The 128,178-nt window shown below is 42.5% G+C and overlaps 1 protein-coding gene and 1 non-coding gene across 2 annotated transcripts; both read right to left on the bottom strand.

The window, feature by feature from the left end:
- Nucleotides 1-9,129: 9,129 nt before the first annotated feature.
- Nucleotides 9,130-110,790, bottom strand: DCX (doublecortin). The gene is made up of 7 exons (XM_021685616.1): nt 110,605-110,790; nt 109,884-110,269; nt 101,485-101,825; nt 36,302-36,404; nt 34,159-34,296; nt 19,681-19,775; nt 9,130-9,186 (listed from the first exon to the last, which is right to left on the bottom strand). The coding sequence occupies exons 1-7, from the start codon at nt 110,673-110,675 to the stop codon at nt 9,130-9,132; spliced, it is 1,191 nt and encodes a 396-aa protein (XP_021541291.1). The 5' UTR covers nt 110,676-110,790.
- Nucleotides 57,410-57,554, bottom strand: LOC123323435. Its single transcript, XR_006539382.1, has one exon. It is a non-coding gene; the product is annotated as a U4 spliceosomal RNA (small nuclear RNA).
- Nucleotides 110,791-128,178: the final 17,388 nt, after the last annotated feature.

Genomic DNA, 128,178 nt, shown 5'->3' with positions numbered 1-128,178 from the left:
AAATTAATCATTATCCCTAATAACAGTAAACAATGAATACATGCTGAAAAAAAAAAAAAAAAAAAAACCACACGGACGAGTTGGACTTGATCTGATGGACAGTAGACAACTGTCATAAATTCCTGGTCAGAGAAATGACAACGTCAAAACGATCTTTTAGAAAGAATCTACTTGCAGTGGAGACCAGGATAGACCAGGCTGGGAGAAAGCGACATCCTGAAAGATCAGCGAGAAGGGGGGTCTGGCGATAGTGGGCAGGAAGGTTAACCTGGCCGGTCTGATTGTTGTATTTGGATTAGGAACACTAAGAATTCCCATCCCCATTTACATTTTTTTTTTTTTTTTTGTCTCAACCAGAGTAATGGCATGGGGCTAGTTGATAAAATGCTGTACGGAGGAAAGGAAAATTCCTAGCCATCTCAGTCCTTGGGAATACCCAGGATACTGGGTTTTTCAAGGTTGGCCCTCACTGTGAGACTGCTCACACTGTTTTCCAAGAACTCAGCCTCCTCTTTCTGTAACCTTTCCTTCCTCCCTTTCAATCAACCTCTTTGCAAGCCCAGCGCCTTATGTTCTCCCTGTTAATAAAGTCTTATCTGAGAACATTATTTAATTAGTCATTTATGCTTGAGGGTGAGTAAGATATTTAGGTGTCCCCTCTCCCCGAGAGTAGCTGCACCATCAACGGATTGGGAATTTGCAGGTAGGGACTAGAGGTAGAGGTATTTGCAAGGAACCCACGTGGAGTCTTTCTTGGGCCTCTGCAAACACAGGACTGGAAGTGACCTATTCTGATGACCAAGGCTGACCTTAGTCAAAGCATCTTATACATAAAAAGAGGCCATTTGATTCCTGCTCCATTCTGGAAGGGAGATTGGGATCTTATATGGTATAAATGTGCTGTGCTGTTAATTATGGCGTTTCCATTATATATCGATCATCAGCTTCCTCATCTATGAAATTAAGGGGTTGGACCAATGAACGTCTAGGTTTTCTTCCAGCTCGGACATTTTGTGGTTATATGATCATTGGTTCAATGCTTAAAAAAAAAAAAGGACACTGTCAGCCAGAAATATTGAAACCGAATTTTATTTTTGGAAAATGGCATTACACACATCTTGCAAATGTACACAGAAATGAGAATGAGATGAAGAACAGAGCTTGAGAGCCAAAATGATTGCAAGAGCAGCTCTTCGGCTGCCTGGTATTGAATGCCGTGAATCTGCAGCACTCACAGTTCACAACACGTTACACGCATGGGGAACTTCTCTAGACTTTGAAGTCCTCTAACCAAAGAAAGCCCTCATGAAATCGTGGAGGGAGGGAGAGGGATATTAACAGGCACAGGAGATGAAAAGGGTCTGCTCCAGCTGGTTTTACATGAGCCTCATCAAACCTACCAGTCCAAGTGGGAACAGCAAACCAAAAAGGAGAGAGTGCCTTTCTTGGAACATTACTTGAGAATCACAGTCTGGGCATTGCCTGGGAAACCTGGGGGTGGGCAATGCATATATATGAGCATGTCCTTGTCTTTTACAGCTAGAACTCTTCTAAGGGGGCAGCTAAAAAGTCCCTAAGTTATCTGTTGTCTTTCTCCGTTTCACTCTTTCCTTCTTAACAAGTATTGCTTGTTGGTCAAGCAGAACCTTGTGAGGTCTCCAAATACCTCAAAACTGCTGCAGGGATAAAGGAACATCATTGTCCACTGTCTTTCAATTACACGCGATTCTGAGAACTATTCAACTCCACAATGTAATAAGCAAATGGTCAAACACATTCTCGAGCTGCCACCGATTATTTTTAATGCAAAGGGAAGTTGAGTCTTTGATCATAACGTCATTCCTTGAGAAATTGTCACTAGCTGCCGAAGAGACTGTTGAGAAATGCCTTTCCCCCCCCCTTTTTGGCCAGTTTGTTCTTTGCTGACTTGACTTGGCAAAAGGCATCGGACCCCAAATCAGTTATTTACAACTGTGAGACACCTGGGAGCAGGGGGAGGGAGCGGGCAAGGCAGGGAAGAGGGACCACAGGGAAGAATATATTCTTTTCAGAGGTTAAAATGAGTTATTTAAGAAATGTGATGTACAATACCATGCATTTACTCTCCAAAGCTAGTCACTAGCAAGCTAAATGCCTCTAATACTACAACCACCAATTACAGCTGCTTTTGCTACACTTACTGAGTTCTAACTACAGCTATAGGGCAGAAAGGGTGGGCTGTTTCCATTTTAAACTTTCTCCCTTTGAAAATGGCCATAAAAGCGTTTTCTGTACAAGTTTAATGGCACAAAAAGGTGACCCGAAACTTTTTTTTTAAAGAACTTACCACACATGAGAAATGCAAACTTCAATCAAAACATGCATTAGTTGTATACAAGTCATAAGGGATCATTGGCTTCAAGCTGCAATATATTGCAGGACCATACATGGGAGACGTTTTGGTATAACTTCCTACTTGCTCAAATCCCTTTAAGAGAACTTATAAAGAAAAGCCATCGGAAAGGGCATTCCATATGGCATTGCCAAGCGGTGACATCCCCAAGGGCTGCTCACCCTGTTGAATAAATTAGCACCTACAAGCTGACTTCTTGAGGCCCACTAATTACTCTTATATGGACTGCCTGCACAGGGATAGGAACAGTTGGGAGTCAAGAGTAAATGTTTAGGTGAATTTAGTAACAAAAAGACAAATACATTTTAATTAAGTGAATGTTTCTTTCTATAGTAGGGGTTTGTTAATTACCCTTTCCATTGAAATCAATCCCAATTGCCTATCAGTTTAGCTAAAACAGTTCAACAGTTGGCAAGCCCCGAACATAAGGTTGTTACTGACAGCTTAACGTGTCATGGGGTAAAATTGAACCGAGTTGCTCCCCCCTCCCTAAGCCCCCACCCGGCCAAACCAAATGACAGCAGAAATGACCTGTGGTCTCTCATTATACTATATTGCAGCTTTTTAAACTATGAGCAAATCAAACAAAATCAGTTAATAGTATTTAGCTGATAAGAATCCATGGGTGGATTTTTCTGTTCAGCTGATTATTTCTCTGAGCACACTTCATTGTTCCACAAAATGGCAGACTAAAAAAGAACCACAGAGTGCTCTGTCCAGTGCTTGGAAGGCAAAGACCCAAAGATACATGAGCTGTAAGGAAACTGCTTGTGAAGATCTTTGGGGAATCACAACTGAAAATGGAGAAGAAAGAGCCAGGATCAGATTGATTTCAACCACCATACTTCTGACTGGACTGGGGTGGGATCAGCGCTGGTCGAGTCCAGAAATAACTTCGCATCCCCAAGGCAGAATCCCAGGGCTAAGAAGAGGCATGTGCCCAATACCTAGACATGGAAGAAGGAAGGAATAAAACGGGAGACAACAAACAAGAGAGAGAATTGCAGAGGACAAGGGATGGGCGTTTGTACTCTGGAAGGAGAGAATGATAACAGAGCAATTCTAGTGAACTAGAGAGAGAGAGAGAAGACAAAGAGATACACAGGGGAGGTAGAGAGTGGAGAAAAGACACTGATTCCTCTCAGGTTATTAACCCAGAAATGAGAAGTTTCCACGCCCCCACGTTTGTGCCTTAGTTCACAGGTTGTTTGCTGTGACTTCCGTTGTGTTATCTGACCTCTCCCCACTAGCCTGTCCTAATCAGGAGCAGGAAGATGCCTTAATTCCCAAAGGGAATTCTATACTCCCCATCCCCCAGCCCCAGGCATCTAAGGTAAGACAAGATTCCATCTGATTCCAGAAAATGTCAAAGCCTATAAATTCACGGATACAAAGGTAGGCAGTTTGAAGCAGGTTCCAGAGTCTTGTCATGTGATAGCCAGTGTCACATCACACCACCTGGGCCAAAGTGGGAGGTCTGCATGGATCCTTCATGAAAAACAAGCAGGAAGCCACAGCAACACCAAGAGGTTGACTGTCAAGGCCACACCACATCTTTGGGGATGGGGATAAGCTCTAGAGACCAGGGTGGGGGAGACAGAGGAGAAAGTCTCCTTTTCCTGAAGAGACAGAAGAATAAAATTGGGACTCACTTTTAAGAAATGGCCAGTGTTGTCTTGGTCCATAATCACAGCCTTTAGGGCAATCCACTGAATATTAACAGCACTAGACTGGGGCTGGGCCACCAAGAGCCAGAGAGCCTGCTGGAGATGCCTCTCCCGCCAAAAGGTAGGCACGAGGAATCAGTGCAGTATCCTTGCTCCAGGGGGTCACACCAATAAGGAAGAGGAAACCCCATATGGAATCACAGAATGTCCCGTTGGCCAACGCTACTTAAGAGGTCCCCCTCCTAGGGCAGTGGCAGAAGTGTGACGGTTCCATTGCTACACAGGAGGTCTCAGATCACCTCTGGCAGATCAATGTCTGGGACTTCATTCTCCCTGGATCCTAGGTCCCAAAACAGAGGACCCTTAATGCCCCTGCATCTCAGATGAGCTTCAAAATACTGACGGTTTACTGATGAAAACAGCCTGGGCCTAAGAGCCAAATCCCTGAATGCAATGAGGGCAATGCACGACTGAGGCCTGGCCTTGGAGATTCAAGTGGCCCTTTGTGGCCAAGGACAGGTTCCAATGGCCTTCTTCAAAAAATAAATCTCCCAATGCCTTTTAGTCCCCAGAGTGACTTGGGTAGCAAAGGAGGTCATTCAAACCCCACTGTCCTGGGGCATCTATCCAGAGATGTCTCTGGGCATAGATGTTTCGGAGGTAGGCTGATCTTTGAAAACATTCTCATCAGTGTGCTGGAGCTCATCTGGGGCACATAGGCATGCTTTTTCCCTTGTCCCAGGGAGATGTGTTTTTAAAGAAGAAAAGCTATTTAGAAGCAAATCTGAGGGGGATTGCTCAGATTTGCTGAGCATGTCCTGCCAGAGTATTGAAAGGACTAGAGAAGTAGACACAATTTTGTCCAAGCCAAGCACCGGATTGCTGATCTAAGACTTGGGCTGGGTAATCCAAAGAAGGATCTAGGGGGCTCAGACCCCTTCTATTTTCCTGCTTCTTAGAACTCTACATCCACTTTGTTTCCTTGGTTCCTTCCAATTGGGGAAGAGAAGCAGGAGGAAGAGAGAATTTCCTGAGAAGTGGGGTAAGCCCAGAAGGAGGTCTCTTGGACCTGAACTAATGAATACCCCTTAGTTCCCAGGAGGAACCTTGCTGTGAGGCAAACCACGTGTTCAGACCTAGTTGCCCTGGTTTCTGCCACGGAGGCCACAGGAACAAGCAATGTACACAAGAAGAGGAGTATGGTGGGTAGAGCACATAGCTTGCTATTTTAGTGCAAACGCAAGGAGCCAATGTTTACCATCAGCCAGGCTGCATTTTAGTTACAAAGCCCCTTGCTTATACCTGGAAATTGTCCCCATTGGGGCAGGATGGCTATGGGAACATTGTGGATGAGAACCACCACAGCGAGACCAGGTTCTTTTCTCTAGCTAGCCTCTCTCCCCTATTTTAAAAGAAATCATTACCAGTGAATGGCAGCCACAGTCATTTAAAACATACTGAAAAGCCGTCTCGGAATGTCAGGATGAACAAAGCTATGGTTCTGTTCTTCCTTCCTTTCCCTGCTCTAGGAACAAGAAACATTTCCCTCAGCCTACGAAGACCCAACCAGTAGGAGATGAGATGACGTGAGCTGACAGGGAAAAATCAGTCTTCCCCCATTTCAGTTGGGCAGGGCAGGAGCTCAGAGGGCTGAGGGCTCCTCGAGGTGGGGCAGTGATCCTCTTTGTTGGGTGGACAAGGTCAGGGACCTCATTGTTCCTGTGGGTCCTCAGTACCTCCTTCTCTTTGGGGACATCTGCAGTCCATGTGGATGGGAACCATGTGAACACAGGGAGAAAGAGCCGTATTAGGTTGCTGGGTGGATTTCCCACTGAGCTCAGGGCAGCAGCATATGGCTCCAAGATGCAACATGACCCTGGGAAAGAATTCTCAGGAGCCTAATGGAAGGCAATACAGTTCAGTGGGAAAAGGCCCTGGAATAAGAGCCAAGAGATGTGAGTTCTAATCCCAGCCCTAGCCAGCTGTGTGACCTTGGGGAAATTACTTTACCTCTGCATCTCCGTTCCTGGCCTGAAAATGTGGAATTTGGAGTAGATGATGTGATCCTAAGGTTCCTTCCAGCTAGAAATCTCTATGATTCAATCTAGGCTAATACTAAAGTCCTTAAGGACACAAAGCAGTCATGCTAATGGCTATCCTTTCCAAAACAGTGAAGAGAAAAAGAAATTTTCTCTCAATTTACCTCTAGTTAACACTACTTATGAAGTTGTTCAGCCCAGCCCCCATATATACATTTTCCCCTTCTTTGTCCCTATTTCTATTTCTGTAAGGGAGAAAAATCAGGAGGTAGGAACAAGCAACAGATGGACTCTGTGTGTGTGTGTGTGCGTGTGTGTGTGTGCACGTGCGTGTGTGTGTGTGAGTACTCGTGCACGTGTGGGCACGCACGTGCGTAAAACAGGGAGGGAGGATGAGGAGAGTGGTGGCAGATGCTTGCCGAATGACTTGATATTTGCTGAGTGTGCAGAAGGTAACACAATGGGACTTTAGTGGTAAAACTGGATTGGGCAAACTCCGGCATGAATGACAGGGGTGAAGGCGCGCAGTTACAATTTTGTCTTCTGCCTTGAAAATGGTCTAATTTAAAATGCAATCATTAAAGCCTTGCATTTTGGAACAAGACCAAGCCCCCTGAAGTGGCAGTACAGAAACGTTCTCTTATAATTGATTCAAAGAAAGATGGAAAATCTACTTTTATGACTGAAGACTGTTGGATCAAAGAAAATGTGTCCATTTGGTACACCTGCCACCAGTGAGGAAATGCTCAGGGAGGTAGCACAGGGCCTAGACAGGAGAAAATCTGAGCTCCTCCTCTGGTCTTGCTCCTCACCAGCATGTTAGTTAGCTGCCTCAGCCTCCGTCTCATCTTAAATGGAAGGAACTGGGTTAAATGAGATCTGGAGAGAGTGGAATCTTTGGGGGTCTGGCCTGAAGATTAAAAATAGACGTTCTACCACTCTCTCTACACTGCTTCTGCCCCCCACCCCTACGATCCCAAGTACCAGTTTTCCCCAATTAACTACAAATTGTTCTGGGAGGCACTAAGGAAAACCTTGAGCTTCCAGAAGGAAGTAGGGGGTAAGAAAAATGGGCTTCATCATGGTTTCCAACAGGCCTACACGTAAAGGAGAGGGGCAAAGAGAGATTCTCATGATTTGGGGTTCTTCGGGGACCAATTTAACCAGGAATCAGTACTACCATCATCAGGACTTTCCTTGAACCAAACATATTTCCTGTAGCTAAGGTCATCTGAAGCTTGTCTAGGGGCATCTGAGCTACCCCTTCCACCACCGAGTTCCCTTCCACATCAGCAACGCCACCAAGTTGCCACGGATCCACGTGGGGGTATCGTGTAGTATCTCCTAATTCTGAAGCAACTGCGGGAGCACACACACATACGCACACACACCCCACGCTCATTCCAGTTCAAGCGGAGGAACAATTGCAAGTCACTCAGGAGCCAAACAGCAGCCTGGCTTTGAATGCTGCACCTCACAAACTATCCGAACAATTACAAAGAAATAAGGAAAAAATCTTCATATCTGCTAAAAGCAAACACAGAATTGGCATGCATGGCTTTCTCTTCAATTTAGTCGTCTTTGCCGTAATGGGCTATGGTTACAGACAAAAAGCAGTGTTATGAACCGGTACCTCAAAGACTGAGAACTATTGCGAATGATTGGTCCTTAGCAAAGAGAAATCCTCTCGAGCATTAAAGACAAGCGAAAGGTTTCTATGTCTTCAGTATGAAATATCAGGATCATAGGTAAAAAAGAGTTGCTTAAAATATGCCGTAACATTTCCTTTAAAATATAATTAGAATGTCTGGTCCACGTTGAAATTATTAATGTAAGCATAACTGTTAAAAAGTTATCAAAAGACTGATTCTATTGAATTGGCCTCTGCTATTCATTTTGTGTCCTCCTGGAGGTTTCTGTTTGGCAGTGACAGCATGATTTCTAAACTACGTTATTCTTCTGCATTTTTTTTTTTTTGGTAAATTTTCTGCATGTGTTTTTTAGACAAAAGAAAAATCACCAGTTTATAAAAAAGGAGCCTGAAGAGTTTGCTCCTGCAGTACAGACATGAAGTTTTATAAAAAGGATATTGGTTTTCTTGCTATAAAAAGCGACCGAAAGGTGTCAGACCTGAAAACAAATTCTCACAGTGTTTTCAGTGTTGGCTGTTTACAAGGCATTCAATAGACCAGAGACAGATGGATACCATACCGTTTGTGTAATAACTTGCTATGTTAGACAGTCTCCTAGAGGAATCAGGCATATGAAGTCCCTCACCGCCAACTCTTAATTGCTTATTGACTCCAAATTGCCCCACTGGAGAGATCGACAAGAAATTTGCTGTGCTTTAGAAACTCTGCCGAAACGCCTACAGTATTTTTCAGTTCTGCCTGGTTTCTCTCTTGCTAGCCCTGCACCAGGGTCCTAAGCATCTGGTGTCAGAATTACAAGTTGCTGGTGTTTCTCCCCCTTGACAGCCAGAATTGGTGCTAGACGACAAACTGAAGGCTCAGTTGGGAGTAAAGAGCGAGGCTGGGGAGCTGCCTTGCTGCCCTCCCAGGATCCTCCAGCATTCTTGAGATCGGGAGACAAGGGGCACTTGTGTTTGTCACTCTTGGATTTGCCAATGAGTTTCTTTCCCACATACGCACTTTAAGTGCTATGTATGTAAACAACCCTCTACAGAAGGAAGACTGTCGTGTATGAGCAAAGTGAGACGGGAGAGAAATAACGCAGGCGCCTAAGTTTTCAATAGAAAGGTCATGGACTAGGACATTTTGCATCCCCGGAAAGTTACCCCGAAGGATGGTTATCAATCTATCTCTTATTATTGGTAACTGTGGATCAGTGGCCCAGAGGAGAAATCACAGGAACATAAACCCAACATATTACAGTGTGTTTTTAAAAATAACAACAACAACAAATAAAAACTTGAAAGCACCAATAGCCCTGTTGGACACTTGAGCAGAAGTACCCTATTGTAACGGTAAGCTTGGATTTGTACTCTGGACTCTGAACATTCTCTGCTCCTTCACATGGAATCACCAAGTGAGTCTGAGTCATCCAAGGACAGAGGCAGGTACAGATCCTGTAAGAAGATAAGAGATAAAGTTAACTCCTTTTCTTGCCATCTTGGGCTCTGAAATGGGCAACATCAGATGACTGGGTTTTTTTAATTAGTATTTTCTCTAATTTTTATTTTGAACTAATTACAGATTCAGAGGAAGCTGAAGTATCGGGAAGAATACTTGTGCTGATGTACCCTTCACTCAATTTCCCCCAATGGTAACATCTTGCCATTTTCCATGCACTCGTGTTGTGTGTGCGTGCACGTAGTCCTATGCAATTTCACCACTTGGGTATATTTGTGTGCCCATCACCACAGCTGAGATACAGACCTGTACCCCCATCAAAGGGCTCCCTCGTGCTACCCCATTTAGAGCTACAGCCCCTCGTTTCCCACCTCTAAACCCCCCATAGCAACCAATGATCTGTTTCCCATCTCTACAATTTCATCATTCGAAGACTGTTATATAAATGGAATCGTACGGTATGTAACCTTTTGGGACTGGCCTTTCCCATTTAGCGTAATTCCCTGGGGATTCGTACAAGTTGTCGCACCCATCAGCAGGTTCACCCCTTTATATTGCTGAGCCACATTCCATAGTGCGGTTATGCCACAGTTTGGTTAACTATTCACCTATCGAAGGGCATTGCGGGCTATTACAAATTAAGCTTGCTATAAACATTCCTATACAGGTTTTCGCGTGAACAGAAGTTTACATTTCTCTGGGATAAATGCTCAGGAGTACCACTGCTGAGTTGTACAGCAATTGCACGTTTAGTCTGTAATGACAGCAGTACTGTTTTCCTGAGTGGGGCTACTCTTTACATTCTTGCTAGAAAAGTATTAGTGATCCAGTTTATCTATGTCCTCATCAGTATTTGGTGTTTTCACTACTTTCTATTTTAGCTATTCTTGGGGGTTTGTAGTGGTATCTCATTATGGTTTTAATTTGCTTTTTCCCGATGGCTACTGGTGTTAAACTTCTTTTCGTATACATAATTGACATCTGTAATTCCTCCTCAGTGAAACGTTTCTTCGGGTCTTTTTTTTTTTTTTTTTTTTTTTTAGAGACAGAGCGTGAGCAGGGGGAGGGGCAGGGAGAAGGAGAGAATCTCAAGCAGACTCCACGCTGAGCATGGAGCCCAACACGGGGCTCGATCTCACCACCCTGAGATCATGACCTGAGCCGAAATCAAGAGTTGGATGCTTAACGAACTGAGTCACCCAGGTGCTCCTCTTCGGGTCTTTTGTTCATATTCTACTTGGGTTTTTTTTTCTTTCTTACTGTTGAGTTTTAACAGCTGTTTTTATCTTCTATATATGTCTTTGGTTAGATATGTGGCTTGCAAATATTTTCTCCCACTCTGTAGCTTGTCTTTCCATATCTTTTGCATGGTCTTTAACAAAGCAAAAGTTTCTCATTTTGGTGAAGTCCAGTTTATTATTCTTTTTATTTTATGGATGGTACTTTTGTTGTCAAACCTAAGAACTCCTTGCCTAGCCAAAGATCACAAGATCTTCTCCTATGTTTCCTTTTACACCTCTTTTACACTTACATCTATTGTCCATTTTTTGAGTTAATTTCTGCATAAGATGTGAGGTTTAGGTTAGGGGTCATTTTTTGGCCTATAGATATTCAGTTGCTCCAGCACCACTTATTGAAAAGGCGATCTTTCCTCCTTTGATTGAATTTGCGCCTTTGTCAAAAATCAGTTGTGAATATATGTGTCAGTTCATTTCAGGCTCCCAGAGAACTGCCAGGTCCTGAACAAATGCCTAACCCAGAAAATGTAACCCATCTGCCTACTTGCAACTTATTTCCTGATGCTCTTCCATTTTGCACCAGGAATTAGGATCTATGGCTCCAATTCTGCCCAAGGCTTGTCTACGTCTTGAGGAGATGGGAAGAGGACATGATACTGGTTTTTCCCACTGTCCCCAGAGCTGTATTTGGAGGTACTTGTGATTCTTCTTGGACTTACTTCACTCAGAATCTAAATCAGCGATTTTCAAATCTCTCTCTCTCTTAATCTCTCTCTCTCTTCTCCTTCTAAATCCTCTATTCAAACGAAATTTTGTTTGGAAGCCCAATACATAAAATAAATGAAAGTGTAGCTGTTGTGGTTGAATCGGACATGGGGGAGGCAGAATCTCACCCATCTCCAAATGAAGCAGTTTGAAAACCACTGTTACCATTCACATTATCAACAAGATACTAAAGGGAACCAAAAAATTTAGGGTCAACTCTGTGGATATTTAAGAGACCTTCCTTGGTATAATACAAAGAAAAAGCTTAGGTAGAGAACTGTCCAAAAAATTGGAGCACACAGCTTCTCTGTGAGTCAAAGGAAAAAACGAAGATGAGGAAGGAGGAGAGGGACTTATTTATCTAACATTAAGAATGCTTTTTGCTATGGGGCACCTGGCTGGCTCAGTCGGTAGAGCATGCGACTCTTGATCTTGGGGTTGTAAGTTCAAGCCCCATGTTGGGTGTAGAGATTACTTGAAAATAAAATCTTTTTTAAAAAAGACTGTTTGTTGCTGAGAAGGAAGGGGTAAGAAAATTTTTAGGCAGCTTCAATGGAAAGAGGAGCAAAGTATATCAGAAACCTGAACTTTTAGTCCCGGATAATTAGTACTGTGATATTGAACAAGTCTTGGAATCTTGGTGTCTTCATCAAGAAAATTCAGTATTGGAAAGGACAGTATGTAATGTCTCTTCCACCTCTCAGACTGTTATTTTGGACCCTCAAGGGACTATTTGATCATTAAAAAACACAAGAAAGGAAACTATAGCAAATAGACTCATTTCTCACCAACCCGCCATCCCTTCATGGTAAATCAGGGGCTGACAAACTTTTTTGTAAAAGGCTAGATAGTAAATATTTTGTGCTTTCTTTGCTGGCCACATATGGTCTCTGTCATGCAGTCTTGTTTGTTTGGGTTTTGCTTGTTTTACAACTCTTTAAAGATATAAGAAACATTTCTTTTTTTTTTACATCGGGGGGCTATCCCCAAACAACCAGGCCATAAGCAGTATTTGGCACCCTTGTTCTAAACTACCAAACACAATCTCTTATAAAACTGATAAACAGGAAGTGCAAGGCTGAGGAAAAAATAGGGAGCTCAATAAAAACTTGTAAAATTGAACTCAGGCAAAGTGGTACACAATCGGGTCACATCTCTGAAGGGATTTTACTTCTCTTGTACTTGAGTAAAGTGAAAATTGAACATAGTAAAAAGTATCTTTGAGCTCTAAACTTCCAGAATGGCAAAGAAAGACTCTTTGAAAATCTGCTCCGACAGTGACACTGGAAAAATTGTCAATACCAACTTTTTCAGAACCCTGGAAATTAACCAAAAGCTTTCAGCAATCCAAAAAGTGTTTGTTCAAGAAAAATGGCTGAATCTCAGTAAGAATACCAAAACTTGTAGTGCTTTAGCTTATTCTATTTCCCTTCTCTCTCTCCCCAGCTCCAGGGTACCTTTGAAAACCAACAGCCTCCCAGTTCCAGTATCTGAACAACAGCAACTTAGTGGTGACCAGACGGTGCAGAATGAGTTGGGAGCTCCCCAAAATGCCCCATACCCAGAGAATTGTCACTATTTGACCTGTTTGGTAGTTCCTTGGAAACTCCCACTTGTAGGGCTCTTTATTTGACCTGATGCAGAGCACACTCACTGTGAACCGCCTTTTCAAGGAGCATTAATCAGCTGCAATTTTTTGAAATCACAGCTGCCTAAAGTAGAGGAAACTGTTGGGGCAAATGAAGCTGCTCAAAATCTTAAAAGGAAAAGCTAGAGAATTAGTGTCCTTAGGAGACTCTGAAAAGCTATAACATATTCACATATTCCCAGGAATCTCAATGACATGGCATATGTTCAGGACTGGGTGTATTCTGAGAAAAGACCTAAGAAGGTCCTAGACTCTCACCTCTGGTTGGCCTTGAGGCCCTGCACAAGCAGCAAATGAAGGCTAAGGAAATTTATAAACTGCCTGACAGAGCATTGAAATCATGCCCCAACACACACACACACACACACACACACACACACACACACACACAGCGTCTCAGCCAAGGCAGGGAGCCTTATTGGATCAAGGCATTTAAGAAAATCTAGCAAAATTATCCTTCAAGAATGCAGGAGAAAACAAGACATTCTCAGATAAACAAAGAGCATTCATTGCTAGCAGACATATCCTCCAAGAAATACTAAAGAGAAGCTTTCAGGGGGGAAATGAAAGGACAATAGACAGTAATTCAAATCCACATAAGAAAGAAAGAACACTTGGTAAAAGTAAATACATAGGTAAATACAAAAGACAGTACAAATTTATTTTTGTAACTCTTTTCTTCTATTATCCAGTTCAAAAGACAACTGCGTGGAATAGTAATTATATAAGTGTGCTGATGGACTTATTATGCATAAAGAGGTAATTTGTATGTCAATAGGAGCCCAAAAGGGCGGGGGGGGGGAGGGACAAAGCCATACTATAGTAAATTTTTTTATATCCAATTGAAATTAAGTTGATATTATTCCAAAGTAGATTGCACTAAGATGTTAATTGTACTCTCCAGGGCAGCCACTAAGAAAATAACTCAAAATAAAATTAGTAAAAATACAACAAGGAGATTAAAATGGTACATTAGAAAAAACACTTAACACAAAAAAGAGCAGAAATTGAGGAATAAGGGAACAAAAAAGACATAAGACATATAGAAAATAACAAAATGGCAAATGTAATTTCTACCTTACCAGAAATTACATTAAACATAAGTAGATTAAGCACTCAAATGAAAAGGCAGAGATTGGCAAAATGGATTTTACAAAAAAACAACATGATCCACCTCTCTGCTGCCTGAAAGAGTCACAATTTAAAGACACATGTAGGTTGAAAGCAAAAGGATGGAAAAAGACTTACCATGCAGTTAGTAATCAAAAGAGAGCTGGAGAGGCTATACTAATAACAGAAAAAAATAGACTTTAAGACAAAAATTGTTACTAGAGAAAAATCAAGACATTTCCTAATCACAAAAGGGGTCAATACATCTGAAAACATAAACATACATGTGCCTTAACAACAGAGCACCGAACTACATAAAGCAAAAAATTACTTAATTGAAGGAAGGGATAAACAACTCATCTAGAATAGCTGAAGACTTCAATACTCCACCTTCAGTAATGTACAGAATAACTAAGCAGAAGACCAACAAGGAAAGAGAAGACTTGAACAGCACTACAAACAATTGCACATCTATAGACTAGTCCATGCAACGACAGCAGAACACACATTCTTCTCAAGGGCGCATGGAACATTGTGCAGAACAGATCATATGCTAGGTCACAAAACAAGTCTACACCTGGGTGAAATCATACAAAGTATGTTCTTTGACTGCAGTGGAATTAAATTAGAAAGCAAAGACAGAAAGATATTTGGGGAATTTACAAATATGTGGAAATTAAACAACATACTGCTAAATAGCCAATGGGTCAAAGGGGGAATCACAAGGGAAATTAGAAAGGACTTTTGAAATAACGGAAAATGAAATAACAATACACCAAAAGTTATGAGATGTAGCTAAAGCAGTGCTCAGAGGGAAATTTATAGGAAATGTTCAGAATGTGCCAACTCATAGAAACTGAGTGTAGATCAGTGGTTGCCAGGGGTTGGGTAGAGGGGCAAGGGGCTGTGACTACTTTTAAGGGTGATGAATATATTCTTGTACGACTTTGTAATTATACTAAAGACTACTAAAGTGTACACTTTGCAGAGGTGAATTTTACAGTATGTGAATTATATCTCAATAAGCTGTTATTAAAAAAATAGTACCTTTGAAAATCCCTTACGCTGACAACTGAATACTGATTATGTGATTCCTGAGCATGCTACCCTACAGAGCAAAATGCATGCATCGATGTATAATGGACTTAGTACTATCCAGCATGTAATGATGTGTAGAAATGTAAGAGACGGTTTTGTAGTAGTTTTGTTCTATGACTGTACTGTGACTTTTGATGAATTCCATTAGTCAAACTTACACACAATGCATGTCCACTGTAGAGAAAGAGCACAGGATTAAGAGTCAGGAGCCCTAGGTTCTAGCCCTATCCTGGCTATTTAACTTCCCCTTACGGGGCCTTTGCTTCTATATCTGAAAGTTGAGGAAGATGCAGACTAGAAGATCTTTCAGTTTCCTTCTGGTTCTAAAATTCTCTAAGTCAGATCACTGCATTTTGTGTTTTATTAGTTAGACCAAAGCAGGAGAAACGAGACAGACACTGCCAAGTTCATGAACTCCCTGGGCATTTTGGGGGCAATACAGAAGGGCCTTTTCATTATGGAGGCCCCTTTGAGTCCCATCACACTGAACCCTGGGCTTTAGCATTCACCCTTGCTCTTGATCATTCATGTAACAGATCCTTCAGTGTAGTTGGTTGGCTGGTGGAAATAATTATAGGAGGGGATTATTTCAGACTTATATTTCAGAGGAAGGCAGGGGGACAGGCCTAGGGGTAGAATAGGGAGGAGACTGCACTTGGAGTTGCTATGACTTGGGATGGGTAAGGTGAGAGGCAGGCTGTGGAGGGAATCCATAGGACTAGTCTTGGGAATGAACTTCTGTACTTCTGTCCTCCATCCACTTATTTCGTATTCAAAAGGTATTTTCTTGTGTGGGTAGAACAATGTTCAGGAAAAGGAATTATCTCAACTCTGTGTTTTTGTTGATCGATATGTAGAAATACAGAAACACACATATTGCTTAACAATACAAATAATTTGCACCTGAAATTCATTTGCTTAGTCCCTTGGAGCCCTACAGAACAAAATGTTTGTAACAAATACAGCTGTGCTGGCGATACTATTGTCAGAGAAAACAAACTCTTGGTCTCTGGTCCAAGGAGCTTATAGTCCAAAGGAAGTCAGAGAGGAGTTTTGAGAAACCTGGCTTCTAGTTTGGGTGTGCTTTTTCCCAAATGTGCCCTGCACTTTCCTGATGGTGTGGCTTAATGCTGGAGTCCCATTCTCTTCAGCCATCAAAAGCCTACCCAGGCTTCAGGGCCCACTTCAGTGTCACCTAGTCTGCAAAACTTTCCCCACCTCCCACCCTCCCCCAGGCAGAGACCTTTCCCACCCCTCTTTGTGTTCCTATAGTCCTTTTGTCCGCTCTTGATTACACTACCAAAATCCACTTAGAGTGGTGTCTGTGATTTAAGGATCAGGACCCTGCTTTATTCATCAAACTATCGATATCTCCAAGCGCTTATAAGACAACAGAAAAAAGGTCTAGAAACATAGAGGAGAATGTGTATTTAAATAATGTTAGTTATATTTTCAAATAATATGTCAAATATATTCCCTTCTGATCTCTAGACAGCTTTGCAAGCCAAATGCCTTTAAAGGCATGAGTGCAATCACTAATCTGGAAAACATTTTTAAATAAACAAAAGAGTTTCCCTATATTTCTAGGCTTTTGGGACATCTTTAATGTGCTACCTTCTCCACATTGTTGAATCATACTGGGGTTGTCTTGGCCCTTGGCACCCCCCCTTTTACATTTGTAAGATGGAAACGCTACCTGACCTAGCTCTTTCGCAGTGTTATCGCAAGGGTAAATAGGAAAATGACTGTGCAAAAGGATAAAGCAGTATGGAAATGCAAAATGTTGTTCTCATTAACTATCCAAGGACTTACTTTGTGTCCATATTGTAGCACTTGAGTATGCGGACTTTGGCTAACCCCCTCACAGCTGCATTAAAGAGGATTCTCCATGAGCTGCTTAAGAGGGGAAGCCAAGTGGCTGATTACAGCTTAGGGCCTTGCCACAGCCATCAAAAGTTACCAAAGGGATGCTGGGACTTCAAGTTTGTTTCCAGTTGCGCAGGAGGAAAGTCATGGCCTCAGCCACCTGCTTCCTGTCTCCACCATGACTCACACCTTTCAGGTCCACATGGATGGAAGTTCAGATGAGAACTGCTTAGGCCCACTGCCCAAGGACCTTGATGGTGCTAACTAAGGCTCAGGTAGCTGTGTAAAAGGAGGAGCAAGAAGCCGAGTCCTGAGACCCAGGGGGACTGAGCCAAGATCACAGAACTTTTTAGCTTATTCAGAAAAACCAGTTCACCCTGCATCTTTGGTGGTGTGAAGCATGAAGCTGTTGCCTCCTGATTGGATGCACTAAGAGAGACATGACATTACTTCTATGACAATTCTGCCCCAAATGCATAATAGGGACTTAATCACAAGGAAACATCAGACACACCTAAATCAAAGGACATTCTACCAAACAACTGGCCCGTACTCTCCATTTCTACAATACACAGTCAAAAAGAAAGACTTTTAAAAGTCGGCTCTTGAAAATCATATCATGTATTACGTAATGTTTGTTTGCTTCACTGTCATAAAAAAAGAGTCATTTTAAAAATAAAAGGACTCACTGGAAATCCCACAGTGAGGCTCTGACAGTGCCGCCCCCTATAGCTTGTTCTAGTCCTTCAGTGGTTAGTTTGTAGAACTGAGTCAAAACAAAACAAAACACCCACACAAAAAGCCTGCAAACCCAACCAGGAGAAATGATTTAACAATGTCAGCACTCACCTCAACGGGCTTATGGACGATGGGTCCTCAGCCTAAATGAACTGAACATGTCAACTGAAAAGCTGAACGACTCAAGTGAGCAGGCCAAATAAATGCCCAAGCTGCCCCATCCCTTTGGGAAGGTACTGATGGAAGGTGCTGGGGGCAGGTCAATCTTCTCTGAAGGGCGGTAAGGGCAGAAATGCATAAGGCAAAGACACAGCAAGAAGCAATGTAGCGTAGGAGCTTCTGTTGGAGAGTGGAACAACAGAAGGAGGCTACTTTCCATCTTGGAGTGTCCATCTTAACAAGCTTTGCTTAGAAGAATAACTGAAAGCTGACTGCGAGAGTAGTTTTCATCCCTGCTACAACCTCTAGGTAACACTGGCCATACAGACAGTGTGGGAGATCGTCCTTTGGGGAAAACCAAATAGCTGAGCAGGACAATTAGAAGGTTCTGGTCAGGGTCAGTACCAGAAACTTAAAGGGGCCCTTACAGGAATGGAACAGGAAGTAGGAACGATGGAACGGGTAATGGTCAGATTAACCAGGAAATTAAAATCCTAATGCAGAGAAATGAAAATGGATGTTGGGGGCGCCTGGGTGGCTCAGTCGGTTAGGCGACTGCCTTCGGCTCAGGTCATGATCCCGGAGTCCCGGGATCGAGTCCCGCGTCGGGCTCCCTGCTCGGCGGGGAGTCTGCTTCTCCCTCTGACCCTCCCCCCTCTCATGCTCTCTCTATCTCATTCTTTCTCAAATGAGTAAAGAAAATCTTAAAAAAAAAAAAAGAAGAAAGAAAATGGATGTTGGGCAGTGGTGTACTGTTGTTACACGTGTAACAACCGACTTTCTGGTGCAAATATTCCCCCCACGGCTGAGTTCTAGGTACCAACATGGCGTCGCTGGCCTATGTCTGCCACGACCTAGCTGTGTCACCCTAGTAACTTAACCTTTCTGGGTCCTAATTTCCTCCCTTGCAAAAGGTCGGCCTCACAAGATGATGGAGAGAATCAAGTGAAAGTAATCTATCTCCATCTAAAATCTCTTCCAGCTCTGAACATCTGTGGTTCCATGATGGAGCTGGCCACGCTAGTGGCCTTTTGCTTTTTTCCATCTCACACCAAGTCTTGTGAGCAGGGAGGAGCTGCTCCTGAGTGTGGCAGATTGTCAGAGCAGAAACCACGTTCACAGCGCCTCGGAGATGAGGTTCAAGGCCATGACCGCTCCCGCTCCAGATGTTCTATCCAGAAGAGATTTCTGGGTGGGAATCTGCTTGGAAAGTGGGGCTAGCAAGTTTACAAACTTCTCTTATTTTAGCGGGGTGTTTGTTTGGAATGACTTGGGAGGGGTAAACGGTGCCCAGGCAGGGCCAATGCGGCACATATGTGTCCTTTTCTCCTACACTGAACCAGAATCTGCCTGGGAATGAAGCATACCTAGCGAAACTAGCGTCTGTATCTTGATGTCCCGCAAATCTAAAGGGAGTCAGTCACTCGGTGCTAACTTTAACTGCTGTCTTTGTCCCTTCCACCGACTGGTGCCTGGGGACATAAGTTGCCCTCAACACCCTCTTTGCTACGACTCTCAGTTGGAGTGAAAAGCACTTAGCTCACCCTCTGAGCCATCATTTGGCGACACCGACACTGTGAACTCAGAATGTGTATTTGGGACCTTTGTTACCTCTTCCTTTTGGGTAAGTGGAACTGGGAGTAGGTAAACGTGAGGGGCGTGGGGGAGGCAGGCGGTGAGAGGAATAAATGAAAGTGACTGGAAGCTTGGTCCCTGCTGGGATTCCCAGGGCTGTGAGCTCAAGGACCAGAGAAGGGAGATTCTGGCCTTGCTGCATTGCTGAAGTAGATGGCAGAGCAGACCCTCACCCAGCCATTCAAAGAAATCGGAGTGCAAAGGGATTTAGTAAGGTATAAGAGACATAATACCTTGTGCTTCCGGAGGCTGCCAGGACTGGTGGGCGTGGAGATGGGTGACTGTTTAGACTTGGGGGTAGAGAGCTGGCTGCTGGAGGTCCCGTTTGCTAGCCCGAGGCAAGAGAAAAGGAAGGGATAAGAATCAACAGCATACAAAGGAACCAGTTATCCTTCCCCTCCGAAGACACTAAGAACATTCAGGCAAGGTACACAGACAACCAAGTGATTTGATGAGCGGAACAAAGGTGAGAAGAAACACATTCCTCAGAAAAGCCGGAACTGCAACCCTGAGTTAATTAGATCCTGGAGCAGTGCAGGGCCATAATCCGCCCACCCTCTCCCCTGAGTGCTTCCAATTACAGGGCTCTGGTTCTTTTCAAACCTTTCTCATATTCATTCCCAAGTTTGACCCTAACACCATCTCCGGGAGGTAGTCTGGGAACATACGATTTTGTTTCAATGTTACAAGGCAGAAAAAAAAAAAAAAAAAAAAGTGAGGCACAAAGAGGTTCTGTGCCTTACCTTAAAGGGGAAGGGAATATGGGTGACTGGGACCAGGGGCACATCCCCTCTGGTGGCAGATGACGTGGCAGGTACAGGACAGTCCCATGGTCAATCCCTCCCCACTCTCTCTTTTCCTGCTCACCTCCCTCTTCCCCCCCACACCCCACTCTCTCTTCCCTGCCTCATCCTGGCTGAAAAGAACAGAAGGAAAGGAACAAGAAAGGGAACCACTCAGGAAGAATAGAAAAGAAAGTGGAGGAGAAACAGTGTGAGACATAAAGGCTTGCAGAGCAAGATGGGCAGAGGAGGGGGTCAAAAACAAGGGAGAGAAAGAGATCAGGAGTGGAGAGGGGAGACAAGGAAGATGGGGTAAGAGATTAGGAGAAGAAAAGAATGAGGAAGTTTGAAACCGGGAGAAAGGCACAGAGACAGAGGAAGGCAGACAGCCATGGCCAGAGTCAGGGTGCACCCCCATTTCTCTCTAGGCCAACAAAATGCTGAAAAGGAGATGGTTTAGTATGTAACATCTTGTTATTCCATTGTGTTGGCAAATTGTTTTATATTTCTTTTGCTAATGAGCTTTTTCAAGATCCAATCATGTGAAAAAAAAATGTGGTGCATGAAATGGAACAATTAAACAGCTTTTGAGTAGATTCGTGTTTAGACATCTCATGCTAAAGTTAGTTTTTTTTTAATCTAAGGACCAACATTGTTAATCAGAGATATTCTGAAATGTGCTTTAAAAATAAAGGGATATTTTAAAAATATCCCAAAGGTATGTGGGGGCAGAGAGGGGGGAGGAAGAGAGAAACAAAAAGGAAGGGAAGGCAAGAGGAAGAGAGAGAGAGAGAGAATAGAAAATTCTGAAAATTAAGCAGGAGAATGACCTGAGTTAGTCCCACACATAAAGCTTCAACTATTGTATCATGAATATTTCCTGAGGATATAGTTCCTCTCCTCCACATAAGATAATGTTTCCCTTAGGTTTTGGAACTTGTGTATCAACTGTAGAGATGGAAGAGACACCAGTGGGGTGTTTGCTGAGTTTATCCAAGTACAAGTAAGCTGAAAACTGGGCACATAGGTATCCACCATCTGGCTTGAGCTGTGTATTAGTGAATGCATCTCTCACCCACTTACTGAGAGGTCCTTCTCCCTGTCAGGGCTTCCTGAAAGTCATTCATTCATTTAACCAGTAGTTACAAGGTGCTTTCTCTAAACCAAGCCAAGTATTGGACATTGGGGTTTCAGAGATGAGTAAGTCACTTCCTGTGGTGAGCCAGGCAAGAATACAGTGGGCTAAGTACTATGGCAGAACCATGCAGGGGTAATTATTACAGCCCAGAGGAGAGGCTTTGAAATCAGGGGACTGGGAGGCACACAGGAGGAGGCAATGCCTGAAAAAAAAAAAAAATCTTGAAAGATGACTCTGGAATAATTGGAGACAAATCTATGGAGACAGAAAGTAGATTGACCAGTGCCAGGGTCTGGCCAGGGTTGAAGTGGGTAGCTGCGGAGAAATGAGAAGTGTCTGCTAATAGGTGCAGAGTTTCTTTTAGAGGGATAAAGATGTTCTGGCAATCGTGGTGACCATTACACGGCTCTATGGCTAAACTAAAATCCATTGAACTGTACATTCTAAAGGAGTCGATTCTTATGTGAATTGTATCTCAATAAAGCCATTACAAAAAGATGAATTGGACCTGCTTAGGCAGAGGGCAGAAAGTGTATTCTAGACTTTAGGATTGTACCAGTAGGAGCAAGGACAAGGGAGTGTAACAGAATACCGTATATTTATAGAGTACAGATAGCCCAAAATGGCTCAAAAACAGGGTGCCAGCAGTGAGTTCCAGGAGATGAGATGGGAGATGACATGGGCCATGGGGGCCTTTTGTGGGGCCTTTTTTTGGGGGGTTTCATTTGTGAAAGAAATCTGAGAGTGATACTCTCAATTTTGCATTTTAAAACTATTACTCCAGTTGCTGTGATAAAGCTGGGGTAGGGTGGGTGGGGTGGGCTGAGGTAAAGGTAGAAACAAAGAGATCAGTTAGAAGACAATGCACCAGTCCGAGGGCGCCTGGGTGGCTCAGTCAGTTAAGCGTCCTCCTCTTGATTTTGGCTCAGGTCAGGATCTCGGTCGTAAGATCGAGCCCTGCATCGGGCTCCGCGCTGGGTGTGGAGCGTGCTTGGGATCCTCTCTGTCTCTCCCCCTGCCCCTTTCCCCATTCTCTTTAAATTCTTATTTAAAATAATTTTTTTAAAAAAAGAAGACAATGCATGAATCCAGGTGAGAGGTGATGATGACTTAAAGCAATGGAGAGGGAGAGAAGAGACAAGGCAGAAGATAGAGACCTAGAGGACAGATAAGCTTAGAGGGTTATATGCATGCACCGGCAAGCCACGCCAAGAAGAACGTGATCTGTGCCAACCAACGTGGAGACTGTGGGTGCTAGGCTTGGCCAGGGCACTAGGCTTTCTGGTAAATGAAGGAGGCACTGTGGAAAAGGCAAGAGTGTGTGGAGCCACAGTGGAGCAAAGTAGTCCATTACAGGAAAAGGAAGGAGTTGCTGGGTCATCTACAGTGCCCGAAGGCCTTCCTAGCAGGACCTGACATGTAGTATTCAAGCTAGAGAACAGTCTTGGAGATCGGTCTGAGCTGACATAATGCAAGTCTTCCCAAAGAACCCTGACCTCAGCCATGAAGTCGAACAGATGTAGGCATCCCCAGGTAAGTTCTGGCATTTTGTTCCACGGGATCAATGCATTCTTTGACAATGGATTGGAGTTCCCCAGCATTTGTCAGCCATACTACACAGCGGTGGTTACTATACTTACTATACTCCCAATGTGAAAAACAATCTTTTTCACCTACACTCTCATCTAGCTGAGGGTGAGCGCACTGGTCTTGCTAAAATGGAGAAAATGTGAACCACAAGCATGTCTGTGGGTGAGGCAGTTTCCACCTATTGATTGGCCATAGACCTGCACAGACAGGTTCTTGGGCAACTTCCAGTAATTTTCTCGATATCCTCGGAAACTCTCTAACTCAAAAACTTTAGGGGTAATACCTAAATCCATATTTTACCTCTCTCTCTAGTCTCTGTGTGTGTCTCTGTTGACTCTCTGCTACTCCCCGGCTAGTCAATCTTAAGCTATCTGTAATAAAAGGCTTTATTTTGTCATCCACATTCACCAAGCATTTTGAAAATCAGTTTTTTAATACCTTAACTGCCACTCATTTCAGTGTTGGAAAATGCAAACACCTGCCCAGACTTCCTGATGGACTAAAACCCAAAGATGGACATGGAGACATGAGAGAATGTAGACATGCACAAGCAGATGTCAAGTCCTCCCAAGCTGAAGGAGCCCCTACGTTTACAGACTAGATAAAAATACATTCACACATGGGAAAACATACCTGGGAGTGTGCCATTTGATATGGATTCTGAAGCCAATTCATATAAATGTCAAGTAAGAGAAGGAGCAGGAAAAAATTGCAAATAGGGTCTGATGAACTATGCATGGTCTCACATTGGTCAATCCACACGGACGGCCATGACAGTTCATCGTGAGAGTGGCTGGAAATAACACTACTGCTTGACATCCGTCATTGTCCTTCATTTTTCTTTACTAAATATCCTCAGCTCCTGTCTTTGAGCTTCTAATTCTCAGCTGCCATTTGGGGATGCACCAAAGGAGACTTTGCCCCCTTTGACTTGTCTTTCTCCTTTCCCTGCTCAGAACCACAGCCCTGTCTCACTGTGGCCACTTTTATTTCCTCAGAGTCCAAATCCTTTCATTCCTTTTTTTCTCGTTGTACGGGCAGTTTTTTCCCTCCACAACAAGGTACATCAAGGACTTCTCAGTCTCCTTGGCCATCTTATCAATCTTATCAATAAAACCCAAGGTAATAATTAGTGCTTCTTCAGTGTCTGATAGATCAGGCACTCATTCTGCATGCACCCCCCCCCCAAAAAAAACAAAAAACAAAACACAGCCTCTTTTAGTTGTATTTTCATTTCCAATGAGGAAAGAGAGGCTGCTCCAGTTGGGGATAGCAAAGTCAGGATTTGAACACACGTCTGATTCCAAAGCCTATGTGTGTTTCATTTAGTTTTCAGTTTTTGCTACAACATTCTTGCTTATATTAATGAATTGCTTCTGGGACTCCTTCCTAGGACAACTTTCTGATGGAGGAAGGAAGGCGGGCAGAAAAGTTGTGGTGGAGAAAAGAGAGAGGAATAGGACAAGGTAGAAGTAGACGTCAGAACTTACACACATCTACTGGACTTGTATTCCACTTACCTAGTTTAGATTAGAAAGTATTTAGCAAGAACCTTCTTTTATTCGCCAAACAACTGGGGATCATAGACAGTGTCATGAAACAGTAGCAGACAGAGCAGCCAGCATGGCATGTAACTTCCATCACACACCACAGAGCTTTCTGGGAAGATGGTATCTGTGCTATGTCCATTACTCCTTTCAGCTATGCAGCACAATGGCCAAGCTTGGCTCGGCACACAGTCTTGGCTCCCTAGCTTCTCTGAATCGTTATGCCTGCCCTTGCCCCAATGCTCATCTTCAAATCCTTGGCTCTGTCAGAATGGAGCAAGACCAACCCAAACAAAAAAATGGCTGGTAAGGTAACTAGGCTGACGTACCTATTCACAGGGATTTACATGCATGGGGGGAAATGGGTTCCCAGGAGTGAGGAATAAGACAGGTTGAGTCAGTTCCCGAAGAACAAGGAGAGAGTCCAATTTCTGGCATGGGCAACCAAGGACAGAGTATGGTCACCAGCCAAACAGAGTTGATGCTGAGCTCCTAGACTATGGATTCCCTTGTCTGGAGGCTGGACTGATCCCTGGAAATTGGGATGCAGCTGCACGTAAGGTGGGTGTAAGTAGTCCCAGGTGTGGAAATCATAGAACTGTCTGGGCAGCAAGTTAGACAAGTCATTATACTTTATGGGTTCAAGTTTGGATGGCCAGAATGGCACAGAAAGGAAAGGGGAGGGTTTGGCATCTCGTTTTTACCCAACCTTTGCCAGGAGACCAAATTGATAATGCTCATTCACTTAGCTCCGGCTTTTCCTCCCATTCTAATCCCAAGCCTATTGGTTTTGGTTGGATGTCTGTTTTGAAATATTGCTCACTAAAAATAACCCCAGTCTAAAAAAAAAAAAAAAAAAAGCCATGGCAATAATTTGAGAGCCGTCTTAATAATTGCAGTTGTATTTCTACAATTGTTTTCAAACCATTTTACCATATATGAGTTCTCCTGATAACCCCAAGAAATGATGGCCAGCAATTAGTGGTCTCCTTTTAATCACAAGAATATAGAGGTTCAGAAAGAGCAGGACTTGCTGAAAGGGTAAAAATTGCTTCTCTTCAATGGATGGTGACCTCTGGGATTTGCACATCACATGCCTCCCACCGTGACCTTACAGTGATTGGTTCTCTGTCTTGTCTTCTCTCATTCCCTAATGTCTTGCAGAGGGAGATCTCGATATATAATTCAGCCACTTCCTCATTTTTCCTCATATTGAGATGCTCTAAATGTTCCTTCATTCCAGTTCAAACACACCCTGTTTTCTCCCTACATATACAGGGAGTTTTTCTGGAAGGCCATCCAAGTAGAACCAAGGTGGTTTCAACTTACTTCAGAACAAGGCCAAGAGACAGAGCCTGTGGTTTTTACACATTCATTCCAAAGACACCCTTGGGATGGGTGTCTGGACTGGTTTGGCTAATTGTTTTTGCTCAGTGGAAAACCTTGTGCCCCTCTCCCCAGAGCCATCCACACCAGAGGGAAGCCCGAACTGAGGGCACAGGAATAGTTCTTCACGGATCCCATCAGAGGGCTGGTTCCCAGGCCAAATTCAATCATAGGTTGTGAGATACCATCACTTCGGGAGTCGGAAGTGGAATTTTAAATCTATTTCCTACAGAGTCTTGGGCAGCATGTAGCTTTGAATCTTCTAAATCAGGAGAGAAGAATTTGCAAAACAAACATGTACACCCATTCTTGCAATATTTTGACACAGATCAATGTCCCGCAAGAAGAGGACATCTGTAAGGAGGCTGCTGGAGTGCCAGGATTGTTTTCTCTGACTTGATAATGCTGACAACATTTGTTTCTTGTTGAAGGTGGTTTTGCCGAGAACATGTTTCTGGCGGAGCGAGCCTGTTGCCTATGCTCACTACTGTTTTCCTGGGGTAGAAGCTAGAAAACACTGCACTGCTCTTAATCTGTAGAAAGAACACATGCTTTGGAACCAGTCAAGGTTCTAAATCCTGGCTCAGCCTGGATGTGTAACCTCGGGTGTCCCCCAACCTCTGTAGGTCTCCGTTGCCCCATCTGTAACATTTGAATGAAAAGACTGTTCAACTCAGTCGTTGTTGTTCTAAGGATTACATGGCAGACTATACATGATATCCTTAGCTAAGTGCCTTAGTGCATAGAAAGGGCTTCATAATGACATCTTCTCTTAATATTGCCACTACTAGAAATGGAAGGACATGAGTAACTACGCAACCTATAGGCACCGAGTTTGGAAACCCCCTTCTACAAGGGATGATTTATCAATCTCTATGGGCTGAGGACTTTCTTTGGCTAGCACGTCAGGCATTAGAGGATTGAAATTTTTCCGAATGAAGCCCATTGCTTTTTGGTTTTTGCATTTTATTGCTGTGCTTCTGAAAACATAGCCCTTGTGCTTGGCCCTCTGCATTTCTCTTTTTACTCTCTCAGCCATTACCATGGAGGTGGTCCACGAATGCAGTGTGGAGCCACTGAAGGTTCTGCAGCAGCAGAGGGGGGTGGTGTCACATGATGGAAATGCGTTTTAGGATGAGAAATATGGTGGCACCACACCAAATGCATAAAGGGACTGAGATTTGAAACAGAGATGCTACTTTGGAGTCTGCGGAGTAACCCCGGCATCAGGTGATGAGGGCAAGGTAAGGATTCCCGTGTGAGTGATGTGGAGATGTTTCAAAGGTTCTTCAACAGCGGCATATGGTGGGCTTGAAGGATTAAAGCACAGGAAGAATCAAAGATGACGCGAAGACACTGGACCCGGGGAACAGAATAGAATTTATTCTATCATCAGACAGGGAGTTGGAGGAGGAAATGTTTTTGGTTTTTAGACACACTGTATTTGGTACATTTAAGTAGGATTGTCTGGTAGGCATTCATGAGATTAACATCCGGAAGGAAGGCTGGGGCTGGAGATGTAGATTTAACAGCCACCTCCCTGTACTCTCATATGCTATATTTATCACCACCCCTGATCTTTTGTTCATGCTTTCCCTCCCTGCCAGAAATAATCCATTTCCTTATCAATTGAAATATAACCCTCCTACAAGCCCCAGTTTTTCCAGGAAGACTTCCTTTAAGCACTTACTGCCCGCATCTCCCATTCACTGGGCACTCAAACACACCATTACTGTTAACTCCTATTTAGCACCACAGTGCAATGGTTAAATTGTGGACTGGGGAGCCAGATAGCCTGGGTTCAAACCCCAGCTCTCCCACCGATTAGCTGTGTGGTCTTGGGCAGGTCACTTAGCTTTCATATGCTCCAGCTTTTTCAGCTGCAAAATGGGGGTAATTGTGCCTACCTCGTAAGGTTGTTGTAAAGATTAAATCGGTTAATATGTATAAGGTGGAGAGAACAGTTGCTTGGCACATAATAAGAACTATATAAGTATTTGTAAATAAATTTTTTTATCATATTTATATGTCTGCTGGTTCCCCAATTCTTAGTGACAGGGAATTCATCTTATTCCTTTTCCCCGTAGCACCTAGCACTACTAGGTGTCCCACCAAAACCCTAGAGATTCAATTACATTTAAACACAAGTCTCAGACTGCAGCAGGTTGACAGGACCCCTATTACAGGGAGATGGGCCTAATTCTTCACAGCTGTACTCACTGCAGCACAAAGAGAATGACTCCGAGGCCACTCCACTCCCCAGCCTCCCCACATCCCTTGCCTGGAGGTGAGGGAAGGTGGAAAGAAGCAGAGAAGCAAAGACCAGCCAACAGAGAACTTTCGATTTACCACTCTGGAGCTTCCACACCTTGCCTTAAGGACAGCACAAGCCTTGCCTGCCTGGAAGTCAAGACAGCTGGGCTCTAGCTCCTGGGTACCAAATAGTTGCACGGCATTGAGAAGACTGCAAGATACTGAACCTCTTTCCCTCTTAGTGGTCCAGTCTAAAAGAACAAAAATTGGATGATTTTCCTTTCCCAGCCTCGTTCATGGTGCTATTATGCGTGTGACAGCTGAGGTGATGGATTTGGAAGTATTTTGCAAAGTGCACAGCATCTCATCTACGTCGAAGATGGTTATCTTGAACCTCTCTTAGACAGAGAGGAAAGTTATTGTGCTGTCTAGAGCACTAGCCACTAGTCACATGTTGCCTTTGAGCATCTGAAGCGGGGCTAGCCAGAACTGAGACGTGCTCTCAGTGAGAGATACAACCCGATTTCAAAGAATGGAAAATACCTCCTTAGAATTTTTTTACTTCGATTGCATGTCAAAATGATAATATTTTGGATATATTGAGTTGAGTAAAACATATTATCAAAACGGATTTCACCTGTTTCTTTGGCCTTTTTTAACTGTGGCTATTAGAAAATTGAAAATGATCTACAAGGCTCACATTATATTTCTACTGGACAGAGCTGGTCCAGACAGCCACGTTCAGGAAGGGCAGAATGGCTAGGTCCCTCCTTAGGCAACTTAAAGCTGCCTGCTGGGTTCAGAAAAGAAATACTCCTGGATACAATTCTCCCCTGGACACCACCCCACACCGCTGTTTTGTGTCCCTTGACCTCCCCTTACAAAAGCTGTATATTTTGGTAGCGAATCCATTCTTCCTCAGGGCTTTGGGAACAGGGAAGATTTGACTTTCAGGACTAGGTATGCATAGGTTGGGGGAAGGAGGGTGGGGAATATTGAGTTGCTACAACAATGACTTACTGCTGAACAACAGCGGACTAATTATCACATTACAATTCTCTCAGCCTACCAGGGTGGGTAATTAGCTTCCTTGGAGGTTCCTTTAGGAAAAAAAAAAGAAAGAAAGAAAGAAAGAAAGAAAGAAAGAAAGAAAGAAAGAAAAAGAAAAGATTCCTTCCCAGCAACTAGCTACTTTGTCCTTTTAATTCAATTCAATTCAATTGGGGGTAGTTGCAGAAAAGGGAAAGTTAACACATTCATGGATGAAATGGAAACAGCAAGAGACAGCGTCAGAAAGGTCTTCCTGCAGCTCTCAGGCCAGGCTTGCCTTTTTGCCCATCAAAATGGCAAGTCCTGGGTTAATCAAAATGGGGGCACTATACAAGCTTTCTTCAAACCCCCCATAGGAGACCTCTGGGCTCAGATTTGATCTACTTAGCACAGTTCCCTGTCCTACTTTAAAGGCAGACATGGCTAATGGGACTTGGATTCTAAGAGTCCATCAGCTCTGCCCAGCGAGAATGAGAACTCCTTCTAGCAATATTATATAGACAACCGAATCCTTCCTTAACTTACGTGTAGGGCTTAGCAACAGACATTCCATTTGGGGCGCCCTCAGTATTGGCAGGAGTGGGGATTGAACTCAAAGGGAATAAAGTATACAGAGTTTGATTTATTCATGGGAAGAACAGAAAAAAAGACACCTTAAGGACCAAGGAATCAAATTATGACGCAAATTACAGACCAGATCGCATCAATTTACTAAACCTCAAGGCAAACTGAACCCAGATATTAACTGAACCATGAATTGGATCAAATGTACACACATATATATGGATGGATGTCTAATTGGCTCATTTCTCTTATTCATTCACTAGTACCCTCCTCTGAAAGATTTGTTTTATTTTATAGCTTTAAATAAATATTTGCTTTTTCCCAACTCCATTGCTCTGTTCTTTTTAAAAAATATTTGAAAATCTAGCAAACCTGTTCAAACCAGAATCAAACTTATATATTTTCTAGTGAACTAGAACATCAAAACATTCCTTTAGCTGAACCTGAACTGAGCCAATGTTTCGTTTGGTTTGAATCCCTGCTGCAGAGGAACATTTTTGGCTGTCGTTTGCCTTCAAAGGAAGGTAGTTAAAATTCCCTGGAAATGGCCTATCTTCCTCAACCTTGAGTTACTCAGGTTGAATGAAAAAAATGTGAATCCATCCCACAAGTCCCAGATCCAAGACAGACTAACCCAGGATGGAAACAGGGCGGCACTGCCATGTTCTAGAAAAGAACAAAGAATTTCAGCCCCACTCCACACCATTATTCTTCGGTTAAATGTGTATTAACCTGCGTCCCTTGCTGAGAGCTCAGAAAAACCTTACACTTGCTGATGCAAAATTATGTATTGTCTATAGCTCATCCTTCTGGCTATCCAATTCTTATTCCGTGGAAGCTATTGTACAACTCTGTAAATTGGAAAAAACTGATAATATTGGAAAACGGTTTTTACCTCGTAGACATGCGAATTCTGTCTTAACCAAAATGGAAACCATGTCTTAGACATGGTAAGAAACTTGTCCCAAGTCAAAAGCTGGGAAATGGTGTTACTGGGCCTTCCCACACAGATGACTCCCTCTCCTTGTCCATATCCTAGCCCCCTCCCCTTCCCAGCTTGGAATGGTCCTGAGTGACATGGAGGTAGGAAGGGGAAAATGGGTATGTCAAATCCAAACCTTACCTAAAGTACTGTTTTGCCTGAGATCAGCTTTGCCCCTGTGAAATGTTCACTAAGTGGATGGCCTAGACATGGTTCTAAACTGCCATGGAATGACAAGGTCATGTCACATAGATCCTTTTACGCTTTGGGGCTGAAATCATGCGGAAGATACAGACACATCATCTGCGATAAGCTCAAACATTCTGGAAATTGCCATTAAGGCTGGCCGGACTAGAGTTTGGCTTCATTTATGTTCATGAACAATCTGAAATAAAGATTTACAATCTCTCTCATGAGAACACCACTTTAGATTTGTTTCTGGTAGGGAGCAAGGGCTGTTTGTGGTTCTGATATCTGCCAAGTCAAGTCCCCTTTCCCCGCCTCAAATTGGTTACTCTTTTTATCTTGTGTGTGTGAATCTATCCTCATTCCTTCTTTTTAGCAAGGGAGTTCTGAAGGAGCAAAAGCAGATCTTGCCTGCCTTTGCCTGGGTTGGGATCTATTATAACTCCTTTTAATCTGACAAGTATTCATCCAGTCCTAATGTATTCCTTCTTTGTCTCTAATATCTTAGAGTTAGTGAGGTGCAGAGTTTCTAGAAGGGAAATTCTGTGGTTAGCATGCTGATCAATAATTTGACATATGTTTAAGCCGTGTTTAATTACAGGTGGTTGTGTTCACATGTGCTGGATAACCCACCTGGATACAGTCCGCAGAGAATCTGTTGACTTCAAGTTGCTGCCACCTCAGCATTTTTAACTAATAGGTTATGTGCTGGTTTAAAAACAGGTCCACAAATTCTTGGCAGTCTAAAAACAGGTCCACCTCCCCTCAAGAGGTGAAGACTGATTCCTCTTTCCTTGAATGTGGACTGGACTTAATGACTGCTTCTGATGAATAGACTAAAACCCAAGTGACAGTATGTGGCTTAGGAAACTAGATCAAAAAACACACTACATCTTCTTCCTTGTTCACTCTCCTGAATCACTCTCTGGGAGAAGATCCTGCTGACAGCCGTCTTGGAAGTGGACCCTACAGTCCCAGCTGAACCTTCAGATGACTGCGGCCCCCACCGACACTTTGACCTCAACTGTATGAGAGATCCTGATCCAGACAGAACCACAGAGCTAAGCAATCCAAAATTCCTAACCCACAGAAATGATAAAATAATAAATATTTGTTGTTGTTTTTTTTTTAAGATTTTATTTATTTATTTGAGAGAGAGAATGAGAGACAGAGAGCATGAGAGGGAGGAGGGTCAGAGGGAGAAGCAGACTCCCTGCCGAGCAGGGAGCCCGATGCGGGACTCGATCCCGGGACTCCAGGATCATGACCTGAGCCGAAGGCAGTCACTTAACCAACTGAGCCACCCAGGCGCCCCAATATTTGTTGTTTTAAGCCACTAAGTTTGGGGGTAATTTGCTTCATAGCAAGAGATAAGTAATGTAGATTAGAAATCCCAGAAATGGTCAGTGATATTTCTGAAAAAAAAAAAAAAAAATGACTGGCTAAGCAGTTATTGCCAGATTTTATGAATCTTGATCAAGTGTTTAAAGTCCATTATTTTTTTTTGCAAGGCCCTGCCTGGAATTTGTACAAATAATTTCGTTTTTAACCCAGGTGTTAAAACCTAGGTCTTTATAGTGTGAGCAATATAAATTTGCTTAGATAGAGGCATGTGCTGTTTTGTACATTTCACCAAAATATCACCAAACACATGCACTTTTGTTCCTTTAGCAAATATTCCCTAAGTGCTAACTAAGTCTCTAGCACCATGCTGGGTGAAATAGGCGCTCTTACGCATCTGTTCACTCACAAACATTATTTGAGCATCGACTAGGACCCAGGCACTGTGCTCAGCACTGAGGATACAAAACGAACATGACGTCTTGCCCTTGAGGGGCCCAGTATTTAGTGGGGGAAGTAGACAGGTAAATACAGACTTTACAACACACTCTGGTGAATATTACCCCAGATACAGGAAGAACATGCTATGATATTGCAGAAAATGGACGTATTTCTATTTGAGGTGTTGAAGGATGAACAGACATTTTCAAGCAGAGAGGAGTGGTAGGTTCAAGGGATGGCATTCCAGGTGCAGGGAAATGGGGTGAGCAAAGACATGGAAGTATGAAAAGCTCGAGCTGCCTCTTCACCATTTTAGTTCCTCCTGCCCGAGAAAAAAAAATATGGCTGGTGATGTGCATGCTCCTGGCAGTGTGAAGCCGGCAGGACAGGCTGTTTTTCTAGGCCACGAGCATTTCAAAGCCAGCAGGCTGCTCGAGCTGCCTCAAACCGAAGAAGAGATAAAGAGCGTTTGTGCTCTCTGCCCCAAAGCTCCCAGACTCCCAGGCTAGAAGAATTCTCAGGGTGAGCCCTGAGCCTCGGGACGACGAATGGGAGTCTCCCGGACCACACAATTTCCTTCCCATGAAGAACTCACACTGTCTGTGCCTGACTCTACTAAGCTTCTAAACTTGAACTTCTGTGGCCTTCTGCCTTTCAGATCAGTGTCACTCAAACTGCGGGTGCAAGCTTTTGCACCAGAACTTAAAAGAACACACTGCTGCCTTTATCAAAAAAATCGTGCTAGGAAAAAAGAGTCAGCTGAAGTAAATGTTTGCTTAGTGGCATAATTTGCATTTGGCATAAGTTTCTAATCTTGTCACAGACTGATAAATAGTTCATGCATTGGCAGGGATCCACAGACCACATTTTTTTTTTTTTTGATCACTCACTATCCACTAATTAAAATCCTGTGTGACAAATCTCTGTGTTTCCTTTCAGAACCTGGCCTATATATATATTTTTCTCGTTGTGGGAATGATGCAAATTATCTCGTTTCTCTTTCTGTTTTGACTTCTAAAAAGTTCAAAGTCAAATTTGAAGCTCAAGCACATCAACTCTGTTGACACTTTGGGGTGGCAGGTTTTTTTTTTACATTTTTGTTTCCGATTTTGATTTCTGTTTCACGTTTATGCTTGACTTGATTATGTCCTTGACTATGCTTTTGCTGGATGACGTGGAAGATGAAGACTATGAGAACAAACATGACAATAAGCATTACGGCAAGCATGGCAAAGAGGCCAGAGTTCTGGTCTGCGTCCGTCTGAGTAGAACCAGGGGTTGCAGCCGTGTCTCCATGACTCCAAACAAGTTTGGCTGTTCAGTCCCTGAACTGAGAGAACTGGTGTCATGGAGACACAGCGGTGGTCACGAGGAACTCATTCCCCTGCATGCAGAGGGTGTGGGCCTCTGTCAGTGAAGTCAGCGTGCACAGTTAGGAGAAGAGCACTCACCATCTTGGTCGTTACCTGAGTCAGCTGGAGACTTGCTCCGGCGCATAGGGCCGGGGCTCTTAGCTGAACTCTTCTGAGGAGTCGGAGATGCCTTTGGGCCAGCTGTGGCCGATGGGTTTCCCTTCATGACTCGGCATTCTGGTAGAAGAGAACAGACAGCTCAGTAAAGCCACGGGAGAAACGAGCCTTTGGCATGTTACCAACTTCTGGAAACTGGAACAACCACCACAGGCCAAAGTACCCAATGGCTCAGGACTACAAGGTGGTCCTCATTGTTTGTAGGAATGACGGCTCTGAAGCGGGGGAGGCATGGGAGAAACTTTCAAAAGTCATCTGGGCCAAGCCAGGTGTTTAAATCCCTGGATTATGGAAACAAGGGAAGGAGTTGAAAAGCAGGTTGGGTGGGTTATTAAATAGTCAACTTGATCATTTGTGGGCGCCCCAGCCACGTCTCAGAATAGCACCTGTTGACATAATTAATTAATTTCCTTGGAGAAGAGATTGACAGCTCAGAGGCTGCAGCCACACAGATGAAACATTCATGAGTAATTTAAAGGAAGAAGAGGGAGTTACCATTTACTGTTCATTACATGCCATGTATTGTAAGTCATGTCACTTTATAAATAGGCACTATCACCACGACCACCGCCGCCGCCGCCGCCATCATGCATTTGTAGAGCTCTTTTTTATTTTCAAAATGCATGATCATAAATCCCAATGCTGGTTTAATGAATAAATGAGCCAGCAGTGACTCTGTCGCTCAGAGCTTATAGAAAGCTCTTGGGTGTGGAGGGGCGTCCGCCAAATGTTTCTGCTACTTGCCTCAACCTCAGTCTGCCACGCTCGGGGCACCTTTCTATGCAGGTCACTCAGCATCCCTACTGTGGTAATTTGGGGGCACTGATTGCGCTAACGCATTAGGAGAATTATCATACTCACTTTGCTGGTGAGGCTACAAAGAGTGTAAGCCTCTTGCTTAGGGCCACAAAGCAAGAAAATAGCAGAACTAGGACTAGCAACCAAGTCTCTGAAGTCCAAATCTAGTGCTCTTTCCACTGTAGGTTTTCCAACCTTGTGCCATGATGCTCAACGTGGAACCACATGGCTAGGTAGAGGGCAGTCTTTTCTTTGGACACTTCCTTGTCACCTCCTACTTAAAGATATATTGAAATATCAATTACCCAGAAAGATTAGGGGATCCTTTCTGGTAAACTGAGTTTTTTGGGGAAACTGAGTTAAGCAGGAAGCTCATTTTTGTTTATTTAACTTCTTGTTTTGATTGATGAACTTCAGTGATCACTGTCCAGAGCTGGAGATGTAGAAGGTATAGGAAATTGGAGATAGCCTGGGATTTGCTTAGCTGTTCTATGGCCATTTGTCTCTTCTCAAAGTGAACACAGCAGAAATGCCACCTCTGTCAGGGTTCTTGTCACTCGAGCGGTTCGTAAAGTCTATATTAATACAACTTGGTTTGTTTTTCTCACACGTTACCCCTCATAATTGGGAAAGATGTTTTGAATGTGTCTTCGCATCAAGATCATATCCTAATCTTGTCACTGTATGAGCTAATTCACCATTAACTTCTACATGGAACTTGGATTCAAGCAAAGGGAAGTGGGCAGATGTTTACCTCCTTCCTGAGATTAACAGCCTCTGGAATCTTGAGTCACAAAGCAGGGGGAATGGGGAAGCAGGCCAGAAAGCGGGAAGAGGGGAAAGATTTGACACTAAGAACACAGTGGAAAATCTTTCTAAAATGGAACCATCAACATGAGCCAAGTCGCTGGAGGATGTTGACTAGAAAAAAAGTATACATATAATATCCAAGTTCTGACTCCAAATGTTCCTTCCTATAGTTTGATTGCACCTGTCAGCCCATGTAACAAAATATGTAGTTCGAGAAATATGGTCACTATTGGGGCAGAGAGTGAGTTTTATTGAGTTTGGAGGCTGGGAATCTGGGACATTCAGTCAACCTTTCACTTCGTGACTCACATATCCAAACATACAGGAGAAAGACTAACAATATTTGCCCTTGAGGATCCATGCATGGATGTTCTCTAGGCCATATGAACCCATGAAAATCCTAAGGGATAGAAGGAGGGTGAACAATGGAGCAATAAAGTCCAGTGGTTGCGCTTACCATTTTCATCCAGAGAAAAGTCATCCTGAGCATAGCGAAATTTTTCAGGACCACAGGCAATAAACACATCATCATCACCAAAGAAATCATGGAGACAGGTTACCTATGGAGAGAGCAGAGACATTGGATTGACATGTGATTATCTTGTGACAATAAACTTAATATCATGTTGGCAGGCGGGAAAAGCTTCACATCTGGGCCATCATCCTTAGCCCCCAGGGATCTCCATTTTTCAAATTACCAGGTTTATGGTCTGCATCACAGCCCCCAGTGAGTAAAGATACAAAGGAATACCACTGTCTTTCCATGTTTCATGTGTGGTAATCTTGTTTCCATTGCATTAAGAATAACTTCAAGACCAGGGCACCTGCGTGGCTCAGTCGGTTAAGCGTCCGATTCTTGGTTTTGGCTCAGGTCATGATCTCAGGGTCATGAGACTGAGCCTTGTGTCGGGCTCTGTGCTGGGCGTGGAGCCTGCTTAAGATTCTCTCTCCCTCTCCCTCTGTCCTTCCCCACTCACGCTCTCTCCATTTAAGAAAAAAAAAAAAAAGAAGAAGAAGAACTTCAAGACCATGTCCAAAGGGAATGTCTCTGCCTTGGAATAAAAGTTCACAAGCAGGGGTGCCTGGGTGGCTCAGTCGGTTAACTGGCTGCCTTCGGCTTGGGTCATGATCCCAGGGTCCTGGGATCGAGCCCCATGTCAGGCTCCCTGCTCAGCGGGGAGCCTGCTTCTCCCTCTCCCTCTGCCTGTCTCTCTGCCTAATTGTGCTATCTCTCTGTCAAAAAAAATAAATAAAATCTTAAAAAAAAAAACAAAAACAAAAAAAGTTCACAAGCAGATGGCCCTGCAAATGTTACCTTTTCTCAGAGCTTTAAAGACATAGTGCTCCTAGCCCAACTCTGGGGCCAAAAGTGCAAGCCAAGACAGATGAGAAAGATCTTCTGCAGCCACAATAGATAGACTCTGTGGCTGACCAAGATGTGGAAGTTCCTCTCTTCATTTTCATGAGTTTTGAAAGAAGGGCACCAGTTCCTTATTGATTTGGACCCAGGAAATTGGACTTTTGCTAAAAATGGACCGAGAACGTGGAAGTAGCCCAGAATACCATTCTTCCCTCAAGAACAAGGGGGGAAACTGTCCTGACCACTTAAAACTTAATCAAGAGCAATGAGTCCCCATAGGCTTGAGGCTCTGCTGGTAAAGCCATGTTCCCAGGATCCTTCCTGCCCTCTAGTGCCCTATGCATTGCTGGTTCTCCACAACAGAGAGATAGTCTCCCTAACCCATTTTCTGCACAAAGAAATGAGGGTCCCTGGGAAAGTATGTTGCTCCCTGCAGTCTCCCCACTTCTCAGCTTCCTAATTACATCTGATAATTAGTCCAGCACACCAGGGAAATCCCAGGAGAAACCATAGAATCAGAACATTCTTATCCCAATCCTTAGCTTGAAAGTGTTCAAAGCTTCTAATTGTTCTAAGCTACCCATTCAAGCTGCCAGCAATGGCTTTCCAAAGGCACACTACTCACAAACTAATAACAGCTTTCTGGGTGCAGAGAGCAATATTTCACATTTGAAAAAATGTTTATATTAATAACATCACCCCCCACCCAGGGTCTATTCAATCCTCGCCCACCCAGCCAAGATGATTACAAGATTAACACAAAGTGAGAGATGCTTAAAGATTATCCCCATTGTCTCGGCCTCCCAATCATCCAGGAGATGCCAAGATAAGGGAGGGGGACTTGGGGGACTGCCAGTGTTGCTCCTATTAAACCTCTTCCCAGCCCTGTGTCCTGACCTCATCAAACAGGCCAACATCTCTCTTCAGCCCACTTGTCCCTCACCCATTCATCCCACGATCACGTCATGGCAATGAGAGCTACACCACTAATTGAATGCTTATTCTATCACAGGCACTCTGCTAAGTACTTCCAAATCTTTCATCTCATTTTACTCTCACCCCAAATTCTAGAGGTTGATATTATTGTCATCACTGTTTCACAGATGAGAAAACTGAGGCCCAGAGACAATACGTGAATGACTCAGGTGGAGAGTAATGAAGCCAAACAAAAGCAGATCAATCTGACTCCAAAGCCTGTGCTTTCGGCCATGCAGTAATACAAAGCACTCATGCATAGTTCAGGCACTGGGAAGACGCAGATGTGTAAGACTCAGTCCATGACTTCAGGGGGCTCACAATCTGATGGTGTGAGATACTCAACAGAGTGTCTTGAATGCTAGGATGTAGCATCTCAGTGTCGTGTCATGAATGCTAGGATAGGAGTATCTGTAGGTGCTGTGGGAACTTCTTAGTACCACATCCAAATCATGCAGTCACTGACTGGCACTGTTAGTTCAACCAGCATCCTCCATATTGTCCTGGTGGCAAATCCAATGACAGAGGCTACATGGCTCTGCACCCTGCTGCAGACTCCCACAGGTATCTTGGACCTTGGCTCAAGAAAATCTGGAGCCCCTAACTCTGATACATTGTGTGTCTCTGAATTGTTTGCCCCCTGGTGCCTCCTTGACCCTGAAGATCCCTGCCAAGTCCCCATGTTCGAGGTTGGCCCTGGCCCTGACTTTCATTTTGGTCATGGGTTTAGGGAAGCCTCATCCTTGGGTGTCCCTCCGGTAGTGGCCTCTAGGATGTAGCACTTTGTCTCAAGCCCTGCCTGTATTCTCATGAGTATTCCCCTCGTCCTTCCCAGGTTTCCTGAATGTAACAACCAAGTTTATCTCTCTCTGTATCTCCCCATGGTTCCTGGTAGAGCACTTATCACATAGTGAGAATTTAGCGAGGGCTGTTTTTGCCTCAACCAAATGTAAAGGAAATAAGAAGGAGGCTTTGTAAGGATATGCAAAGGCAGAAAAGTAGGAACAAAAAAGAAATTAATCTTGGCAGACAACAGAAACTAGCATTGAAAGGTTTTGAAAGGTAACACAAATACACAAATTTAGGAATAAGAAAGGAATAATGATTATGCATTCAGAAGTCCTTCTCTGCATAAATATGCTAATTCGTTCGAAAATTTAGATGAAATGAATGATTTTAAAGGAAAATGTAAATAAGGAGATTGGCTCAAAAAGAACTAGAAAATCTCAACCAACTACTAGCCATGAAAAGAATTGAGCAAACACTTCAAACATCAACCCTGCCCCCAAAAGGCACCAGAACATTCATTTTGGAGGTGCTTGTGGAAATTGCTTCCCAAAAACAAAAACCGAAAGCTCAAAAGCAGTCATTGCAGTGACACGCCATGATATCCTATTGTAGGACAACAAAGCCCTCACAGATTGCTCTGGGGGTTGCTGTTACAATGACCCACCCTCCTCCAACCCCAAGCCTTTTTTTTTTTTTTTTTTTTTTTTTTTTTAAAATTTTTTTTTTTTTTTTTAGACAGAGAGAATGAGAGAGACAGAGAGCACATGAGAGGGGGAAGAGTCAGAGGGAGAAGCAGGCTCCCTGCCGAGCAGGGAGCCCGATGCGGGACTCGATCCCGGGACTCCAGGATCATGACCTGAGCCGAAGGCAGTCGCTTAACCAACTGAGCCACCCAGGCGCCCCACCCCAAGCCTTTTTGCCCCCACCCAGGCTTTGGGAAAAGCCTTTGGATAACCCCTCCTTTGGGGAGCTTCTAAGAAAGGCAAAGCCCTCGACGCTTCTGACAAACTCACAATGGTGTGGCTGGCTTCGAAAACATTCATTTTGCAATCCAGCTGTTCAGCATCAGGTTTCTTGTGTGATCCCTCCCTACATTTTACTGGCTCCCAAATGTAGACAAGTTCACATTGTGCATGTGAATACCCAGCTTTCCCAAAGGCCTTGGATACTGAGACACAACAGCTCTCCCTGCCTTTGTTACAAAGTTGGGGAAATAGAAGGCTCTCCATCTTAAATATGAGGAACCCAAAACACGGGGAGTCAAAGTGGCCCAAGGATACACAGATGGCTCATGGCAGAGTCGAGACTAGTGTTCAGGTTGTCCTGAGTCAGTTCAGGACAAAGCAATTCAATTGTCTGAGAGAACATGCTTTTCCTAAAGTCCTGATTCAAAGGCTTGCATAGAGCCTAAAACAGGAGAGTCCCCCTTTGTCCTAACCAATACTTGATATTCATTAGAACATACTACTAGATTGAAAAAAAGAAAGCATCTTTATGGATCATATTTTGAATCTAGGGACAAGAAGATCCTTTTTTTAAAATTCAATTTATTTATTTGTCAGTGAGAGAGAGAGAGAAGGGCAGGCAGAAGGAGAAGCAGGCCCCCCACTGAGCAAGGAGCCCAATGCGGGACTTGATCCCAGGACCCTGGGATCATGACCTGAGTCAAAGGCAGACACTCAACTGACTGAGCCACCCAGGCATCCCTGAACAAGAAGATTCCTATTCACTACTGTAACTGGCAACTGAGTATGTGGTAGAGAAGGAGGACAAGGAGAAGGAGGGGAGGAGGAAAAAAAGAAGAAAGGAGAAGAGAAGGAGAAGAATGGAGTGTAAGAAATAATTTCCAAATGAAACTCACACTCACACCTGCTTTGTAAAATTCCATGGAGGTAGCACAACAGGAAGTCCACCTTAGCTTACATGGCAAATGCATAATTTTGCAACTGAGTTTTTTGAGATAAAATTTCCCTTCATGAGGTGGCAACAGAAGTGGTAAATCTAATAATCATTATGATATCACTTACAGCATCCTCAGAGATCGAGGGTCTTGCTGACATCAGCTTTTGCATGAGTCACACCTGAGTCTTTAAGTCAGGGACAAGAACACAAAAGCACGATGCCTGTCTTTGTAATTAATTGACTGCCAGGACAAAATCAATAAAATCAACTCATATTAACATTGAACCATTGACTCAGTGTTCTTCCTTAAAAAAAGGGGGGGGGAGCACAGAAGACAAAGAGAACAATTCTAATCATGAGAAGCGGGAGAGAAGGTGACAGAGGAGAAGATGCCAAAGAATCTGAGTCTTGAGGGATGTGTGGGGTACAGTTGATGGAGATGGAGTAAAGGATATTCCAGGTAACTGCATAAAGGCAGGAACGTGTCTTTTCTCGGTAGCCCTAGAGAAAAAGACCTGCATCTCATCAACTATGGTCCCAGAGATTCTAACTCTCCAGAGCACCAGTGCTTGGACCCATCTACCAGCCTTGCAAACAAAACATACAGTTGCCTACTGGTGAGACGCAGGGTGAAGAGAAGGGCAGGGAGCATTTACGGGAAGAGGCGTGGCCCGGGTGGTGAAGAAGAGGGAATCTTGCGGGGAGGAAGACAAACCACACTGATTTCCCAGTCTTGCCAACAGTATGCCCAGTGCATGGAGAGAGTGGCTGGCAACCTTTGCAAGATGAATTAATGAAAGAGTCAATAAACATTACGGATACAGCTTTTTCTAAAAGTTACCGCCATTCTTATTCTGGTTGGGCTCCAGAGGTTGGCACAAGGTTGGCTTGGTGAGCTGAGACAACATTTCTGAGACCACCCTGGCTTTCTTATCAACGTTGTTTTCCTGTAGTTATCTTGAAGTCTTACTTGTGGTTTCTCATGACAACATTTTTGCCTGGGTAAACAGCTCCTTGGTTCTGCAGGACCTCTATGGGCATAGGTATGTTTATTCAATGTTTTGAACTTCCATAAAATCTCTGGTGACAAAATAACAATGCCACTTGCATTTGTAAAATATTTTTACTTTTTTCAAAGTACCTCTACATTTATAGTATTTTATGTACTCTTCCACAATTCCAGTTCTCCCCTCGACCCAATCCAACCAGGCTTCCATCCCCCTCACTCCACAAGGTTGCTCTTGTCAAGGTCAACAATGACTTCCGTGTTGTCAAATCCCATGGTCTCGTCTCTGGATTCATCTTATTCAAACTCCTAGCAACACTGGGCGTAAGTTGAGCAAGTCCTCATCCTTAAATACTTGCCCCTCTTCGATTCTGGGATCCCACAGCCATCTGGGTTCTCTCCCACCTCAACCTCCTTTGCTAGATTCTCTTTTTCTTCCAGAGTGCTCCATTTTTTTTTAAATTTTATTTTATTATGTTATGTTAATCACCATACATTACATCATTAGTTTTTGATGTAGTGTTCCATGATTCATTGTTTGCATATAACACCCAGGGCTCCATTTAATACGTGCCCTCTTTAATACCCATCACCAGGCTAACCCATCCCCCTAATCCCCTCCCCTCTAGAACCCTCAGAGTCCATAGTCTCTCATGGTTTGTCTCCCCCTCTGATTTCCCCCCCTTCATTTTTCCCTTCCTACTATCTTCTTTGTTTTTTAACATACAATGTATTATTTGTTTCAGGTCTGTGATTCATCAGTCTTACACAATTCAGAGCGCTCATCATAGCACATACCCTCTCCAGTGTCTATCACCTAGACTACTCCATTTTTGAAAGCCCCAGTGCTCAGTTCTCAGATCTCGTCTCATCTTTTTTTCCCCCTTTTTCTCCCCTCTCTTCTTCATTTCCATTTATTTACTGGGTGATCATGTCCAGCCCCCAAGGCTTTACATACTATCGATATACCAATGACTCACACATTAATATCTCTAGGCCCTTCTTATCCCTGAACTCAAGATTCATGTTCAGCTGCCTGCTCGATAGCTCCACTTAACCAAGATGGAGGAATGGGCATCCCAAATTTAAATCTGTCCAAGACTAAACTCATTTCTCCCCCTCCTCTAAATGGTACCACAATTCCTCCAGTTGCCCAAACCAAAAACTTAGAAGTCATCTGTTACTAGTGGTTATATTTCCCCCTTCCTGTTGTCACTGGCCTAGTTCAAGATCTAGTACAGTAGCCTCATACCCGGTATCTTGGCAGCACACCCCCACCACCCTCTACACATATACTCATATGGCCCTCCATATTGTGACCACGACAGTACTTCACAATTTTAATCAGACATATCACTCCTCTGTTTAAAATCCTTCAGCCTGCCCATGATAGAGAGAATAAACTCCAACCTTTTGACCTTAGCGCTACTTTTATACTACACACGCTAGCCGGCTCCAGTCTGACTGCCTACTTTCTGCCACTCAAACACATCAAGACCTTTCCTGCCTCTGGGCCTTCACTTTGGAAGCTCCCCCTACCTGGAGGGTCGAGTATCTTCTGGGATGGTCACAGGGCAAGCTGCCTCTTGACAATCAAATCTAAAGAATCACATATTTAAGCCCTTGCGACCCTCAACTTACGTGCTATTGCTGCTTAGACTCTTAGTTCTTTTATTTTACCCCACAAATTAGTCATTACTCTTTTACTTCACAGTTAATATTGTTCAGATTTACCTACATATTTACCAGTTTATTTGCGCACTATTCCTTGTTACACCTTAGATCTTTCTCCAGGGGTCACGTTTGAATGAGGCACGTGTTAGGCCTTCCTACTCTATCTTTCATGCCTCAACCTCACCTTTATGTTTTCCACCTTCTTATTTCTCAGTGCTCCATTCTGGAAAAAAAAGATCTTCAGATCTGCCAGTTCACTCTTTCTCTCTTCAGATGTGTTTAATTTGCTGTTTGGCCCACCCACTGCATTCTATTTCATTTTCCCCCCAAATTTGCCTGGTCATAGCTGATCATCTCTTTTTCTTATCCCATTCTGATTACATGTTTTGTTTCTTGAAACAATCCATCTGGAGTTGTTTTATGTCCTGTATCCGATTAATTCTAGTATCTGAAGTCTTTGGGAATCCAAATCTCTTGTTTGTGCTAACTCTCCCTTGTGGTGGCTTGTTTTCTTGTATGTTTGATAGATACATATTTTTTCATTGTGAGCTCCTATTTGGTTGAACTAGGTCTTGGGGAATCCCGAGGGGTCTAGGTTGGGGATGCTCTCCTCCAAAAAGATGTGAATTTGCTTCTGCCAGGTGCCAAGAGGCACTAACAACATGGGGCCATCTTTTCTCAGCAGTGCTTTGAACTGTGACATGTGAACTTTGAACATGTGACATGAGGACCGTAGATTTGAATTCCAGGCCTGTGTTAGAACAAGCTTTGAGTTGCAAACTCAAGGGAAGGCTCTTCCACTCTGCAGCATTCACACTCAAAGACACAGCCCCTAAATTAGTCACTCTCATAATCAATTTCAATAAAAGCTCCTCAGGAAGTTGATGATACTGATCCACAAAATGAAACAATTCCTTCACACTACACTCCTTGGTTCCAGTAGTTTCTTGGTTTTGCCCTTCCCCCACGTTGACTACCCTCTTGGTGACCAGAGGTCTTTTTTTTTTATGTTATGTTAATCACCATACATGACCTCATTAGTTTTTGATGTAGTGTTCCAGGATTCATTGTTTGCCTATAACACCCAGTGCTCCATTCAATACGTGCCCTCTTTAATACCCATCGCCAGGCTAACCCATCCTCCCACCCCCCTCCCCTCTAGAACCCTCAGTTTGTTTTTCAGAGTCCATAGTCTCTCATGGTTCGGGTGACCAGAGGTCTTAAAAGGGACTTTCTGTCATCCCTTCACAATTTTTACCTTGCACGGGCGGGAGCAGCTTTGAGGCTAGTGGCCCAAGCTCAGACTCACTGAAATCTGCATTTGGCCTAGCATCAAGGTCTGACACACTATTGTCTTTTACTTTTAGTTTATCTATTATAGATAACGATAGCCAAAGGACTGAATATTTTGTCTTTCTCTTATTAGCTTGCACTTCTTTAGAGACGCCTAGGGCAAGGTATGGGTAAAGGACACAGAGCTTCCAAGCCTTTTGAGTGTGCGTCTCTCCCTGCATCTCCATGTGTTCACCAACCGAGAAGCTCTCCCAACACTCTCTTTTTTGTTTTTTTATGGAGGCATCTTTACATAGGCATGATCGATTATATCATTGGCTATTCATGATCCATTCAATATCCAGCCCCTCTCCCCTCTCCAGAGGTCTGGGGGTGGGACTGAAAGTTCCACTACTAATCACCTGGTTGATTCTCTTGGCAACCAGCCCACATCCTTAGGCGGTTTCCAAAGTCTCCTCATTAACATAACAAAGAACACCTTCGTCACTCATCCCTTAGGATATTCCAAGATAAGTTTTAGGAGCTCTTTGACAGAAAAAGGACAAAGACCAAATATATATATTTCTTACAAAAAACATTATCACAACATCAGACCCAGCACTTCCACTTCTAGGTATATACAAAAAAGAAAAGCATTGAAAGCAGTGACTCTAATAGGTCCTTGTATGCCGTGTTCATTAGAGCATTATTTACAATAGCCCAAAGGTAGAAACAATCCAAGTGTCCATCAATGGAAGGATGGGTAAACAAAACACATACAAAGGAATCACACTGTACTCATACAATCCAACCACAAAAGGAATGTGGCTCTGATACATGCAGCCTGGACCTTGCAAACATTATGCCAAATGAAATAAACCAGACACCAAAGGACAAACACTATATGCTTCTACTTATATGAAATAATCTAGAATAGACAAAATCATTGAGATGCAAAGTAGATTAGAGGTTCCCAGAGGCTAGGGGAGAGGGGGATTGAGCAGTTATTGCTTCATACTTACATAATTTCTGTCTAGGGTGATGAAAAAGTTCTTGAACTAGATAGTAGTGATTGTTGAACAACACAGTGAGTGTAATTCATGCCACTGAATTGCACACACGCAATGGTTAAAATGACGAATCTTTATAGTACATATAGTACATATTTTACTACAATTAAACCCCTTAGTAATATACCAAAAAATCATTGAATTATACACTTTAAATGGATGAATTTTGTAGTATGTGAATTATATATCAACAGAGCCGTTTATAACTTTTTTTTTTTAGATTTTATTTATTTATTTGACAGAGAGACACAGCGAGAGAGGGACCACAAGTAGGGGGAGTGGGAGAGGGGAGAAGCAGGCTTCCCGCTGAGCAGGGAGCCCGATGTGGGGCTTGATCCCAGGACCCCAGGATCACGACCCGAGCCGAAGGCCGGCGCTTAACGACGGAGCCACCCAGGCGCCCCAGAGCCGTTTATAGTTACAGTTTGTTATAATTTATCCAGGACTTAGTTGCACTGTAACAGGGAGGCTTTTTAGAATACTTGGTCTGCCATATTGCAGAGGCAGAAGTCAACCTTCATCTATTTGGAGAGGGTGTCCTTATCTCCTGATCTAAACTAGAACCACTGCCACCACAGAAGCTCCAAAACAATAGAGCCCGCTTCTGTCTTGTTCACCACTGCATCTCCACTAAATTCCAGTGTAAAAAGTCAAACATTTAAAAAAATATTATCATCAATAATAGCAAGAGTCTAAGGATCCTAATAATTAAATTTTAGTTTCCTAATTAAGGCTATTCCAGTATGACAAGGTTATTCTAGACCGCTAGTGACCCCTGTCCTCTACACCGCATGTTAGACAAAATCATAAGAGATGAAGATTGACCTCTTTACTAAGTTCTGGATCTATCGGCTTTCTAGTTATTCGTATAAAACAATGCAGTGTCAAGCTGCTCGCCCACTAAAGACCGTTTCTTAAGCACCTTAGTTGCCCTATGGGTTTTGTCCTGTCTCACTTTTGTCCATCAGAGCATCCACTTCTTGAAGGCACTTGACCATGTCTCTGATTCCCTTCGTCTTGCCTCAGGGTGCTTAGCTTTAGTGCGTGACCCATCCTTAGGGCCTTAGGAAACAGTATTGACTGGCTGCTTGCAGTGGGAGAGATGGATATTCTGTTCCCACTATCTTGTGCCACCCTCAGGGAATTCTATGCCCCTCTGCAAGCTGGTCTACCTATTTCTATGGCAAGTCACAGTGAGGCTAACTCCCTCTGATCCTCCAGCACTAGACCTGACTGGGCTTTTATTTTTCCTTGCCTGGTGAAGAGTGACTGGTCCTTAGAAGCTCTTCTCATAGGTCTCTGGGATGTAAAGTAGCACGCGAAACTTCAGGAATAGATCGAGTTTCTGTCAATGGATTTTGCATAGCCAACAGTGACTCTCCTTCCACCTTCATTCTAGAATTTCCCCCCCAAAACTGAAATCTGCATCTCAGCTGGGCTATATCAGCCCTCCAGATTATTCTTTCTGCCTTTAAAACGATTTATCTCTGAATGGCCAAAGGTCATAACGACCTTTCACTGCTTTGCATTTGTCAAGTGATCTCACCTCCATTACCTCATTTGGTTCATTAGCCCTTCTTTTCTTTTTTTTTTTTAGTGAACGAAGAGTGAAAGCCCATCAAAGTTAAGTGACTTGTGCATGCTAGTTAGTTACAGAGCTGATACTAGAACTCAAGACTTCTTCTTTCACTCGGACACACCAGATACCTAAGTTACAGAGCAAAGGCACTTATTTCCTAGGTGGGGAGACCTGGGTAAGGAAATCCAGTAGGGCACTCTGGGTAGTATGAAAATATCTATGCCCTGGGAAAGAAGAGCATAGAAGGGGAGATGGGAAGGAGCAAGGCTTTCTACGCTATTTTACCAGAAGCTGGTTGTGATTTAATAACCTGAGCTAGGCAGTGCCAGCTCCCCTGGAAGCCTGGCAACCCCTCAATGCTCAAGGGTGTTTTTTCCTTAGCTTTTCTTTGCCATTTTCCAAGAGTCTCTGTGTCAGGTCCCACTGGGGGCCTCGCAGGGATGAGAACAGCTGCAGAGGCGCTGGAGTTGGGCTGCTGAGTCCATGCCCAGGACCGACACCTGCCCTTCCACAGGGCCCTGGGGACAAGTTGGCTCAGAGAAACAGGGACGAGACAGAACTCCATTCATCAGCGAGAACTGGGGTGGAAAAACCCTGCTTGATCCCTTGGCACCACTAAGCTCTAAGGTTGGCTCTGAGCCCCACACAACTCCAGATTCTGTTCAGCAGGGTCAATTAAAATAAGAGAGTGTACTTGTAGGGCCCATTGCTGTTATCAGGTGCATTTAACGAGTTATCTGGTGTCTGCTATGCACAAAGTATAGTGGGAATATGGCTTTCGAATTCAGTAGAGGAAGGAAAGGTTTGTTTCAAAAAGGAAGTTAATGTCTTTCTAGATTCTGGGTTAATTCTTGCCTTTGACTCACTGTGGAATCAGATAAGTTGCTTTCTCTCTGGGTCTCAGTTTCCCCTGCTGTAAGGTGAGGGTGCTGGTCTGGAGCCTTTTGAGGTCTGTGACTTTTTTGTGTCACAAGCTCTTTTGAGAATTTGATGAAAGCTATGGAGCTTCTCAGAAAAAAATGCATATGTGTAGATAGATAGCTTATTTTTCGTATCATTTCAGGGCTTAAATATTTCCCTGAAGCCCATCTATAGATCCTAAGTTAAGAACCTCTGGAGTAGTTGATTTCCGAGGTCTCTTCTAGCCCTGACAGTCTCTGAAACATTCCAAGTTGGACACAGTTAATGAGCAGAGACACCAGGGCCAGAATGCTGGCAGCTGTGGTGGAATCCCAGAGGCTTAACTGTACCCCCCTTCCCAGGCTTCCTGAGACTCCAGTCCAAGGGAAGCAAAAGGATGTAAGCTCATTCTCTGCAAACTGAGTCCAAGGGAAGCAAAGGGGTGCAAACTGATTTACAGCAAACCAGAGACTGGAGTGTGCATCTGATGGTTGTCTCCCAGGATGCTGGAATTTAGCAAGGATATGACCTTTGTGGGAGAGAGTAGGCGCAAGAGTCATGGCCTCTAAATGTGCCTCAATGGTTGGTTGGGGAAAGGACAAAGAGCATTGGTGAGGAACATACAGCTCAATTTCAGATGTTCTGAGCTGATGACTTAGGAGGTGATTCTCAAGATGGCTGCACAGAATGCTAACGGCCATAAACCTACTGCATTCCCCCTTTATGAGACTAGATTTTAGTACTAAAAAAAGATCAGGAGAGAAGAAAAGAAAGAGATTTGGTTGGGTGTGCCAGTCGGGGTCCCAGTAAGAAACCCACGACACACTCAGATTGGATAAACTGAGTAGTTTAACAAAGGGGATTGCTTACAAAAGTATGGGCAGGGTACAAAGAAGGCATAGGGGATACTGCAGTGTCCCAGGACTAGTAATAGTGGGGTCCCCTATCACCCTTATTCCTGAAAGAGAGAGGGGAGGGAGCACGAAAATGATATGAAAAGAGCTCCCTGATCGGAGCTGTGACCTTCAGTCAAAAGACGCCCAGCAACTTTCCAGGCAGGGGGCCAGGGAATAAACAGCCAAACCTTACTTTTCTCCTCTCTGCCAGGGTTCGCCATGGGCTAAACACAACCAGAATCCAGAAGACGAGGGAGCCTGTTGACAGGGAGCAGGGCGGCGTAGGGTAGAAAGTAGAGAGTAAATCTGAAGAGGAAGGCCTGGAGAGCAGGTCTGTCATTGCAGGCAAGAGAAAGGAACTGTTACCATGGCCTTGAATGTGACATCCACCCAGCAGGCCCTGTGACATCTGGGCAAGAATAACTGAAAAGGTGTGAACTGCAATTAAGTGATAATGATACCATTTTGCATGTGTAAAAGCCTTTACATGTTTCATGCTGCTTTCACCTTATTGGCTCATCTGAGCCGTGGACTTACCATGTAGGCAAATGGGTAGTTTTAGTCTACACAGGAGGAACCTGAACTTCAGCTAAGGTAAGGGAATTTGCAAGCTCAAATGTCGATAAAGAGGAAGATGGAGACTAGAACATGGGTTTGGACTCCTAGTCTAGGGCCATTTGCACTATACCTTGTGGTCTTTTCTGTGTCATGTTTCAGTCCACAGTGTTGCTCCGACAGGACTTTATAGGAGTCCTACTACTGACAGATGTGAAAATCCACCACAAGGGCAACAATGAGGAACAAAACTGCAGGGACTGCTTCCTCACATTTTGAAGAAAGGGTCAGTATGATGCGGTGGTAAGAAAACAGGCTGAGCTGGAAGATAAATAAGTGGGTACAATATTCTTTGCAACTGTTTTCCAGAGCAGGGACTCCTAGACCCAGTTCTTCCCACATCCTCTCTCCTTCTTCGTTTCTGGCCTCTGGGTATCCTACCTCATCAGCTACAGACTTCCACTGTAGAGGCTGTCATAGCTTGAAAGTAGGAAAGAAATGGAAATGAAGAAGTAAAAGCCCAAGGCAAATAAGAAAACAGAAACTTACCATGTCTTTTCAAACTCCATTGCAAAAAATAAAAACGTGTTTTCAAACTTGTCCCAATTTGCATGTAAACCAAGAAGGAAAACCAGGAGCTGGTCTACCCTTGAGTCTGCAATTAAGTAGGACTAGAGGAAAATTCTGAGGGTTCAGTGTTCTTAGGAACTGTATAGTGCTTAATGGAAGAGATGAGTCAGGCACTAGATGTGAAAGGACATTTGGGAAGGATGGGATTGCAGATGTCTCTGTCTGCAACCTTAAATTCCTTGATCTAAAGATAATTAGAAGCCAGTGAATCCTAGAAGGTTCAAAGCCAATGAGCTTTCACGATCCATAGATTCTAGAGCAGTTCTCAGCCCAGGGTCATTTTGCCTCCATCTAACTCCCCCAAAGACATCGGGCAATATCTGGAGACATTTTGGGTTGTCACAACCTGGGGGTGGGGGTGCTACTGACATCTAGTGGGTAGAGGCCAGAGATGCTGCTAAATGACCTACAATGCACAGAACAGAGCCACACAACAAAGAACTAAAGAACAATCTGGACCCAAAACATCAATAGTGCCAGGCTGGAGAAACCCGACTCTAGGGCATCTCTCAACGGTCAAGATGTTACCCATGCTACGACCACAACCCTCTCCACTCCCCAGCTGTAAAGATGGCCTCCTTGCTTCCGCCTATGGACGGGAGGCTAGCAACTCTCCAGAGCCAGTTCAATGTCAGCAGGCTATTGGGCTAAGGCAGAATTCATCTCATTTCCCAGGGTGGTTTGTTGTTGTTACTATTGTCCATCGCTATTGAGTTTTTGACCCTTGGCTTTACTTTAACCCCGCTAAGAAGCTTATTTCCTAGTTCCTAACTGCTTGTCTGGTTAATGACTCACAGCCTTCCTAGACCTCTGGTTTTTGCAAAGCCCTTGGCTCTTGTAGTCCTGGCATCTTTCCCAGGCTCTGAGGTCCAACTTCATCCATGGTTTCAGTACTCAGTACAACACTGTTTTACTCATTCCATTCTGGGACACCAAATGGGGTTTGGGCTGGTAATTACCCTAGACCTGTTGCCTCTTGAATCTGTGTGAGAAAGTTGCCTGCCCTAGGAAGGAAAAGACTCAATGAAATATCAACTAGTACCAGAGGTACTCCTTGTACTCCTTTGACTCTGTGACTGTCAAAGTTGTAAGAGAAAGACCGAGAAGATGCTTTCTGATGCAGCACATTTCAGAAGACTTCTGTGTCAGCTGGCTTAAGGAGAGACAGAAAGATGTCCTACACAATGTTGTCTTTTTTTTTAAGATTTTATTTATTTATTTCACAGAGGGAGACACAGAGAGAGAGGGAACACAAGCAGGGGCAGAGGGAGAGGGAGAAGCAGACTCCCTGCTGAGCAGGGAACCCGACTCGGGGCTCGATCCCAGGACCCCGGGATCATGACCTGAGCCGAAGACAGACGCTTAATGACTGAGACACCCAGGCGTTCCACAATGTTGTCTTAAATCTCGTCAAGCATGTACTTCATGTTTGAAGAAGGAAAAAAAAAAAAAAAAACTGCTGAGGATAAACTGAGACCCCACGGTTGAAATAATGTCTGATTTGGCCCTTTCTCAAGTGTTAGCCTCATATGTTTAGGAAGGAGTACAAAAAAGGAATTTGAAACGACAACACAAAGTATGAGGATTATAACCATGAAGGCAAGTAGGAGTAACTGCTGTATTCCTAACAAACTTTTTTTTTCTCATTTTTGAGACTCAGGGTGATATTTGTGCAAAGGACTGGCTCCTAGTCCTGGTTCAGTCACATGTTGCTATGTGATCATGGGCAAGTCACTCACACTTTATTCCTCATCTAAAAAAATGGAACTGATGTACTATAACTGTAGTTTTGGGGTTTTTTTTCCAATTTGGAACAAAAAGATAGTGCATATGAAAGTGCCTTGAAAAGCATTAATGTTCTATGAATGCAAGTTATTATAATTATTTTGCAGAAGATGTGTGACCTAAGGGGAAATGAATGTGGATAAGGAGGGACCAAACAAAGCTGGTAGGGGAAATCAGGTTTTGACAAAGGAGAGACAGAGACAAAGAGGTAGAGACACACAGGGGCAGGAGAGAGACAGACAGAAGCAGAGAGAGAGATAAAGAGAGAGAGACAGAGAATCTTCTGTGAACTATCTTCGTCCTGTTTTACAGCACCCAAGGACTAGAAGGAAAATCCACTTTCTCTGCCCCTACAGAGCACTTTATTTCCACATTCTGGGCATAGCTGTACCTATCTCCTTTTATAAAATCTTTGCAACAAAGGACTCCCTAACATGATTTAGTAATGCATTCCGGAATTGATCTTTTAGGCCAAAAAGTTCTTCTGAATTCAATCGCTTGTTGAATAGCAGTCACTGAGTGCTTATGAGAATTTAGCCACCATGGTAACCGTTTAGGTAACAAAGAATACGACACAGCTCTTGTCCTCGAGGAGCTGTCAGTCTGGTGGAAATTCCTTGGTTGAGTTCCTTCTGTCACAATTTAAATCTCTTCTTGCCTCTGACCTACATGTAATGGTCTGAAACGTTGACTTTGGGACCTTGTTTATACAATCATCTCAACTGCCTCACGGTTCCAAGTTTTGACTCATAGCAATTGTGTTTTGAGCCTGTTAAGACTGAAAACTTACACAATTAAATTAGTTTCCCTTAAGAATGGGGGAAATAATCCAAGTCCAATATATTGGCAACCAGTCCAACTGGTTGCTGGGAAAGGATGAGTTGATTGCACATTTCTGAAGACTAATTTCTAGATGCTAGAGTATTCATAGCTTAATCTGCATCCTGCCCAGGGTTGTAGGTAATGCCTAGAGAGGACTATAACTGAACCCTAAGGAATAAAGCTCTAATAGTAGACATCTCTTATCCCTTAACATTTGGTAAAGGATATCTGAGAGCCTTTGATGGCCCCTTCAAATCACTCTCTTCATGCAAACCATCTCTAATGTTCCATTTCCACTTTCTTTTAGTTCACATTCCCATTATGCCCATCACCATGTTTAATGAGCCAAATTCGTTCAAACACAGCTAAAAGTCAAATACACAAAGAAGGTAGGATGATTCCTGTGAGAAAGAGAGCTTCTGTGACAACCCTCAAGGAGGCCGGGAGACAAAATGCTTCTCTGAAGACACCCAGGAGGAACGGCTAGTGAAAGTTCTGTATTCCTCCCCCTCCTCACAAAAAGGCCTTTCTTTTTTCCCCTCTTCAAATCCATTCCGCCTCCCACACAGAGAGGCAGGACTAGTGGCAAGTTTAAGCAGGAATGCAAATTGAGGGATGTGTACAGGAAGACAGAAATAGACTGTATAAAATGGCAGCCAGTGTGATCGCCTGGAAGAAGCTCAACTCAAACCTTTCCACTGAGAGCAAAGCAGCCCCTGTTTACATTCGTCCCTTGCATGGGCTGCTGGGATCAGGAGTCAGGCTTTCAATGGTTTACAGCTACAGGACAACCCCTTGGAGGGCTGAGGGCCCACTCTCACTGTGCCTCTTACCCAAATGAGTGGTAAGATCCACATCGAGGAGACAAGAACCTTCGCTGGACTGAACCTGCATGGTGACATTTCCCAGTCCCAACGAAGACCAGGCTTGTTGCAGCTTCCACAAGCAAGCTCCGCATGGAGTGCGGGAGACAAGCTACGATCACTTGAATCTCATTTTCTCCACATTTACAGTAGATCAAGGGTCATTTAATACATGGTTGAAACAGAGCGTATGGATGAATTTCATTTTCCGGTCACTGAAGGTTAGCCTTTTCAAAAATTCACTTATATTTTGGTTCCAAATTTTGTTCAAGCAAAAGTTTGAAGAAAAAAAAAAAAAAACAACTAAACATCAGACCCTGGCTATTTGTTATTCCCCTATCAAGGTAGAAAAATCGGTTTAATTATTTATTAATCGGTTAAATTAAAAATCAGTTTAATTAATTATTGCAATATCTTTAGGTGTCTTTGCACCCTCCCAGGCTAGCACAGGATTGGGCATCTAGTAGGTTCACAGAACATTTATTTCTTTTAGCATTCCAACGAATCGCCATTTACTGTATTTGTGTGTGTCTCCATAGCTGATCTCCTCTCTTTTTCAGATACATACAGCCTGAAGTACATCTGTTGTTAACCTAATATCTTCAATTTCTTGAAATAGTTTCCTGTTTTGCTTATTATCTCTGTCATTAACAGTTACTGACCTAGGCCCTCATCCGGAACTCAAGGGCAGATGTGCATTCTTCTGGTTATTTTTGTGCTGAGGTTATGCTTTAGCCATCCAAATTCAGCTCAGAGTGGACAAACTACAGCAAGCGGAGAACATGGAGCCAAGAGAAGGGGAAGGGAAGAGAGACAGGGAGAGCCATCTGAAATGCTTGCTGGGCCATGGTTCAGAGAAAACTGCCTCCCTAGACTTGGCTGTCTTTCTAGGCCAGGCCTCTGTCAATAACACATTTATTGGCCATCCTGACTTCAGCCTCTGATTTGCCCAATTCAAATATACTTTTTCCAAGAAACAGCTCTCCTAGTCATGGCCCCTGACCATGACAAACAATGCTGTTGAAAGGTCCGAGTGAATGGGACCATTTTCTCTAAATGAGTCACCACCACCTGGAAAGTTCTTGGAAAATGGAAGAGGCGCCAGAAGGCTAAAGACAAGGAAATGTTGTCCTACTTTTTGAAAAGGGAAAGAAGTATATCTCAGAAAATATAAACCAATAATTAACTTGATGCTGATACCCAGAAAAATACTGCAAAAGGGCTATTAGAATACTGTTTGTGAGCACTCAAGCAAAATTAGGATCACTAGACACAAATAAGGGTCAGCACAAGCCATGCCCAGCTATCTTTTCTTTTGCTAAAACTTCTAGACATCTGTGGGGGATATAAAAATATAGTTTAAAAAACATGTTTTGTGTACTGACTATGCCCTGGGCCAGGGTTGGCAAAATACTTCCTTCTTGAGCCCATGGCAGAAATCATAACCCCTCACAACACGCTAGCGCTGAGTTCCTCCCCAATGTGCACTCCTTCTCAGTAGGCAGTCACCTTAGTCCACCTGCCATCCCAGGCTCACAGTCTGGAGATGCAGAAAATACATAAGACCCTTTTAGGAATTCATAAAATAGTAAAGTATGTTAGTCATTAAAATTCTAGTATATTATAGACATGGGACCCACCAATTCTGCTTCAAGGAGGAAGAATGAGGGCATAGCAACACTTCACAGAGGAGGTGACATTAGAAATGGGTCTCAAGGGGCACCTGGGTGGCTCAGTCATTAAGCTTCTGCCTTCGGCTCAGATCATGATCTCAGGGTCCTGGGACCGAGCCCCACGTCGGGGTCTCTGCTCAGCGGGGAGCCTGCTTCTCCCTCTCCCGCTCCCCCTGCTTGTGTTCCCTCTCTCGCTGTGTCTCTCTCTGTCAAATAAATAAAATCTTAAAAAAAAAAAAAAAGAAATGGGTCTCAAAAAAAAAAAAAAGAAAGAAAGAAATGGGTCTCAATAGGTGAGTAGGAGTTCTCCAGGTAAAGGAACAGAAATGCCATAAAATATCAGTCTGAAGTTTTTGAAGTTAGGTCTTGATTATACATTTGTTGGCAAATTGAAGAACTGGGGGTTTAATGTCAGTGTAATGAATTGTAGCTTTACTTGAATAGCCCTGCCAAAAGAAAGCGATTGATGTTAAATGACAGAATCAAGATTTCAGAAAGTTTTCTGGGGCACCTGGCTGGCTCAGTCAGTGGAGTATGCGACTCTTGATCTGGAGTTGTGAGCTCAAGTGCCATGTTGGGTATAGAGATTACTTGAAAACAAAATCTTAAAAGAAAAAAAAAAGTTTTAAAAAGTTTTTTAAAGGGCAGGACTTATGGGCCAAAAGCAAAGATTTCTAATGTTCCTTTGAGTTCCAGGAGAGATTATATTTAATGCACTTAATAAATGTAAAGTTCCACATTTAGATTTCCAAAAATCAACTGTATATGATGGAGCAAGATGGATATTAACAGCAGCCTTAGGATTTTAGTTGATCCCAAGGCTAATATGAGTCATTAATGTGTGAGAGTTAATAGTGAGGAATAGAATGACACAGTGAAAAGATCTCTGGAATGGGAGTTAAGAGACCCAAGTTTAGTTCTATCTGTCTCGCTAAGTCACCATGTGACCTCAGTAAGTCACTTTGCCTCTTTGGGCCACATTGTTCTCTGAAGAAATTGGACTCAATTCATGGTTTTCAAACTACGCTCTTCAGATCCTTGGGATGCTTCTTGGGCTACCTTGGGGAACAAGAAGGAAGTTGACATGAAGGTTCTGTAACCTCCCACCCTCCTTTCATTTCAACAAGAGAAACTCCATTCTTAAGTGTTTTAAGAATTAGGATTCTGGCTAAGATTTCATTTGCAAAAGAATTCCATTGCAGGGGCGCCTGGGTGGCTCAGTCCGTCAAGCATCTGCCTTTGGCTCAGGTCATAATCCCGGGGACCTGGGATTGAGCCCCATGTTGGGCTCCCTGCTCAGCAGGGAGTCTGCTTTTCCCTCTGCCTCTTCCCCTGCTCGTGCTCTCCCTCAAATAAAAAAAAAAAAAAAAGAATTCCATTGCAAAAAAATAATATGTTAAAGCCATGTAGCTCTGACATTGTAATCTTACAGGACATTGAGGGGAGTTTTGTGTGCAACTTCGTAAAATTAGTTTCTCTATATGTACTGGGCAATGGTCAGACAATATCTGCACTCTCTTCCACTCTGGCCACCATGTTTTGAGAGGGACATCAACAAAACAGAGTGCATTTGGAGAAAGATGACTCAGGATGGGAAAAGCATATATATTGAAGATAATAGAGGCGCTTATCCTGGAAAACAGAAGATGTGGGGGACACAAGAAACAAATTTAAATATCTGAAGGCTTATCCTGCAGAAGAATGATTTGCCTTATTCTGTTTAGCTCTAGAACACCGAGCTGGAACTGCTGGACAAAAAGAATTTCAAAACAGATTTTGACTCACCATAGGATTGAACTTTTAAACACATAGCCTTACAAAGTAATGAGCTTGCAGTAAGAACAAAAAATGAGGTATAAATTTTGCAAAATGGAAGAAAGAATTATCACTATTTTCAATGAGCAATAATTGTGCCTCGGATAAACCTCACTGGCCACAACACTGCCACTGTGCGGAGCTAAATCATTGCTATTCTCATACTGGATGATTATCTACTCAGAAAATTGCAGAAAATGAACAAAAATCCATGTGCTCCAATAAGATAGTTTAGCAAGATGGCCACATACCGGATCAACATACAAAATAATAGTTTTCTTATACTGCAGCAATAGTCAATTATTAAAAAATTTAGAGGAAAAATATTCTATTCACAAGAGCAAGAAAAATTATAAGATATCTAGAAGCAAATCTATTAAAAATGTCTTAGACCTAGTTGGTGAAAACTATACAAGTCTTTATTGAAGAAAATAAAAGATATTTTCATTTTCAAAATATTTTAAAGATGTCATTTCTCCTTAAACTTAGATATACAATTCAAGACAGTCCAAATAAAAATCTCAGTAGCACTTTAATGAAAATTGACAATCTGTTTCTAAAAAGTTCATATGGAAGACAAAATGTATAAAAATAGGGCATGATATCTTGGGGAAAAAAGGGCCCAGTGGAGATTTACAACATCAGACATCAAAATAAACTATAGTGTTTAAAACAGGGTAGTATTATGCCAGGAACAGGCAGAAATAAATCCATGGAACAGAGATCATAGATGAATTGAGAGTCAAAATGACACTTCTAATCAGTGGAGAAAGAATTTAATTATTTTATAAATTGGGATGAGACCTTGCCTATCTCTTTTGAAAAACGGTAGACACTTCCCTGTAGCTCACAAAAAACACAAAAAATAGAGATGAGCATAAAAGGAAAAAACAATAAGAATGTTTGAAGAAATAGAGAAGAATGCTTTGATCATCTTCAGGTAAGGAAGGCCTTCTTCAACAAGATCTAAAACACAGAAGCCACAAAGTAAAAGAGTAATAAATTTGATTATGCCAAAATTAAAGGCTTTTAATTTAACATTTTACAAAAAAAGAAGAGGTAAATAAATCAAATAAATAAATACAAGTTATAAGACAGAGAATACTGGCCACATATTCAACAAAGGATTACCTTCTAAAATATATCATATCAATGTTTTTTATTTTTATTGTTTTATTTTTTAAAAGATTTTATTTATTTATTTGACAGAGAGAGAGAGAGCGAGAGATCACAAGTAGGCAGACAGGCAGGCAAGGGAGAGGGAGAAGCAGGCTCCCTGCTGAGCACGGAGTCCGATGCGGGGTTCGATCCCAGCACCCTGGGATCATGACTTGAGCTGAAGGCAGACGCTTAACCGACTGAGCCACCCAGTCACCCCCATATCAGTGTTTTTTAAAAAGAACAAAGAATCCAATAGGAAAATGGGCAAAGTAAATAAACAGGCAACTAATTAACTAATTAATTTAAAATGGCCAAAATTCTCACTCACTCAATCTCTATAGTCTCAGGGCAATGCAAATTAAAGCAGCAATTATATATTATTTTTATCCAGCAGACTAGTAAAAATCTAAAAGACTGATGAAAGTGTTGCAGAAAATATAAGAAAACTGCACTCCTAAACACTGTGGATGGGAGTAAACATTTATAAAGGCTTTTAGGGACGGAACAATTGGCAGAATGTATCAAAACAGAAAATATATGTAATCAATGACCCAGTAATTATACCCTAGGAATCTGATGATATACGTACAAAGATGCTTATTACAGTATTGTACGTAACTGCAAAAATTGGAGGCAACCTAACTCTCCACCAATAGAGAACTATTTCATAAACTACAATATATCCATACTAGAGAATACCATGCAGCTATTAAAAAGGAATGCAATGGGAACGTATATACCCATACAGAAAGAGCTCCAAATGGTGCAAAAGCAGATTGTGGACAAATGGAGATTATGTGATCTTATTTAAGAATAGATATATTTATCTCTACCTCCATCTCTATGTGTAAATCAAGGTTTCTCAACCTTGGTACTGTTGACATTTGGGGTCAGATGATTGTTCTTTGTGGGTTTTTTAGATTTTATTTATTCATTTTAGAGAGAGAGAGAGCGAGAGCATGTGAGTGCGTGAGTGGGGAGGGGCAAAGGGTGAGAGAGAGAGAATCTGAAGCAAACTCCACACTGAGTGCCAAACCCAGTGTAGGGCTCGATCCCACAACCATGAGATCATGACCTGAGCTGAAACCAAGAGTCTAACGCTCAACGAACTAGCTGCCCAGGGGTCCCAGATGATTGTGGGGTTTTTGTTTTGTTTTGTTCTTCTTGGAGGAGCTGTCCTGTGCACTGTGGGAAGTTTAGCAACATTCCTGGCTTCTATCCACTAGGTGACAGTAACATCCCACCCCCAGCTATGACAACCAAAAATGCTTCCAGACATTGCCAAATGTTCCCCTGAAAGACAAAATTGCTTTGGTTGAGAGCGACTGATATAAATGTATTTAGAAAGGGCTAGAAGGATACACATTGAACACTTAACAGTGGTCACCTCTGGAAGGAGAAAGAGTAACTGGAGAGGAGGAGAAAGGACATTCACATATTCTCTTTATACTTTTGGATTGCTTGACTCACATAAAAATGATGATGGATGAATATGTTATGTGTATGCATTTTCAAAAAACACTGAAAAGCAATGAACTTCATGTCTCTCAGATGTCCAGAGTTGAAAGGATCACTTTCTAAAGGGAAATTGTCAGTATCTTTAAAAGAGCTAGACTTCAAGGGCGCCTGGGTGGCTTAGTCGGTTAAGTGTCTGACTCTTGTCAGACGTTCACGTCATGATCTCAGGGTTGTGAGATGGGGCCCTGCATCAGGCTCCGTGGCTCAGCAGGGAGTCATCTTGAGATTCTCCCCCTTCCTCTGCCCCCCCCCGCTCATGCTATCTCTCTCTCTAATAATAAATAAGTAAATCTTTCAAAAAATAGCTAGACTTCAAACTCTTAACTTTCATTTCAGCATATTTTGAAGTTTGGTTTTATTAATTTCACCTAAGCTCCTAAACTGTTACCATAAATCCAATCCTCAGGCCTATTGGGAACTATCTCCTTAGAAAATGTGAAAAATAAACGAATCCCAAATACCCAACTAAGCAAATAACGAAGTTATTTTCCATCAAAGGCTCATCTGTCCCTTCTTGTTTCTTCTATAACGGGTTGTAAATCATCTGTGCATTTCATTTGCAGTAAAATTTACAGCTATGATACGCAATGCTAATCCACAGTTTACCCTTATCATAGCTGACTTGTTCTTGTCCCTGAATGAATGATGGGAAGCATAAGCATGAAAATGAAATTAGTGATACTCAAGCCAACTGCTCTATCTATGTCTTGAGTTTATGGGATTAGCAATGGTCTCCCTGGAAAACTCTGGGTTTTATGAACAAGAGCTATTCCAGTTAGCAACTGAGGAGCTGATGCACAGAAAGTACTCATAGATCCAGCTTGCCCCTCATTTCTGCATCAAGATCCTGGATCCATAAGGGAGAGGCTAGGGATTCAGTTAATCTCTGATTTTTGCTGTTCAGGAACAGAGGTATTAAGACTGTGCAAGAATTCTGGGCAATAGATAAGAGGTCAAGAGAAGGATGTGGGAAAAGAGCAGCATTTGAAAAGAGGTTAAATGGAATGGTTGAGAAGAGGTGGAGAAAGAATCACTAGTTCTATTCATAAGAATTCTCTTGAATCAAGGCTTGAGTCAAAGTTTGTTCACAACACTATCTTTGCTCCATTTCCAGCATCTTTGCAACACCCTCCATCCTCTCCTCCTTCCATGTCAATTCTCTTTGAGAGGCAAGAGAGTGATATAGTGGCAGATTTCTGCAGCAGTGAGGATTCAAGAAATGCGCCAGTATGTCCTTGTTTCAAATTCAGTGGAAATACAGTCCCTGAGCTCTTCGGTTGCCCACCATCATCCCAGCTCCACAGCTTGCTGGCACAGTTTTACCCTGAGACCCCAAGAAACAAGATGGGCCTGTGCCTGCTAATGAGCATCTGTCAGGGAGAAGACAGTGGCTTTGAGAGCAGAGGAAATAGTTAACTGTCAAAGGCAAGCTTCATCCTCAATCATTCCCAACCTTCCTCGATGAGAGCACTGTTGGCAGATTCAGAGGATGGCTGTGGCTGGGGACAGCCTTTTACAAAGGTCAATTGTGGACTCCCAGGGTGAGAGCAGAGAGATAGCGACATGCCCTACCCCTTACAAATGCTGCTCCCCACCCGCTTGCCAGAACACCTGGCTGTCTTTCATTCTAAGAACATCCAAGCCGCAACTGTTTGTGTTTTTAGTCAACAAATTCTATTTCGCACTTACGTAGCAGACACTGTGTTAGGTGCTGGGGATACAGTGATGAACAAAAATAGACCTGGTTCCTGCTCCCGTGTTACTTACAGACTGGCAGGGGAGACTGATATTGGCAAAATAATCACCCCCAAAAGTGTAAAATTACAACTGTGGTCAGGCTACCAAGGTGAGATACCTGACCCCCCACTCACTTCAAAAAGAAGACCATCACCATGGCAGTTGATGGTCAAGAAGATTTTAACCTACCTAAACTCAGACAAAGGTCCAGAAGTTCCTGCCCTTCCCCTAATACGTCTTCTGGAACTGGTGAGAACAGTCCGCTCCAAGCCAACTGGGAGAGTCATGAAGTAGATGTCCTCCACTTGTGGGGCAGAAGGATGGCAAGCAACATGTTGGTAGCAGGGATTTGAAGTGCTTAATATCAACAGTCCCTCAGCAGAGAGTGGGGCCCCAAGGGGACAGAGTAGGAGGGTATGTGGGATGGGGCAACCAAAATAAAGGGGACCAGAAAGGCCAGATTGGGTAAGGCCCAACTTGACCTTACCTAATCTGGCCAAGGGCCAGTTCTGGTTGGGTCTTTGGGGCCCCTGCTTCTGATCCTGAAATTCATCAGGATGAAATCCATCATGTTCTTTACCACAAAGGGGCATGGCTTCCAGGTACCCCGGTTTCGAATAATGCCCAAGAGTCTTGAAGAAGCCTTCTCTCTAGTTTTATTCCTTAGCTACTACATATCACATGTTATACATTTTCCTTGCCACATCTCTTTCAGTTTATGCCTGCAGGGTGGGAAACCAGTTGATACAACTACTTATTTGGAGTAGTCACAATTACCCAGCCCCATCTTTGGTTTCCTCATGTGGGCTAGACAACAGATGTTCTTAATGAAGATTAACTGAAATTTAATGGTCCTAATTGCCATTTGCATGGACAGCAGATACCATTCAGTTCACACGCTGCCTTTCATGGTCCTTTATGCCTCATCACATATCAGATTTGTATTTGACCAGAGTGAATCTGACTGGCAGTACCTGCTGGCTACTCAGTGTTAAGATGCTGGCATAGCAAAGGCTTACAGTGCAGAGCAATGGGGAGCAGTGGTGAGAATGGGCCCGGGTAATGTGTTTCCTAATAGAGCTGCTTTCTTGGGTTCTCAGGAATGGCAAGAAAGGGTTATTTGGGCCTGGGTGAGATTCAGGCTCTATCTTAGGTAGAAAGGGCAGGCAAGATGCTGGGTAGGCTGACTTCTGTGTTTTTACACAACCAAACCCTGCTCTTTTTTATTCTTAAAAACTATTGGAAAGGTCTTGTAATACAAAAGTCAGCAAGGGATGTGGACACCACTGTTCAGAGAAAAGAATATGCGACAGGCTCGACAAATATACAGAGAGGTGCTCAGCCTCATCCGTAACAAGGGAAATGCAGATTAAAACAAAAGCAGGATACTGTTTTGCAACCATCTGATTGGCAAATGTGAAAAACAACGTAAGTTATCAAGTGTTAGTGAAGGTGTCAGAAAATTAAGTATGTGGGCTCTTTGGAGGGCAATTGATAGTAGGTGATAAAATTTTTTTGAAATTTAAAAAAAATTTTTAAGAAGATTTTATTTATTTACTTGAGAGAGAGAAAGCACACATGCGCAAGAGAGCACAAGCAGGGGGAGCAGCAGAGGGAGAGGGAGAAGCAGACTCCACACTGAGCAGGGAGCCCTACGTGGGGCTCGATCTCAGGACACTGAGATCATGATCTGAACCAAAGGCAGACACTTAACCAACTGAGCCACCCAGGTGCCCCGGTGATAAAATTTTAAATGTGTGTTTTCCATAACCTAGAAATTTTCATTCCTATACCTACTTTTGGCTATAACTCTGGCAAGTATGTTCAAGGAGGCAAGTACAATGCAGCATTTGCCGTGACAGCCCCGGATCAGAAGCAACCTCATGTCCATCGGCAGAGAAACAGATAAACTGCAAAATATTATGAAGCTGTAAATAATGAGATAATATATGTTTTCTTTAGCTGCACATTATCTATGGGTAAATGTGCAGATAGAGCTCTGAAATGTCACATCCACAAACTGGTTACCTCTGGGAAAGGGACTGAGGGAAGGAAAGGGAGAAGCCAGGTGGTCAAAGAGGTCTTTAGTCTGCAGTACTATAATACTTTACCAGCAGAATATGTTCATATATTTAGGTGAAAATTACTTTAAATTGAAGGCAACATGGTTATATTAGAAAATTTGCAAACCAGAGAAAGAGAAAAAAAAGATGCATAATCCTGCCACCCAGACACTCTTCATTATAACTGTGATGTGTATCCTTCCAGTCTTTTTTCATCTGTATATTTTATATAGTTGTGATCTATAATTTGTATCTGTCTTTAATACAAGGTTATTCAACATTGGCGCTACTGACATTTTGAGTTGGATAATTCTTTGTTGGGGGCGGGGGCTGTCCTGTGCCTTGTAGGATGTTTATCAGCATCCCTGGTCACTACCCACTAGATGACAGCAGCATCCCCATAGTTATGACAATTAAAAATATTTGTGGATGTTGTTAAATGTCCTCTTGCACAATTGCTCCTGGTTGAGAACAACTGGTTGAATACATCATTAGCATAATCTCATGATAGGAATCTTCATAACCTATCCCATGCTTCCAAATGTAAGACAGCGTGTTGTCTTTATTTTACTTTCAGATCCTGGCCTGTGGATCTCAACCCCAGACTTGATAACCTGACCTTGCTTTCTCATTGCTCCTTTTCTAGGTTAGTTGGTTTGGAATTCCTCAACCCAGAACTATACTCTGACTTATCACCAGTAAAGCGACTATACAATAAGAGCCAAGCCTCTTGCCCTGACATCTGTAGACTAATGTTCACATCATGGGTCAGGGAAGAGGGATAATAATCAGGAAAGCTAATAAGGCTATAGAAAGTTATCAGTCCAGCTGTGGGTCAAAGCCACAAAGCTAAAGGCCAAGGCCAAGAAGAGGAAGCCAACTAGATCTTACCCTAGATCAGCTTGCAGAAGAATCCAAAGCACGGCTGCTTGGCTAACAATGCTTCCCTCTTCCCTGACTGCTTTATGTAGACATTGTCTAGGCTCCCAGGGCATAGTCAGTCCAGAGGGCAGACGTAGGCCACAGAAGGGATAGCATCTGCCTGATGAGGTCAAGAGACCAGAGATCCTAATGCTCAAATTCCAAAGTGACAAGGACGGGTTAATGCTGGATGTCAGGCTTACTCTTTAAGGAAACATTTACTGAGCACCACCTATGGAACACTATGCTAGGTGCTGAGGATGCCAAGATGATTCTGGAATGACTTCGTCTAAAATCTCTTTACCACAGAATTGCCAGAGAAGAACATTTCTCGGGAATCAAAACGTAAAAGCAATGAGAATGTCCCTCATTTTGAGCACGTAGACCATGTATCATGATCCATGTCTGTGCATTGTGAGCACTTAGACCACCTATCATGAACCAAAAGGGTATTGTGAGCTTCTGTGGCTCAGAGACCCCAGATTCAAGGAGAGGACTGAGTTCATTTCCAGAGCAGGGGAGGGGGTGGTATCAGATTTCATCATGTGAACTTACAACATGGAAATCTGAATTTCCTGCTCCTAATCTCCAAAAATGCTCATCTGGCCCCAGTTTTTGCAGCTCTAAGCTAAGTTGGAGGTACCCTCTTGTGCGTCACTGTCTGGCCCCTCACTCCCCAGTGCCCTGAGGGAATGGAGATAGGTTGAGCACTTTATTTCCCTGGGGGGGCAGAGGGCCGGGTGGGGGGCTGCAGTGAGGGGGCCTGGATCACTTCCCTGCCTGCCCATCTGGCCTTTTCCTGACAAGATGTTCCATGACAATTTGAGATCTGCAGACACAAGGAAAATGGAGCCAAGTGAGACGAACCCTGGTGTGAAATCTGGGGAGATGATGAAATCTCTTCTTAGCAGGAAAGGGAGCATTGCAGGATATCATTATGCCTTATAAATAACCCACTGTTCTCTAAAGAATGAGATGAGTTCAATCAGAGGAGTTTCCACAATGCTTTCCTGAAAATTGGGGGGTTTTTTGCAACCAGGGTCAGTCACTGGCCAAATGCTGGACTAGCTCCAATTGGCATCCGATAGAGATAATTCCTCACTCTGAAATACATATGTATTCGGTACTCTACCGAATACCTATTCTCTTTGTCTTCCTGCAGAATTTCCTTTGTCCTGGGTTTCTCTGGCACTAATAGTGCCCAAGGGAGTGACAAATCACAAATGGTGTGCTGAGCAGTAGGGTAGTCAGTGGCCCTTTGGGGCAGATTCACAATTCTGGGTGCCAGTGACAGCCCCATCTCAATTTATATTTGCAAGCCCGGGACATACTGGTCATAGTTGCAGACAGAAGAAGCCTAGAGCAAAACTGGAAAAAAAAAAAAAAAAAAAAAAGACCAGTTTGGGGCACCTGAGTGGCTCAGTCGGTTAAGCATCTGCCTTCCAGTCAGGTCACGATCCCAGAGTTCTGGGATCAAGTCCTGCATCAGGCTCCTTGCTCAGTGAGGAGCCTGCTTCTCCCTCTCCTCCCCACACCCCTCTGCCACTCGTGCTCTTTCTTTCTCTCTCTCTCAAATAAATAAATAAAATCTTTAAAAAAAAAAAAAAGACCAGTTTGTTTCGTTAGCCCCAACCTCCTAGCTGGCGCCCCCATCCCCCAATGGTGGGCCATTTTTTCCCAAGTTGGCCAAACCATCATGCCCTACTCCTTAGAGCCTTCATTCACAGCAATATATAAACACGGACAATAGCTAAATATGCCATTTTTCCTCCCAAAGGCATTTCAAGCCACAAGTTGGAGGGCGGGCGAAGATGTCTTTACTATGTTTGAAACTGTACCACTTGGATGTTCAGTGAGCATGAGCTCAGCCCTGGGAACAGGGGTTCCAGATCCTAGGCCCTGCCACTTCTGTTTTTTAAACAGATTTATTGAAGTAGCCCTGCCATTTATACTCCAAGTGAGCCATACCAAACTACTGAAATTACAGTGGGTTCATGGAAAGCCACATGTGGAAAGACAAGGGTTCCTCTCTGTGGCTTTCGAGCCTTTGGCCACAAGGCTATATGAGATAATTGTGGTTTTCACATCACCTCTTCCAAAACCAGAGTCTCCATTTCAATGAAAAAGAAAGCCATTTTTCTCAGGCCTCAGGTCTTATAGCTCTTTGTAGGCAGCAACAATGGTCCAGCGGCTTGATCTAATTTAAAGAGCTTCCAGAACCATGGGGATAGTGCCAAACCCTATGTTTTATTAATGATGCCATGGACATTTTATCTTAGGGGACCTGGCTCTCTTTGTTCACAGCATCCAAATATTTCCTGGCTGTTTTTCCAAGCAATGAATCTAATGTTGAACAACTTGATAACATCATTGGCAGTTGGATTCCAAAAGAGCAGAAATGCGTTTATGAAGAATTGAAAAATTAAGGAAAATTCCCAATTCCTGCCCTGTATTTCTTGTTTCAATGTTTCCTTCTCTGCTGGTGGGACCATCTCTTTTCCCCTCCCATGTGGTACTCCCTAGTTAGCTCTTAAATTAACTTGTATCTCCTAATTTAATCCATATACTTATTTTTACCTTTATTTTTATGGTTTTAAAGATTTTATTTATTTATTTTATTTTAGAGAGAGAGAGCATGAGTGGGGGGGAGGGGGCAGAGAGAGAAGGAGAGAATCTCAAGCCGACTCCCACTAAGCAGAGAGCCCAATGTGGGGCTCGATCTCATGACCCTGAGATCATGACCTGAGCTGAAACCAAGAGTTGGACACTTAACCGACTGAGCCACCCAGGTGCCCCTATATATATATATTTTTAAAGATTTTATTCATTTATTTGCCAGAGAGATAGAGAGCACAAGCAGGCAGAGAGGCAGGCAGAGGGAGAGGGAGCCCGACGTGGGACTCAATCCCAGGACCCTGGGATCATGACCTGAGCCGAAGGCAGCCGCCCAACCGACTGAGCCACCCAGGCGCCCCGCCCCTATATATTTTTATAATAGCCCTATGGAAATATAACTCACATGCTCTCTAATTCACTCATTTAAAGTATACAATTCAGGGGTTCCTGGGTGGCTCAGTCGTTAAGCGTCTGCCTTCAGCTCAGGTCATGATCCGTCTCTCATTGTCTCTCTCTGTCAAATAAATAAATAAAATCTTTTAAAAAAATAAAGTATACAATTCAATGGGTTTTAGTATATTCCTGGAGTTGTGCAACCATCACCACAATCCATTTTAGGACACTTTTATCGCTCCAAAAATAAACCTCATACCTATTAGCAGTCACTCCCCATTTCCCTCCAACCTCCCCAGCCCTAGGCAACCAACCAATCTACTCTCTCCATACACAGAAATCCATATATTTTAAAGATTTTATTTATTTATTTGAGAGAGAAAGAGACCAAGCAAGAGTGTGTACAAGAACAGGGAGGGGCTGAGGGGGAGGGAAAGGGAGAGAATCTCAAGCAGACTCCGCACTGAGTGTGGAGCCTGATGCGGGATTCAGTCTCTCAACCCTGAGATCATGATCTGAGGCAGATGCCCAACCGACTGAGCCACCCAGGTGCCCCAATAATCCATATATTTAACAGGAATCTTTAGAAAAGGTGCATTATCCAAGGTGATAGTCCTCAAAGGGGTGCTTTCAGGTTCTGTGGCAGGCCCATGAAAGGGAACATGAGGAGCACTGGCAGGACTGGCAGACCTCAAATCACATAATCTATTAGCACACGTTTCCAAGAGTCAGAGGTAGTGGGAAGAGGTACACTGCCAAGCGTATTCAGCCAGTACTACTGGATGATTCCCCTCTTTGGCCCAGTTCCTTCTCCTAGGGCTGAAGTCTTCAGTCCTGACCACAAAGCTTCCTTTCTGAGAAAGGAACAAGTAAAATGTCACCCCCTGCCCCCAGATGCACCACCCTCACCCTGCTCTGTAGACTTCCTTCTTTTTTAATTTAAATTCAATTAAATAACTTAGAGTGTATTATTACTTTCAGAGGTAGAGTTCAGTGATTTCTCACTTTGAACAAAGAAGAGTGAAAACACACAACTATTCAGTGACCTTGCTGTCACTCCGGGGGTCAGCAGAACATTCTGGGAGGGTGCATTTTAGTGTTACCGTTTCAAATGGGAAGCTGCTGAAGGGCATTTGTTTTTCTAGTCTTGAAGGGGTTGACAACAGTGTTCAGCCCTCAGAGATACCTTGCTTTGCTGCTCTAGCAGTTATCTAAAGAGCTATAGATAACTTCTTTTTTTTTTTTTAAGATTTTATTTATTTAATACAGAGAGAGACAGCAAGAGAGGGAACACAAGCAGGGGCAGTGGGAGAGGGAGAAGCAGGCTTCCTGCTGAGCAGGAGCCTGATGCGGGGCTCGATCCCAGGACCCTGGGATCATGACCTGAGCCGAAGGCAGATGCTTAACAACTGAACCACCCAGGCGCCCCTAGATAACTTCTTTTTTTTACAGATTTTATTTATTTATTTGAGAGAGAGAAAGCATGAGTGGGGTGGAGGGGCAGAGAGAGAAGGGAGAAGCAGGCTCCCTGCTGAGCAAGGAGCCTGATGTGGGACTCGATCCCAGGACCCTGGGATCACGACCTGAGCCGAAGGCAGATGGTCAGCTGACTGAGCCACCCGGGCGCCCATATAGATAACTGCTCTATTGGCTCAACAAACATGTTTTAGGCATCTGCTTTGAGCTAGGCACTGTGCTGGGTACCAGGCATAGGGAAATACGCAAGACGACTTCTTCAAACCCAGCCTAGGTGCACCTGGCTTTTACTGAGAACTTTGCCTATTCCCCAGAAGGAATCCCAGAGCAAAACACGCCTCTCTCTCTGGCTTTGCTCAGCTCCTGAAATTCTCATCCAAGTTAATCTTTGTTTTAAAGCTTCGGTGGCCCTGATAATTGCAAGAAACACATTAATCTCTTTTCAGTCGTTACTGCTTGGTAGTTTCTCAGAATACCCAAACCTTAAGCAAAGCCGCGAGAGGTTGGAACTCTCGATAGGCAGGATCTGGTGGAGGGATAAAGAAGGAAGTTATAGGTCCTTGTTACTCAATGTGTGGTACAAGGACCAGCAGCATGGGCATCACCTAAAGGCTTGTCAGAAATGCAGGATCTCAGACCTCACCTCAGACATCCTGCATCAGAAGCCGTGCTTTCACGAGATACCCACGTGACTCATATGTGCTTCAGAGAAGCACTGGTCTATAGCAGGCTTTCTTGACTTTGGCACTACTGACATTTGGGGATGGAGAATTCTTTCTTCACAGGGGCTGGGGGACCTCTCCTGTGCAACGTAGCACGTTTATTAGTATCCTGGCCTCTACTGGACGCCAGTAGCACCCCTCTCCACAAGTTGTCACAACCAAAATGTCTCCAGACTCTGCCACATGTCCCCTGGCATGGGGGAATCACTCCGGATTGAAAACTACCGGTCTAGACCAGTCTTTACTAATTTTTAGTCATTTGAGTATCGCCTTCGTGATTTTTTGCCATCTCCACATACACTTGTTTAAAAATGACTGTTTTTTTTCTTTTTGCCTACAGAAATTAGCCTCATCCTAGGCAATAATGTTGATGAAATAATAGGACTGATGTGCCAGTTTTTCCTAATACATCAAAGCAAACATAACTATTAGAACTTGAAACACTTGGGGCACCTGAGTGGCACAGTCCGTTAAGTGTCCGACTCCTGGTTTCCACTCAGGTCATGATCTCGGGGTCGTGAGATCGAGCCCCGCGTGAGGTTGCTTGGGATTCTCTCTCCCTCTGTCCCTCTCCCTTGCTCTCTTTCTCACAAAGAAACAAACCTTTAAAACACTTATCTAGGAAGCTCATTTTAAAAATCACGTGCCACAGGTGGAATGTCTACCACATTTTAGAGAACCCTGGTCCAGAGTATAGTTCTGGAGCAGGACAGGCCCAAGCCACAGAGAGAATCTGGGTTGCCAGGAATGTTAACAGAATATGTGATGCTTGGAGATAGAAGAGAGCCATTAAGGGGCACCTGGGTGGCTCAGCTGGTTAAGCATCTGCCTGAGGCTCAGGTCATCCCAGGGATCCAGCCCTGTGTCGCGCTCCCTCCTCAGCAGGAAGTCTGCTTCTCCCTCTTCCTCTGCCCCTCTCCCCACTCATACTCTCTCTTTCTCTCTCAAATAAATAAATAATCTTAAAAAAAAGAATAGAGCCATTAAAAGCAATTTTATTTTTCTACCCAACTTCATTTCTGGCCAGGCCAAGTTAGTAGGTTTGGGTATTGGGACAATGCACCTACCTGCATTTGGGAGACTCCAGGAAGAGCCATTTTAACTTAATCTAGCGTATGGCTCTGATTTCATTCCCCTCAGTCTGAACTACTGGTGACTGCACTGATTCCCGAAATGATTCCACTACAGTCTGACACAAATTTCACATAACCCTTCTTTTGGCCATATGTCAGTCTAATTAAGGAGTCCCTGCTTCTCCTGGCAGAGCTGCCTTCCAAATGCAGGGGAGAAACAATCCTTTGTGTGAGTTACATCAATGATAAAAAGATGATGAATCAGCTGAATCAGTAGCCTGTGACCCCTGGCGCATTGATTGAAGAAGGAACCATTTCTATGTGACTTTAACTTATGGGTCATTTACAGCATGAGTTCCTTCCTGCATGTGAGCCATTATAGATCTATGGCACTCTGGTAGGGATGAGAGAGAGGGAGGGAGGGCAGGAGAGAGAGAGGGAGGGAGGGCAAGAGAGAGAGAGGGAGAGAGAAAGAGAGGAGAGAGAGGGAGAGAAGGAGAGAAATGGAGAGAGAGAGAGAGAGAAAGAGAGAGAGAGAATGAAATCCTAAGTAGGGTTGGCAGAAAACACATGGTAAGTGCCCCTAGGAGATCCCATAAGCTGAAATTCAGATCCTGGGGCTTCTGCTCCCCTTGGAGAAACCTAAATAATGCTTGTTTGATAACACAATCCCAACCCGCTCCCGATAAACGAGGCAACGAGACCGAAACTAAAATCCAGGCAACCTTGAGCTCTCTCTTCCACGATCCCATACCGTGTATGTAGCTCTAGCTGTCTGGTCAACCACTCAGCCAAAAGATGAGTGTGTGCCTCACCAGGAGCTGCAAAGTGGAGGCCCGAGTGGGGCAGAACTGGGGGCAATAAACTGTTGGCTGGGAGTGGGTAGGAGAGGGAAGTGGCTTCCACTTATAATTTAGCTGACATTGTTTATTGCAATTCTTCCCGGTGCTGCTTTCAGCTAGAGGAGATGTTTGAGGCTAGGGGTGGAGTGTAGGAAGTAGAGACGTGTGCTTGAGAAGGAGGGATGGCCTACCATTATCTGACATGTCATCAGGACACTTTCAGTTTGGGACCCAGGCATGCTTATTGTGAACTGGCATTGAGAGCCCAGAATACATTATGTTGTTTTAAAGACCCTTTGGAATCACCTGAAAAGATTTTTTTAAAAACCCATACCTGGACCCTATTCCAGACTAATTTGTTTCTGAAACTCTGAGGGGATGCCAAGCTTCAGTATTTTTAAAAAGCTCCCCAACTGATTCTAATTTCTTTCCCACACATTTTATTCTGAACATTTTCAAACATGCAGTAAAGTCTGTATCACCCAAATTCTACAATTAACATTTGCTATATCGCTTTATGACCTATCTATCCCTCTATCCACCCACGTTCTTTTTTGACATTTCAAAATAGGTTGTAGACATCTGCACATTTCACCTTTAAACACTTCTGCAGGCATATCATTAATTAGAGTTCAATACTTGTTTAAGGTTTCTTTTTTTAGATAACACATATAATGAAATGCATAAATTGTATCATTTGATGAGTTTTGACAAGTGCATACACCTGTATAATACAAACCCTTACCAAGATATTAAAAAATCCCTTCATGCATCTTCCCAGTAAACACCAACCTCCACCCCCTGAGAGGCAATCAGTGTTCTGTTCTGATTTTTTCCAGATGATTCCAATTTGCAGCCAGGGTGAAGAACCCCTTAAAGAGAGATAGACGAATTCCAACTTGCCAGCCCTTTGTAACTGAGACAGTAGAGCTTGTTGGCTAACGGCTCTGGAGTCAGCTACCTTGAGGCCAAGTCCAGCTGAAACAATTGCTATTCAGCAATTTGGGGAAAGTTAAAACGTCTATGAACTCCAGGTCCCTCACCAATAAAAGAGGGATCATAATAGTACCTGTCACACCAGGTTGATTGGGAGACTTAAATGAGAGGACATAAATAACTTAGTCATAAAGTTAACATTTATTAAGGGCTTAACAATTTGCTAGGCACTAAGTTAATCACATGGGTTATCTCATCTAATCTGCCCTACCAAAATGATCCCCATGACAGATAGGGAAAGAGGCTTAAAAAGGGTAAGTACCTTGCCCCAAATCACACAGCTAATAATTGGAAGAACTAGAATATAATCCCAAAGTGGTTTGAGTCTAAGGATCACACTTCCACACTGCTAAATACCACACTTCCTTCTCTATGCCTGACACACATAGTAAGAGCTCAAAAATGTCATATATTGGGGTGCCTGGCTCAGTCGGTTAAGCGTCAGGCTCTTGATTTCAGCTCAAGTCATGATCTCGGGGTTGTATTGAGCCCCACATCGGGCTCACGAGCTGGGCGTGGAGCCTGCTTAAGATTCTCTCTCTCGGGGTGCCTGGGTGCCTCAGATGGTTAAGCGTCTGCCTTCGGCTCAGGTCATGATCCCAGGGTCCTGGGATCGAGTCCCACAACCAGCTCCTGGCTCAGTGGGGAGCCTGCTTCTCCCTCTCCCTCTGCCTCTCCCCCTGCTCATGCTCTCTCTCTCTCTCTCTCTGTATCTCTGTGTCTCAAATGAATAAATAAAATCTTTAAAAAAAAAAAAAGATTCTCTCTCTCCCTCTGCCCCTCCCCTCACCCTCTCTCTTTCTAAAAAATAAAATAAAACTTGCTGTTTCTTTAAAAAATGCCATAAATTAAGCGGGGGAAATCGGAGGGGTAGACGAACCATGAGAGACGATGGACTCTGAAAAACAAACAGGGTTCTAGAGGGGAGGGGGGTGGGAGGATGGGTTAGCCTGGTGGTGGGTATTGAGGAGGGCACATTCTGCATGGAGCACTGGGTGTTATGCACAAACAATGAATCATGGAACACTTCATCTAAAACTAATGATGTAATGTATGGGGATTAACATAAGAATTAAAAATATTAAAAAAAAATTTTTTTAAATGCCATAAATTTATTACATGCATGTTGTATTATATATGTACATATATAGTAATATATATTAGTATACCTATTTTTTTTATAACTTATTCAGTTAAGAAGTCCGAATGAAGGCATGGGACCTCTGACACAAAGCTTTGAGATCACAGCAGTCCAACGTTGCTGGTCTACACCCTGGCATGAGCATATATATCTATTGCGTTCCTAACAATGCCCCTTCCGCCCTGACTTTGAGAAACACCAGAAATAAGACCAGCCACCGTGCTGACCAACACACAAAGCTCCCAGTGACAACATCCCGTTGGAAGAAAGAACTATGGGAAGCGCGTTTTTCCCATTAACACATCCAGCTCCCTGGCGCTCCGTTCTGCGGCTGTGTGGCAGTCACTCAGACAAAGGGCCTGCTGGAAAATCAGTTACATCATCGGCTTCAGCTCTGACAGATTTGCCGGGAGCAGCATGATTAACATCTCCACAGAACCAGAGAATGGGCAGGGCTCACTCAAGCTACATTATGTTACTCTTCCCCCTAACGAAAATCCCATTAAATTGGACAATTATCCCCGCCCCATTTGAGGTGGCTGCTTATGCACATCAGAGTTCATTTTCTTCCTAAGTAAGGCAGAATCACACAGAGCCATCTTACCCTTCAGTCTCCCCTATTGGGCCACTCATTTCGAACAGCCTTCCCTCAAAGGAGAGATGACACTAGTTGGTTGGCAAAGGAAAAAGAGTGGCAAGCTCTAGGCAGGGCAGCAGATGGGTGTCTAGAAGTAAACTCTGTCGCTGAGCCTTAAGAGGAAGTGTTGGTGACAGCTGAAAACAGAACAGTATTTCTTTTATCACCATGAGGAAACCTATGAATGACTGGTAAATCAATTTCAAAGTTTTGGAAGCTCAGTTCAGCAGGCAGGCAGCAAGGAGAGGGGGAACGAATTGGGGAGGGCTGCTGAGCCTTCAAGCTCAGTGACTCCTTTGGAATCTCAGATTGCCAGGCTTTTTAAAAATCCTGTGAAGGCTATTAGGGACCCTTCCGCCAGGGAAGGGAACGAGCTGGCAATTCAGCTAAACAAGGGCCTGGGGTTATGATGGAGTCAGTAATCAAGGGATTCTTTCCAATAGAGGAAAGCTAATAACACAATGCGATGAAATGAGTTTCTCTGTTAGGAAGGTCAATGTTCCATTATCACAACACCCATGGAGTTAATGTCCCCAGAGTAATCACTACTATTATTTGATGCTATCAGCTACTGGACTTGTGGGCAAAACAAAGCAAAGCTGGCCTTTCTATCATTATCCTTCTAGCCCCAGAGGGTCTGAACATCCCATTTGGTATAGAGCTGTAGGAACAGAGGAAACAAGTTCAAGCCACATGAAATCCCTTCCCTGGTTCCTGAGTCCATAGAAGAGACAAGATAATTGTGTGAATATTAACCAGCAATGACCTGCCCAGTCCTTTAGGAGATTTTGCCTGTGTGGATACTTTGACTCTCAACCTAAGGAGTCAAATATCTTAGGGATTGCTCTGGTCCTCATTTAGGGTTATTGGTACACACACACACAAAATGGTGTTTGCTGAGCCAAGAAATGGGAAGAATTGGTTGTATTTATTCCTGTTTCTAGGAATAATTGCAGTTCCTGGGACACATCTGTCAGATATGCTAAGACCTAACATTACATAGCATCAACTCCTGGCCAACAAGAGTCTGATCCACCATGCATGGCCCAAATGAATCCAGGTCCCCTCAGAAGTGGAGTAAAATCTTTTTAAACAATGACTAATAATTTTACTAGATGCCCTTTTTGAGTGCCTACTCTGCACCAGGCACTTTATAACAGCTATATCTAATTATCACAAGAACTTTGTGAAGTAGGGAGTGTCTGGCATATAGTAACTACTCGATAAATAGTGCCTATCACTATATCCCTGTTACAGATGACAAAACTGAGGCTCAAAGACAATGATTAACCTACATGAGTCACAATTTATAATTACATGTGACAGTTTAAAGTGATCTGGAATTGGATATATTCCTCCCTTGTTCTCTTCTAGCAAACCCAGGCTCCTTAGAGCGATAGCTATGGGCTCCCTGCATCTACCCTTTTCCTACTTGGATCCTCTAAGTGATTGTTGAGTCCCTAAAATTACAGACCTTCCTTGACTTACAATGGTGTTATGTATGTCTTGATAAGCCTATTGTAAGTTGAAAATATCTATTGTAAGTAAAAAATGCAGTTAATACATCTAACCTACTGAACATCATAATTTAGCCTAGCCTACCTTAATTGCGCTCAGAACTCTTAAATCAGCCTACAGTTAGGCAAAACCATCTAATACAAGGATTATTTTATAATAAAGTGTTGAATATCTCATGTAATTTATTGAATCTGTACCAAAACTGAAAAACAGAACAGTTGCAAATATATAGGTAGTACCCTCATGCTTCATATGGCTGACTAGGAGCATCACAAGAGAGTATTGTACCACATATTGCTAGCCTGGGAAAAGATCAAAATTTAAAACAAGAAGTACAGTTTCTACTGAACACATATCACTTACAGTTGTAAAGTCAAAAAATCATAAATCAAACCATTGTAATTTGAGGCCATCTGTAACTGAAATTTGAGAGTAGGCACCCATGCAGATGAACACATAAAAGTTTGCTCCAAAAGTTATTAAAGTAGAGCTCATGCCATAATGAGAATCCCAAAGGAGATCAAGAAAACCGAGGCTCAGTATACAAGGCAGGAAGGAGTGTCAGAGTTAAGCTAATCCGTTCTAATTATCTGGGTCCTGCTATCCACCTACTTGAGCATAGCCCAGAGTAGATTTAAAAAGCTTTCTGTGAGTAGCCTAGGCAGCACTCTTGGGTTTTCTTGCCCTTATGGTTGCTTGACACTTAAGATGATTTGTGAGTCCTACTGTAGGCCCTTGACTGACATCCGTCATATCTTAGTATTCTCCCCACTCATTCATAATTACAGGGTTGCATGTGGAGAATGATTCATTGCTTTTAAGTAAACACACACTTTACATACTGCCCTCTGCGTCAGAATAAAATATAATTACCCAAGCTAGGAGCACCTTTCTTTGCTAGTCCACTAGGAAAACACCAGAGGAAAGGCACTAGCCTATAAAACAACATAATCGCCCTGGTCACCTTAACTAAATTGCATAATGTGATTACCATATTCATTAGGTTATCTCCAGTGGGAGATGAAACAGAGGTCAGACTACTACGACAATCCAACTTCCTCTCCTTTTGCGGACATTTCCCACAAAGACTTCCAAGGTTAGGCTCAACAACCACATTCAGCACCATGGACAACACCACAGGATGCCACTTATTGTGAGAAACCGGCTACAGGGCACATTAGCTCCCTGAGTTTCTCCTCTTGATTCTGCTTCCCTCCCTTTGTAATCAGATATTTATGAAGACAGTGGGGTGGGGTTCTATACTGTTCTATAGGAAGAACCAGGAATGGGGCAGGGGAGGGGCTTTGGGAAACAGGGTTTTAAGAAAAAATTCACCTGGAGGGCTTGCTAAAACTGATTGCAAGGCCCTAACCCCAGAGTTTCTGCTTCAGAAGGTGTGTGTGGTGTGTGGGCCTGGTAATCTGCATCTCTAACATAATCTCAGGTGATGCTGATGCTGCTGATGGAGGAGGGGGCACACTTTGAAAATTATGCTCTAATACAACCTGTTGAGGGTATAGAAAAGGCAACTAGGGCCAAAACTAGCAATGACTTGTCCAGTACTCCCTACTCCATACTCCATCCATCCATCTATCCATCCAGTCCTACATCCCAGGCCTCCTGATTTCCAGTCATCTGTTTCTATCCCAGAGCACCACACCCAGGTTTAGCCACTAGACTAGCATCTGATGGATAACTATAAGGAAAGGTGACAACAACAGAAATGGGTTCAGCCTTTTCTTTGTGTGACTCTATACAAAACTGCCTCCAACTTGAGCTTCTAGCATACCAAGCCAGGGCTGAGGTTTAATCCTCCATGACAGTGCCAGAATTGGGTCCATCCCCATCTCTACTACTCTGTTCATATCCATCCCACACAAAATTCACAGCAAATTGATTGTAAACTAAGTAGGGCTGCCAGACTTAGCAAACACAAATTCCAGATGCCCAGTTCCATTTCAATTTCTCATCATTTATCTGCAACTCAGATTTAACTGGATGTCCTTTACTTAATCCGGCGATTCTAATCCTAGGAATTTGCTGGTCAATGTGAAGAAAGGGAGTTAACTTCTTAGCTCATGGTTCAACTATGCCCTCCCCTGCCCAGATGCTAAGAGGCTAACAAACACCTGACCCCTTTACCACCCTCCTCCACCTGCAGCCTGCCAGCCTTGTTGTTGTTGTGGCTCTATTGAGCCAGAGTAGAAAGGCTGTGATTTGAAGAGCAGCAAAAAAGCAGCAGCAGCTGAGCTAGTATCCTCCAGCATTTCTCATTTCTATGAAAAGTTTGATTCTGGTTCCATGCCCTGTGATTAACCAAAACAAGAGGAAGACAAATAGAAATTCTGTACAGCTGTTTCACACTGACAGACCTGACCTACCCAGCTGAGAGTTCTTTGTGCTGGGAAATTGTTACCTAGCAACCAAGCCTTGCAGCTGCCAGACTCCAAACACTGAAAGCATGACTTACAGAAAAGAAGCCAGGAGAAGAAGGGTGGGGTGGGGACTGCATCAATCTGAGCTTTGTCTTGGGGTCTAATACTATATTCCAGTAAGAGACGATAAGCAGGAATTGAAGCCCCCTTCCTGTTTTGATTCAATTGCCAAATCAGGCTGGTTGGGCTCAGCTTCCTGTCACCTCCACCTGCTCTAGCAATCACCCCTGGGTGTGAAAATGGTAGGGTTGAGGGAGGAGTGGGACTGAAGATGCTTCCCAGAGATGTCAAATATTCTGTGCGATGCACATGGCTTTTATTCTTTGATAATGTAGCTCGTCTTTAATCTTCAATACACATCTTCAATAATTGGGTATTTCTTTCCTCCTCCTTCCCTCTCTCTCCTCCCCCTCCTCCTCCACCTCTTCTCCTTCCTCCCTGGTTCTTCTTCTGCTTCTTTTCTCTCTCTCTCTCTCTCTCTAGATATCTATCTCTGTCCCTCTTTCTCTTTCTCTCACTTTTAAAAAGTACAGATGGAGGGTCCTACCATCTGTATTTTTTGATGCCCCAGGTGTTAAGCACTTCCCAATGTTTCAAAAGGTGAAAGATGAGCTCAGTGGATTTCAAACAGTAGCACTTACGTGAATCATCTAAGAGAGTCCTGAGCCCCACCCACTAGCAAATCTGTTTTAGTAAGTTTGGGGTGGGGTCCAGGAAATCTGCATTTCTAACAACCTCCCCATAAGCATGGGGTCTATGTGCAACACTGCAAAATATTGGTTGATAGTATCTTTTGTCATAAAGTGTTCTTAAAATTTTTTATGTAATCAAATAATATTCTTCATACCACACCACCAGTTTCTCCTAACAGATAACTGTCTTCCAACTTCATATGCCCAATTAAGTAGTGGCCCAGTTTCTTCTCTGGGCAGGAAGAGCCTCTTCAGGGGGCATTACTAGCTTGCTCTACTATATCCACAGTTGTCTGTCTAGTAAGCATCCATTTTGTCTCCATCTCCAAGTCCACTGACTTGAAATGAGGTTGGAATTGACTGTACTGCCCATTTAGAGACTTCATGTTGGTTACACTTGGGTTATTCAGCCCACAGCCCTTTAAGCTACAGCAAATGCACAAATTCAGATGCAAAACAAAGAGGTCACCCCCTAACTCCATCTTGGCTGCCCAATCCCATTCTCACAGCAAGTTTGTGTAGTAGTTTTCTATTGTGATATAACCAATTTAGCAGCTTAAAACAACAGCCATCATCATCTCATGGTTTCCAGGGATGTGGAGTCCCTGCAGTTTCCCTGGGTCCTCTGCTCAGAGTTGTGTGTGGCCGCAATCAAGGTATCAGCTATAATGCAGTTCTCACCTGGGCTCCAGGTTCTCTTCCAAGCTCATTCAGGTTGCCATCAGAATTCAGTGCCTTGTAAGACTGAGGTCCTCATTTTCTTGCCGACTGTCAGCCGGGGGCCACTCTCAGCTCCTAGAAGCCACCCGCTAACAGGCACATTCACATGGCACTCTACACCCAACCTCACAAACAGGAGAAAACTTTCCGATTTTTCCTATCTCTGATCTCCAGTCCTTATGTAATAGTTTTACTTCAATTCTGTTATTCTATATTTAGAGATTTTGTGTTTAAAATTTAAAACAAGGAAGCATCGCAAGCTGTGATACACAATTTTTTGGTTGATAGGTGTACATTGTAATTTATACATGAACTATATTGCTGAATTTGAATATCTTTAAAATAGAAACGTTAGGGGCGCCTGGGTGGTTCAGTCAGTTAAGCATCTGACTCTTGATCTCGGCTCAGGTCATGATTTTGGGGTCGGGAGATCAAGCCCCATGTCGGGCTCCATGCTGGGCTTGGAGCCTGCTTGGGATTCTTTCGCTTCCTCTCCCTCTGCCCCCCCACCCTCTCTCTCCCTCTAAAAAACATTTTAAAAAATTTAAAAATAGAAACTTAAAAAAGATAAGAGCTTTGCATAGCTATAATTCACATATCATATAATTCATCCATTTAAAGTGTCCAATTCATTGGGTTTTTAGTATATTCACAGAAGTGTGCAACTTTCACCACAGCAATTTTAGGACATTCCCATCACCCCCAAAAGAAACCCCATCCTTTTAGTAAGGTTTTTACAGGGGTGTTAGGGAAGAATGCAGAAATGCCCTCAAGACACCAGCAGGCAGCCATTCGTTCTGTCTCTTATATGAAGAAGACAACTCTGTCCAGGGGCGCCTGGGTGGCTCAGTTGGTTAAGCGACTGCCTTCGGCTCAGGTCATGATCCTGGAGTCCCGGGATCGAGTCCCGCATCGGGCTCCCTGCTCAGCAGGGAGTCTGCTTCTCCCTCTGACCTTCCTCCTTCTCACGCTCTCTGTCTCTCATTCTCTCTCTCTCAAATAAATAAATAAAATCTTTAAAAAAAAAAAAAAAAGAAGACAACTCTGTCCAGAACATATCTCAAAAACATCTCCTTTAGAAAACAAGCTTATTTCCCGGAGTCCAGAGTCTCTCATGTTCGTCTCCCTCTCTGATTTCTTACCACTCAGTTTTCCCCTCTGGATTCCAGGAAACAAACTGAGGGTTACAGAAGGGAGGGGGTGGGGGGAGTTGGGGTAACAAGGTGGTGGGTATTAAGGAGGGCATGTGTTGTGATGAACACTGGGTGTTATACGCAACTAATGAGTCATTGAATACTACATCAAAAACTAATGATGAACATAATGAACTAACTGAACATAATAAAAAAAAGAAAACAAGCATATTTGATCCTTCAGTTTTGTCTGCTCAAGGAAAATATTTCATGCTCTAGCTATTGATTTGCAAATAGGAAATGTCTATGTTTAGAGGTAAGTCCTAGTAACTGTGGTAGTCCAAAGGTGAAACTCCCCAACATCTACTTAACTCTAAAAATTAGGCTATGTGTCAAAAAAACAAAATTCAACAGCAGAGAAGAGGCCTCCGGTTTCAGCTTGCACTAAAAGATATAAGTTCTTATTTATAATCCATTCTAAAGGACTTTTGGCGACGCAAGAATATTATTCTGGTTTCCTAATGTAACTATCTAATGCAAGCCTTTGATTCTTGAAATGTACATGTAATCCAACTGCCTGCCAGCAGTTGATAAGGCTCCTGATAGATAGAAATTCGAAACAGAGTTTAGCTATGTCTCTCTGATGGGCTGTATGTTTTAACTCAAGCAGATGAGTCAAAGCCAGACAGGTTTAAGATTTTGAAAGAGGGCTTCAGTTGGTTTCACATCTGTGCTTGCAGTAACCTTATTAGCATGTAAGGAATATCTGAAAGGACCTTTACTTGATCAGTCAGCATGGAATGGGAGAGAGAGCATTGACCTGGGAGTTAAAAGATCTGTATTCTATTTATGCCCCTGCCACTGATCAGTCCTGTGACGTTGGGTGAGTCCCTTCACTTCCCTGGACACCAGATTCTGCATCTGTCATATGGAGATAATCACATCCACCTAGGTTATCTTACAGGGTTGTGGTGACAATCAAAATGGGTAATAGAAGTGAAAGAACTTCTCAGGGCGCCTGGGTGGCTCAGTCGGTTAGGTGTCTGCCTCCGGCTCAGTTCATGATCCTGGAGTGCTGGGATTGAGCCCCGCATCGAGCTCCATGCTGAGCATGGAGTCTGCTTCTCCCTCTCCCTCTGTCCCTCCCCTGCTCATTCTCTCTCTCAAATAAAATCTTTAAAAAAAAGAAGTGAAAGAATCTCTAAAAGCATGAAGTGCATATGTAAAATATTTTATTTAAATAAATTGAAATATTAAAAATTAAATATTAGAAAACTAATCTTTTCTTCTAATCAAATATTTTTATTACTACTCCACTCACTTCTTTCAGCTTTCACCAGTGGAATGTCTGCTAAAGCTCAAGGACCATTGAGAACTTTTATGAATGCAAGATGTTAAAAAAAGGGGGGGGGGGCAGATTTGATTAGAACCGTAACTCATATTTGCAATGTACCTCATAGTTCACAGAGCACTTTCACACACACACTACCTCATTTAAGATCTGTAACAGCCTTGTTCATTAGGCAAAGCAACAGTGAATTCCTCAAGGACACAGAATGTATCTTACTCATCTTAATATATTCCCAACACCTAATGAAATGCCCGGCAAAACAAATGTTTGTTGAATTGTTGTATATGATTTCTATTCCCATTTTATAGTTGAAAAAACTAAGGTCCAGAGACAGAGTTGAGATTTGAACTTTTTCAAATCTACTGCACGGCTCTCCTGAACCTTATTACTAGTGTTATGTATAGCTGTGGTTCTCAGACTCTGACAAACATCACGCACAAGGATTGTTGGGACCCAGATTGCTTTGGATTCAGTAGACAGAGTGTGAACCAAGAATCTGTATTTCTTTTCTTTTTTTTTTTTTTTAGAATCTGTATTTCTATCAAGTCTCCAGGTGACACTGATATTGCTGGCCCACGGACCGCATGCTGAGAACCACTACCTTACAGCTTGGTTTGGTCTTCTGACCAGCAGCATCAGCACCACTTGGGAACTTGTTAGAAATGCAAAATCTTGTATAAATTAAAGTTTGAGGAGCACCACAGAACAATGAGTCTGGTGTTTTCCTGACCTGGCTGTTCATCAGAATCATTTGGGGGAGCTTCAAAATATATATAGTCTCAGGTCTCTCCCCGGGAAATTCCAGTTCCCAGGTGAGTCTGATGCATGGCCCATTTTGGGAAACAAAACATTGCTCTGGACTAGTCATATCCCAACATATTTTTTTTTAGAGAGGGGCGGGGGGTGGGGCAGAGAGAGAGGGGTAGAGAGAGAGAGAGAATCCCATGCAGGCTTCACACCCAGCACGGGCCCGGCATGGGGCTCGATCTCACAACCCGCAGATCACGACCTGAGCCAAAATCAAGACTCAGATGCTAAACCAACTGACCACCCAGGCGCCCCATCCCAACATATTTTTATTGCAACTGCCCCACCTTCTCTACCCTCACCCCCACATCTTATCCTCCCAGCGATTTCCCCGAGGGATAAATGACTCCAGCAGAGAAGCATTTTACTAGCTTCCAAAAGGCCTTTAGCAATGGGTAGTTGCTCAGATACATGGCTTAAGCATTGCTTTTGAAAAAAATAATATTCTAGATCCTGGGGTAAGCCGAAAGATCAAAGGAGTGTAAGACAGGATCTACTGGGGAGATAGACCTAACACATTAAAATAATTACAAAACAGTGATGGATAAACTCTCTGGCATTCTCAGTATAACAGATATTGAAACAAGGTAAGTGAATTGGAGTAGTCCAGAAAGCTTCCCTAAACAGGAGGGCAGTGGGCCTGCATAACAAATGATCTTGCATTTTTATCACTTTTTTCTCAGGAAATAATTCAATAGTCTCTCAGATAAAGAATAAACATATGTCAAAAACAGGGGCTAAATGGGGGAACTAGAACATGCTCTTTACACCCAACTTCACAGTCTTGTTTGGAAGGACCAATGACAAAGAGTGGATCTGATAAATAAGGAAAGGGTAGGAATGGGGAAATGGATCTTGAATGGAAATCACCCTGGCTTTTCATCCTCTACAAAGCGAAGCATCTTCAAGTTCAATGCAAGCCAAAGTCCCTCAAGCAAAGAGCAAGAAGGCTCTTCTAAGCAAAAATGCCTGATAGCACGCTAAAATTACCAAACCTAATCCCTCTGCCTCCAGGCATGACCACACCCCAAACAGATGACATGGGCTAGAAATATGCTAGAACTATGCTAAACAACACTTCCTGCTAAGGCTCCATGTGCTCCTACATTTACAAAATGCTTATGTTTCTTCTTGAGAAAATGTGAATTTTTAGGGCAATGTAGGCCACCTTTATTTACCAAGAAGGCAAACCAATAATCCATATCTTAGCTTTCGGAATGGGACATTTACTCATTTGCTAACTCAGGGAGACTTGGAAAATAAAAAAGGATGCAAGTTTCATCCATTGTCCTTCTAGTGTAATTTCATGATGAAGAGACTGTTTTGCCTGGTTGCCAATTAATACTTTCTTTTTCTGTTGATATGATAATCTCTTACAAATGAATGATGTTTTATGTTATACAGAGCACTTTCACAGATATTTTGATACCTAAGGTCCCTTTAGCTCTAAAATGTTATGGTCTTATATTATCCTTCTAATGGTCCCATGAGGTAGGTTGAACAAAGTTCCTCAACCTGCTCTGGGCCTCAGTTTATCTGTCTATAAAATGAAAGGGCTGTGCTAGAACAATGGTTTTCAACTTTGGCTGAACACTGACTTGCCTAGGGAGATTTTGAAAATACTGAAACAGATGCCTGGGCCCAGTTCCAAAGATTTTTCACGTAATCGGTATGGGAACAGGCCTGAACACTGGGCCTCTGAAAGTTCTCCAAGTGTTTCTAATGGGTATCCAGGACTGAAACCCAGCAGACCAAATGAGGTGTAAGGTCTCTCCCATCTCTTAGATTCTGAATCTAGATGTCATTTGCACTTTACGGATGAGGGAACTGAGGCACAGAGAGCTTAATGACTTAATTTCCTTTGTATTCCAAAGGAAATGTACAAGTCAGTTGTAAGGTAGTAGATAGAGCCTATGTCTTTCTACTCCAAAGCTCAGACCTCTGTTTCAGACAACTTTCAGTCTGCTTAATGTCCAAAACCTGTATGGTCCTTAACCCTGACTTTGCCCTGTGTATCTTTATGTACAGAAATCCAGCATTTCAGAAATATCATTCTTGAGCTTCTTCTGTTGAGTTCACTATACCCTCTCCTCCATTAGAAGACTTTCCCAAATTAGCATCCACACAGCCCTGATCTAAGTATGCATGCCTTCCTTTAGTACTTACTACTCACTAAGCCATCCTCCACTCATTCATTCATTCAACATATGTACTGGATGCATACCATATTCTAGGCACTGTTCTAGGTCCTGAGGACACATCCATGAACAAGCAATGCCTCCGCCCCCAACAGATATCTGCATGTTACTCTACAAGATTAAAGAGTTTATTCTAGGTATGGCATATGTCTTCCTAACTAGATTATAAGCACCTCAAGACTAGATACTCTTTTTCCTGGTACTTATTTAAAGTACCCCAAAGTGCCTTGTATAATACCAATAACAGATGTCTCTAGTGATTATAGAGAACTCTCACAATCAGTTATCCTTAACAGAAACTACTATTAAGAAAAAACACTGATAAATTATAAAGATTGGGCATTTTGTTTATTCTGTATGTTATAATGAAAACTTACTGATATCTGGGATTCTTGCCAGTGGGGAGTCATTTCTAGACATCAACAGGAAGCAGTTTAAGCTAGCCTATTTGGGATCTTCCAGATTTAAGTTATGGAATCATAGAACTTTAGATATACACAGCACTAAAGTGCATACAACGTTTGCTTTGTGGAAAGGAACTCTTAATCTACTCTATGAAAGTAGAAACCAAGATCCAATGAGGGGCAGTGGTTTACTCTACATTACCCAGCTACTCAGTGGCAGAGCAAGAGTCTCTAGGTCCTTTGCCCAAGGGTCTTCTCCATTATTCCTGCCTCTATCTCAGAGGTTAGCAAACATTTTCTGTAAAGGACCATGCCTTCAGACTCCAGACTGAAACATTAACTCTTCTCTGGGTCTCTTGACTACCAACCTGCCTGCATAGTTCAGATTTGCGAGGCCCCACAATCACCTGGGCCAAGAGGGGGGAGAGAGAGAGAGAGAGAGAGAGAGAGAGAGATGATAGATATCTGTCCTTTTGCCTGTTTCTCTGAAGAACACTGGCTAACACAGGCCATATGATAAATATATAGGGCTTTGTGATCCCAAATGGTCTCTGTTGCACATTTTTCTTCTTCTTTTTTAGACCTATACATAGTTTTCTGACCCTTGATCTATTGTATTATGAGTAATGGAAAATCAAATTCTCCTTTGTATTCCAAAGGAAAGTTTCTTAGAGACCGCAAACTCTGATCAACCTTAATTCTTTCTAATTATATTTCACTCTTGCTTTGTATCCCCACTAGTTCTGCCTTTGTGTGAAGATTTCCAGGGTCTGTATCTTTGCATTTATGGTGTATGTGTTACATACACAAACCCAGCTACCCCACACCGTTCTGTTCTACTTCAGGCTAGGACTTGACAAGGGCAAGGGCAGTATGGAGAAGATGTTGTCATCCTTGAAAGCCACATTCAGCTGGGGGGAAGGAAACATATTGATTTAAACAGATTTTTTGCTTTACAAGAAGGGAGGGACAGAGATTGCTCAATCTGACCTCAAGGTCTCGGCCAGGTCCCTGAGGAGTAACCAAACCCCATACCACTCAGTGAACTGAGCCAAAGCCAGGACTGTTAAGCCAAGTGGTGGGGCGGGGGAGGCTGGGAATGTTTTAGCCTGCCCAGTGAGTGACAGCTATTTCCCCTGGAGTCAGAGTCCTAGCCCTTAGACCCAGTTGGAGGAAAATCCAAAAGCGGGGGTAGTAAACCCCAGGAGAGGGACCCTCTAAATTCTTTTTTATTTTTATTTTTTAAAATTTTATTATGTTATGTTAGTCACCATACAATACATCATTAGTTTTTAAATTCTTACTTTCTACATCAGATCATACCCAATTCCAGCCACCACCAACTTCCAAGTGAGGCTTAGTGGTAGACCTTTAGTCAACAGACTCTTTAGCAGCCAACATAACAGCAGCAGGTGAATTCTGAACCCCATTCCAGGGTGGGTGGCTTTTGCTGAAGAAGATTATGGTTGGGGTTGAGATAGAGGTGTCTATATTACCTGTCACTAAAAATAGACATGGATTAAAACCAGCCCCCGCCCTGATTCCTCTGGATGAGTTGCAGTAATCTATCTCATTGCTAATCAGCTTCCACACCCCCTTTCCCTCAGCTGCAATTTCAGCCTGGAAATGAATGATACCATTCATCAATCCCAGAAGTCTCTCCTCAAAGATGATGAGGAAGCGGGTCCCTCTTGCCAACTCTGAGTCCACCAAGCCAGAGGAAATCCTGACTACTGATGGCGTTTTATCATGCCTTTTACCAGGGGTGAAATATGTTGGAACCAAACTCAGGGTCCTACTTGCTACTTCTCAACTAGTCATTGGGAGGTCTAAGTAACTACTGCTCTCTTGATCTGAATCCTGTGTCACAGCATTCTTATTCACAGCTTGGCTCACATGAGCTCACAACCAGCCCAGGAAACAGCCCAGTATATCCACTGCAGATTATCCATTAGGTACAGAGGCAGAGGACCTGGGGCCCACCGTACCTTTATGGACCCATGAAAATGACTTCATTTCTTTTTTTTTTTTTTTTAAAGATTTTATTTATTTATTTGAGAGAGAGAGAATGAGAGAGTATGGGGGGGGGAGGGTCCGAGGGAGAAGCAGACTCCTCGCTGAGCAAGGAGCCCGATGCGGGACTCGATCCCGGGACTCCAGGATCATGACCTGAGCCGAAGGCAGTCGCTTAACCAACTGAGCCACCCAGGCACCCATGACTTCATTTCTTTTAAAATCAGAAAAAAAACACTTTAGGTTGAAGAAAATGTTTAAATGTATAACGTTAATATATTCCTCTTTATACCAACACACTGGAAATTATTATTATTATTAATATTATTATTTTAGTGGAGGAAAGGGTCCACAAAGGCAAAAGTACCTAGGGCCTACAAAAGTCATGATGCATCTGTAAGTATATCAACTATTCCTGAAGATCCAAAATCTAAAGGGTAGGATGGCCCATTTGTGAACCCAAACTTCTTTTAATCAGGGGAGCCCCTGGGAAAGCACAAATATCAATTCCCAGCAGGCGTCAAGCCAAACACTTGGAACTGCAAGCAAGGCAAGGCTCCATCCTCTTTGCAAACAGCAAGAGGAAGTTCACCTATCAACTGCCGTATTAAATAAACTGTAGAGTCAGGGACTGCCAGAGGGAAGCTTTTTATCAAGGCTGTAATGTCTCTGGTGAGTAAGACCAGAAATGTCCTGACATATAAATATTTATATACGACTTCATCAGATGAGACAGCCAATACTTAAAAGAAACAGGGGCACAGGCGTGCATATGTGGACACAAAGAGACTTCAGTAGGTACTGGTCTCTGGCCCAAAACCTCTTGCAAGGGATATTATCATGCTGGGGGAGCCATTCAGACCCCTAGGGTCTGCCAAATTGTTGCCAGCTGGAGAAGCATGGACTTGGTGCAAAAGAAAGTACGCAGTCTACATCTATGGCAAACACTACTTATGGCAGTTAAATCTAATTAGTAAACCCGTCTCTGATTCCTCCAGTGAGACAGCATGCATACTTAGATCAGGGCTATGTGGATGCTAATTTGGGAAAGTCTTCTAATGGAGGAGAGGGTATAGTGAACTCAACAGAAGAAGCTCAAGAATGATATTTCTGAAATGCTGGATTTCTGTACATAAAGATACACAGGGCAAAGTCAGGGTTAAGGACCATACAGGTTTTGGACATTAAGCAGACTGAAAGTTGTCTGAAACAGAGGTCTGAGCTTTGGAGTAGAAAGACATAGGCTCTATCTACTACCTTACAAACTGATCTAGAGTCTGTATGAGGATAGACGCTCTCAAGCCCTACCCTGACCACAGATGAATAGATGTTACCTTGGTGGTGATTGTCGATACTCTAGCAACAAAGCCCCTTTTGCCCCAGTTTATCACCCCTGTCAAAATGTAATGGTGCCTGTTTTCTTTCCATTTAATTATTCCTCTGGGCCTTGAAGGGTTTTTTTCTTTTCAAGATTTTCTAATTAAAATGCAAATAAAAACCTGAGGCAGAGGGCAATGATTCCCAAAGTGCATTCTACCATATGGTCACTGTTTTGTTTTTGTTTTTGTTTTTTTTAAAAGGTTTAGTGTTCAAACAAGTTTGGGGAACACTGGACTACAAAAAATCAATCGGGTTTCTTTACAGAGGGCTTATGGGAGGTTTTTTCCTAAGCGGGGAATATACTATGCAATGTTACTAAACTTATTTGATCAAAGAACATTTGATTGGACTAGTATTACACATAACACAGTTTGGGAAATGTGCTCTAAACTGATAGGATCTAACATGATAGTGAGGATTGATTTGTTAGAGCCTTACCAGTTGAATCCATAAGCTGAGATCAAGGCTCTGAGAAAATCAGACCCCAAAAAAGAACTGATTTATCTGGGTATGAAGCTTTAAGTTATAATGTAGGACGGAGCACAATTGGACAAATGACTAGCTCTGCATAGTAAAATGCATATATGACATAAGCTATTTCAGAAAGGCATTTTAGCAACCATGTCTAACACAAGAGCTAGTGGAGAGTAAGGCCCTAGGAAGATGGGACACTGGACAGGCAAGTTATGATAGATCTGGAGCATGGGGAGTGGCCAAGAGACATCAAATCCCACAGCCTGACCCAGTCATGACTATCTGCTTGGTTGCCTCTGAGGGTCCTCCTGAGTCAGCCCCTGCCTTCTGATCTATTTCTGGAAATAATGACAGGCAATCAAATAACCTGGATTTGATTGGCTTCATAGCCTAAATATTCACCTGAAATAGACCTTGTCTGCCACATTTGAAACAGCTGCACATTCCTGCCTCAAACTGTTCTCCTAACCTCTCTGGACCTATCTTTATCTAGCTCTCCATGGCTCTAACAGTTCCTGGGCTTCTCCTCCTACCCATCCCTTCAAAGCAAATATCCCCCCTCGTCTTCTCCTGTAGCAACTTCACATATGAACCCTTGGTGAGCTCATCTACTTGCCTGAATTTTACTTCCATTGTTTGCAAATTACTCTCAAATCTAGTATCTCCATCCCAGACCTGTCTCCTGAGTTTTAGACTCATGTATACCACTACCTTCTGGAGACTCCACTTAGATGTAGCAAGGCATTCCAACTTCAATATATCTAAACTCTGCTTCTTACCCTGGATTTCCCCACCTCAGTGAATGGCCCTATCATTCACCCATACATGTCAGTCATAAACCTCAGTGTCGCCTAAATCCTCCCCCTCCCTTGCTTGTGGTAAGCAGAATTCTAAGAACAATCCTTGCCTTTGTATAATCTCCTCCCCTTGACTGTGGTAGGAACCTGTGAGTATATCATTCCTATAATTATGTTATGTTACATGGCAAAAGGGACTTTTCAGATGTAATTAAGGTTAGTAATCAGTCGACTTTGGGTCAATCAAAAGAAAAATCATCCAGGTGAGAGCAATTTAATCACATGAGCCCTTTAAAAGCAGAAAGTTTGCTCTGGTGCAAAAAGGGAAGTTAGATTCTAAGCATGAGAAGGATTTGCTGTACCCTTGTTGGCTTGAAGATGGAGAGAACTATGTGAGAAGGATGTGAGTAGCTTCTAGAGGCTGGAAATGGCTCCCAGCTGACAATCAGCAAGGAAATGGGGACCTCAGACCAACAGATCTAAGGAGCTTAATTCTGACAAAAACCTGAATGAACCTGGAACTGGATTCACCCCAGAACCTCCAGATAAAAGCTTAGCCTGTCTGATACCTTGATTTCAGTTTTGTGAGACCCTAATCAGAGAACCCAGTCAAGTCTGCTTTAACTCTGACCTACAGAACTGTGAGATAATAAATGGATGCTGTTCTAAGCTACTATGTTTGTGATAATTTATGACATACCAGTAGAAAACTATTATGTACCCAAATTCAATTAATCACAAAGCTCTCCAGTTTCTACCTCCCAAATATTTCTTGAATCTGTTCTCTCTCTTTCTATGTCCATTACTACTGCCTGAGTTTGGATCCTTCCATTCTCCTTCCTGTACTATACCACACAGCCTCCTACTTGGCCTCCCTACTGGCCTTGTCTTCCTCAAATCCAAAACAACAGAGTGACTTACCCAAACTGCAAATCTGATTATGTTATTCTTCTGCTTAAAATCCTTCAGTGGCGGGGTGCCTGGGTGGCTCAGCTAGTTAAGTGTCTGACTTCTGGCTCAGGTCATGATCTCAGGGCCCTGGGATTGAGCCCAGGGTCTGGTTCCCACTCAGCAGGGAGTCTGCTTCTCCCTCTCCCTCTGCCCTTTCCCCCCACTCGTGTTCTCTCTCTCTCTCTCAAATAAATAAATAAAATGAATGAATGAATGAATAAATAAATAAATAAATAAATAAATAAATAAATAAATAAAATCCTTCAGTGGCTTCTAGCCCTACAGGATAACATCCAAGCTCCATAACATAGTTTACAAGGTTGTTCCTGGATCTTACCCTTGCTTTCCTCTCAGCTGTATCTTCTGCCACATATGCCTTGTTCTTTATTCTGTAACACAGGGTTTCTCAACCATAGCACTACTGACCTTTTGGGTCAGATCATTCTTTGTTATGGAGAGCTGTTCTGTACACTGTAAGATACTTAGCAACATCCCTGGCCCCTACGAACTAGTTGTTGTTAACACCCCACCCCAATTCATGACATCCAAAAATGTCTCTAGACATTTGCCAAATGCCCCCTGTGGAGAAAACTGCCCTGGTTGAAGACCATGAGGGACCTGCTGTGGTTCCCTACACTCAAGCGGGCTTTTTTCAGGAGCTAATATCACAATATCTGGCAAGGGTAGGGTTTATGGTATCAAGAATAAAAGTATTCTAAATCTAGGAAAAATAGACTGGCATTCTGGAATCCCATGTGATATACCTTTTTAAAGTTAAGTAACTTTGGTGGTTTGGGGGTAGTCTGTGACTCTTGGTACTAGGAGTCCCTTCTGTTTAGAAGACATCTTTGATTCTGGAGAATTAGAACGGGCAGGAAGGGACTAAGATAAAAAGAAAAAGGAAATGACTTCTTTGTATTTACTCTAACTTTAAGAAAACTTATGAAAGAGACATTCATGGTTCCTTCTATTTTGTTTAGGCAAGAACTGTGGGCCAAATCATTACACAGAAAGAAGAGTGAATTTGTTTGAAGCATCCCTTGAGGAACATGTTTTAGGAACATGGGCTTGGTGGTTAGGGGACAGGAGAAACCCTAACACCTAATAATTCCATTACTAGGTATATATTTGAGAGAAATGAAGATATATGTCCACACAAAAAGTTATACACAAATGTTCATAGCAGCATTATTAATAACAGCCCAAAGATGGAAACACCTCAAATATCCATCAACAAGTGAATGGATAAATAAAATGCAGTAAATCCATACAATGGAATATTATTCATTCATAAAAAGGAATGAAGTCCGGATACATGCTACAACATGGCTGGGCCCTGAAAACATATGCTGAGTGAAAGAAGCCAGTCACAAAAAAACTACATATTGCATGACTTGTTTATATTAAATGTCCAGAAGAGGAAAATCTAGAGATATAGAAAATAGATTAGAGGTTGCTTAGGGCTAGGGGGGATATGGGGTAGGCGGTGGTAGCTATAAGGTACAGGATTTTTTTTAGATGATAAAAATGTTTTAAAATTAACTGGTGTTGGTTGTACATATTTATGAATATATTAAAAATCATGAATTGTACACTTTGAATGGGTGAAGTCTATGGTATGTAAATTATATCTCAATTAAGCTAGTAACCCAAGCAATTCAGGGCCTTTCCCTACATCCGCTGCCCCAGTTGTGCTTAGCACCATCCTAAAGAAATAGGACATGGGACAAGCAAGTCTGGTTGGGTCTGGGATGATAACATCAGTAGTCTAGAGCATGGCGGGAGGCACTGCCAAGGAACAATGGTTCCTTTTAACTTCTTGGGTTTTTTTTCTACTTAGTGAGGCTTAGCCAGCCTCACTGCTACAGCAGTGGCCTTGGAGTGAGTTAGTATTTCAGAGCATCTATATAGGAGAAACTTCCATGCCGTTAGTTTACATCCACAGTTCTTGGAAGTTCTAGAAAACTTCAGAGTATTTGGCTGCTAACTTTTGATGCAGGGTACCCCCCTGATATGAGAATATGGGCCACTGCTATTTCTAGGCATCATATTAAATTCAAATTTAAAAAAACTGTCTTCTCTTTTCAACAAATGGTGCTGGAAAAATTAGATATACATTTGCTCCTAACATACACACCAAAAATGAACCTTGACCCTTACCTCACACCATACACAAAACTGAACTCAAAATGGATCAGATACTTAAATATAAGAGATAAAACCATAAAACTTCTAGAAGAAAACCTGGGAGAAAATTTTGAGGGCCCTGTGTTAGATAATGAGTTATTAGCTATGATACCAATGCATACTACATAAAAGAAAAATTAATAAATTAGACTTCATCAAAATGAAACAAATGCTCTTGAAAAGTTAAGAGAGTCATTCAAAAGATAAAAAGACATGCTACAGACTGGGAGAACACATTTGCAAATTGCATATGTGATAAAGGACTTGTATCCAGAATATATGAAGAATTCTTATAACTCAATAATAAGGAAACAGATAACTCAACTTAAAAATGGGCAAAAGATCTAAATAGACATTTTTCCAAAGAAGACATACAAATGTCCAATAAGCATGTGAAAACATATTTGATATCATTAGTTATTAGGGAAATTCAAATGAAAACCACAATGAGATACCCCTTCACACCCACTAGGATGACCCTAGTAAAGAGGCAGACAATAACCAGTGTTGTTGGCAAGGATGTGGAGAAACTGGAATTCTCATTCATTGCTGATAGGGATGTAAAATGGTGATGCTACTTTAGAAAACATTTTGGCAGTTTCTTAAAATTTTAAACATACAACCCAGTAATAACACTCCTAGGTATTTACCAAAGATAAATGAAGGCCACATAAAAAGCTGAACATGAATGTTCACAGCAGCATTATTCATAATAACCAGAAGGTGGAAACAACCCAAATGGCCATCAACTAATGAATTAATAAATACCATGGGATATATTCATACAATGGAATATTATTCAGCCATAACAAGGAATGGAGTACTGCTATGATATGACATAATGAAACTTGAAAAAATGCTGAGAAGTAAACCACAATAAATCACTTAATTGTATGATTCCATTTATATTAAATGTCCAGAATGAGCAATCTGCAGAGATAGAAAGTAGATAAGAGACTGACTAGGGATGGGACAATTGGGGATTGGAGCATGATGTCCACAGTGTGTGTGTGTGTGTGTGTGTGGTGAGGAGATGAAACTGTTCTAAAATTGACTGATGATGGATGCTTAACTCTGTGAATATGCTAAAAAGCCACTGGATTATACACTTAAAATGCATAAATTATACGATATTGGAATTATATCTCAGTAAGCCTATTTTCAATGCTATATTTTGCGACAATGCTTTTCTTGCCACTTTGAGGGAATGACAACAATGAGAAGGATGAAAAGAGTGAAGGACAAGAGGCTAGTTACTTCAATGGCTGGTCATAGAACAGTCTGCATCCCTGGATCAATCCCCACTTGATGATCCTCTTCAGTTTATTCAAGAAATAGCTCTGACGCTAACTTTCCCTATTGGCAGAGATCCTTCCCAGCATTGAAAATGGCACCACGGTGGTGGAGACACCTTAATAATGGGACTGTCAAATGCCTGTCACAATTTTGGCAGGCTGGCTTTTAGCTTGTTTTGTTTTATGATTCCTCCACACTCTACTCCTCATGTCATCCACTGGAAAGAAAAAGAGGTCAAAGCAAAATTATAAGTTTGAAAATATTCCTTGGTCATGCCATCACAGAAATCGCAAGAAAGATTGGAACATAAGAACAGGGCAAATTCTATAGGGAACATCCTAGGAAACAACATACTCACCCAGGTGAGTACCACATCACGTTGGAGATCCTGGGAGCACAAAGAATTGGAGGGCATTGAGAAGCCTAGTGGCTTGGTGAAAAATATCTAGATGGAAACAACACCGTGAGTTAAATACTCTGTTCTAATGGAGCTAGAAGTACTCTTAAAGGTCGTGTATTATCTCAAAACCTAAGGCCCGGAGAAGAGATGTGATTGGCCCCATATCACATAGTTAGTGGGAAACTGAGTGACTGCTAGAACTCAGGTCTCTGAATCTCAGTTTAGGGCTCTTTCCATAGGCTGAATGTTGGATATCAACAGACTAGTCAGTGTGGGAGACTGGAATTTTATGCCAAAGCTTTTGAAGGAAATGGCCAAGCTCCACCTCTTCACTGCTCAGAGCCAAGAGCATCTCATCAACAATAAAACTCTAAGAGGATAAATTACTGAAGAAATAACCAATTGCCAGGCTACGCTTAGTCCTTTCTTTCCCGAAGGATGGCATATTTGATGTTTGGCTACTTCCATCACAGGCCCTCTTTTAAAGTACGGAATCTACTTCAATGTGAGGCAACTTGAAGTATGCACTACATATGGCAAGGTAGTTTGCAAACTGTCTCCTTTCAAAGAGCCCGGGCCTGGCTTCCCATCTTTGCTCTTTTCCACTTCATGCTCAAGCCAATCTTCTCAAAGCCTGTCTCCAGGAATTGAATCTGTGGAAGACTGGGGAAGGGGGGATCTTTTGGTAAGACAAACATCACCTTTCCAGCCTTGATTGGCTCAAGAGAAGATCAATGGTAAATGACCTCCCTCATGGGGCATAATTTATGGCCACGTGGCCTTTTCTATTGAGCCCAATGTTGGCTGAATAGGGCATAACACTAGGAGGGAGGGAGAGGTTGGCTGTGGGAGAGCTGGAGGCCAGGGAATATAAGTAAGACCAGATGTGGCTGGAGGGGGCAGAGATGACTGGCGGGGGGGTGGGGCAGGGGAGAGAAAAACTGCCTACACAGGCAAAGTAAAGACACATTCACCTTGGTAAATGCACTCAACATTTTCAAGGTTAAATCCAACTTGTCTTCCTGTATTTCCTGTGATTGCCTTTGTGCTTGCAGCACCCAGTTATTTAGTAGAGCAAGATGGAGCAAGTTTTTTCTGGAATACTTAACAGCCGCTCAAACATCCTCTGTGCTCTCATTTTTCCTATTTCATCAACTTGTGGTTCAAACATTTCTTAAAACTCCTGTTCTAGCTTCCAAGGCTATGGGTAATCTTGGAATCAGCTTAAAACCCTTTCATGTTATTCTGAGACCTACAATTCCCAGCCCAAGTAGTTGGTACTACAAAGACAGAGACAGAGAAATGAAATAAATTCAACCAATTGAAAACTGGCCTAACAAAGCTAACACACATACTAATAGCCATACTTATCCCTTAGGCATGTGTCTTGAGGCAATGATAAATCTTTGACTGCACAGACCTTGGATGTGGACAAAACTGAGACCAGAGATGCCAATAAGTGTAGCATGAATATGGATGGTGTGTGGACCAGCTGCACCCCTGTTTAAGATGCCAAAAAGCTCCGAGTCTATTATTAAGGCTCTGCATCTCTAATGGAAGCACCATGCTCTGTGCTTTATAGAAATGAATTTAAGTTTAGACTATGGAGCTACTCCTACCAAGTGAACCAGAAATTTGGGTTCTAGTTTTTAGGCACCCAATGATCTTTAAGCATAAATGTGTGGCTTGCTTATAGAAATTAATATTTGGATAATTTTGTCAACACACTGCAACAACCACTCCAGCTGCTAAAGAATCAAGAGGACAATCTCACTGGAGAGTTAACTAATATGCATCATCATCTAACCCTTCATATCTTCCCTGATCTCCTACAAATTCATTACAGCCCACCGGAGTAGCAAGGGCCCTGCCAACCACTCCTTATTTCATTAGCAACTTCTTACTGAGGTGAGGAATAAATTGGGACCCCTTTGTACTAATGATGGTTAGTTTCCCTGTCTACACAGACCACAAGTCTCTCAGAGGCAATGGGTGAGGAAATCTTTCTTCCATACTGGCAAAACTTAAGCCCTAAAAAGATCAAGCACTCCAAAAGCCATCCAAACAAAATAAAAACAGAGAGAGATGACAGCCTTGTCTGCAGATTTCCTGTCAATCCGAGTAAGCCAGTCAATCAAATGGTACACACAAGGACAGAAGCAACAGTAAATCTGGAATCATCAACTGGGCTGTTTTAACTGATCATTATTCAAACAATGTGGGAGAAAACCACGTGATTTTTGTCTATTGGAAATCCAGTCAGAGCAAGGCCAAAACCAAGTGATGGTCTTGATTTCATGATTAAAATGTTCCATAACAAAGAGCCTTGACCATGCATTGTCCTTTCTGCCTGGTGCCACATTTAGCCAAAGACAGACATGGAATATCCAAGCAGGTCCAAGCCATTGCAACACATGTGCCTTCAGCCTGCATGGAGGAAGATCATATTCCCAAGCAGTAAGAACACCCACCAGTAATCAAAGTGACTGACAGGTGTTAACATCAGAGCTATCATCACCAGAATTGGGGAATGGGCTGGGCTCCAAAATTTTGAGTTTGGCTAACTTTCAGTATACTCAGCACCTATTTTGTAATTAGTAGATTTGTCCCTGTACCCCCAAATTTTGTTATTTAATGTCCTTGCTGTAACCGCACAACAATGTTTGATCTGTGGGTTACCCCATGCATACCAACCTTACCAGTGAGGTTAGGGTAGTTAGTGCCTAATCATTCAGCATCTTCTGTAAACAGCATTTTCTCATGCGCTCTGCAGAATATATATATGTATATTCCATAAAAAATGTTTGTGGTTAAATAAAATTGGGAAATCCTGGGTCTAAATTAAATGGGTTTCCTTCCTGCAGGACTTCTCAGAACATTTAATGTGCCAACGAGCACTGTGAATCTCTAAGAAAGGCATATAATTTGCAGCACTTCACCACATTATTTGACCACAGAACCCTTTTATGAAAAGCTGCTGGGGAGCAGGAGATGGGGACAATTTTTAGAATATACTCTGGGAAATGTTGTCTTAAAAGTCTGCCCTCCAGGACCTCCAAGTAAATAACAAATAGGAAGGAGCTCCCCAGGTGGAATACACACTCCTTTGGAAGCCTCCTATCTTTTTCTGATAGACTAAGGATAGTGTTTGGGGCACCGAGAGCAGAGGGCTTCTCAGGACATCTCAGAACATCTACCTGAACCATGTGAGAATCTCTTTATGTCAGTCCATTCAATCAACAATCATTTATAGAGATTCCACAACATATCAGGAGCTGAACATTAAAAAAAAAAAAAAAAGGTTAAGATTGCTTTAGCTTTGCACGGTGAAGACAGAGAAGTTTCCAGAGATAATATGATATTTGAAACAGGCCTTAAAAGATAACCCCCAGGGGTCCAAGTAGGCAGAGGGGAGACATTTTATTTTTTTAGGGGGGCTTAGGGGCAGAGGGAGAGGAAGAGGGAGAATCTTAAGCAAGCTCCATGCCCAGCGCACAGCCTGACATAGGGCTCCATCTGAGATCATGACCTGAGCCGAAATCAGGAATCAGACTCTTAACCGACTGAGCCACCCAGGCGCCCCCAGAGGGAGACATTTTAGAGAGAATGAACTGTATAGAGAGGCACGGATGCCTGCCAAGGCATTGTTCTGCTCCCCTGAGGCACTGTTCTGTGAAGTTTCTGTATACGCACTATGTCATACGCTGGCATTTTATACTGTGTTCCCCCAAAGAAATGGGAGCCAATGCTTGAAGGAGTTGGAGAAAACGTGCTGTTCTGCGTGGCCTGCTGTAGGATGAAAATCCACCCATCACTGGACTGGAGCTCGTTCACCTGGGAGGTAGGGGTGTTGCTTCATTTAGCATTAAGAGCAATCCCAGAATGCCAAGGTGTGGTGTATCTCCACAAAATGTTGGAAATTCATGCTAAGAATGATGGAGGTAAAGCAGAGGGGAAAGAGCTATCATTTATTGATATATATGTAAATTGTCTGGCAATTTACGTATTTTGTCTCATTTAATGATGTATGCATACATATTTACATCTTGTGTTTTAATTTACGAAGTGCTTTCATATCCATTATGTCTTTTGATCTTCAGGAGAATCCTGTGAGCATGAGTAGGGCAGGTGTGATCAGCCCCTTTGTACAGAAAAGGATAGTTAAGTGATTAGCCCAAGGTCACATAGTAAGTTGCAATATTAAGACTAGAAACCAAGTCTTCTTTTTTTTTTTTTTTAAAGATTTTATTTATTTATTTGAGAGAGAATGAGAGAGAGCACATGAGAGGGGGGAGGGTCAGAGGGAGAAGCAGACTCCCCGCTGAGCAGGGAGCCTGATGCGGGACTCGATCCAGGGACTCCAGGATCATGACCTGAGCCGAAGGCAGTCGCTTAACCAACTGAGCCACCCAGGCGCCCCGAAACCAAGTCTTCTGATTCCCAGTCTTATGTCGATTTGTGTTTGTGATACATTACTTCAAGAGGCTGAAGGTATAGAGAAGTGGACTTCTGCCCAGTTTGAGGAGAATCTTTCTAAAACTCACAGCTTTTCAACAGTGGAATAAGCTGTCTTAATGAAATCGAAATGGTTGTAGAGTATATCCTTGCCATAGGCGGGAGATTAAATATCATGGTTTCTCAGGTCCCTGTCAACGCTAAAATCCAACGATCCTAAAATTCCTAGGTTCTATTTCTCCAAGATGAGGTTTCCAGTGATTAAGCCTGTTCCTGGGAAGCTCCTGTTTATTATATACTTGGTCCTCAGGAGAGAGATACTCTTTGAGAGATGATTGGGAGTTGGGACTTTTCCCTCTGCAGGTAAACTCATTGCTTCGGTACAACAAACACAAATCACGTAACACCAATACCTCCAGGTGTTGCTCAAATCACAAAATGAGGAACAGATAGAGGTCCCAAATTTAGAAAAGTTCCCACACACATGAGTTTGAGTTTCACCAGAAATTTAAAATCTTGAAACACACAGTGTATGTCAGAAATTGTGGGAGGGGCCATAGTTCTGCATTTGAACACTCATCAGTCACTCTGATGTATAGTGAGTCTGCTTCTTTAGAATCTATCTAGTTGTTCAAACACCAAAGGTATGTTAAGGGGTAGAAAGTAGGGACTGATAATAATCCACAGTTGTCTTCTCTGATGGGGGACCAGGATTCCCTTTAAAGCCAACAGAACCAGCCACTGTACCAGTTCCTTTGGAACGTATTTTTTCATAACATTTACAGCTCCCTATGCTCAAGAGAATGGTGCATCTGTCTGACGGAGACGCCTGACTGCATTCTTTCCCAGATATTAATATAGGTGGCACTTTAGTAGCATAACCAATGACATGAAGAACCTGATTTGGAGAGGAACAGATGGTAGCATCCTTCTTGGACTAATTTTAGGATCCTGAAATAGTCCCTTTCTCACACAAAACCATCAGTGGAACCAAATTAAGACAGCTATGTCACATGGAAAAGGGAGAAAGAAAAAACGTGGTCTAGTGTGAGGCAAAGACAACGAACCTGACACTTCAGTGCTCCCCCTGTATCTGGGTCCTTTCATAGACTATGAATGGTTACTTCAACCTTTTTTCACCAGAATGGGCGCCGAACACCATCATGAGGCTGCCTAAGAAGAAAGGAGCCCGCAAATCTCATTTCAAGTCACATGCATCGAATGATCAAGGTTGCATCGTGTAATAGCTACATTCATATTCATAAGAATGTGTAGGACCTAGGCTCTAGGTCCTCTGCTTAGCAGACCAGAAAGCTGAGGCTAAGTGACCATTCAACTTGATAAGATGGAAGCAGAATAAATTTCAAAGCCTCAGATGTCTGGTCCATTGCTTGGTCTGCCGAAAAGACCTTTCTTCCCAGTGAGACCTAAAATATAAGGTAGGGATGATGAGAGGTGGAGGAAGAGTCCCCCAACCCGAAATGATGCCTGAGGCACAGGGTGGGCAGCCAGGTATTTGAAACAACTGAGAAGAAGAGTACTTTGAAAAAAAAAAAAAAGTAATTACCTGTTTTCCATCCAGAGTGTAGAGTTTTTTGACAACCCCGGTCTCCAGCTTGATGGCTTCAGTGATATCGGTGAGGACTTGCTCAAAAGAGTGGGCTGTCTTCTTGTTCAGAAGCACACGTACGGCCTTCCGAGGCTTCACTCCGCTGCGGATGATGGTCACCAGCTTGGGACGCACAAAGTCCTTGTTCTCTCTGGCCTGGGCACTATTGCTGCTAGCCAGGGACTGGGGGGCTTTCATATTGGCAGATGTCTTCACGTTGACAGACCAGTTGGGATTGACGTTCTTGGTGTACTCCACCTTTTTAAAGAAGTTGTCTGAGGAACAAACATAGCTTTCCCCTAAGGGAAGAAATAAGCGATAATCAGTTGAATAGCAGATATATGGACTTTTCTAACCAAACTAATGCACGCTGACCTTGGGGTTGGACTTTTGGAAATATGGTGATAATAACCAACTGTAGGCACAATTTCTAATTGGGCTCTCTAACAACTTGGCTCATTCAAATTCAAGGGCAAGTCATCAACTAAACATTCTTCATTATAATGGCATAGCTAAGTTGACAAATCCTATAAAGCTAAGGGTTTCAAGGACAACGAACACATCTAAATATAATCTAACAAGCCGGGTTCTCAAGCTTCGCAGGATTTTACTGCAATTGAAATGCTTACGTCAATTTCTTGGATGTTTGTTAATATCTAGGGGGCATTACTGGAGTGTTTTTAACATGTCTATTTCTTAATGTTCCTGTCCTGTTTCTGAACTCACAGCCCCGTTCAGTGGTTATAGTATAAACCAAGGAGAACTTTCAAAATGAATACAGTTTATTCCAAGTTAAAGTGACCCAAGTGTCCTTGCATATTGGGCATAGAGTACATACTTACCAAGAAACCAGACTGTCCTTTGCACGGAATATATGGCTAAGTAGTAGAATACTGAAATGTGGAATGTGTGTGTGGTGAATATATATATGTATGTGTATAATTGTGTCCTCAACCGCTCACCCCCACACCCAAGTGGAAAAACTGTCTAAATAACTACATGCACACCCATGCACATGCACACATACCATGGCTCGTGTTTGCAAATCTAGCCGTTGCTTGAGAAATACTTTCCCCTGTTTCCACCACCCACCCCTCATCTTTCCATTTTCCTAAATGCTACATACTCGATCTGTGTGTTCAAGGTCATCCTCACAAGGGCTCACCCTTGGCTGCCACAAGTAATGAGGTGGAGATGTGAGAATACATTATACAACGAGATTTATGGATTGGAGGAATCTAGCATAATTTTCACATTTACCTTGGGCTAGGGGAAATGACTAATACAGCGGAAGAAACACAGGGGCCAGAGGCAAGGGGGGTGGAGATTAGACACCCGGGATTAGAAGCTGGAGAAAAGAGGAAGAGAGGTAGCCTCAGCCTGGTTGGGGAGAGAGTGTTGGAAAAGGTTGCATTTGTTGCATAAAACACATTAGCCTCAAGGTATACAGAAGTTCATCCAGAGGTCAAGCTGCAGAAAACTAGTGAGTTAATCAGGCTTAACTCATCAGTAATAACTCTCAATGAATAAGTCAACCCTGGCCAGGGCAAAGAAAGCATTAAACACAATTATAGTCTGATGGCTCTTCCTTTGGTCTCAGCAGGCGAACCACGCAGGGACATTCAGAAACACCCGGTTGATAATTCACTCCTTTTGCAAATATCGATTGCTTTGCTGTAGCACCAAATCTTTTAAGTCGTGTTAATTAATAAATTTCTCAGTTAGTGCGGAGAGAAGATTCAGTCAAAATCTCTAGGGCACTTTTGAGGACATTTATGTGTATGTGTGAAGGGGAAGGGTGAGGGGCTTCCAACACTGCCCTGAGTCCCAGAGGCTGTTAGTCTTCTGTCTTGACAGGGGGACCAAGGGATGGTTTGTAGGTGAACATGGGCATTCTCTCCCACTCGGTGCACACACACACACACACACACACACCCAGGATGGAGTAGTCAAAGAACTCAGCCAAAAGAAACCCTAATTTCTCTGGCTCCCTTGCTGGCTAATCCAACCTAACCCAAGTGATTAGAGGCTAGGGTCTTTAGTTTGTGACTTAAAAGGGTGAAGGAGCCCTTTCAATTCCCCAATCTATTTACAGCCAATATCCCCCACGCCCTAGAGATGGCCCCTCGCCTTAGCACTCCACCAGATTCACGGGTACCTTCCAAGAGGTTAGTGCCTTTGAGTCAGATGTTTTCCATAACTTGTCAAGTACTTTAAAACTCTGACAACTGGTGGTGTAGAAATGTGTGAGGCTGTGTATTTATGATTTCACTCATCTACAGTCTCCTCTGGAGAGTCAGCTGTGTAGCCCTATTAGGACTCTGGACTTATTTTGCTCCCATCTCTTAAACCTCTTAAGCCTCTGAACTATGAGTATGATTAACCACCCCCAGATGAAAATGAACATGATGGCAGACAGCTATAGTATCATATGGCACCAAGAACTTTCCAGAGGGCCCAGCTCTTGGCCAAATCTATGTTGAGCACCTTCCAACAGTACATTTTAGTCTCTCCACTCTCTCCTTTTGGCCCCAATACGGAGTAATGGAAAAAGAACAGCTGATGTGATGTCAGTCAGAATGGGGTCTCCAATACTTAGTTGTGTGTCCTTGGGTAAGTTACCTAACCTCCCCTGGCTTCAGTTGCTTGTCTGCAAAGTGGGAATGATAATAACAGTACCTACCTCATAAGGTGGGAGCGAGGCACAAATCAGATGGTGGATATAAAGTGCTGAGCCCAGAGCCTGATGCTTGGTAAGCATTTGATAAATTCCACCTCTCGTTATCATTAAAGCCCTAATCTGAAGGAATAGAGAGAGAACAAGAAAGAAAGAGCAAAGAAAGAGGAAAGGAGGAAGAGAGGGTTGAGAGAAAGGAGATGAAAAGAGGAAGAGCAAAAGCCCAAGGGAAGAAAAAAGAAAGAAGCAAGGGCAGCCATCTGGGAACTGAGCTACGATCATTACATCACATGACCATCGCCCAGGTCTCATGCCTCAAAGATAACGATTTCCTGCTGGTTAAGAGGAAGTGTCCAGTTGCTGAAAATGCCACGCGTGAAGCCGCTTGCTGCCACTGCTGATGCACACTGAGGGCAGGATGTTTCGTAAGACTTTATTTTTGGGGGAGCAGTTTTAGGTTCACCTAACAGCAAAATTAAGGGGAAGGTACAGACATTTCCCACACGACCCCAGTCTCCACATGGGCATAGCCTCCCGAGTAAACAAACATCCCCTACCAGAGGGCAGGAAATTTATGGCAGTTGAGGGCGGCAGCTTGCGGAGTCAGACAGACCTGAATTCAGCCCCAATCAGGCCTTTATGAGTGGTGTGACCTCAGGCAAATTACTTAATCTCTGAGTCTCAGCTTTTCCATCTATAAATTGAAGGTATTACACTAGGCAACATCTCAGTCCCCTTCCAGCCCTAAAGGTCTATAAGAAGGAATTTTCTTCTCTTTTCCATCCCCAGAAGGCTATAGGAGGTAGAGTCGTTACGGTCATTAAATGTTAAAGAAATAGGTGCCCACTACTGAGGACTCGCCACTTGTACTACTGGAAAGACATCAAACGCGCTGCTTCTCTAGACCAAGGCTTCCTTGTTCAGATTTTGCAAACGTCTGCAACGTCTGCTGCCAGAGAGCTCGGTGCTTCCTGCACGCCCAGCTGCCTGGCACTTGGAGCTGGATGAGGTGTGTTGCACCTTTACACAGCTGGGTTCCCATCCTGTCGCAGCTTCCAGGGGCCATTGCCCACCCATTGAGAGCCTAGAAGGCAAGCTAGCTTCAGAGCCAAGCAAGGCAACGATTTGCTGGGGCTGACAATCTGCTTCAGGATGAGGGGGTAAGGAAATGAAGTCATGGAAGCACAGCTGAAGGAGCAGGAAGGGAGCAAGCTGTGGGTTCAAGATGATCTAATGTCCACCTCCCTTCACTTTCAGGAGGGCCCCATTTTCAAAAACATTACATGCATTCATGTTTCCTCGGCGCAGAAACACTTCTGCCTGGGCTTTCTCCGCTTTGCCAGGACTTCCTCACTCAAGAAGGAAAATATTAAATGATACTTTATTGTATCATCATATCTATTAATGATGCATCTCTCTCCCAGGTATCTTTAAATCCTTCTCTTTGGTGATGTGCCTGCTTTAGTAGCTGGGGGATAAATTAGTGAGAAGGTGGTCTCATCTCATCTCATCTCAAATGAGCTACGGCAAAGGAACTGGATCATAACTAGGGCTGCCATTCAACTCAGATTTTCCAACAAGACTGTCCCAGTTGGAAATATTCTGTCCTGTGGTCCATGTAATAATGCTCAAAACAATACCCCTAAGATTGATCTGGGTACTCACAAACAAGGAAGTGGGGAAAGAACTGGGCAGGAAGGGAAGGAGAATGACTTAGCGATGGAAGACTAAGCAAGACAAAAGGAAAAGTCACTGGTGGGTTTCATTCATTGACCCATTGGGAATATGACTAATACATATATGACCACAGCCTTCATGGCTTCACTAAGACTCTTTGTGTACCCAAGGATCTGTGGAAAGCTGACATAAATAACCTGATTTGGGCCCAAAACATTCCTCTTGTGACTTTCAGTATCTAGCAGACCATAGACTAGAGGTATTAGACAAGGAGTATCACAGGCCAGAGTGATTATTAACCCATTGTTTTTTATTTCATTTTATTTTAGTCTAAATATTTAACAAAGTGGCCATTTGGAAATAGTATGTTCTGTGCTCCATCATTCCTTTAAGATCTACAAAGCGAAAAAGCAAAAACAAAAAACAAGGCCGTCTACACTCCTAGGAACTCCCACCACCGTAGTTATCTGAAAGGGACCATCAAGATCACCTAATCTAGTATTTCTCAAGTTTAAGTGCTCATAAGAATCACCTGAGAAGATTTATAAAAAGACAGATTCTAGGGCCCTAGCCCTGGAGATTATGATTCAATAGATCTGGGGTGTGACCCAGGAATTGATATTTTTCCAAATCTCTGAAAGTTTCTGAAAGGCAGCCAGGTTTGGGAACCTCTGGCCATCCCAACCCCTCACTAGCATCATCATTATTATTACTAATTTTTTTACATCATTAACAATAATACCGTGTAGCTGTAGTTTTACCTTGTCAATGTGTTTTTCTATCTATTATCTCATTATATCCTCTCAACCACCCTGATAGATAAAGAAGGCAGGTGTTACTAGTCTCTTTCTGCAGATAAGAATATTACAACAGAGACATAAGATGTGGTCCATACATGCAATGGAACGTTATTCCTCCATAAAAAGGAACAAAGTGCTGAGACAAAGTACAACACAGATAACCCTTGAAAACATTTTTCTAAGGGAAAGAAGCCAGTCACAAAAGACATCACAGTGTATGATTCAGTTTATATAAAATGTCCATAATAGGCAAATATGTATAGACATAAAGTAGGTAAGTTGTTGCCTAGGGTTGGAGACAATGAGGGAAATGGGCAGTGACAGCTAATTGGTACAGGGTTCCTTTTTGGGGTGAATAAAATGATCTAAAATTAGATTATGATGATGGTTGTACCACTTGGTAAATTTTCTAAAAATCATTGAATTGTACGCTTAAATGGGTGATTTTTATGTTATGCAAATTATACCTTTAAATGGTTGTTTTTTTCAAAAATGCTGTTTTAAAAAAGAGAAAGTAGTTCACAGTGATGATAAGGATAGACCTATGGTCATGTAGCTAACTGGCTATAAACTAGGACAACTCAACCGTCGTAGATACCCTTTACTGAGTGTTACTGTATGCCAGGCATAATAGTAACCACCTCATATCCACTGTCTTATTTAATCCTCAAAGCAGTTACTCCCACTTTACAGATGAAAAACTGAGGCTCGGGGAGTCTAACTGGTTTCCCCAAGGTCACACGAGCTAGCAGGTGGCAGATCTTGGATTGGCAACAAATCTGATTCCAAAGACTTCTTTTCCTGTGATAACTTTCTGCCTCTAAGACTAGAACCCACTGCCTCTCATTCTTCATCAGGGATCTTTCCAAACTTTTCCAGTGTGAAGTCTCTTGGGGAGCAATGTGTATGAATGTTTTTAATCTTTCATTCAACCTCTTCCAATGGTGAACGAAGTGAGGGCCTTCTGTCCTCCATTCCTAGAAGAGTAGTTCCAGAGGACAAAACAGGAGAGAAAAGACTTTTTCCTCTTTATCTGCCTTATCCCAGTGCCCTTTCCCATCTGACTCTGCAGCAGTGGGAAAACTGGACACATTTCTCAGCACTAGCCTGAGATACCCCAGAATTTCCTTGACTGCAGAGGCAGTACTCAAGACTGGGAGGGGGTTGAGGCCCACTGCAGCTTGTGGTTGTAGATGATACATGAATAAATGCAACTGAACCTTATTTACATTCTACATACCCAGGAAGTACTACCATGCACCCAGGGGAGGAATCCAATCTAGCAGGACTCAAAAGGGTCAGGAGAGAGGGTGCAGTCTTCAAAATTACATTTATTATCTATTTTGAACTGAGATTATCACAAAACATACACACACACACACACACACACACACATATCCAGGAAGAAGAATCAATATCAAGGGCTTGTCCTTGAGCAAGGTGTGTTAAAAAAATGGATTTGTGGGGGGAAATGTGTGCATGATACTTCTCTTATATCAGACACAAGAACATTTTAATTCCTACTCTGAATACAATGTCCCTGGGTTCAGAATTCTGCCCTGGCATCTGTCACGGTCATTAAAAAATCACAGCTAGGGGAAATGAGGACACACTGGGTGATTCAAGGTGCTTTGTTTGTGACAATTATTCCAGAGACACCCCTCAAATTCACCCGAGATATGGATTGCACGGTGACAAAAGACACACACCGTATCAATTACTCTGTTGGACAGCTCCCTCAACCTCACTCCAAGTCCTTCCAGTTTGCCCTTACTCTCCTTCAAGACATGGGCTAGGATAGTCAATCCTTCAATGTGCAGAAAAAGCCTAGGATTAACCTCTGCCTGGCCATCCAGCACATGATCCAATAGTCTAAGCCTTCTCAGCGTTGCTCTTCAGGGTCAGCTATGTGGAAAAACCTCAGACTTGAACCCTGGGACCCAGATCCAGTAGCCGTAGGGACACTGTCGCTTATAAGGAACTGGCCCCAAATCAGTTGACCTGACTTGAGAAACAGCAGCAATGTGCAAGAACATGGTTTCGTGCAAGGGAAGCCCTCATGCTCCTTTGTCTAAGAGCACAAGAAACCTAGAAGCAGCGAAGCAGAGGTGGGGCCCTCCCACACCAAGTCATTTAATGTGCTGATTCCCATTCCCTGTTGGCTGTTTCATAATTTGGTTTCCCGAGAGATTTGCCTGCTCTAAACTCACCTGTGCTCAGGGAATGGAAGGGGGGAGGAGGGAGGGCTAGAGAGTTGGGGAGAGGCCAGGGGGAGGGCCATTTGTATTATCAGTTGGTTACATGTTATAGCCATTTAAAGATGGGCATAGGGAGGCATCCACAACATGAGTGACTCGACACAGTAAAATATTAAGCACCTGTCCCAAGATCTATTTTCTAAATAACCACAAAAAAAAAAAAAAAATGCGTCGTGGATGAGCAGGCTTTGGTAAGAGCTGAGACTTCCCTTATTTTTTAGTGGGTACACAGGTTGTTGGGTTCTCAGCAACCTCATCATAACATTCAATAGTAAAACCGAAGTCTAGAGAGGCTTTAAAGGGATTTAGGTACAGTGAGTCAGTTCCTATTCTAATAGGAAGAGTCTTTATTAAAATACCAGACATACCTCCAGCTTTCTTTGGTATTTCTCACAATGACCTCAGCCGTAGGGACACACCCTGGAGTGGGCTTTTTAGAAGCGACAGCTGAGCAGTGACCACTTACCTAAAAGTATAATCCTTTGTGAATAGGACCAGGAAGTCCTGCTTTTAGGGGGCGTATTTCCATGCGTTGCAATGCACAAGCAGTCCAAAGGATATTTGGCTATCTTTCTGTGAACCCGACCGAAGTTCCTTCCTCATTTTACAGTCCTAATGAGTTCGTGGTCTGCCTCAATAATGCTACTTAGAATTAATTATGAACAAGATCTAGAGTAAATGACACAATTCAGATTTTCCTTTGTATACCCTGGCAGATAAGCACAATGCATTGTCCCCACCATCCACGCTTCAACGCCAGCAGAGGCTAAAGGCCGAGTAGGATAATGGCTAATGGCCCCGTCAATGCCTATGGACTCAGCAGTCACAGCATCAACCTGGCATTCTGACAAATCCATTCCCGAATCTTTTTTTCAGGGTACTCCAAGAGATGTAAGCACGGCCAAGGATGCCACCTCCCACCAAGAGCCACCACCCTTGCATTACCTTCCTCCAGTTCATCCATGCTTCCGATTTTCCTGGATCCATCAATGGTGTAAATGTAACGCACTCCCTGAGGCAGGTTGATGTTGTCAGACAGAGATCGAGTCAGGTCAGCCAGCAAGGCGTCGAAGCTGCGAAAACGGTCAGAGGACACAGCGTACACAATCCCCTTGAAGTAGCGGTCCCCATTGCGGTAGAAACGTACCTTCTTGGCTTTCTTCTCGTTGCTCAGTGCCTGCAAGGTTCTGGTTCGGTAGAAGCTACAATGGGCACTGTGAGTGGGGCTGGGCAGCCCATTCATTCGTGAGCCTCGCATGTTCCTGGATGTCTTATCTCTTTCGTCAAAATGTCCAAAATCAAGTTCCATATTTTGGTGGAACCTCAGAGACCTGAGTGTGGGACAAGGGGCGGGGGTGGAAAGAGGCAAAGAAAAAGGGGGAGGGAGGAAGGAAAAAAAAAAAAAGAAAGGAATTCAAATATTAGCCAGATCAGTTCTTCAATCTGCTGCTTGTAGAAAGAACTGGTTGAAAAAAGCCCGTGACCCATCTGCTGCTTGCCCCTGACCTGCAGGAATATTGATCTTAATAGAGAAGAAGGAGGGGCTGGGGGGGGGTGCTGGTGTTGGCGGGGGTGGGGTAAGAGATAGGGAGGGAGGCACTCTGGGCACTGTTCCAAACAGGGGAGAGGGAGGGATTTTGAAATCGCTTGAAATCCTGGGACTTCTTGACAGTGGCTCCTATCAAATTGTAACTTCGGGCTAAATACATTAAAACTGGCATCTGTTTCCTCACACATGTGCCCACATGACTAACAGTTGTAAATGAATCCTTAGCCTGACAGAATCCCCTTGAAGAGAATAGAAGGCGCTGGCTGAGGTTAGCATCTCCAGTTTAGGAAGCAATCTTTGTGCTTCAGTAAAATGACGACGGGAGGGGAAGGTTTTTCATTTTATTCCAAACCCCCTTTCCTACTCTAATGTGTGCCTCCCCTCCCCCCCCAATAAACCAGAATTCTCCTTTAAAGGGACAGCCTCCAGAGAATAGCTAGTGTCTTTGTGCTATTCATCAAACCCTTTCCCCACCAAGCCGGTGCAGCTATCTGACAATCATAAGAAATAAGCTGGAAAAAAAAGGATTAGAAAAATCAGTTATTTAACAAGTTATTAGCTCTGCTTCCCCCCTGGTACCATTTGGTCACAAAATCCTTTTCTTTCTTTCTTCTTTTTTTTTAATATGTGCTTTATCCCTCCCCAACGAGGCAGCCCCACCCCTTAATGGAATAATTTAATTGTTGAAAGATTCCCCAATGAGTCCCTGGAAAGCATATGGGACCTTTCGAAACAAGCACACCTTTCATTGTTCTGGATTTCTACCCTGACCGAAGGGGCATTTTGCCCCTCACAACAGCAATTCACCCCCAAACTTGTCTATTGCCCAGGTGCATTAGCTGAGGCAAAAGATGGTCATTTGTCAGATTTGTTTTTTCCTCTTCTGCTGAACAAGAAAGAAAGAAAAAGAAAGAAAGGAAGGAAGGAAGGAAGGAAGGAAGGAAGGAAGGAAGGAAGGAAGGAAGGAAGGAAGGAAAGAAGAAGGGAGGAAGGAAGGGAGGGAGGAAAAAAGGAGAGAAATCAAAACATGAAACCAAACACAACAGAAGCCTCGAGCATTAGCAAAGGTAGTGACCACAGCCTAGGAACCCAACTATTAACATGCATCTCACAGATGGGGATAAAAAGACTCAGAGCCAGCAGGGCTCAGCTGCTACACACTGCCACATCGAGATATTTGCAAGGGACCAGGAGGACAAGAGATAAAGGAGGACTGGTGCCTAGGAGGCTTGCCAGGCTCTATCCCCCTTTTCCTGCAATGTCACCATGACCTGTGCTGAGCTCAGCATTGTCTCCGTCAGACAACCTGCAGGGGTGAGAGACCCCACTTCCTCAAGACGAGTAGCAAGCATTTCCCCAGGCATGCCAGTAACATTTGGCTTTGCTTTAGGATCACGGGTGGTATTATTCTAAATCAACAACACAGTGAAAACAAATGAACATCAAACTCACTTTTCCAAAGGAAAATCCCAGGTAGAGGCTTAGGAAAAAATCCGATAGAATAAGGCAAAATAAAATTTAAGAAAAAAAAAAGGAGAAGGAGAGAAAGGGAGAGAGGGTTAGAGCAAGTGTGTTGCCTTGTGCTTTTCCCGCTTGGCATCTGTTACATTCTGCCTGAAAATCACCGAAAGCCCCACTCACCGGTTTTCTGCTGGTTGGGTGGAGATGCTGAGAGAAAGAAAACCAATCTCTCTATGCCTTTGTTGTCTGAGCTCCAAGCAAGAAATTCCTGCCAGGGTGGATAGATGCCTTCTAGGTCCTAGTGCCTTGTCCAGCTTCTCCCCTATAACTCAGGCTTAGTGAATCCCCCCAACTCCTAAGATTAATTACATGCTTTTTTTTTTTTTCAATTCTCAGGCTGCATTAACAGCTAGAAAGTTTTCATTTATAACCGACAGGAAATTGCAGGGTAGCAAAAAGATTGCAGAGGCAAGTGCAGAATGTTCTAATGAGCAATGTGCTAGCCCCCCCACGCCCCCTTTTTAAAGGGAATTGGCAATTTCACTTGGCCAAAACCTTGGCCTAATCTGCCTGGGGATCAGACTCAGGTAGTCAAACCAGGCTTCTTAGAAATTGTAGCTCTCTTCCTCTCACCTTCTTGAGACAAAACAATCAAACCTGAACGTTCTTGAAGGCATCCTTAGTTCATGCATCCAACAACTGGTCGTTTTTGAATTAAGGTCAGTGGAGTAGACTACGAGGAAGAACAAAAAGGACAAGACAAGGGAAAAGAGTTCCAGAATTTCATGGGGGATGATGTCGGAAAAAGGACCCCAAAGACCTTTTAGCTTGCTGTAATAATCTGGTTAATGGGATCTGTGGCGTTTACCTATGAGAGTTTGTGAGTTTGAATCCAACCCAGAGACGTTTCCATGTGAAGTGAGTCTGATGGCTACAAGATGAATATTAATGGCTCCTCAAATTTCCTATTGGTTACAAAATGTCTTCTTTATATCAAATATGTTAGAAAAGGGAAGGAAGCAACCACATTAAATTTATTAAATCAGATCAAACTATAAGACAAAAGAAGAGAAAGGTGAGAGAGTAAAGGAGGGGCGGGCTACCATCTTCACAACTGAGACTACGTGTATTAACAGGTAGAGTCTTGACCTACCATGACTCCATTGTCACTTGGCTTCCAGAAAGCTCAGAGCTAATAGCAGGCTCCTTAATGATCTTCTATCTGATTCCTAATACAATTAACCCTCCTTTTTAGATATAGCTGTTGAATAGGTGAAGCATTTTTTGGTGCATGTGTTTTACTGTAAGATGCCTCAAAGTGGGATTAAAAAAATGACATTCCTTTTTGGGAAGGTGTTGGCAAAGCAAGTCTAAGATCTCTGTGTTAGTGAGGTAGACAGCCTCCGTGTGCAACCTGCCTAGTCAAGGCTGCCCACTTTGCTGCTGTTCTTCTGGCTTCTAAATAACAACCTCAGAGGGTCGCCTGTGTCCAGTGTGTTCTCTTCCATTTGTTTCTGCTTTACACTGTGGCCATCTTTGGAAAGATCAGGGTTATTCAGGTCAAGGGCAGACACATATCAAGGAATAAGGGCAGGGAAATATGGAAATTCCGGACAATGGTTGTAGCTTCCTTGTCCAGCAAGTTGAATGTCTTAATTTTTTTTTAATGATTTTATTTATTTATTTGTCAGAGAGAGAGCAAGCGATCACAAGCAGGGGGAGCGACAGGCAGAGGGAGAAGCAGGCTTCCTGCTGAGCAAGGAGCCCAACGTGGGACTCGATCCCAGGACCCCGGGATCACGACCTGAGCTGAAGGCAGATGCTTAACCGACTGAGCCACCCAGGCGTCCCTGAATGTCTTAATATTTTTATTGCACATCATAAGCATTTCATAAATATACAGTGATTGGTTTTGTATCGGGACTCAATTTTTTTTTTATTTTCTGGGGAGGATAGAAGAATAGATGGGATGATAAAAAAACATAAAGGATTTAGAATAGATTTTAGAAGGATTTCCTCATGATATAGGCTTTGCAACACTACTGTGGAAGCCGCAGAATGTCTTTAGGAGACAGTCTGGGGTAGATGATTTCATTTGTTTATATCCATCAAAGAGCAGATGGGTGAACAAGATCAAGGTTTCCCTGTGTGAGGTATGTGGATGTTAACAAGTGGTCTTTAAAAACAAACAAACAAAAATGGTTCTTTGGTCAAAAATTTTTAAAAAGTGGGGGGATAAACAAAATTTGTTTTCTTTACCATGAAACTTCTCCTTTAATATGCATAAAATATGGCATTTGTCTCCAAAAAAGCAATTTAGTATAAAAGGCTTCCTGCTTTAAAAACAACAACAGCAACAACTCAGGGGCACCTGGATGGCTCAGTCGTTAAGCGTCTGCCTTTGGCTGAGGTCAGGATCCAGGGTCCTGGGATGGAGCCCAGCTTCCGGCTCCCTGCTCAGCGGGGAGCCTGCTTCTCTCTCCCTCTGACACTCCCCCTGCTGTGCTCTCTCTTTCTCTCTCTTAAGCTCTCAAATAAATAAATAAAAATTTTTAAAAAGCTCAGAACCTCTTTTTCCAGGGCATCTCATAAACTAATGTTTTGTGGATCAACCTTTTGCAAAAACTGGGCTAGATCATCTCACAAACATATTTTCTCTCAAAGAGCTCTCAGCTACTCATCAAGATTCTTCTTTCACTTCCTGAAAGGAGAGGAATCACTGACAGAAAAGAAGAGCTCAAGGACGCCTGAGTGGCTCAGTCGGTTAAGCGGCTGCCTTCAGCTCGGGTCATGATCCCAGGGTTCCTGGGATCGAGCCCCGCATCGGGCTCCCTGCTCGGCGGAGAGCCTGCTTCTCCTTCTCCCTCTGTCTGCCGCTCTGCCTACTTGTGCTCTCTCTCTATCTCTGTTAAATAAATAAATAAAAATCTTTAAAAAAAAAAAAAAAGAAGAGCTCAGGCGTGAGTCCAGGGAGCATCTTTATGTATGGAAGTCAACTTCGAAGATCAAGGGAGAGTCATGGTTGAGGGCTCAATGGAGTGAAGAAATTGAAGAAAAAGTACAGCAACCCCATTGTGGGAAAAGTAGCAGTAAGACCTTTTTGAGTCATTCCCATGTGCTCACACTCACTGCCCCCAGGGAGCTTAAAGACTCATTGAGGAGACAGGACAAGAATATGTATCTTGCAAAAATCATGAAGGGGAAGGGCTTAGATCGTTCTTGATATGTTGTGGTCTGTCTGGGTTAATCAAACTCAGCTTAAAGAGCAGGGTCAGGTAGCAAGACCATTCATCACACACACACACACACACACACACACACAATCACTAGAGTACATTACCTAAAAAAAACCCACAGAGAGTAGGATCTGGGGTGGGGCAGGGTAAGCAACAGGAAGCGAAGTTGAAAATATATACAAACTGTTTACGGGGACCACAAAACAATAAAGTACATAGGAATAAATCTAACAAATGTGTACAGAACCTTTATTGAGAAAATCATAAAATGATTGAGGAACATAAAAGAAACTGTGAATAAATGTAGAACCAGACCATGCTTATGGATGGCAAGAGGCAATGTTGTAAGGGTATCAACCCACCCCAAAGTAATCTATATATATGAAGGAAATCCAATAAAAACCCCAACAGAAATTTTTGTGAAATTCATAAATATCAGTTGTTGTGAAATATCTGTTATTATAAGGGTTAAATGAGTAAATATATGTAAAGTGCTTGGAACAAACCCTGGCACATAGTATATATGGTAAAAGTATTAGTTTTTATTTTCCCTCAAATACTCATAGGGCATCTGCTTCACTTCTTTCAAATCTTTGCCCCAATAGCAACTTCTCGACAAGGCCAACATAGACCACCCTATTTAAAGTTACAACTTTCCCGCTCAAGGAAGCAGTCCCAATTTACTTTATCCTGCTCTGTTTTTTCCATAACAATTATCGTCTTCCAGCATACTACATAATATACCTATTTATTATGTTTATTATATATCTTGCCAAGTAGAATATAAGCTCCACAAGGGCAGGAATATTCTAACAGCTTTAATAAAATACAATTCACCATACCAATAGTAATATTTTTGTTTGTTTTTATTTTTTAGGGTTTATTTATTTATTTGAGAGAGAGAGAGGGAGTATGTGTGTGTTTGTGTGTGTGTGTGTGTATGAGAGGGAAGAAGGGCAGAGGCAGAGGGAGAGAGTCTCAAGCAGACTCCTCACTGAGTGCAGAACCCTATGGGGCTCGATCTCATGACCCTGAGATCATGACCTAAGCTGAAATCAAGAGTCGGACCCTTAACCGACTGAACCACCCAGGCACCCCTGTTTGTTTTTAATACTGTATTCAAAATGCCAAGAACAATGTCTAACACATAGTAGGTTTGGGGATTTTTAAATTGGATTCAGTAAGGGAAGCATGGAATATTCAATAGATGGTTTGGGACAATTAACTTTCATATGGAAAAAAACTAAATTAGATCCACACCTCACACCATACATAAAATAAACTCCACATGTCTTAAAGTCCTGAATATAAAGAACAGAACTTTACAATTATTAGACTAAAATATGGGAGATTCTCTTTAAATCTTTGTGGTTTAAAAAAAAAAGACTTTTTTTAACCAAGACGAAAAAGCAGAAATCTCATAGGAAAATATTTGTAAATTTGATTACATGAAAATTTAAAGCATCTGAAGGTGAAAGACAGCATTCAAGCATTAAAAGATAAGTAACAAATTGAGAAAAGATATTTGAATTTTATATAACAAACAAGGATTAATGTCCTGAAATATACAATATAAAGTTGTATCAATAAGGCAAAGGCAAAGCTCCAATAGAAAAAATAAATGAGTGAAGGATTAGTCCAGGTTGTTCATAGGAGAGGAAACCTGGAATGGCCAATAAACATGTGAAAATATGCTCAACCTCACACATAACTAGGGAAATCCAAGTTAAAACAGAAATTACGTATTTTGCAACCGTGAGATTGGTAGAAATTTTATAAATATGGCGAAGACAAAAAAACAGCTGGAACTCATACAGTGTTGAAGGAAACATAAATTGGTACAATTTCGGGGAGCAGTTTTAGGCAGTAGCTAGTAGATTTGAAAGTAGGTATCAATCTAGGACCCAGAAATTTCATTCCTAGATACCCATGCAAGAGGAATGCTCACACACGGGTTCAAAGAGACCATTACAAGGACATTTATAAAAGTATTATTTGAAATGTGGAAAAATGAAAACAACCCAAACGCCCATCATCGGCATACTAATTTGATCAGTGGTTATTCATACGTGGAATGTTATACACAGTAAAATAGAATAAATGAGCGTTAAGTGTAAGTGGTGATGCACAGATTTCTGCGCAGCCATAAGTTTTCATTTCTCTGGTAATGAAATGCCCAGGAGAGCAATTGCGGAGTCATATGATACTTGCATGTTTAATTTTATAAGAAACTGCTAAACTTTCTTCCAGAGTGACTTAAAATTTTACTTTCTCACCAGCAATGTATGAGAGACCCAGTTCCAGTGCATCCTCACCAGCATTTGAGATTTTTATTTTAGCCATTCTAATAGATGTGTCGCGATATCCCTTTATGGTTTTAATTTGCATTTCCCTAATGTGTCATAGTGTTGAATATCTTTCATGTGCTTATTTTCCAACTGTGTATCTTCTTCAGGGAGATGACTCTGTGCCTTTTGCTCATTTCCTAATTGAATTGCCGGGTTGGTTTGTTTGTTTAAAGATTTTATTTTTATGTAATCTCTACACCCAACATGGGACTCAGACTTAGAACCTTCGAGATCAAGAGTCTCCTGCTCCACCAACAGAGCCAGCCAGGCACCCCCATTTTTTAATGTTGAGTTTTGAGAGTTTATTATATATTCTAGATATGTCCTTTGTCAGATATGTGGTTTGCAAATATATTCTCTCAGACTGTTGCTTGTTTTTTCATCCTCTTGACATGGTCTTCCATAGAGCGCAAGTCTTAATTTATTTTTTAAGGATTGTGCTTTTTAAAAAGATTTTTTATTTGAGTATAGTTGACACACAAGTTTACGTTAGTTTCAGGTGTACAATATAGTGATCCAACACCTCTATACGTTATACTCTGCTCACCACAAGTGTAGCTCCCATCTGTCACCATACAGTGCTATTACAATACCTTTGACTATATTCCCTATTCTGTGCCTCTTATTCCCATGACTTATTCATTCCATAACTGGAAGCCTGTATCTCCCGTTCTCCTTTACCCATTTTGCCCATCTCCCCATCAGTTTGTTCTCTGTGTTTATAGATCTGATTCTGCTTTTCGTTTGTGTATTCATTTGTTTCATTTTTTAGAGTCAACATATGAGTGAAATCACATGCTATTTGTCTTTCTCAGTCTGACTTATTTCACTTAGCATAATGCCCTCTAGGTCCATCCATGTTGTTGCAAATGGCAAGATCTCATCTTTTTTTATAGGTGTGTGTGTGTGTGTGTGTGTGTGTGTGTGTGTGTACCACATCTTCCTTATCCATTCACCGATCAATGGACACTTGGGCTGTTTCCATGTCTTGGCTATTATAAATAATGCTGCAATAAACCTAAGGTGCCTCTATCTTTTCAGATAAATTTTTTCATTTTCTTTGTGTAAATACCAAGTAGTGGAATTATTGGATTATATGGTCTATCTATTTTTAACTTTTTGAGGCAACTCTATACTGTTTTCTTTTTAAAAGATTTTACTATTTGTTTATTTATTTGAGAGAGAGCACGAGAGCAAGAGCGAGAAAGAGAGAACACAAGCAGGGTGAGGGGCAGAGGGAGAAACAGACTCCCCACTGAGCAGGGAGCCTGATTCGGGGCTGGATTCCAGGACTCTATCCCGGGACTCTGGGATCATGACCTGAGCCGAAGGCAGACGCTTAACCCACTGAGCCACCCAGGTGCCCTTCCACACTGTTTCCCACAGGGGCTGCACTAACTTACATTCCCACCAAGAGTGCACAAGGGTTCCTTTTTCTCCACATCCTCACCAAAGCTTGTCATTTATTTTTTTATTATTATTATTCTAGCCTTCTGGCAGGTGTAAGGTGATACCTCATTGTGGTTTTGCTTTGAATTTCCCTGACAGTTAGTGACGTTGAGCATCTTTTCATGTGTCTATTGGCCATCTGGATGCCTTCTTTGGAAAAATGTCTATTCACGTCCTCTGCCCATTTTTTAAATAGGATTGTTTGGGGGTTTTTTTGGTGTTGAGTTGCGTAAGTTCTTTATATATTTTGGATATTAACCCCTTACTGGATAGATCATTTGCAAATATCTTCTCCCATTCATTAGATTGCCTTTTTGTCTTGCTGATGGTTTCCCTTGCTGTGCAGAAGCTTTTTTATTTTGATGTAGTCTCATTTGTTTATTTTTGCTTTTGTTTCCCTTGCCTTTAGGAGACCTATCTAGAAAAACGTTGCTAATGTCAGAGAAGTTACTACCTGTGTTTTCTTCTAGGACTTTTATGGTTCAGATCTCACATTTAGATCTTCAATCCATTTTGAGTTTACTTTTGTGTGTGGTGTTAGAAGGTGGTCCAGTTTCATTCCTTTACATGTAGCTGTCTGTTTTCCCAGCACCATTTATTGAAGAAACTGTCTTTTCCCCATTGTATATTCTTGCCTCCTTTGTCATAGATTAATTGACCATATAAGTTTGGGTTTCTTTCTGGGCTCTCTGTTTTGTTCCATTGGTCTGTGTGTTTTTGTGTCAGTACTATACTGTTTTGATTACTCTAGCTATGTGGTATAGTTTGAAATCCAGGAGCATGTTATCTCCAGCTTTATTCTTGTCTCCAACAATTTCTCAAGATGGCTTTGGCTATTGGCAGTCTTTTGTTGTTTATGGATTGTGCTTTTGGTGTTGTGTCTAGAACTCTTTATAAAGCCTAGGTCCTGAAGTTTTCTCCTATGTTATATTCTAAAAGTTTTATAGATGTATGCTTTACATTTAAATCTAAGATCCATTTTCAGTTCATTTTTGTTTAAGCTGTGAAGTTTAGATTGTAGTTCATATTTTTTGTCTATGGCTATGTAGCTGCTCCAGCACCATTCGTTAAAAAGATTCTTTCCTCCATTGAGTTGTTTTTTCACCTTCATCAAAAGTCAATTGAATATATTTATGTGAGTCTATTTCTGTGTTCTCTATTCTAGCCCATGGATTTCTGTGTCTATCCCTCCTCCAATATCAAACCATCCTGATTACTGTAACTATAAAAAAGCTTTTGAAATCAGGTAAACTGATTTCTCCCATTTTACTCTTTTTCAAAATTGTTTTGGCTATTCTAGGTCCTTTGCCTTTCCATAGAAATTTTATAATCTTGTCTGTATCTATCAAATATCTCAGCAAGATTTTTGATAGGAATTGGGTTAAACCTATCTACCAGTTAGAAGAGAATTGACGTCTTTCTATATTGCCTCTTCCAATCCATGTACGTGACATGTCTCTCCATTTATTTATATCTTCTTTGATTTCTTTCCTCAATGTTTTATAATTTTCAGCATACACATCCTATACATGTCTTGTTAGATATATCCCTAAGATTTTTTAAAGGATTGTATATGGTATTATACTTAAAATTTTGCTTTCTGCATGTTCGTTGTTAGTAAATAGAAATGCAATTGATTTTTGTATATTGACCTGACACTTTGCAAATGTGCTGAATTCACTTATTAGCTCCACAAGTTTTTTTGTAATTGTCTTGTGATTTTCTATGTAGATCATGTCATCTGCAAAAAGAGATGGCTTTATTCCTTTCCAATCAGAATACCTTTTATTTCATTTTTTGCCTTATTGCCTGAGGCCAAATCTTCTTATAGTTCTATATTGAAGAGCAGTGGTGAGAATGGACATCCTTAACTTGTTCCCAGTCTTTAGCTGGAAAACATTTAGCCCTCTCATATTAAGTATGATACTAACTGTAAGTTCTTCTTCTTTTTTGGGGGGGGTAGATGTTCTTTATCAAATGGAGTTTTCCTAGAGTTTTCTGAGGGCTTCCAAAAAAAATAATGAATGGATGTTGAATTTTGTCAAATGTTTTTTCTGCATGTATTGATTTGATCATGTGATTTTTTCTTCTGTAATCTGTTAATATGATTGAGTACATAGATTTTCAAAATCTGTATACTTTTGCATGTCTGATATATTTCTCAATGACTTATTTAGTTTGAATCAAATATGAGTTGTCAGTATTTCTTCAAAATAATGAAAAATTACACAGACATGTGAAAACATAAGCAGAGTTAGCAATCAGGTAATCAAAATATTTGATATAAAGCATACACAGGCAAAGAAAAGAAGAGAGAAAAAAACTAGCTAGAAAGTGCAGTAGTACTCAACTCTGCCTTCACAATAGAATCAAATGGGAGGCTTTTACAAACTATTCTTGACTGTGATTTAATTGATCTGGTGTAGTTCCCAAGCATTAATACTTTTTAAAGCTACCCTAGTCATTCTAATGTATAGCCACAGGCATAGTGGAAAGAATCTAATAAGGTAAACTTTGGAGTCAGATCTGACTTGGGATCCCAGTTATTCCTTGTATGACCTTGAGCAAATTAGTGGAGTTTATCTATAAAATAGGGATAATATAAGGGTTGTTTTAAGGAATAAATGAAACATCATATGTAAATTTCCTTGCAGTATGCATGGTGTATATAAAAATACATTTATATGTATTTATTTATTTTTTTATATGTATTATCTGTAAAAATACAGACTCCCAGAATATAGAAGTATCACGTACAACATATAAGAAGTACCCATAGAGGGAGGGATGGCCCCCTTCTTTGCCTTTCCTTCTCCCTACTGGCTGAAACGTGAATGATATGATTTGTGTGCAAGCAGCCATGTTGCACCTGGAAGTGGAAGGCAGGTTTTGAGAATGGCAGAATGACAAGATAGACTGAAGCCTGGTGATCATGGGGCAACCATATCAACCCTGAGAAACTTCTTTACAAACTTTGTTTATGTAATAGAGAAATAAGCTTATATCTTCTTGAGCCACCACTGTTTACAGTTTCTTCCCTTTCTCTATTATGCCTGATACAACAACAACAACAACAAAAATGATTCAATACATAGTCATGCTTGAAATCACTCTTGACAGGCTCTTGAGAGGGACATGTGAAAGACAAGGAGTAGATGGGTTCTGATTAAAGAAGGAAACCACAGCTTGGGACACACATGGGAGAGCATAGTAGAGTATTCTTACAGATGACGAAAGCACCACAGGAGTTCTCCATGCCAAAAGGTAAAAACTAAGACGAAGGAGCTGTCTTAGAGGCAACTACTCAGTATCCCAGGAAGAAAAGCCAGAAGACTCAAATTTTGCCCATCCCTTTTGTCACCACATACAGTAACAGAGGGATCTCTCTTGAAGTGAAAGCAATAAGTATGGGAGCTTAAGGCAGTGAGATAGTTTAGTATGTTGGGTGATGGGCAATGGCCAAGCAGCGTTTATGAAAAATAGAGAGGCACACAGATTTATCAAGGTGCCCTTCTCATGGCATGTTCTCCAGCTCACCCACTCTGATTGGAAACAGCAGCTCTACCTATTCCCTCTATTCTCCGAAACAGGTTGCCCAAACAGACAGAACAGATAGTCTAAAAAGAAATCTCAACCACAGAGAGAAGTATATAATAAGAGAATCATCAAACATTTAAACAAAGAAAATAACATGAAATACGGACAAAAAACTCAACAAATAAAAAGACTTTCTTTTTTTTTTTAAAGATTTTATTTATTTATTTGAGAGAGAGAGAGAGTGAGAGACAGAGAGCATGAGAGGGGGGAGGGTCAGAGGGAGAAGCAGACTCCCTACCGAGCAGGGAGCCAGATGCAGGACTCGATCCCGGGACTCCAGGACCATGACCTGAGCTGAAGGCAGTCGCTTAACCAACTGAGCCACCCAGGCGCCCAAAAAGACTTTCATCAGACAAATGGTCTTGAGAGAAAAATTTCTCAGAACATAAGTATAAAATGATCATAATAATTTTAGAATGATAAGAGATCACATCTATGAAAGAACAAATAGTTTTGAAACAGTAACAGGTAAATATGAAAAAAATAAGAAATTTTTAAAAATAAATACCATGGATAAAATTAAAATGTAAGTAAATGGACTGAAAAAAGATTTGTAATCATACAAGTAGAGATCAAATCGAGCTGGAAAATTGTGCTGATGCATTCTCCCAAAGCATAGGATAAAGGATAGAATGGTGGAAAGTAGTAAAGAAAAGGTGAGATGCATGAAGGACAGACCAATCAAGAAATTTCCACATTTGTCTAATAGGAGTTCTACTGAATAAAAATTAAGAGAATAGATGGGGATCAATATCTGAAGAATAAATAGCAAAACAAAAAACCAAAACCAAAACACTTCCTAGAATTGAAGTCATGAATATTCAGATTGAAAGGACCCTTTAAGTGACAAGGAGGAGGACTTATAAAAACAAGAATGGTAACTAAAAAAAAAAAAAAAAACAACTTTAAACCTAGACACATCACAGTGTAATTTTGGTGCATCAAACATAATGGGAAAATACTAAAAACGTTGAAAGGTAAGTAAAGATCACCTACAATGGAACAAGAAGTTTGACATCAGACTTGCCATTAGCAACATCAGACATGAAAGCAATGGAGCATTTCTTCAAATTGTTGAGTGAAAATAATGTTGAACCTCAGATTTAATTACCAAGTCAAACTATTATATAAGCGGGAGAGAGAAATAAAGCCATTTTGGACAGAGGTGAACCCAGAATCCTTACCAACCACAGAAACTCTTAGAAATCATTATTAGAGAATATACTTCGGCAAAAAGAAACATAATTTGTGGAAAGTAATGGTGTCAAAGAAACAATGAGAAATCATTTGTGTACTATTTACAGAATTAAAAATTAATTGTAAAAAATATGAGATGCAACCTATTTCCAACCTGGGAGAAGGTTTGCAAGTGTCAGTTCAGTGAAAGGTATTACCCATAAATTTGGCTCAAACTGGGATGCCTGGGTGACTCAGTTGGTTGAGCGCCTGCCTTTGGCTCAGGTCACAATCCCGGGGTCCTGGGATCGAGTTCCCTGCTCAGTGGGGACCCTGCTAATCCCTCTGTCTGCCGCTCACCCTTCTTGTGAGTGCTCTCTTTCTCTCTCTCTCTGACAAATAAATAAAATAAAATTTTTAAACAAAAAAATTTTTGCTCAAACCAAGCAAAACATTCTGTTCTCACTCTACATCAACAAAGGGAATGTGAATGCTTAGGTCATTTTTCCAGAAGTTTAGAAGGGCATGAGGGATGTCTCTGGTCACTGGCCTAGTTTAAATCCCAGGAAACAAGTTCTAGAAAGAGATCCATTCCTGGTCTAAAATATCCTTGTGTGGAACAAAATGAAAGAAGGCAGAAAACTGACCTATACGATAGTGTTCTCAAGAGATTTCATTTCACAAAGTATTTCCTGAGCCTCTGCTCTGCCAGGCTCTGGGCAGGCACTGAAGGGAGCAATGATGAGAAGAGGAAGAGTGGGGCGCCTGGGTGGCTCACTTGGTTGAGCGTCTACCTTTGGATCATGATCTCAGGGTCTTGGGATCGAGTCCCGCATCGGGCTCCCTGCTCAGTGGGGAGTCTGCTGTTCCCTCTCCCTCTGCCCCTCCCCCTGCTTGTGCTCTCTCTCTCTCAAGTAAATAAATAAAATATTTTTTAAAAAAAGAAAAGAAAAAGAGGAAGTGGAAGATCCTTGTCTTTGAAGAATTGGCATTCCTGATGGAGTCGTTTGGAAAAGAAGGGGGCTTTCAGACGAAGCTAGTAAGTTAAAGACATGGGCGAGAGACAGACCCACATTGGCATTTTAGGAAACTCAATGGGGTAGAAAGTACAGGAGGACTTTGTATCCCGGAAATCTGAAAGCAAAGAAACCAACTAGAAGCTAATGCAGTAATTACAGGCATTTAGTGAAAGTGGCTTTATGGAAGCTGGGAGGGACAAGCATGGGAAATCTGAGTAAGGTTTCTGTAATCAAACCCTAGAGATTCTATCTTTTGTTGCATATTTAAAATATAGTTCTCTCTTAAGAAGCCATGTGACATAGCGGAATTAGCTGCATGACTCCAAACAAGTTATTGAATCTCACTGAGCTTCCGTTTACTCAGCTACAAAATGTAAATATGAATAGGGCCAACCCTGTAGGAATTGTGCAAGAATTAAATGAAATAATGGATACAAAGTTCGGAGCCCATAGGTGATGATAATTAATACTAACTATGATTTATAGAGCTACGGTTAAAAATTACCGTACAGGTATGTTATTGAATTTTTGTGTGTATGTCACCTAGTGCAGTTGCCAGGGCTACATAACTAATTACCTGAAAACTTAGAAGCGTAAATCAACCATTTATTATGGCCATGGATTCTGTGGGTCAGGAATTTGGACAGGGCACAGCAGGGATGCTCCATAATGTCTGGGGCCTCACCTGGAATACTCAGAGGCTAGCGGCTTGAGCCACCTCGAGGCTAGCTCACATGTCTGGTAGTTGATGCTGCCTGTCACCTGAGGGCCTCGGGTCCCCTCCATATTGAGCCTGTCTATGTGGTCTCCCTACATGGGGTAGTTGGGCCTGGTGGCTGTGTCAAAGAAGCTGTATCTTTATGATGAACTAGCTTCAGAAATAAGATAACCTCACTTCTACTGCATGTAAGTGATTGGAGCAGTCATAAGCCATAACCCAGACTTGAGGGAAAGAAACATAAAGCCCACCCCATCAGTGAGAGGAATATTGAGATCATAGTTTAAGAACACATGAGGTGAGACATACTGTTGTGGTTTTGTGGGAAAATACAATTTTCCATATAATCCAAATTTGGGAGTTAAAAGAGCAAATGTCAGATGGGATCCCAAGGTTTCCTCTGCCTATAGAATGGTATAATTGCTATTCTTAGTATCGGCTAGCACCCTTCAAAATTCTTTAGCCCTCAAAAAGGAGGATTTTGTTATCCAGTCTTCCCAGGTGTTTGGGTGGGAGCTCAACTTCTTTTCATTAGAAATGACTACACATTCGGAGTGCCTGGGTGGCTCAGTCGTTAAGCGTCTGCCTTTGGCTCAGGTCATGATCCCAGGGTCCTGGGACCGAGCCCCGGATAGGGCTCCCTGCTCGGCGGGAAGCCTGCTTCTCCCTCTCCCACTCCCCCTGCTTGTGTTCCCTCTTTTGCTGTGTCTCTCTCTGTCAAATAAATAAATTAAACAAATAAATAAAAAATCTTTAAAAAAAGAGAGAAAGAAATCACTATACATTCAACAGAAGAATGACTTCCTTATGAGATAATGACTCTCTACAATCTATTTCATCTATTCAGAAATTTTATATTTATTGTAGTAACCATCACCACAACCTTGATGGACTATTATGGCGCCCATTTTACAAATTTAGACTCCGAAAGGCCAAGGTAGTAGTCGTCAGGATTCAGATCCAGCTCAGATTCCAAAGTCTAACTTTTCTCCGTTACAATTATTGCCTCTCCACTGGAAATAATTAAGTAGACTGGAAGGATCGTCAGTTAGAGATGCTAAAGAGGGAAGTCCTACACCAAGTGGGAGTTTGGATCAGGACATCTAAGATTCTAAGATTCTTTTCTAAATTTATACATATACTCTTTGCCAATACAAAATGATTTCTATCCTACAGGATCTTATATGATATCATATCACCGGCTGTTAATTCTGCATTGCAAGTTCACCAATTCAAACAGAGACATGTTATATAGTGAGTAAGCTCATGAACTTTGGAGTCAGACAGACCTTGGTTTGATTCCTGGTTTTGCCATTTACTACCTACGTATTTGGATAAATACACAGGATGAATATAGCTGCCAGTGAAAGAACAATTGATGAAAAGTGGCTTAAACAACAAATCTGGGGACAATTACAGGGCTCTCAATTCAGTGGCTCATCAGGAAACTGGTGCTTTCCATGTATTCCCTCTGCCCTCCCCAGTTTGTCATCAGTGTCCGCTTGTATGAGCCACGAGGTTACACATGTTCTAGGCATCATGCGCAGAACCATCCACTTTAAGTAACAGGAAAGACCTTTCTTCCCATGAGTGTCTTTTTATTCTCAGTGAAAATCTCTCCTAGAAATCCCTCAGCAGACCTCCATTCAAGTCCCATTGGCTAGGATTAGTTCCATTTCCATGCAGAAATCAATTATTGGCAAGGGGAATGAGATCCCTGGTTGGCTAAAATTAATCATGATTCATCTCCTCAGGATTGGAAGGAGTTCCACCCCCCTCCCCCCAAAATAATCATGGCTACCCTAAAGAAGGTGAAAAAATCGAGGTTCTATTATTGAGGAAGAGTGGAAAGGACCAATAAAGTCTGCTTTAGTACTTAACATTCCTGAGCCTCACTGTGGGGTCATAGTACCTTTTTCCTCAAAGAAATGCTGTGATTTTTTTTTAAAAAGATTTCATTTATCTATTTGAGAGAAAGCGATCATGAGCAGGGGAGAGGGGCAGAGGGAGAAGCAGGCTTCCCGCCGAGCAGGGAGCCCGATGCGGGACTCGATCCCAGGACCCTGGGATCATGACCTGAGGCGAAGGCAGATGCTTAACCGACCGAGCCCCCCAGGTGCCCCAGAACTGCTGTGATACTAAACAAGATAGCTCTTGTTAAGTGCTCAGTAAATGTCAGCTGTTAATGTGGTGGTTGATCTTATTATTTGGTTTTTAATTCAGTATCTCATCAACAGCTGGTCCTTTCTATATTCTCCTTCTGTCCCTCACAGCTTGATGTCAATGGCTGGATTCGTGGCCAGAAGATGGATACAGCAATTCTAGGCATCATATGCAAATAATGTCTATGATCCTCAGTTTCTCGATCTGTAAAACAGACATATTTCTATTTACCTCAAAGATTTGGTGCGAGGAATAAATGACACGGTTCATATAAGAGCTCAATAAAATCAGCTACTACCGTCGCCATCACCCTGGACAGCGCCTGGCGTATTGTCGAGCATAAAGCAAGCACACAACAAATGGTAGCTGTTGTTGTAAATAAATAGTTGCACGTCTGGTCTGTGCAAGAAAGGGCTGGATGATTCGTGAACCTCGGTTAAATAAAATCTTTTTTAAAAGATTTATTTATTTATTTTAGAGAGAGAGCACACACAAGCAGAGGGCGGGGCAGAAGGAGAGGGAGA

The sequence above is a fragment of the Neomonachus schauinslandi genome, chromosome X (genome assembly GCF_002201575.2).
Source record: "Neomonachus schauinslandi chromosome X, ASM220157v2, whole genome shotgun sequence".
Taxonomy (NCBI): Eukaryota; Metazoa; Chordata; class Mammalia; order Carnivora; family Phocidae; genus Neomonachus; species Neomonachus schauinslandi.
This window is presented reverse-complemented; position numbering and strand designations above follow the sequence as displayed.

What these genes read in the sequence shown, in the direction of transcription:
- DCX (XM_021685616.1), bottom strand. Translation starts at nt 110,675, where the DNA reads ATGTGTGAGGAAACAGATGCCAGTTTTAATGTATTTAGCCCGAAGTTA. An exon ending in TTTGATAGGAGCCACTGTCA is followed by an intron (nt 110,270 to 110,604) that starts AGAAGTCCCAGG and finishes TCCCACACTCAG; the next exon opens with GTCTCTGAGGTTCCACCAAA. An exon ending in GCAGCCTCCGGAAGCACAAG is followed by an intron (nt 9,187 to 19,680) that starts GTATTATGTCTC and finishes ATCTTCTTACAG; the next exon opens with GATCTGTACCTGCCTCTGTC.